Source organism: Melanotaenia boesemani, chromosome 8 (assembly GCF_017639745.1).
Source record: "Melanotaenia boesemani isolate fMelBoe1 chromosome 8, fMelBoe1.pri, whole genome shotgun sequence".
Classification (NCBI taxonomy): domain Eukaryota; kingdom Metazoa; phylum Chordata; class Actinopteri; order Atheriniformes; family Melanotaeniidae; genus Melanotaenia; species Melanotaenia boesemani.
Genome location: NC_055689.1, coordinates 1,353,977 through 1,498,155, shown reverse-complemented (window position 1 = coordinate 1,498,155; position 144,179 = coordinate 1,353,977). Strand labels below are relative to the sequence as shown.

General features: G+C 44.5%; 3 protein-coding genes across 6 annotated transcripts in view; all 3 read right to left on the bottom strand.

Moving 5' to 3' along the window:
- Positions 1-1,202, bottom strand: part of ano8a (anoctamin 8a) — a 57,620-nt gene extending 56,418 nt beyond the window's left edge. Inside the window, exon 1 of the mRNA XM_041991975.1 lies at positions 1,198-1,202. The gene's annotated coding sequence lies outside the window, so the exon portion shown is untranslated. The remainder of the gene's footprint in view (positions 1-1,197) is intronic.
- A 43,385-nt stretch (positions 1,203-44,587) lies between these two features.
- Positions 44,588-104,727, bottom strand: LOC121644300. The gene is made up of 4 exons (XM_041992163.1): positions 104,400-104,727; positions 50,160-50,270; positions 48,687-48,819; positions 44,588-44,708 (listed from the first exon to the last, which is right to left on the bottom strand). Exons 1-4 carry the CDS (start codon positions 104,725-104,727, stop codon positions 44,588-44,590), a joined length of 693 nt encoding a protein of 230 aa, XP_041848097.1.
- Positions 104,728-127,705: 22,978 nt separating this feature from the next.
- Positions 127,706-144,179, bottom strand: part of plvapa (plasmalemma vesicle associated protein a) — a 16,501-nt gene continuing 27 nt past the window's right edge. The window contains exons 1-9 of one of the 4 annotated variants that reach the window (XM_041993011.1): positions 144,074-144,179; positions 143,936-143,997; positions 135,529-136,383; positions 135,114-135,180; positions 134,274-134,995; positions 132,836-133,677; positions 132,201-132,670; positions 131,682-131,739; positions 127,706-128,010 (exon numbers count right to left, since the gene is read on the bottom strand). The exon at positions 144,074-144,179 is cut by the window's right edge and continues 27 nt beyond it. In XM_041993011.1, the coding sequence (XP_041848945.1) occupies positions 127,977-128,010; positions 131,682-131,739; positions 132,201-132,670; positions 132,836-133,677; positions 134,274-134,995; positions 135,114-135,180; positions 135,529-135,924 (2,589 nt within the window). In that variant the 5' untranslated portion in view covers positions 135,925-136,383; positions 143,936-143,997; positions 144,074-144,179 and the 3' untranslated portion in view covers positions 127,706-127,976. Of the gene's footprint in view, positions 128,011-131,681; positions 131,740-132,200; positions 133,678-134,273; positions 134,996-135,113; positions 135,181-135,528; positions 136,384-143,935; positions 143,998-144,073 lie in introns of all 4 variants that reach the window. The other 3 variants (XM_041993010.1, XM_041993008.1, XM_041993009.1) reach the window with 3 other exon arrangements.

Sequence of the window (144,179 nt, the reverse complement as noted above, 5' to 3'; positions counted from 1 at the left end):
CAGATAAAAGCCCCACGCAGGATCGGAGATAATTTCTTCCACTTCAATGTGTCTAATCGCGGGGGGACATCCAACACTCGCTGTGCTGCGACTTCCTGCTCGCCGGGAATCCCGATTACGTCACCCCTCCAGGTGGGCTATTCCCGACACGCTCTGATTACCATTCCAAAAGGTACTGTATGCAGCCCCAACTTGAACATGCGCCTTCTTCAAACATTCGCACTTGCTCCAGAAGAATTACCATCTCTTAGGCTCCTCCACCACCACTTTGACTGTGGATTGATACGTAAATGAGCCGCATGAGGCAGCTGAACAAGTGACCCAGTTTTGTGATTGTTGCACATTGGGTAAGAGTGGTCAAACGGTCCAGTTTGTGTTGTCATGCTACCGAGAAAATTCAGTAGGCTAGTCGGGTCCTAAATGCAGTGAATTTCCATGTTATGTGCCAAATTCAATAGCATAGCAAGAGATGAAAAAAGAAACACGATATTTCTTCAACATGTTAACCAACATATTTACCTCTTAAAGCAATAAACCAAGTATTTACAACAAGCAGTGCGCTTTTTTACGTTAACGTGTGCCATAGCCTACTGCACCGCTGTTCCTCCTTCCAAGTCTTGCTTTTTTATTATATTGTTGTTTTATCATCTGAATATACTAGACAACAACACAGAAGAAAATATATGAAGAGTTTATTTTACGCTGGGTATTTGCGCAGACAGAGTTTCTGCCGCCGATTGTAGTCCAGACGGAGAACAACAGCCTGCTGCCAGGAAAGGTGGATTACATTTTGTTAAAGCACAGCAATCTCCGAGTAGCCTATTATAAGATACCCTCTCAGTGGCAAAATAAAACACACTGGTCTGGTTTAGTCTTCACTCTGAAATGGTTCAGTCAGAGGAATATAAAGCTGTTTTAAAAATGTTGAGCAAGCTTAAAATAAACATTCATAGGCTATCTATGTGTTTTAGATTAACACAATGATAAAAAACAATAGGCTATAATAATGGAAAAGAAGCGGTGCAGCATGGCAATGATGCGTTAATGGCTCGGGTTGCGGGTTAAACATCAGTCGGTTCGGATTTAAATGGAATAAATACATTGGTGACGAGTCGGTTCGGGAGTCATTCTAACGGGTTAGGCAGGTATGCGTAGCAAAACAGAACCGTGCAGGACTCTGCTCTAAGCAGTTCGGACTTGGTTGACCTGGAACCATTTGACAATAAAATCTGGAGCCATCCTGCAACGCGCTCGCTTAGGCGTCCAGTTAAACCGTGTTTATTCAACCAGTCCCTACTTCATTGCATTCATTTTTCCTCATAGCCTACGTGCACATTTTTTTTCAAGATTGTTTATGTCAGTTTTGTTTTGGAAAACGAAAAGGAGTCTTTGTGCAGAACTTATAACATTATTCTAATCTTGCCACTTGCCTATTTTATTATTGTGTATTTTTGTAATAACATGTAATTTCACTGCATAGGAACCAACTAGTCTACTGAATTTTGTGTGACAACACTAACAGAACTGTTTTGACAATGCAACAATTACAAAACTGCGGCTCATTTACTTATCAATCCATAGTCAAGGTGGTGGTGGAGGAGCCTTGGAGATGGTAATTTATGGAGCAAGTGCGAATGTTGAGGAATTTAGCCTTTGTTCAAGTTGTGGGCTGCATATATGCAGCCCCAACTTGGTAATACCTTTCAGAATTGATAATAAACAGAACAAGACCACCAAACCAGGAGCTAGACCACGAAGTTCGCATCATGCTTATCTATCTTTGGCGTTTTTTACACCAACATTTTTATACACTGGATAATGATAATATTATCGATTAAAGTCACGGATAAAACTGCTGTTGTTAAAACACACCCATCTCTTACAAAATCCAAAATGTAAAACAAAAAAAAAAAAAAACAAAACAAAAAAAATCTGGATCACTGTAGAAATATCTTTATTCATTGCTGATCATCTGGCCATTGAAGCGTTTTAGTTTGGAATTGGGAACAAAATATTTTCCACCCTGTTATATTCTGTTCCACTCTGTTATGTTCCATTCCACCCTGTTAGTAAGGGGTGTTTTAATTTTTTTTTTTACTAAAACATTGAGGACTGTGAACCTTGTTGCACCATATTAGGAAGTGAGGACATTAAATTGATTTTGCTTTTCTGTTCCCAGGTCAAAAGGATGTAATTATCTCTCATTTGAAAATACTTGATTATGCTTTCCTTCTTGCCTTTGTGGAAACAGAAACGTGATAATCTCTCACTTGAAAAGCAAGCTGGGCGTAGTGTGATGACGATGAAAACTCACATGACCAATGCTCAATAAAGGGTACCATGAAAATAGTGAGAAATGGTCACAGCACAAATACCGTTTGTGGTGAGTGAAAACTATACAGCACAGTCCCACAAGGCTTTTTCAAGCACACTCCTCCCCCCAAGGAGTATGCTTGAACAGCTAACGGCAGGTAATGGCTGTGTTTACAAATGTAAAGAGGTGCTAATTGTTGGCCCATTGAATTGTTAATTTCAAACCTGGGCGATCCTTTGGTTGTACTCTGGGCATGGTAGAGGGGTAAGAAATCTCTGGGTTTCTAGTGTTAAACACTGGAAGCGCCGCCAGCGGTCTTTGATGACCGCCATCACGCTACCATGCTTATAGTGTATTAAAAACTAAACGGCTGAACCTGTATTTTAGGACTTTTATTATATAGTTGTTGTCTATAGTTTTACCTGCTTACTTGTTTGGAAAAGTAAACACATCAATATTTACGAGCAGTTTAGCACGTCTAAAACTTCCACAGAGCCGCTCAGGGAGACTCTTTCTCAGCCAAACTGTCGTATATCACGCTATGGAGTTTGTAATAAATGGCCCGCCCTACTCCTGCTTCTGATTGGCTGTAAGATCACAAACCCTGTGTGATGATAGGCTGCTGGTTCCTGTCATTCCTACCAGCCTTTGCGCATGTGCCTGCTTCAGACAGCGGCAGGCAGCTGTCCCACCACTGAGACACAGCTGTATGACGTTTTATCACGTTTTATCACTAGATCGCTATGAATAAAATCCAGGGACACTTCATTTCACAGTATTAAACCATTTATTTACTTATCTCACTTTAGGATAATAGCACTTTGAGGCCTAATTCAGAATATAGGTGTGGGCTGGGTCACGGACTTTTGTGATCCCTGCTTTAACACATTATCAGTATTATGTATTTTTTACCTGCCCGATATTACGTTATGAGTTTGTCAATATTCAGTTACTGCAGCAGCGGTAATCAACCCCCACTGTGAATAACTTACGTATGCAGTCAAATGACACGCTGGCTAGCGCTCCTCGGGATGTTTAGAAGTAGCCGCTGCTAGTGACATTCACCAGTAGCGCTAGCCTGACTTGAGGAGGGTTGTGCTTGCCTCATAACACACATTAGCTACACATGTCGGCTTTTTGATACATTTATTTGACGCCATTTTCAAATCAAAATCATTTTTTAAATGTTGGCAAAAATGCAACAAATGAGCGACACAGCTCAATTATAAAACTGTTTAGAGAGTACAGCAAGATCAAATCACTTGCTCCTCCCCCGTGGACAAAGAGGGATTGCAGCTGTTTTTTTTTACTTTGGGCTGCTTGGGGCAGAGCCATCGCTGACGACGTCATTGCGGGGGATTACATTATCCCCCACAGACCTGTGAGGATCTGCCAAGGATCAGTCAAGGACCAGTCAAGGACCAGTCAAGAACCAGTCAAGGACCCATCATGGAAACAGGGGAACTTTTAAACCGCTACTACTGTAGCTCTCATTTCTGTGGTTGGTTCATGAACGAACTCACATTTGTCACTTGGAATGTGCGTGGAGCTGGCACAAGGGAAAAGAGGTTAAAAATTTTCAATCGTTTGCAAGAAATGAAAGCAGATATAATATTACTCCGAGACTCATTTATCAAACTCAACAATAGATCTTCTCTCAACAACCCAGTTTCCACACGTGTATTCAGCTTGTTATAATTCTAGGCAGAGAGGAGTAGCAACTCTTATTAATAGAAGGTTAAATTTTGATATAGATAATACAATCATAGATCCAGAAGGCAGATTTATAATAATTACATTATCTATTAAAAATGTTAAGTTATGTATCGCAAATATATATGGTCCAAATGTAGATGATCCCTCCTTCTTTCACTCCCTCTTCGCCTCACTCTATGGTCACTCAGATAACACATTAATTATAGGAGGTGATTTTAACATTATACTGGACAAACAAAGTACCACAGGAGCTCATCGAGTCTGGAAATCCTCAGAAACTGTAAAACATGAAGGATTTTGGTCTCTGTGATGCTTGGCGCTCTCACCATCCCACACTAAGAGAATACACCTTCTTCTCTTCAGTTCACCATTCCTATTCTAGATTAGATTATTTCTTAACTAGCAGCTCGCTGATGAATGACATGTCAGAAATCAGAATCCATCCTATTAGCATTAGTGATCACGCACCAGTATCATTCACTCTGAGAAGTAAGAGCAATAAACCAGCAACTAGAAAGTGGAGATTTAATACGTCATTACTTAAAGATCCTGAGTTCATCAGCTACTTTAAAAGAGAATGGTCCTTATATCTAGAAAATAACGACTTGCCAGAAACTTCAGCGTGTGTTCTTTGGGAAGCAGGAAAAGCAGTAATGAGAGGGAAAATTATTTCCTTTTCTTCTCATAAGAAAAAGAAGGAAACTTTGAGAATTTCAGAGTTAGAACTCAGAATTAAATCCTTAGAGGACGCTTACCATGTCTCCCCAGAAGAACACACACTAAATGCTATAAGGAAAGCTAAACTTGAACTTAATGAAATAATAGATAAAAAGACGCAATTCTTGGTGCAAAGACTTCGCTTGGAGAATTTGACCATGGCAACAAATCCGGAAGGTTCCTGGCTAATCAGTTAAAAACAAACAAGGAGAAAACAACCATCTCCTCTGTCAGAGATCCAGAAGGAAACATCAGCCACGACCCTGACAAGATAAATAACACTTTCAAAGAATTCTATAAAACATTATATACATCACAACTAACTACAACAGATGACAATATTGATCAATTTCTTAGTAACATTAATCTTCCACAATTAAAACATGAAGATAAAATGGTCTTGGATTCCCCCCTTTCAGTCGGTGAACTCCATGAAGCTCTCCAGCATATGCCCAACAATAAAGCTCCAGGTCCAGATGGTTACCCAGCAGAATTCTACAAAGAATTCTGGACAATGCTGGCACCCACTTTCTACAATATGATATTAGAAATAAAGGAAAAACAAAAAATACCTTCAAATATGAACCTAGCCAATATTACTCTACTAATAAAACCAGGTAAAGACCCGACACTTCCATCCAGTTACCGTCCAATTTCATTAATAAATGTAGATCTCAAAATAATTAGCAAAGCTTTGGCCAGAAGAATAGAAAAAATAACCCCTCTAATAATACATCCTGACGGGATGTATGTGTGTGTGTGTGAAGGTGTGTATATGTGAGTGTGTGCATGTGGAGGTCGATGTGTGTGTGGAGGAGTGAAGGTGTGGGTGGAGGCGTGAGTATGTATGGAGGTGTTTGTGTGTATATGCAGGTATGTATGTGAGTGTGTGTGTAGTGGTGTATGTGTATGGAGGGGTATGAGAGTGTGTGTGCGTGTGTGTATGAAAGTTTCCATGTGTGTGTATGGAGGCACCGGTGTGTGTGTTTATAGGTATGTGCCTGAGGTGTGTGTGTGGAGGTATGTGCACGTTTTGAGGTGTTTGTGTATAGAGGTATGTGAGAGGGTGTGTGAGTGGCTGGAGGAAAAAAAAAAAAAAAAAAAAAGGGTGTGTGTGTTTGCAGGGGTTAGGACGTGTCCTCTGGGGGGCGCCCTGGCCGGGTGTCGGGGGCGTGGGCCTGGGGTTCCCTTCCTTCGCCTCGCCCCCCTCCCACTCAGAAAGAGGAAAGTGGCCCCTTGGGCTGGTGGCTGGCCCCTGGGGGGGTTCGTGGCGTGCCTGGGTTGGGTGGCTGCTCCGGGCCTGTGACGCCCTTCGGGGCCGGCGGAGGACGGGGGCGCCCTGAGCCGCTGGCGGGTCGTCTTCCAAGGGGGAGGTTTACTCCCCTCTGGACCTACATCTCCTGACCCCTCCCCTCCCCCACTCTTCACTACATACACAGGTAGGGCTGTGGGAGGTGTGCTTGTTGCGCTGGGCGGGGCAGGGTGGCCCCATTGCTTCGCCAAGCGGCAGCATGCCTCCCAGCTTTTAATTCCACTTAGTCACTGAGCACAAATAACATTTGCAACATACAAACACATTTTGGGGGGCAGAACATGCGAGGTCAGGTGGGTGGGACTGCTCAGGTGGCCCCACCCCCTCCTCAATGCAGTTACTGCCCCCCAATTTTAACTCTTTTAATTGCAAACAGCACATAATATATTCCCTCACTAGTGGGGGAGGGAAGGGGGATGGGGTCTTTAAGCGCCCCTGTCTCCATGGATGGCCCGGGGGCGGGGCGGGCCGGATGGCCTGTCGCATTGGCCCGGGGCGTGGGCGGGCTGTCTCGGGGGATTCTGGCTGCTGGCCCGGGGGGGAAGGTGCTGTTTGGGGGTGGGGAGTGGGGGGCTGGGGCGGTGTGGGGGGTGGGGGCCTGGCTCATGTCTCCTCGCCTCCTGGCTGAGGCTGTCCCCCCGGGACATAAGGTGGCGGGAGGATGATGGTGAAAGGATGGTGTTTGTGTGGGAGGAAGGTGTATGTGAGGGAGGATGGTGTATGGGTAGGAGAATGGTGTGAGGATGGGTAGTGGAAGGATAGTGTGTGTGTGTGTGTGGGAGGATGGGGTATGTGTGGGAGGATGAATGGTGGAAGGATGATGTATGTGTGGGAGGATGGGGTATGTGTGGGAGGATGGATGGTGGAAGGATGGTGTGTGTGTGGGAGGATGGATGGTGTATGAGAGGGAGGATGGTGTATGGGTAGGAGAATGGTGTATGTGTGGGAGGATGGGTAGTGGAAGGATAGTGTGTGTGTGTGTGTGGGAGAATGGGGTATGTGAAGGTGGATGTATGGTGTAGAAGAGGGAGTGGTGTATGTGTGGGAGAATGGTGTATGTGTGGGAGGATGGGTAGTGGAAGGATAGTGTGTGTGTGTGTGTGTGTGTGTGGATGGGGTATGTGAAGGTGGATGTATGGTGTATGAGAGGGAGGATGGTGTATGTGTGGGAGGATGGATGGTGGAAGGATGATGTATGTGTGGGAGGATGGTGTGTGTGTGGGAGGATGGATGGTGGAAGGATGGTGTGTGTGTGTGGGAGGAAAGAGTATGTGAGGGATGGATGGTGTATGCGTGGGAGATGAATGGAGGAGTGGAAGGAGTGTGTGTGTGTGTGTTTGTTTGTGTGTGTGTTGGTCTGGGGGGGGCAGGATAGTTCTCGGGGTGTGCGGCTGGGCACTGGGGTGTGGGGCTGGCCTCTGGCGGTGGCCGTCTGGGCGGGCCGGGTCCCCCCGGGTGGCGTGCTGGCCCTCGGCCTGTGGGGGTGGGGGGTGTCCCTGCGCTCCTGGGCCCGGGCCCTCTGCCCCGTCTGTCCCGGGCGGCCGGGGCTCGGTGCTCGCTCGGGGGGGGCCCGGGACTGCTGGCCTCGGCCTGCCGGGGCCGGGGCCCTGTGTCCGCGGGGGGGCTCCTGCTGGGGTCTCCTGCTGCTGTCTTCCTGGGCGGACGAGTGGTCGTCTCTGTGGACCGGTCGGGGTCTGTTACCTACTGGGGGGCTGGTGGCCTGGGTCTCGGGACCGCTGGCCTGACTCTGGCCTCTGTTCAGGTGAGGTGGCATCTGCATGATCACTCTGCATGGTCACTCCTTCCTGAATGTCTCCACTCCGTATATTCGGTATGTTGACACAGTCTCTGCGTCGCCGTGTAGCCGAGTCCTCCAGCACATCCACACAGGTTTCTCTGCGCGTGTTCTTGAATACAGCAGTTTCACTTATATCTATTATCATATTTTTTTCTTCAATATACCTTTTCTCTCTATTCTTATAATTATTCTTAAAATTTTATTATTATTTCTGTTATTATTATTATTATTATTACTCTTATTATTATTATTATTACTATTATTATTATTATTATTATTATTATTGTGATTATTATTATTGTTACTATTATCAACTATTTGTGTAATGACCTACTGGCTAGGATGATTTTAGCTATATATGTTGTAAGTAGTATGGATTACATGGTCTTTTGTATGATGTCTGAAGTCCCCACCTGCACTCCCCACCCCTTTCTGTCCCTCTCCCTCCCCTCCCTCTTCTCTCTCCCTTCTTTTCTCTCTCTCTCTCTGTCCCCTCCGGTCGAGTCCAGCATTAAGAGTTTGATTTAATAAAGTTTTTCATATCATCAAGAGGGACTTTATATAGTATAAATCCCTGCTTGATAGAGTAAAATTGCCCAGCACCAGACGGCAGCCAGACATTCATTCTGTTTGCAACGATGCTGGACAAGACAGGTGAAAAAAAAATAAATAAATAATATAATACATCCTGACCAAACAGGCTTTATTAAAGGTAGACATTCCTCTACTAACATGCGTAGATTAATTAACATCATAGATTATTCTACTCTACATAATCTGGAATCCACAGTCATTTCTTTAGACGCAGAAAAAGCGTTGACCGAGTAAACTGGAAATTTTTATTTGCAACGTTAAACAAATTTGGGTTTGGGTCATCTTTCATAGATTGGATAAAAATATTATATAACAACCCAAATGCATGTGTGAAGACCAGATCAAACCTCTCCAAGCTTCTGTTTGCAGAGAGGCACCAGACAGGGCTGCCCACTTTCTCCATCACTCTTTGCTATTTTTATTGAACCCCTAGCTGCTGCCATAAGACAAAATAAAGAGATTAAAGGAATCCATGCCAAAAATATAGAACACAAGATAAGTCTTTATGCTGATGACGTATTACTTTTCCTCCAGAACTCACCGACGTCTCTCCCCCAGACAATCACACTTATTAACACATTCTCATCAATATCTGAATACTCTATTAACTGGTCTAAGACTATTATTATGCCCATCAACTGTGACCTACAAAACACCCAATACTACAATACAGTCTGGAAACATTAGATATCTAGGCATAAACATTTCCCCCAGGTTATCAGAACTGACAAAGCTAAATTATGTCCAGCTACTTAAAGCAATAGAGGATGATCTCTCACGGTGGAGGCGCTTACCCATATCACTCATGGGGAGGGTTGCCACAGTTAAAATGATGGTTCTATCTAAAGTAAACTACCTGTTTTCAATGATACCCACTAAACCATCCTCCAGTTGGTTTAAGTCACTGGACTCACATATATCTAAATTTTTATGGAAAAATAAGCCATCACGTATCAGTCTAAAAACTTTACAACAGACTAAAGATAGAGGCGGATTGGAGCTACCCAACTTTAATCATGTTTTCTTAGCTAACAAGCTGCAGTATATCTCCAAATGGCTTAAACCTAGCAGTCTGGATGAACATGGTTAGATGTAGAGCAAGCATTGTGTGAGGATGTGTTTATCTCTGATCTGCCATTCATCAGCTCAACCATCAAAACACATAAGTGTTTTAAAAGCATCAATATCAGTTCCTCTTAGTGGCTTGGTGGGATTTTCTAAAAATAACCAAATCCTCACTTTTTCCATGTAAGTTTACACCCCTCTGGAACAACCCTGACATCCTGCAAAACAAAAAGCTTATCAATTTTACTCAATGGAAAAATAAAGGAATAAAACAGTTAGAACATATAATAGAAAATGGAAACTTCTTATCATTTAATATTCTCACTTCACAATATGGAATCAGTAGCAAAACATTTTTAGAATATCACCAGCTTAAATCTATTATATGTAAAAAATATACCATTAATCAATTAAACTTACAGCTACCTATTAGGGTGGCAGAATTCATGAATCTCAATGCCCCAAAGCTATTATCAAAAACATATAGACTATTATCTAAACTAGAAGACTCAATCTGTCTTCCAACTTCAAAATGGGAGGGTGACTTATCCAGTAACTTTAATAAAGATAAATGGTCACAAATATGTTTAAACACCTTTAAAATGACTAAAATTCAAATATGCAACTAATACAATTCAAAATTCTGCATAGAACTCATTATACAGGACAAAGGATGTTCAGGATGGGTCTGTCACAATCAAACATCTGCACACACTGCAATGAAAACACACCAGATAACTACCTCCATGCCTTGTGGTCCTGCACACCTGTCCGCAGGTTCTGGCTTCAGGTATGTGTGGACATGTCAACATGGTTTAAATGTAATATTCCTACAATCCCCACTATGTCTACTAGGTGACTTGGGTGACATTAATATGGCAATTAACTCTGCACACATGATACGCACAGCATTATGCATCGCAAAGAAAACTATCCTTGTGAACTGGAAAAACAAAAATAATCTGTGTATTCAGCAGTTTAGGAATCTCTTAGTTGACCACATCAGTAATGAGACAATGTCTGCCTCCTTAAATAACTATTCGGCTGAATCTCATTCCTTCTGGTCCCCTGTGCTTAGTTCCATCACTTAGTGTAGGTGGAGGACTGTGACCTCGTTGCTATGGGGGTTTGAGAAATGGCCGAGTGACTGGTTGTGGGTTCTTTGTGGTTGCCCGTGATGCGGGACCGCTGCTCTGCGGTGGGGGTGGCTCTGAGTCTGGCCCCGTTGGGGGCTGTGGGGGCCAGCGGTTGGAGTCGCCTCGTGGCGGGGGTGAGGCCACTGGTGGTGCCTGGGTTGGTGGGCGTCGGTCCTTAGCCGGGTGGCCGGCTATTCTGGGGCGGGCTGGGGGGGTTCTGGGCTCTGGTGCCTGGGGGTGGTCCTCCTCCCTCCGGGTTGTGCCTGGGTCTGGGCCTGCCGGAGGTGCTGCCATGGTGTGGGTTGGTGCATGCCCTGGTGTTGGTTGACACCCTGGGACCAGGGTATATGGCCCGGGAGCAGGGGGGGGGGGTGTAGGGGTTTGAAGGAGGGCTGAGGGATTCGGGGGATTATAGGGGGAGGTGCTGGGTGTTGGGACAGGGATGCTTGTATGTTGTGTGTGTGTCTATACTTTGGATGTTTGTGTGAATGGGGGGGTATGTTTGTGTGCGTGCGTATGCATGTGTTAGGATGAGTGGGGGTGTGTCTGGGGAGTGAGAGTGGGAGGGTTGGATGCTGTGCGAGTGTTTATATTTTTTGGGTGGGGCTGAGAGGGATATGTGAGTTATGATGAGTGGGAGTGTGCAAGGAAATAGGTGTGTGCATGTGTTTCGAGTGTGGTTGGGGCGGGTTAAGTGCACTTGTGGGGGGGGGCTTGGGCGGTCCTGGGGGTTGTGGGCCGTGGGTCTGCCGCTGTCCCCATCCTCTGTGATACTTTCTAGGGTTGGTGGCGGCTCACTGGCTGTGGTCCCTGAGTGGCCCGGCCGTGGGGGGCGGCCTCTCCTGGCCTGTCTTGCCCTGGGGGGCCTCCTGGGGAGCGGGGGTGCCTAATGCCACTAGAGGCTCATCATCCAGAGGGAAGTTTGCCTCGCCTCTCAGTTTTAATTGCACCACGACACCAAAACACAAGAAACACATCACACAAACAACACCTGGGGGGCATGGCATGCGGCGCATGTCGGGCGGGGCCACTTAGGTGGCCCGGCTCCAGGCTCATTGCGGTCACTGCCCCTCAATTTTAATTGCACGCAACACACACCACCTAAACAGTCAGGAGCGGGGAGGGAGAGGGTATTGGGGACTTCTCACACCCCTGTTCCCCCTGTGTGTGGCCGGGGGCGGGCGGGGGGAGGTGGTTGCCCCGGGGCGGGTCCCGGGATAGCTGCGCTGGTGGGCTGCTGGCTCTGTGGGTGTTTGGTCAAGAGGGGGTGCTTGGGGTTCGCTGTCCTCTGGTCCGCCTGGGGTGTCCCCCACGGGGCATGGTGGGTGGGTTGTGTGTGGCGTGACTGTGTGGTGGTAAGTGATTGTGGGTGCAGCGTGGGGGAGGGTGTGAGTGTGGGGTTATAAAGGGTGCAGGTGGGGAGTGGGGGTAGGGGGCCGACAGCACCCCTGGTTCCCGGGGTGTGCGGCTGGAAACATCGGGGTGTGTGCCTGGCCTGCGCCGGGTGGCTTTCTGGGGGGGCCTTGGTCCTCCTAGGCATTTGCGGGCCCTCTGCCTTTGGAGGGTGTGGGCGGCCGCCTCTGGGCTCCTGGGGCCCCTGGGCCCTTCGCTTGGACTGCCCTGGGTAGCCGGTCCCTGGCAGGGCCGGTGGCTGCTGATCTTGGCCCACTGGGACCTGTGCCCCGGGACCGTGGGGGGCTCTTGCTGGGGCTCTCCTCTGCTGCCCTTTGGGGCTGGAGTCATCTTTGTGGTGGGGTGGCTTGGGTTGGTGCTCCGGGTTTGCTGCTGAGGGCCCGGGCCTCTGGCCCTGGTCTGCATCTGGCCTCCGTGGAGGCGAGGTCGCATTTGCATGATCTCACTCACCACTCTTCATCACTGATCACTCTTGTTTCTCATGCTCTGTATGCTGACACAGTCACTGAGTTGTGTGGGTTTTTAATATTAATCGATAATTATTAAAAAAGGAAAAAGAGGAGAAAAAAAAAAAAAAAAAAAAAAGAGAGGAAAAAAAAAAAAAAAAAATTTGTATTTTTCCTGTCAGTTAGTATCTGGTTGCTGTTATGTCTTTTTGATTTGATTTGGTTATTATTTAAAAACTCTTAATGACTGGCAGCCCTGTTTTCTTTTTTTTTGTTTTTTTTTTGTTTTTTTTTGTTTTTTTTCTGTGTGTGTGTTTCTGCTTTTGTAAAGTTGTAGGAAATTTTCTGGTGTGTTCATGTACAGGTGTAACAGTTTGTTGTCTGGTGATGGTGTGGATTGTAGGGTCGTTTTCCTTCTGTCTGTGATCTTTTTGTCTCCTTTCTTCTTTCCCTTTTGCTCTTTTTTGCTATTTTCCATCTTTTCTGTCCCCTCCGGTCAGGTCCAGCAAGATTACATAGATTCCGTGATCAAAGTACATAAATAAATAAATTAATCACATTATCAAGAGGAGCCTTACCCATAGGCCTCCCCTTGGCATAGCAAATTTGTTCAGCACGATACAGCAACCAGATTATCATTTTGCTTGCTATGATGCTGGACAGGACAAGTTAAAGGAAAAAAAAAAAAACCAGCAGCGGTCAGGGTCCACATACTTTAAACCAGCAGGGGTCAGAGTCCAGAGACGTTAAACCAGCAGCGGTCAGAGTCCACAAACGTTAAACCAGAAGCTGTCAGGGTCCACAAACCTTAAACCAGCAGGATCAGAGTCCACATACGTTAAACCAGCAGAGGTCAGAGTCCACATACGTTAACCAGCAGGGTCAGAGTCCAGAGACGTAAACCAGCAGCGGTCAGAGTCCACAAACGTTAAACCAGAAGCTGTCAGGGTCCACAAACCTTAAACCAGCAGGGATCAGAGTCCACATACGTTAAACCAGCAGAGGTCAGAGTCCACATACGTTAAACCAGCAGCGGTCAGAGTCCAGAGACGTTAAACCGGCAGCGGTCAGGGTCCACAGACGTTAAACCTGCAGCGGTCAGAGTCCACATACGTTAAACCAGCAGCGGTCAGAGTCCACAGACGTTAAACCAGCAGCGGTCAGGGTCCACAGACGATAAACCAGCAGCGGTCAGAGTCCAGAGACGTTAAACCAGCAGCGGTCAGAGTCCAGAAACGTTAAACCAGCAGCTGTCAGGGTCCACAAACCCTAAACCAGCAGCGATCAGAGTCCAGAGACGTCAAACCAGCAGCGATCAGAGTCCAGAGACGTTAAACCAGCAGCGGTGAGGGACCACAGACGTTAAACCAGCACCGGTCAGAGTCCACATACGTTAAACCAGCAGCGGTCAGAGTCCACAAACGTTAAACCAGCAGGGGTGAGAGTCCACATTCGTTAAACCAGCAGCGGTCAGAGTCCACAGACGTTAAACCAGCAGCGGTCAGGGTCCACAGACGATAAACCAGCAGCGGTCAGAGTCCAGAGACGTTAAACCAGCAGCGGTCAGAGTCCAGAAACGTTAAACCAGCAGCTGTCAGGGTCCACAAACCCTAAAGCAGCAGCGATCAGAGTCCAGAGACGTCAAAACCAGCAGCGATCAGAGTCCAGAGAGTTTAAAGCAGCAGCGGTCAGAGTCCACAAACCTTAAACCAGCAGCGGTCAGAGTCCACATACGTTAAACCAGCAGCGGTCAGGGTCCACAGACGTTAAACCAGCAGCGGTTAGGGTCCACATACTTTAAACCAGCAGCGGTCAGAGTCCAGAGACGTTAAACCAGCAGCGGTCAGAGTCCACAAACGTTAAACCAGCAGCGGTCAGAGTCCACATACGTTAAACCAGCAACGGTCAGGGTCCACAAACGTTAAACCAGCAGCGATCAGAGTCCAGAGACGTCAAACCAGCAGCGATCAGAGTCCAGAGACGTTAAACCAGCAGCGGTGAGAGACCACAGACGTTAAACCAGCAACGGTCAGAGTCCACATACGTTAAACCAGCAGCGGTCAGGGTCCACAAACGTTAAACCAGCAGCGGTCAGAGTCCACAAAGGTTAAATCAGCAGCGGTCAGAGTCCACATACGTTAAACCAGCAGCGGTCAGGGTCCACAAACGTTAAACCAGCAGCGGTCAGGGTCCACAAACGTTAAACCTGCAGCGGTCAGGGTCCACAAACGTTAAACCAGCAGCGGTCAGGGTCCACAAACGTTAAACCAGCAATGGTCAGGGTCCACATACGTTAAACCAGCAGCGGTCAGAGTCCACAAACGTTAAACCAGCAGCGATCAGAGTCCACAAACGTTAAACCAGCAGCGATCAGAGTCCACAAACGTTAAACCAGCAGCGGTCAGGGTCCACAGACGTTAAACCAGCAGCGGTCAGAGTCCACAGACGTTAAACCAGCAGCGGTCAGAGTCCACAGACGTTAAACCAGCAGCGGTCAGGGTCCACAGACGTAAACCAGCAGCGGTCAGAGTCCAGAGACGTTAAACCAGCAGCGGTCAGAGTCCAGAAACGTTAAAACCAGCAGCTGTCAGGGTCCACAAACCCTAAACCAGCAGCGATCAGAGTCCAGAGACGTCAAACCAGCAGCGATCAGAGTCCAGAGACGTTAAACCAGCAGCGGTGAGAGACCACAGACGTTAAACCAGCAACGGTCAGAGTCCACATACGTTAAACCAGCAGCGGTCAGAGTCCACAAACGTTAAACCAGCAGGGTGAGAGTCCACATTCGTTAAACCAGCAGCGGTCAGAGTCCACAGACGTTAAACCAGCAGCGGTCAGGGTCCACAGACGAAAAACCAGCAGCGTCAGAGTCCACAAAACGTTAACCAGCAGCGGTCAGAGTCCAGAAACGTTAAACCAGCAGCGTCAAGGGTCCACAACGTTAAACCAGCAGCGGTCAGAGTCCACAACGTTAAACCAGCAGCGGTCAGAGTCCACATACGTTAAACCAGCGGTCAGGGTCCACAAACTTAAACCAGCAGCGTCAGAGTCCACATACGTTAAACCAGCAGCGGTCAGGTCACAACGTTACCAACAGCGGTCAGAGTCCACAACGGTTAAATCACAGCGGTCAGAGTCCACAACGTTAAACCAGCAGCGGTCAGGGTCCACAACGTTAAACCAGCAGCGGTCAGGTCCACAAACGTTAAACCAGCAATGGTCAGGGTCCCATACGTTAAACCAGCAGCGGTCAGTCCACAAACGTTAAACCAGCAGCGGTCAGGTCCACAAACTTAACCAGCAGCGTCAGGGTCCACATACGTTAAACCGCAGCGGTCAGTCCACAAACGTTAAAACCAGCAGCGATCAGGTCCACAAACGTTAAACCAGCAGCGGTCAGGTCCACAACGTTAAACCAGCAGCGTCAAGTCCACAAACGTTAAACCAGCAGCGGTCAGGTCCACCTACGCTAAACCAGCAGCGGTCAGGTCCACGACGTTAAACCAGCAGCGGTCAGTCCAAAACGTTAAACCAGCAGCGGTCGAGTCCAATCGTTAAACCAGCAGCGGTTCAGGGTCCACAGACCCTTAAACCAGCAGCGGTCAGAGTCCAGAGACGTTAAACCAGCAGCGGTCAGAGTCCAGAGACGTTAAACCAGCAGCGTCAGAGTCCACAAACCTTAAACCAGCAGCGATCGAGTCCAGATACGTTAAACCACGCGGTCAGGGTCCACAGACGTTAAACAGCAGCGGTTAGGTCCACTACTTAAACCAGCAGCGGTCAGAGTCCACAGACGTTAAACAGCAGCGTCAGAGTCCACAAACGTTAAACCAGCAGCGGTCAGAGTCCACATACGTTAAACCAGCAACGGTCAGGGTCCACAAACGTTTAAACCAGCAGCGGTCAGAGTCCACACTACTTAAACCAGCAGCGGTCAGAGTCCACATACGTTAACCAGCAGCGGTCAGGGTCCACAGACGTTAAAACCAGCAGCGGTTAGGGTCCACATACTTTAAACCAGCAGCGGTCAGAGTCCAGAGACGTTAAACCAGCAGCGGTCAGAGTCCACAAAACGTTAAACCAGCAGCAGTCAGAGTCCCATACGTTAAAACCAGCAACGGTCAGGGTCCACAAACGTTAAACCAGCAGCGGTCAGAGTCCACATACGTTTAAACCAGCAGCGGTCAGAGTCCAGAGAGACGTTAAACCAGCAGCGGTCAGGGTCCACAGACGTTAAACCTGCAGCGGTCAGAGTCCACATACGTTAAACCAGCAGCGGTCAGGGTCCACAAACGTTAAACCAGGCAGCGGTCAGAGTCCACAAAGGTTAAAATATCAGCAGCGGTCAGAGTCCACATACGTAAACCTAGCAGCGGTCAAGGGTCCACAAACGTTAAACCAGCAGCGGTCAGGGTCCACAGACGTTAAACCAGCAAGCGGTCAGGGTCCACATACGTTAAACCAGCAGGCGGTCAGAGTCCACATACGTTAAACCAGCAGCGGTCAGGGTCCACAAACGTTAAACCAGCAAGCGGATCAGAGTCCACAGACGTTAAACCTAGCAGCGGTCAGGTCCACAAACGTTAAACCAGCAGCGGTCAGAGGTCCACAGACGTTAAACCAGCAGCGGTCAGGGTCCACAATACGTTAAACCAGCAGCGGTCAGAGTCCACAAACGTTAAACCAGCAGCGGTCAGGGGTCCACAGAACCTTAAACCAGCAGCGGTCAGAGTCCACAGACGTTAAACCAGCAGCGGTCAGAGTCCACAAGACGTTAAACCAGCAGCGGTCAGAGTCCACGAAACGTTAAACCAGCAGCGGTCAGGGTCCACAAACCTTAAACCAGCAGCGGTCCAGAGTCCAGCAGACGTTAAACCAGCAGCGATCAGAGTCCACAGACGTTAAAGCCAGCAGCGGTCAGAGTCCACAAACCTTAAACCAGCAGCGGTCAGAGTCCACATACGTTAAACCAGCAGCGGTCAGGGTCCACAGACGTTAAACCAGCAGCGGTTAGGGTCCACATACTTTAAACCAGCAGCGGTCAGAGTCCAGAGACGTTAAACCAGCAGCGGTCAGAGTCCACAAACGTTAAACCAGCAGCGGTCAGAGTCCACATACGTTAAACCAGCAACGGTCAGGGTCCACAAACGTTAAACCAGCAGCGGTCAGAGTCCACATAACAGTTAAACCAGCAGCGGTCAGAGTCCCAGAGACGTTAAACCAGCAGCGGTCAGGGTCCACAAGACGTAAACCTGCAGCGGTCAGAGTCCACATACGTTAACCAGCAGCGGTCAGGGTCCACAAACGTTAAACCAGCAGCGGTCAGAGTCCACAAAGGTTAAATCAGCAGCGGTCAGAGTCCACATACGTTAAACCAAGCAGCGGTCAGGGTCCACAAACGTTAAACCAGCAGCGGTCAGGGTCCACAAACGTTAAAACCAGCAGCGTCAGGGTCCAACAAACGTTAAACCAGCAATGGTCAGGGTCCACATACGTTAAAACCAGCAGCGGTCAGAGTCCACAAACTTAAACCAGCAGCGGTCAGGGTCAACATACGCTAAACCAGCAGCGGTCAGAGTCCACAGACGTTAAACCAGCAGCGTCAGGGTCACAGACGATAAACCAGCAGCGTCCAGGGTCCACAGATAGACGATAAACCAGCAGCGGTCAGAGTCCAGAGACGTTAAACCAGCAGCGGTCAGAGTCCAGAGACGTTAACCAGCAGCGGTCAGAGTCCACAAAACGTTAAACCAGCAGCCGTCAGAGTCCACATACGTTAAACCAGCAACGGTCAGGGTCCACAAAACGTGAACCACACGGTCAGGGTCCACATACGCTAAACCAGCAGCGGTCAGAGTCCACAGACGTTAAACCAGCAGCGGTCAGAGTCCAGAGACGTTAAACCAGCAGCGGTCAGAGTCCAGAAAACGTAAACCAGCAGCTGTCAGGGTCCCCAAACCCTAAACAGCAGCGATCAGAGTCCAGAGACGTCAACACCAGCAGCGATCAGAGTCCAGAGACGTTAAAGCAGCAGCGGTCAGAGTCCACATACGCTTAAACCAGCAGCGGTCAGAGTCCACATAACGTTAAACCAGCAGCGGTCAGGGTCCACAACGTTAAACCAGCAGCGGTTAGGGTCCCACATACTTTAAACCAGCAGCGTCAGAGTCCAGAGACGTTAAACCAGCAGCGGTCAGAGTCCACAAACGTTAAAACCAGCAGCGGTCAGAGTCCACATACGTTAAACCAGCAAACGGTTCAGGGTCCACAAACGTTAAACCAGCAGCGGTCAGAGTCCACATACGTTAAACCAGCAGCGGTCAGAGTCCAGAGACGTTAAACCAGCAGCGGTCAGGGTCCACAGACGTTAAAACCTGCAGCGGTCAGAGTCCACATACGTTAAACCAGCAGCGGTCAGGGTCCACCAAACGTTAAAACCAGCAGCGGTCAAGTCCACAAAGGTTAAATCAGCAGCGGTCAGAGTCCCATACGTTAAACCAGCAGCGGTCAGGGTCCACAAAACGTTAAACCAGCAGCGTTCAGGGTCCACAAACGTTAAAACCAGCAGCGGTCAGGGTCCACAAACGTTAAACCAGCAATGGTCAGGGTCCACATACGTTAAACCAGCAGCGGTCAGAGTCCACAAACGTTAAACCAGCAGCGGTCAGGTCAACATACGCTAAACCAGCAGCGGTCAGAGTCCACAGACGTTAAACCAGCAGCGTTCAGGGGGTCCACAGACGATAAACCAAGCAGCGGTCAGGGTCCACAGACGATAAACCACAGCAGGGTCAGAGTCCAGAGACGTTAAACCAGCAGCGGTCAGAGTCCAGAGACCGTTAAACCAGCAGCGGTCAGAGTCCACAAACGTTAAACCAGCAGCCGTCAGAGTCCACATACGTTAAACCAGCAACGGTCAGGGTCCACAAACATTAAACCAGCAGCGGTCAGAGTCCACATACGTTAAACCAGCAGCGGTCAGGTCCACAAACGTTAAACCAGCAGTGGTCAGTAGTCCCCAAACGTTAAACCTGCAGCGGTCAGGGTCCCAAACCGTTAAAACCAGCAGCGGTCAGGGGTCCACAAACGTTAAACCAGCATGGTCAGGGTCCACATACGTTAACCAGCAGCGGTCAGAGTCCACAAAACGTTAAACCAGCAGCGTCAGGGTCCACAGACGCTAAACCAGCAGCGGTCAGAGTCCACAAACGTTAAACCAGCAGCGGTCAGAGTCCACAGAACGTTAAACCAGCAGCGGTCAGAGTCCAGAGACTTAAACCAGCACGGTCAGAGTCCAGAAACCCTAAAGCAGCAGCTGTCAGGGGTCCACAAAACCCTAAACCAGCAGCGATCAGAGTCCAGAGACGTCAAACCAGCAGCGATCAGAGTCCAGGAGACGTTAAACCAAGCAGCGGTCAGGGTCCACCAACGTTAAACCAGCAGCGATCAGAGTCCGCAAACGTTAAACCAGCAGAGGTCAGAGTCCAGAAATGTTAAACCAGCAGCTGTCAGAGTCCAGCGACGTTAAACCAGCAGCGGTCAGAGTCCAGAAACGGTAACCAGCAGCTGTCAGGGTCCAGAGACGTTAAACCAGCAGCTGTCAGGGTCCAGAAACGTTAAACCAGCAGCGGTCAGGGTCCACAAACCTTAAACCAGCAGAGGTCAGAGTCCACATACGTTAAACCAGCAGCGGTCAGGGTCCACATACGTCAAACCAGCAGCGGTCAAGGTCCACAAACGTTAAACCAGCAGTGGTCAGAGTCCACAAACGTTAAACCAGCAGCGGTGAGAGACCACAGACGTTAAACCAGCAACGGTCAGAGTCCACATACGTTAAACCAGCAGCGGTCAGAGTCCACATACGTTTAACCAGCAGCGGTCAGGGTCCAAATACGTTAAACCAGCAGCGGTCAGAGTCCACATACGTTAAACTAGCAGCGATCAGAGTCCACAAACGTTAAACCAGCAGCTGTCAGGGTCCACAAACCTTAAACCAGCAGCGATCAGATTCCACATACGTTAAACCTGCAGCGGTCAGAGTCCACATACGTTAAACCAGCAGAGGTCAGGGTCCAGAGACGTTAAACCAGCAGCGGTCAGAGTCCAGAAACGTTAAACCAGCAGCTGTCAGGGTCCACAAACCCTAAACCAGCAGCGATCAGAGTCCAGAGACGTTAAACCAGCAGCGGTGAGAGACCACAGACGTTAAACCAGCAACGGTCAGAGTCCACATACGTTAAACCAGCAGCGATCAGAGTCCAGAAACGTTAAACCAGCAGGGGTGAGAGTCCACATTCGTTAAACCAGCAGCGGTCAGAGTCCACAGACGTTAAACCAGCAGCGGTCAGGGTCCACAGACGATAAACCAGCAGCGGTCAGAGTCCAGAGACGTTAAACCAGCAGCGGTCAGAGTCCAGAAACGTTAAACCAGCAGCTGTCAGGGTCCACAAACCCTAAACCAGCAGCGATCAGAGTCCAGAGACGTCAAACCAGCAGCGATCAGAGTCCAGAGACGTTAAAGCAGCAGCGGTCAGAGTCCACAAACCTTAAACCAGCAGCGGTCAGAGTCCACATACGTTAAACCAGCAGCGGTCAGGGTCCACAGACGTTAAACCAGCAGCGGTTAGGGTCCACATACTTTAAACCAGCAGCGGTCAGAGTCCACAGACGTTAAACCAGCAGCGGTCAGAGTCCACAAAACGTTAAACCAGCAGCGGTCAGAGTCCACATACGTTAAACCAGCAACGGTCAGGGTCCACAAACGTTAAACCAGCAGCGGTCAGAGTCCACATACGTTAAGCCAGCAGCGGTCAGAGTCCAGAGACGTTAAACCAGCAGCGGTCAGGGTCCACAGACGTTGAACCTGCAGCGGTCAGAGTCCACATACGTTAAACCAGCAGCGGTCAGGGTCCACAAACGTTAAACCAGCAGCGGTCAGAGTCCACAAAGGTTAAATCAGCAGCGGTCAGAGTCCACATACGTTAAACCAGCAGCGGTCAGGGTCCACAAACGTTAAACCAGCAGCGGTCAGGGTCCACAACCGTAAACCAGCAGCGGTCAGAGGCCACAAACCTTAAACCAGCAGCGATCAGAGTCCACAAACGTTAAACCTGCAGCGGTCAGGGTCCACAAACGTTAAACCAGCAGCGGTCAGGGTCCACAAACGTTAAACCAGCAGCGGTCAGAGTCCAGAGACGTTAAACCAGCAGCGGTCAGGGTCCACAGACGTTAAACCTGCAGCGGTCAGAGTCCACATACGTTAAACCAGCAGCGGTCAGGGTCCACAAACGTTAAACCAGCAGCGGTCAGAGTCCACAAAGGTTAAATCCAGCAGCGGTCAGAGTCCACATACGTTAAACCAGCAGCGGTCAGGGTCCACAAACGTTAAACCAGCAGCGGTCAGGGTCCACAAACGTTAAACCAGCAGCGGTCAGAGGCCACAAACCTTAAACAGCAGCGATCAGAGTCCACAACGTTAAACCTGCAGCGTCAGGGTCCACAAACGTTAAACCAGCTGCGGTCAGGGTCCACAAACGTTTAAACCAGCAATGGTCAGGGTCCACATACGTTAAACCAGCAGCGGTCAGAGTCCACAAACGTTAAACCAGCAGCGGTCAGGGTCCACATACGCTAAACCAGCAGCGGTCAGAGTCCACAGACGTTAAACCACAGCAGCGGTCCAGGGTCCACAGACGATAAAACCAGCAGCGGGTCAGGTCCACAGACGATAAACCAGCAGCGTCAGAGTCCAGAGGACGTTAAACCAGCAGCGGTCAGAGTCCAGAGAACGTTAACCAGCAGCTGTCAGGGTCCACAACCCTAAACCAGCAGCGATCATAGTCCAGAGACGTCAAACCAGCAGCGATCAGGAGTCCAGAGACGTTAAACCAGCAGCGGTCAGGGTCCACAAACGTTAAACCAGCAGCGATCAGAGTCCGCAAACCTTAAACCAGCAGCGATCAGAGTCCACAAACGTTAAACCTGCAGCGGTCAGGGTCCACAAACGTTAAACCAGCAGTGGTCAGGGTCCACAAACGTTAAACCAGCAATGGTCAGGGTCCACATACGTTAAACCAGCAGCGGTCAGAGTCCACAAACGTTAAACCAGCAGCGGTCAGGGTCCACATACGCTAAAACCAGCAGCGGTCAGTGTCCACAGACGTTAAACCAGCAGCGGTCAGAGTCCACAGACGTTAAACCAGCAGCGGTCAGAGTCCAGAGACCTTAAACCAGCAGCGGTCAGAGTCCAGAAACGTTAAACCAGCAGCTGTCAGGGTCCACAAACCTAAAACCAGCAGCGATCAGAGTCCACAGACGTCAAACCAGCAGCGATCAGAGTCCAGAGACGTTAAACCAGCAGCGGTCAGGGTCCACAAACGTTAAACCAGCAGCGATCAGAGTCCGCAAACGTTAAACCAGCAGAGGTCAGAGTCCAGAAATGTTAAACCAGCAAGCTGTCAGAGTCCAGAGACGTTAAACCAGCAGCGGTCAGAGTCCTGAAACGGTAACCAGCAGCTGTCAGGGTCCAGAGACGTTAAACCAGCAGCTGTCAGGGTCCAGAAACGTTAAACCAGCAGCGGTCAGGGTCCACAAACCTTAAACCAGCAGAGGTCAGAGTCCACATACGTTAAACCAGCAGCGGTCAGGTTCCACATACGTCAAACCAGCAGCGTCAAGGTCCACAAACGTTAAACCAGCAGTGGTCAGAGTCCACAAACGTTAACCAACAGCGGTGAGAGACCACAGACGTTAAACCAGCAGCTGTCAGGGTCCAGAAACGTTAAACCAGCAGCGGTCAGGGTCCACAAACCTTAAACCAGCAGAGGTCAGAGTCCACATACGTTAAACCAGCAGCGGTCAGGGTCCACATACGTCAAACAGCAGCGGTCAAGGTCCACAAACGTTAAACCAGCAGCGGTCAGGGTCCACAAACCTTAAACCAGCAGAGGTCAGAGTCCACATACGTTAAACCAGCAGCGGTCAGGGTCCACATACGTCAAACCAGCAGCGGTCAAGGTCCACAAACGTTAAACCAGCAGTGGTCAGAGTCCACAAACGTTAAACCAACAGCGGTGAGAGACCACAGACGTTAAACCAGCAACGGTCAGAGTCCATATACGTTAAACCAGCAGCGGTCAGAGTCCACATACGTTTAACCAGCAGCGGTCAGGGTCCACATACGTTAAACCAGCAGCGGTCAGAGTCCACATACGTTAAACCAGCAGCGATCAGAGTCCAGAGACGTTAAACCAGCAGCAGTCAGAGTCCACAAAGGTTAAATCAGCAGCGGTCAGAGGCCACAAACCTTAAACCAGCAGCGATCAGAGTCTACAAACGTTAAACCTGCAGCGGTCAGGGTCCACAAACGTTAAACCAGCAATGGTCAGGGTCCACATACGTTAAACCAGCAGCGGTCAGGGTCCACATACGTTAAACCAGCAGCGGTCAGGGTCCACAAACTTTAAACCAGCAGCGGTCAGGGTCCACAAACGTTAAACCAGCAATGGTCAGGGTCCACATACGTTAAACCAGCAGCGGTCAGAGTCCACAAACGTTAAACCAGCAGCGGTCAGGGTCCACATACGCTAAACCAGCAGCGGTCAGAGTCCACAAATGTTAAACCAGCAGCGGTCAGGGTCCACAGACGTTAAACCAGCAGCGGTCAGAGTCCACAGACGTTAAACCAGCAGCGGTCAGAGTCCAGAGACGTTAAACCAGCAGCGGTCAGAGTCCAGAAACGTTAAACCAGCAGCTGTCAGGGTCCACAAACCCTAAACCAGCAGCGATCAGAGTCCAGAGACGTCAAACCAGCAGCGATCAGAGTCCAGAGACGTTAAACCAGCAGCGGTCAGGGTCCACAAACGTTAAACCAGCAGCGATCAGAGTCCGCAAACGTTAAACCAGCAGAGGTCAGAGTCCAGAAATGTTAAACCAGCAGCTGTCAGAGTCCAGAGACGTTAAACCAGCAGCGGTCAGAGTCCAGAAACGGTAACCAGCAGCTGTCAGGGTCCAGAGACGTTAAACCAGCAGCTGTCAGGGTCCAGAAACGTTAAACCAGCAGCTGTCAGGGTCCACAAACGTTAAACCAGCAGCTGTCAGGGTCCACAAACCTTAAACCAGCAGAGGTCAGAGTCCACATACGTTAAACCAGCAGCGGTCAGGGTCCACATACGTCAAACCAGCAGCGGTCAAGGTCCACAAACGTTAAACCAGCAGCGGTCAGAGTCCACAAACGTTAAACCAGCAGCGGTGAGAGACCACAGACGTTAAACCAGCAACGGTCAGAGTCCACATACGTTAAACCAGCAGCGGTCAACGGTCAGAGTCCACATACGTTAAACCAGCAGCGGTCAGAGTCCACATACGTTTAACCAGCAGCGGTCAGGGTCCACATACGTTAAACCAGCAGCGGTCAGAGTCCACATACGTTAAACCAGCAGCGATCAGAGTCCAGAGACGTTAAACCAGCAGCAGTCAGAGTCCACAAACGTTAAACCAGCAGCTGTCAGGGTCCACAAACCTTAAACCAGCAGCGATCAGATTCCACATACGTTAAACCTGCAGCGGTCAGAGTCCACATACGTTAAACCAGCAGCGGTCAGGGTCCACAAAGGTTAAATCAGCAGCGGTCAGAGTCCACAAACGTTAAACCAGCAACGGTCAGAGTCCACAAAGTAGTAATATTTACAAAATTATGGACCTGTTTTATTACTCCCGCAATTTTCCAAATCCTTAGAAAAACTATTTAGTCACAGATTGGACAAATTTATTGATAAATATAAACTGCTTTCAAAAAGTCAATACGGGTTCAGATCACAAAGATCCTAATCCTTAGCAGTCCAGGAACTAGTAGAAAGAATGACTAGTTCCATCGACAAAAAGAAGTTTGCAGTATGGTTGTTCGTTAACCTAAAAAAAGCATTTAATACAATAAATCACAACATATTTAAGAAACTGGAGCCTTATGGGATCAGGGGAGTGGCTTTACAATGGATGAAAAGTTATTTCAGTAATAGACAACAATTCGTAAAAATAGGTGACTTTCAGTCTTCATGCTTGGACATTGTGGTGTTCACCAGGGGTCGGTACTGGAACTAAAACTATTTTATACATAAATGACATATGTAATATCTCTAAAAAACTACAGTTCATTTTGTTTCCTGACGATACTAATATTTTCTGCTCAGGGGAGAACTTACAGCAGCTCATGGAGGGAATTTCCTCAGAACTGAATAAATTGAAAATGGGGTTTGATGTAAATAAACTCTCACTGAGTCTGGACAAAAGAAAATTCATATTGTTTGGAAATCGTAAGGTGAACAGTGAGGTTAAAGTTGTGATAAAGGGTGTAAATGTAGAAAATGAAAGAAATAAAGTTTCTGGGGTGACGATCGACCTAAAGATCTGCTGGAAACCACACATACAACACGTAGAAGCCAAACTAAACTAAACTATTTCAGTCCTCAGTAAAGCTAAATATTTCTTGAGCATCAAAGCATTACACATCTTATACTGTTCATTTATACTGCCATATTTAAATTACTGTGTGGAAGTTTGAGGTAATACTTACAAATCCTCACCTCGACCGCTGTGCACACTCCAAAAATGAGCCATTAGGATAGTTAATAAAGTGGGGTTTAGGGACCACAACAATGAGTTATTTATAAACTCTTGTTAATTAAAACTCCCAGATCTGGTAGAATTTAAACTGGCACAGTTAATCTATAAAGCCAGGAACAAATAACTACCAGATAACATACAGAAACGTTTTACCGACAGAGAGGGGGGATGTAGGGGAAACCTTAACTTCAGAAGTAGCAGCGTACGAACAACCTTGAAAGAATGTGTGTATCGTCAGGGGGGGTGAGGGTTTGGAATAAACGCAGCCAAGAGCTGAAAGAAAGTTCATTCATGAGTTTATTTAAAAAAAAACTTAAAAAAAAACATTCTGTAATAAGTACATGGATGAGAATTTGAGGTGAGCTTGAAGGAGACTTAAGTGTCATAAAGTTACAGGTATAAAGTATTTATGAGTCGGATTGTAAAATTGTATGGGTATGTATGTGTATAAGGACAAGCTAAAGTTCCATGGGGGGTACTTGGAGTATTACTTGGAGAAGTACTTTCTTGGTCCTCGTGTTGCATTATGGTAGTTGGAAACAACTACAATATTATTAGATTACAGTTCTCGATGTGATGCAATGTGTTTATATGTATGTATATATGTGTATATGGGTGTATGTGTATATGTATGTATGTATGTATATATATATATATATATATATATATATATATATATATATATATATATATGTGTGTGTGTGTGTGTGTGTGTGTGTGTGTGTGTGCGTGTATATACTTCCTGCTTTGCTCTCCTTTCTGCTTTCATTTTCTTCTTTTTTTTCTTCTTTTTTCTTATCTTTACCAGCAAGAAATTTAGGAACAAGGACTCCTGGTCACTTATAAATCACTGGAACGAATATATTTTTTGATAAATTTAGTTGATTGCCATCGGAGAACTAGTGGAATGATGTCTCCTAACCCTGCAGCATCAGTGAGCTGCACTGAGTGTGAGCAACTTTCTTTGAGGATAACACAGCTGGAGAGGAGGATTGAAACACTGCAAGACATTCGTGTGAATGAAGAATTTATTGACTGTTGTAGCTTCTGTACAAGCTACTGAGTTGTCAAATGGATTAAGTCAAATCTTCATACGCGAAGGCATGTCGAATGTGGAGCCTCCCGCTACAGACCTGGCTGATACACTTCCTTGGATGTGTTCAAATGACACTGGAATAGCTTAGGAAAATCCCAAACTGGACCATCAGACTGATCCCTTCTGGAACAGTGTTGTGCCAGACCAAAGTCATCAACCCCGGCCAGAACCTGGTCTGATGTTGTTCGTCGCAGAGGTAAATCCAGCAGGATATTTAAAGCTCCAGCACTCACTCCACCACCTGAAGTCTCACTGCATAATAAATATGATGTGTTGACTCATATTAAAATGAATGATGATGAATGTAATGCAAGGATCTATAAAAACTCAAGAAATAGCCCTAAAACTCAGCCCAGGGCTAACCAGACCAGGAGGAGAGGCCAAAATTCCACAAACAGGAGGACTAGAGAAGCTATCGGAGCCTCCACACAAAAACAAATAGACTCAATTCAGATTGGAGACTCTATAACAGCATGTGAGGATGGCAAAGACGGAAAATCTAACACTTTTTGATCCATCAGTTTAGACCATTCTGTCTTCACATCCAGATGGTATGAAGATTATTGTCCACACGGAGTCTTTTGATATTCTGAGGAGGAAAACTGGCTCAGAGATCCTGAAGAAAGACTTTTCTGTGCTGTTGGAGAGACTGTGTCAGTTTGGAGCACACATTGGTTAAAATGGTGCTGTGCAAGCAGCTGCGTGTTACGGCAGCTCTGCCTCCTCTTTTTAGCGTTTTCTATGGTTTTTAGACGTGCTTTTCTTTTTTTTTTTTTACAGTAGTCAGTACCGGGTGCAATTCTGCACATGGGAAGCCTACTACGTTTCTATTTGAACTTCTGCTTCTTTTGGCACTTTTCCAAACTTCGGCGGGGGACACCTGTGGTTTCAACCACGGCTCCATTGTTTACACCAGGGACCAGCTGTTAGCTCTGCGCTGCTCTTCTCTACGCGGAGAAGCCGGAGATACGGAGAAAAAGAAGAGGCTGCAGAGCAGGAAGAAAGCTCCAGGAGAAGAAACGGAGGTACAGGCCATATTTACCCTCTGTGATTATGGGAAACGTTCGTTCCCTCTCCAACAAGACCGACGAGCTCACGGCGCTGACCCAGCTACAGAATCAGAAAGCCTTTATTGTCATTGTAAAGCAGAGCATACAACGAGATTAGGGGGTGCTACTCCTTATGGTGTTTGCATCAGAATAAAAAGAATATCAAAAATATTAAGAATAAAGGCAAAAGGAGGAAATAAATAGAAATAAAATACTTAAAGTAGAATAAAATGGTATATGGTAAGTACTAAAAACAGATATATACATATATTTACAATTTGAATGTATTGCATTTAGAAGTATTGTATTGCACAACAAGGTTTCACAGTGGTATAATACTTGTTGCAGTCTATTGCACATGTGTGTGATGATTCGTCTTCTTATTGTTGAGTGTGTTCTCCTTATTGTTTGGTTTGTTCATGGGAGTTCAGGGCACTGATGGCTCTGGGGAAAAAGCTGTCCCTGAGTCTGTTTGTACGGGCTTTGTGAGCTCTGTAGCGCCTACCAGAGGGCAGCAGGTTCAACAAGTGGTTGTTAGGGTGGAATGGGTCCTTGACAATTATTGAGGCTCTGCTGTGGTACCGAGAGCTGGCAATTTGGTCTGGGGGGGGGGCACTCGGTGATCTTCTGGGCCGTGTTAATCACTCTCTGCAGTGCTCTCCTGTCTGCTGCTGTGCACCCAGCGTACCACGCTGTGATGCAGAACGCCAGGATGCTCTCTACGGTGGCTCGGTAGAAGGACACTAGCAGCTTCTCATCCAGGTTGTTTCTCCTGAGTACTCTCAGGAAGTGGAGTCGCTGCTGGGCCTTCTTCACCACTGCTGTAGTGTTTACAGTCCAGGAGAGATTATCTGAGATGTGGACGCCCAGAAGCTTGAATGAGTGGACTCTCTCCACGCGCTCTCCATTAATGAGGAGGGGGGTCAGGTCTGCTCTGTTCTTGCGGAAGTCCATAATGAGTTCTTTTGTTTTTGTGATGTTCAGTGTAAGGTTGTTTACTAAACACCACACTTCCAGTTTCACCACCTCATCTCTGTAGGCTGACTCATCTCCTCCTGAGATGAGCCCGACCACGGTGGTATCATCAGCAAATTTGATGATGGAGTTGGAGAGATGAGCTGGTGTGCAGTTGTGTGTGTACAGTCAGTACAAGAGAGGGCTCAGTACACAACCTTGTGGGGATCCAGTGCTGAGGGTTATGGTGGGGGAGAGATGGGGGCCAAGTTTGACAGATTGTGGGCGGTCTGTGAGGAAGTCTCTGATCTGCAAATGTGTGAGGAGAGCCCCTGATGGGAGAGTTTTCCAGCCAGAGTGTCCGGGATAATTGTGTTAAAGGCTGAGCAATAGTCAATGAAGAGCATCCTCACATAGTTCCCCAGATGCTCTAGGTGGCTCAGAGCTGTGTGGAGAACTGTGGTGATGGAGTCCTCTGTTGATCTGTTTGCACGGTATGCAAACTGGCGGGGGTCAAGTGTGGGAGGTAGTTAGTAGTAGTAGTACAGCGGGAGTTCAGGAAATGTAGCCTCGTGTGTTTAACGGAGACGTGGCTGAATAGACTTATTCCGGACTTAGTGGTTTCCCTGGATGGATTAAAACTTTCGCGGGAAGATAGGAGCGCGGCGGAGAGTGGTAAGAGGAAAGGCGGGGGACTCGTGGTGTATGTCAACAAGAGATGGTGCAACCCGGCACATGTCTGTGTAAAGGAACAAGTCTGCACCAGGGACATTGAGTTACTCGTTGTGGGTATGCGGCCGTATTACCTCCCGAGGGAGTTTTCACACGTTATACTGTTTAATGTGTACATCCCTCCCTCGGCCGATGCAGCAGCTGCTTGTGAGCTGCTCCACAGCGCAGTGACTCGGATGCAGACTCGCCACCCGCAGTCCCTCCTGCTCATCAGCGGGGATTTCAATCACACCTCGCTCTCTGCCACTCTCCCTACTTTCGTCCAGTACGTGAAGTGCCACACCAGGGAGAACAAGACGCTGGACCTACTGTATGCTAATGTGAAGGACGCATACACCTCCGCCCCCCTTCCCCCGCTTGGACGCTCTGATCACAACCTCGTACATCTGCTCCCTGATGAGGCCAATGAGAGACTGAGAGACTGTTTCCAAACCACAGACTGGGAGACACTCTGCAGCTCTCATGGAGAGGACATTGATGGCCTGACCCACTGCATCACGGACTACATCAACTTCTGTGTGGAGAACACTGTGCCAACCCGGAGGGTGCGGTGTTTCTCCAACAACAAACCCTGGGTGACCCCTGAGCTTAAAGTCCTGCTGAACCAGAAAAAGAGGGCTTTCATTTCAGGGGACAGAGAGGAGCAGAGGAGAGTTCAGCATGAACTCCAGTACAAGATCAGGCGGGCCAAGGACAGCTACAGGAAGAAGCTGGAGGAGCGGCTGGAGCAGAAGAACACACGGGACGTGTGGAGAGGGCTGAAGGAGATCTCTGGATTTGGACAGAGTGGTGCCAGAGGGACAGCTGATGGAGACCAGAGCTGGGCCAATGATTTAAATCTGTTTTTTAACAGATTTGATTCTAACCCCACTTCTATTTGATTCTAACCCCCCCCTTCACACATCTCCAGTCCAGCGTCAACCATCCCCTTCCCCCGACCACCTTCATCTTCATCTTCACTTTCACCTATCCCCCATCTCCACTCCACACCAATGGACTCCACCACCAGCCCCCCACTGCCCTCCACTTCCCCCCTCTCCCTTACATCGGCCCAGGTGAGGAGAGAACTGAGGCGGCTGAAGAACAGGAAAGCTGAAGGACCAGATGGCATCAGGCTGCTCAGGACCTGTGCAGACCAGCTCTGTGAGGTGCTCAGGTACATCTTTAACCTGAGCCTCAGCCTGGAGAAGGTCCCTGTCCTGTGGAAGACCTCCTGTGTGGTTCCGGTTCCTAAGATATCACATGCGAAGGAGCCGAACCATTACAGACCCGTCGCCTTGACCTCCCACCTGATGAAGACCATGGAGAGGCTCATCCTCGGTCACCTCCGCTCCGTGGTGTGCACCGTGATGGACCCGCTGCAGTTTGCCTACAGGCCAAACATCGGGGTGGATGATGCTGTCATCTACCTACTGCACAGGGCGCTGGTTCACCTGGAGACCACTGGGAGCGTTGTGAGAGTCATATTTTTTGACTTCTCCAGTGCGTTCAACACCATCCAGCCGGCGCTGCTGTGGGGGAAGCTGGAAGGAGCTGAAGTGGATGGAAAGTTAGCTGCGTGGACCATCGACTACCTCACCAACCGGCCACAGTACGTGCGTCTGCAGAACTGTGTGTCTGAGGTGGTAGTCTGCAGCACGGGGGCCCTCAGGGAACAGTGCTCTCACCGTTCCTCTTCACCCTCTACACCTCGGACTTCACCTACAACACCAGCAGCTGTCATCTCCAGAAGTTCTCTGACGACTCAGCCATTGTGGGCTGTGTGTCTGAGGGGAACGAGCTGGAGTACCGGTCAGTCATCATGGACTTTGTGGACTGGTGTGAGCGCAACCACCTGTGCTTAAACACCAGTAAGACCATGGAGATGGTGATTGACTTCCGGAGAAGGACACTACCCCACACACCAGTGAACATCCAGGGGAAGGACATTGACCTGGTGGACAGTTTCAAGTACCTGGGTGTTCACCTCAACAGTAAACTGGACTGGTCACACCACACAGACGCCCTGTACAAGAAGGGCCAGAGTCGCCTCCACCTCCTGAGGAGACTGAGGTCCTTTGGCGTATGCAGGCCTCTGCTAAGGACATTTTATGTCTCTGTGGTAGCCTCTGCTGTCCTCTACGCCGTTGTCTGCTAGGGAGCGAGCAGCACTGACCGGGACAGGAAGAGACTGAACAAGCTGGTCAGGAGGGCCAGCTCTGTCCTGGGCTGCCCCCTGGACTCTGTGGAGGAGGTGGGTGAGAGGAGGATGTTGGCCAAGCTCACATCCATCATGGACAACACCTCTCACCCGCTGCACCAGACTGTGGAGGGGCTGAGCAGCTCCTTCAGCAGCAGACTGAGACACCCTCAGTGTAGGAAGGAGCTACCGCAGGTCCTTCATTCCCACTGCTGTCAGACTGTACAACTTATCTGTATAGTCATAATACTGTGTAATATTTATTTATATTTTACTGTGCAATACCCCCCCATTATCAATGTCATCATATTCTTCATATCCCACCATCACCATGTAAATATGTATATAGTCTGTGAGGTTGTTTTCTTGCACTGTCAATTATATATATATATATATATATAGTATTTATAATGGTACATATTTTTTGCTTTTCTTAGACTTCTTGTAAATAATTTATATTACACCTTCTTGTTGTGATGCATGTTCACCTTATTCTGTCTGCTTTCTGCACTTTATTCTGTAACAAGAGCTGCTGTAACGAGTGGATTTCTCCACTGTGAGATTAATAAAGTCTAATCTAATCTAATGTTTACATTTCAGGACCCATTCCTTTTTTTTTTTTTTTTTTTTTTTTTTTCACCTGTCTTGTCCAGCATCGTTGCAAACACAATGAATGTCTGGCTGCCGTCTGGTGCCGGGCAATTTTACTCTATCAAGCAGGGATTTCTACTACATGTATAAAGTCCCTCTTGATGATATGAAAAACTTCATTAAATCAAACTCTTAATGCTGGACTCGACCGGAGGGGACAGAGAGAGAGAGAGAGAAAAGAAGGGAGAGAGAAGAGGGAGGGGAGGGAGAGGGACAGAAAGGGTGTGGGGAGCGCAGGTGGGGACTTCAGACATCATACAAAAGACCACGTAATCCATACTACTTACAACATATATAGCTAAGATCATCCTAGCCAGTAGGTCATTACACAAATAGTTGATAATAGTAACAATAATAATAATCACAATAATAATAATAATAATAATAATAATAATAGTAATAATAATAATAATAAGAGTAATAATAATAATAATAATAACAGAAATAATAATAAAATTTTAAGAATAATTATAAGAATAGAGAGAAAAGGTATATTGAAGAAAAAAATATGATAATAGATATAGGTGAAACTGCTGTATTCAAGAACACGCGCAGAGAAACCTGTGTGGATGTGCTGGAGGACTCGGCCACACGGCAACGCAGAGACTGTGTCAACATACCGAATATACGGAGTGGAGACGTTCAGGAAGGAGTGACCATGCAGAGTGATCATGCAGATGCCACCTCACCTGAACAGAGGCCAGAGTCAGGCCAGCGGTCCCGAGACCCAGGCCACCAGCCCCCCCGTAGGTAACAGACCCCGACCGGTCCACAGAGACGACCACCCGCCCGCCCAGGAAGACAGCAGCAGGAGACCCCAGCAGGAGCCCCCCCGCGGACACAGGGCACCGGCCCCGGCAGGCCGAGGCCAGCAGTCCCCGACCCCCCCCCGAGCACCGGCCGCCTGGGACAGACAGGGCAGAGGGCCCGGGCCCAGGAGCGCAGGGACACCCCCCACCCCCACAGGCCGAGGGCCAGCACGCCACCTGGGGGGACCCGGCCCGCCCAGACGGCCACCGCCAGAGGCCAGCCCCACACCCCAGTGCCCAGCCGCACACCCCGAGAACTAATCCTGCCCCCCCCCCCCAGACCAACACACACACAAACAAACACACACACACACACACACACACACACCATCCTTCCACTCCTCCATTCATCCTCCCACGCATACACCATCCATCCCTCACATACTCTTTCCTCCCGCACACACACACCATCCTTCCACCATCCATCCTCCCACACACACACCATCCTTCCACCATACATTCTCCCACACATACCCCATCCTCCCACACATACATCATCCTTCCACCATCCATCCTCCCACACATACACCATCCTCCCTCTCATACACCATACATCCACCTTCACATACCCCATCCTCCCACACACACACACACTATCCTTCCACTACCCATCCTCCCACACATACACCATTCTCCCACACATACACCATCCTCCCTCTTCTACACCATACATCCACCTTCACATACCCCATTCTCCCACACACACACACACTATCCTTCCACTACCCATCCTCCCACACATACACCATTCTCCTACCCACACACCATCCTCCCTCTCATACACCATCCATCCTCCCACACACACACCATCCTTCCACCATCCATCCTCCCACACATATCCCATCCTCCCACACATACATCATCCTTCCACCATTCATCCTCCCACACATACCCCATCCTCCCACACACACACACACACTATCCTTCCACTACCCATCCTCACACCATTCTCCTACCCATACACCATCCTCCCTCACATACACCTTCCTCCCACACAAACACCATCCTTTCACCATCATCCTCCCGCCACCTTATGTCCCGGGGGGACAGCCTCAGCCAGGAGGCGAGGAGACATGAGCCAGGCCCCCACCCCCCCCACACCGCCCCAGCCCCCCACTCTCCACCCCCAAAACAGCACCTTCCCCCCAGGGCCAGCAACCAGAATCCCCCGGGACAGCCCGCCCACGCCCCGGGCCAATGCGACAGGCCACCCGGCCCGCCCCGCCCCCGGGCCATCCATGGAGACAGGGGCGCTTAAAGACCCCATCCCCCTTCCCTCCCCCACTAGTGAGGGAATATATTATGTGCTGTTTGCAATTAAAAGAGTTAAAATTGGGGGGCAGTAACTGCATTGAGGAGGGGGTGGGGCCACCTGAGCAGTCCCACCCACCTGACCTCGCATGTTCCGCCCCCCAAAACGTGTTTGTATGTTGCAAATGTTATTTGTGCTCAGTGACTAAGTGGAATTAAAAGCTGGGAGGCATGCTGCCGCTTGGCGAAGCAATGGGGCCACTATGATGACCCCCCCGCCCCGCCCAGCGCAACAAGCACACCTCCCACAGCCCTACCTGTGTATGTAGTGAAGAGTGGGGGAGGGGAGGGGTCAGGAGATGTAGGTCCAGAGGGGAGTAAACCTCCCCCCTGGAAGACGACCCGCCAGCGGCTCAGGGCGCCCCCGTCCTCCGCCGGCCCCGAAGGGCGTCACAGGCCCGGAGCAGCCACCCAACCCAGGCACGCCACGAACCCCCCCAGGGGCCAGCCACCAGCCCAAGGGGCCACTTTCATCTTTCTGAGTGGGAGGGGGGCGAGGCGAGGGAAGGGAACCCCAGGCCCACGCCCCCGACACCCGGCCAGGGCGCCCCCCAGAGGACACGTCCTAACCCCTGCAAACACACACACCCTTTTTTTTTTTTTCCCCTCCAGCCACTCACACACCCTCTCACACACCTCTATACACAAACACCTCAAAACGTGCACATACCTCCACACACACACCTCAGGCACATACCTATAAACACACACACACACCGGTGCCTCCATACACACACATGGAAACTTTCATACACACACGCCCACATACACACACACTCTCATACCCCTCCATACACATACACCACTACACACACATTCACATACATACCTGCATATACACACAAACACCTCCATACATACTCACGCCTCCACCCACACCTTCACTCCTCCACCCACACATCGACCTCCACATGCACACACTCACACATACACACCTTCACACACACACACACACATACATCCCACATAGACCTCCACACATACACCCGCACACCCCTCACACACACACACGTAGACTCACACACCCAGACCTTCATACACACCTACACACACGTACAGCACACACATCCCTCTACACCCACCCACACACAAGCATACCTACAGACACACACACACACACCTACCTATATATACACACACCCCCACCCAGGTTCTGGGGCTGCGACCAAGCACCAGGGCACGGACCAACCAGCCCCCGGCACGGCACATCCGGACGGGCCCAGCCCCCCCCAGCAGCGGCAGACCCCCCACCCCTAGGAGCGGGGGGAGACCCGACGCCCCAGAGCCCGGGGCCCCCACCCGGCCCACCCTGGGCCCGACCAGCCACCCGGCCAGGGGCCGACGGACACCGACCCAGGCACCCCGGCAGCCACCCCCCACCGCCACGAGGCAGCCCCACCCCGGGGCCCACCCAATGCCGCCCGCCCAGATCGGAACCCCCAGCCGACCCAACAGTGGAGCAGCCGAGATCCCCACCCAGGAGACAACCGGAGACCCGAAGCCACCAGGGACCCCCCACCCACATCCACCATCATCCCAGCGAAGCCGCAATCCTCCACCTACATTAAGTGATGTAGCCAGTCACAGGGGACCAGAGGGAATGAAAGTCAGGACCCATTCCTACAGCGGGTAAAGGAATTGAACTTTTCAGTAGACTTCTTGGCCTGAACACATGGTTATCAAACGCATGTATCACCCATGGGATAAAGTTCATTGATAACTTCAATATCTTGTGGAACTGTAAGGAGCGATTCAGACCTGGTGGTGTGCATCCAAATCTAACTGGATGGAGATTACTTGGTGCACACTTGCGTCATGCTGTTGGGACGGCAAACCCAAACATGATGTACAGATAAGAGCGAAGGACACAGCAGAGAGGAGATCAACTCCCAGCTCCCCCCCCTCACCAGACCCTCTTCTCCACATCACCCAGAGTCTTCAAAGGATGTCTCTATCCCGGACCGGACCCCAGCAACCACCATCTACCAAGAAATACAGGGCTCCTCCTCCTCCCCTCCTCATCCTCCTATTAGATCATTGGTCCTGGCAGAGCAGGTCACGGGAGGAGGTGCAGGAGGTTCACAGGGCAGCAGCAGAATTCACAACAAAGATAACATGCCATGATGCGTTCAGGGTCCTTGCTGTAGTTTCGCTACTACTGACAGCTGACACAAGTGCTACAGTTCTTAATGAAACAGCACCCCCTCATTTTAGTTTTATGAATAAATGTCGAAACGGGAGGAAAGGGGGAGGAGAAGCTGCCTTATTTAAAGATTCATTCCAGTGTAAAGAAATTTCATTTGCTGATTTTACTTCTTTTGAATATCTTAGTTTTATTTTAAGGGGCATTCCTAAAATCCTGTTTCTAATCATCTACAGACGTCCAGGACACTGTGTAAATTTTACTGATGAATTTTCTGAATTATTGTCAGTTGTCTTTACTGATTTTAACCATTTCATCCCAACTGGGGATTTTTAGATTTTGACGGATGGTAATGTCAAGGAATTTTCTTCCATATTGGATGTTTGGTTTGTGGCAACATGTAAAAGAACAGACCCACATTCGAGGTCACATTCTGGACCTGGTTATTTCAGGGTGTTGATATTTCTTCTGTAGCGGTCACTGACTCGGCCTTGTCTGACCATTTTTGTATTTTGCTTGATTTACTGATCACTCAGAATGTCCAACCAACCTGCTTCTCCGTTAGGAAGAGGTACATTAATGAAAGAACAAGTGCTAAGTTTGTGGAGGCCATAGCTATGTTACCAACAACCAGAGCAGAGTCAGTTAATGGACTCCTGGATCATTTCAAGCTCAAAGTCTTGAATGTAATGGATGCTGTTGCACCGATAAGAATCAAGAGCAACTTGAGCAAACAGAAAACACCATGGAGAAACACCACTGTGGTTACCAGCCTAAAAAGAGAATGCAGAAAAACTGAGCGGAAATGGAGGAAAAATAAACTTCAAATTTACTATGAGCTGTAGAAACAAAGCCTGCGTAACTATAACAATGAGCTGTTAAGGCCAGAGAGCTGCATTTATCTGGAATGATTATCAGGAATGTCAACAATTCTCACACTATTTGCTATGATTGAAAAACTTACAAAACTTCCTATACAGATAAGCCCAGAGCTCCTTTCCACTGAGAAATGCAACCAATTTGCAAACTTTTTTAGTCAAAAAAAAATTAGAACAGTTAGGCAAAATATTAATTCCACACAGTCAAACAAGAAAACTAGTCTGAAACCCGGAAATAATTCTGATGTTATGTCGCAATTTAAAATGGTTGATTTAAAAATCCTACAAGAAACAGTTTGGCATTTTAAATCAACAACATGCACTCTGTTGTGTAGTGGTCTCCTACTGATAGTTAACAGCTCACTGGCATCAGGCATTTTTCCCAAGTCACTAAAGATAGCTGCTATTAAGCCACTCGTAAAGAAAAGGACTCTAGACGCCTCTATAATGAACAACTATAGACCTGTCTCTAACCTCTCTTTTATTTCCAAGATTATTGAAAAAGTTGTATTTCACCAGCTTCATGACTTTTTAAATGAAAGTGGAAATCTTGATAAATTTCAGTCCGGCTTCCGACCTCATCACAGCACTGAAACAGCTCTGGTCAAAGTGTTAAATGACATTAGGTTGAATAGTGATTCTGGTCAAGTATCAGTCCTGGTTCTGTTGGATCTCAGTGCTGCGTTTGATACTGTAGATCAGAGAATCCTGTTATCAGGCTGGAAAACTGGGTTGGACTTTCGGGAGCGGTCCTTAACTGGTTCAGGTCATATTTAGAAGGCCGGAGTTATTTTGTTATGATCGGCAGCTATGAATCTGAGCGAGTGGCCATGACTTGTGGAGTCCCCCAGGGGTCAATCCTTGGACCTCTTCTGTTCAACTTGTATCTGCTCCCTTTGGGTAAAATTTTACAGAACTATAGCATTAATTATCAAAGTTATGCTGATGATACACAACTTTATGTGTCTCTGTCTCCAGATGACTGCAGTCCAATAGACTTATTGTGTCAGTGTCTGGAGCAAATAAACACCTGGATGAAGGAGAATTTTCTACAATTAAATGAAGACAAAACTGAGATTATTCTGTTTGGTAGCAAAGAGAAGAGGGTCAGCATTGGTAAACACCTGGAGACTCGGGCTCTTAAAATCACCGACCAAGTTCGTAACCTGGGAGTGTTGATAGACTCAGACCTGACTTTCAGCAGCCACATCAAAGCTTCACTAAGAAGCTTTTTACCAGCTCAGAAACATCAACAGAATTAAAAGTTTAGTCTCCCAGAAAGACCAAGAGAAACTCATCCATGCATTCATCTCCAGTAGACTGGATTACTGTAATGGTCTTTTAACAGGACTTCCTAAAAAGAGCATTAAACATCTGCAGCTCATCCAGAACGCTGCTGCTAGAGTTTTAACCAGGACTAAGAGATCTGAACACATCACACCAGTTTTTAAATCTTTACACTGGCTCCCAGTTTATACTGGTTTCCAACCAGTCACAGAATAAATTTTAAAACCCTTCTGATCATTTCCAAATCCCAGAATGGTTTAGGCCCAGAATACATCTGTTGTATGTTCAGAGAATATAAACCTAGCAGAGCTCTTAGATCCAAAGACTCTGGTCAACTAGTCCAGACCAGAGTCCAGACCAGACTCCAGACCAGAGTCCAGACCAGGGTCCAGACTAAACATGGAGAAGCAGCATTTAGCAGTTTTGCTGTAAACAAGTGGATCAAACTGCCAGTGGAGAATAAACTTTCACCAAACGTAGACATTTTTAAATCCAGGTTAAAAACATTTATTTTCTCATGCCTATGCATGAAATCTGCACGGTAACTTTTTTAACTTATTTTGCTTTTAATCATTTTAATATAATTTATTATTTTATTGTGATTATGTGTTGAATACATCTGTAATGCCTGTGTTTTATGTAGAGCACTTTGAATTGTCCTGTACATGAAATGTGCTGTACAGATAAACTGCCTTGCCTTGCCTATATGTATGTATATGTGTAGGTGTATGTATGAATATGTATGCGTATATGTGTATGTGTGTGTGTGTGTGTGTGTGTATATGTACAGGTACACGTATGCAGGTATGCAGGTATGTATGTACACGCATATGTATATATGTGTGTTTGTGTATGTATGTATGTATGTATGTATGTATGTATGTATGTATGTATGTATGTGTAAAATGATAGTTTCTCCTTTCTTAAATCCAGAAGTTGGGAAGCAGGATGGATGTACAGATTAATTATTAATTATGGTTGAAGGGGGAGGAATAAATAAGTTTACTTCTCCCTACCTCCTGCCCACATGTCAGTGGGGTTCATTTATGTTGTTAGATGATTATATGTAGGTTTTGGTGGAATTAATTTGATCTGTCTGAATAAACATAAACATCAACATCATGAGTACAATTTCACACATTTCTTATTATGGTCTGTAAATGTGCACAAACATATGAACATATAGCATGTTCATATGGATCCAGTAACTCAATATAATTTACATTATTAACATGTGGAAAATAATTCTGAAGCATGGCAGCTTTTATTTTGTTGTGACGGTGATCATTTATGTAGCAGAAACCCTGAACACATTCAGCTTCATAACAACATAAAGAACATACTTGGGAAGCTGAACAGGCTAAGTTAGCGCAACAAGCCAGAAACTCCAACAAACAAGTTATTGGTAAGCTAGTTCACCCAGCTCCCAATCTCTCTCCATGTCACTGAATCCATTCAGTTCTTCATCCTCGGTGACCAACTGCTGACTGTGGTCAAGCCAGCCGCTCCTGCTTTTTAAGCAGGCTCGTCACACCGGGACACTACAATGTGTAACAGTTTACAAAATAAAATAAAAAATAAATACATTTCAAAATAAAATAATTTTAAAAAGATGGGTAATTGTTGGCAAATAAAAATTCGTGTCATCAATGACATTTTTTGTGTAACTGGGTCACATGAACTAGAAGCTATTGTGCTAAAATACTATACAAGAAAAAAATGTCTTCACTATTAACATAGAAAGAGGTGTATCTTACTATCATCCTGTACTGAGTTTGGGTCAATAGGTCACATGATCTGGAAGGTACTGAACTTATAATTATGCTTATTATGTTTTTACCACTGTTAACGCTGTGACCTTACATCTGGACAGATTAGTCTCTACACTGCCCCCTCCTGGTTACTCATACTGCAGCTTGCAAACGTGCAGCAATAATTTCTGAGGATGTGCACAAACAACGCTTCAAATAAACGTAAAATACACAAGGTAGCCATGCTTAAACACGTGTGCTTATTTAACAGCAAGCATATTCTCTGCCTCAGCTAGCTTTAGCCTCATTATTGGAATTTGCTGATGAAATTAAGTGAAAGAGGAAATACACCATTTCCCCAGTAAACTGAAAGCTGGTGAGTTTGTGAGAAAGGCTACGGGGAAAGTTTTAGGGGTTGTTTTATGTAACTGTTCAGTGATATGTTTCCCATTTTGATGTAGTTGCCTTTTCTCTTGTGTTGGTGTACATTAATGGAGGAAACTATTGCCATTATTAGGGATGGGTAATGATTTTCAAATGTTTAAATGAGTCATTCTATGAAGCAAGGGCCAAAATTTCATCAAGGGCAAAACTTATTTTAAGAAATACACAATAAAACAGATAGGTTAAACCTCCAAAAAACATATTTCCCACCTCAAGTATAACATATTTTAATTATACCTGTAAAATAATATTGCCTATATGTATTCAGACCCGGGAGTCATTCTTGTACCACCCTGTCATGGACAATATGCACACATAGACCAATAATACATAAAATAAATTCTAAAAATCATGTGTTTTTCTACTAGTGAAGTGTCCTTTATTAGATATTAATATTTTAAAACATAATTCAAGTTAAAAACAACTCCAGAGGTGTACGATTCATACATACCACCCTTCACAATGTAAAATGTGACGGGGTGGTAAATTTCAACATAAAATGGCTGTCAGTTCACTACATGGTAAACTAGCTGACTCATCTTTTATATACAGTCTATAGCTGTGTCCGAATGTGCGCCCTACTCCCTAGTGCCCTATTTAGGGATCACGCCATTTTGTAGGGGTGTCCGAATGTCCAGAAAGAAAAAAGTAGGGCACTCAAAATGACCCAAAATGCCTTGCAGGCCAAAGCTCAACATGGTGCAAGGAGGCAAAAATATCGAGCAGCACGAAATGACCTATAAATGTAAGTATTTTATTAATCATATTCAATAATTGAGTGTTGTTAATGCATTGAAATAAAAAACAACTTGTGATGTAAAGGTTTTTGGTCATTGTGGCCATGTATAAATAAATATATATATATATATATATATATATATATATATATATATATATATATATATATAAATAAACTGAGGATAGTCAACGATCGTATTTTGTTAGCTTTCCGTGCATCTGCTCATGACATCTTTTAACACTAATTATTAATTAACTGCTTATCAGAAAATAAGTTGGGTACATGTTTAGGTTATGCTGTAGTATATGATATACAGACGTGGACAAAATTGTTGGTACCCTTTGGTTAATGAAAGAAAAACTCACAATGGTCACAGAAATAACTTGAATCTGACAAAAGTAATAATAAATAAAAATTCTATGAAATTTAACCAATGAAAATCAGGCACTGCTTTTCAACCATGTTTCAACAGAATTATTTAAAAAAATAAACTCATGAAACAGGCCTGGACAAAAATGATGGTACCCTTAACTTAATATTTTGTTGCACAACCTTTTGAGGCAATCACTGCAATCAAACAATTCCTGTAACTGTCAGTGAGACTTCTGCACCTCTCAGCAGGTATTTTGGTCCACTCCTCATAAGCAAACTGCTCCAGTTGTCTCAGGTTTGAAGGAAGCCTTTTCCAGACGCCATGTTTCAGCTCCTCCCAAAGATGCTCAATACGATTTAGGTCAGGGCTCATAGAAGGCCACTTTAGAATAGTCCAATGTTTCGTTCTTAGCCATTCTTTGGTGTTTTTAGCTGTGTTTTGGGTCATTGTCCTGTTGCAAGACCCATAACCTGCGACTGAGACCAAGCTTTCTGACACTGGCCAGCACATTTCTCTCTAGAATCTCTTGATAGTCTTGAGATTTCATTGTACCGGCACAGATTCAAGACACCCTGTGCCAGATGCAGCAAAGCAGCCCAGAACATAACAGAGCCTCCTCCATGTTTCAAAGTAGGGACGGTGTTCTTTTCTTCATATGCTTCATTTTTCCATCTGTAAACATAGAGCTGATGAGCCTTGGCAAAAAGTTCCATTTTTGTCTCATCTGTCCATAGGACATTCTCCCAGAAGCTTTGTGGCTTGTCAACATGTAGTTTGGCTTTTTTATGGTTTGTTTTTAACAATGGTTCCTCCTTGGTCGTCTCCCATTAAGTCCACTTTGGCTCAAACGACGACGGATGGTGCGATCTGACACTGATGTTCCTTGAGCTTGAAGTTGACCTTTATTCTCTTTAAAAGTTTTTCTGGGCTCTTTTGTTACCGTTCGTATTATCCGTCTCTTTGATTTGTCATCAGTTTTCCTCCTGCGGCCACGTCCAGGGAGGTTGGCTACAGTCCCATGGATCTTACATTTCTGAATAATATGTGCAGCTGTAACCACAGGAACATCAAGCTGCTTGGAGATGGTCTTATAACCTTTACCTTTAACATGCTTGTCTATAATTTTCTTTCTAATCTCCTGAGACAACTCTTTCCTTTGCTTCCTCTGGTCCATATTGAGTGTGGTACACACCATGTCACCAAACAGCACAGTGACTACCTGTAGCTTATATATAGGCCCATTGACTGGTTACAAGATCGTAGACACCTGTAATGCTAATTAGTGGACACACCTTGGATTAACACATCCCTTTGGTCACATTATTTTCAGTCTTTTGTAGGGGTACCATAATTTTTGTCCAGGCCTGTTTCATGAGTTTATTTTTTTAAATAATTCTGTTGAAACATGGTTGAAAAGCAATAACTGACTTTCACTGGTTAAATTTCATAGAATTTTTATTTATTATTACTTTTGTGAGATTCAAGTTATTTCTGTGACCATTGTGATATTTTCTTTCATTAACCGAAGGGTACCAACAATTTTGTCCATGAGTGTATGTCGTTTTTTGTCTTTTTAGAGATGGATGAGGACGTGGAGAGGCTGGTCCGCCTCCGTGTGGCGGCGGACCAGCTCTTCAATGGGAGGAGGTTTGCTTCGGCTGCCGGCTGGGAGTAAGCTTATTATTTTAATTTAATGTATGTACTACTGCTGCTGCTATTATGTAATACTGTGTGTGGTGTGTGGTTTAATGGCTGTGCTGCAGAAAATAGGGCTGAGCCGGGAGGTCAGCCCTGCCCGGGCAGCCAAAAAGTGGGAAAACCTAAAAAAAACCTACAAGGTTTGTGACTTTTGTAGTTTCAAATGTGATCGTTATATACAGTACAATGTAAATACCATGTTACAGTTACTTAAAATCCCATGTTTGAAGGAGCTCAGGAAACCACCCACAGGAACTGGCACTGAGACGGAGGAGCCCACTGCTGCATCATGGAAGTGGTTCTCCCTGATGGATGAGGCGATAGGCAGCAAACCGTCTGTACGGCCTCCCTGCCTTATTGCTTCATCCTGTGAGGAGAGCCCTTCCACGTCTGTGGCACCCTCCTCTGTCACATGATGAGGAAGATGAGGGCGAGAGCAGCACCCCTGCCAAGCGGCCGAGGCGCGAGAGTCTTCTCCATTTTCTGGAGAAGGCAGAGAAGAGAGATGAAGAGGGAGAAAAGAGAGAAGAGGAAAGGGAGAAAAAGGAGGAGGAAAGGGAGGAGAGATTGTTGTCTCTATTAGGAAAAATAGTTGAGAAAATTAAATAAAATGTTGGAACATTTAATGATGAGTTCTTTTTATTTAAAATAAAAATAGAAACTCAAACAATAAACTTATAGATAACTTATAACAAGGGATATTTCAATTATAGTTACATTTTTAAGGCATATTTATAGGGACACACTTATTCTACTGAAACTATTTACACTTGTCTCTTTTGAAATGTTTTTTACATATTTAGTTTGCTGTTTGACTTCAGAACAAAACAAGACAAAGGAATAAAACAAGAAAAAACCTGCTTTTCAAAACACCAAATGCTCTCTCTATTACAGCTCGTGCCCTGGAGTGGTGTCGATTATACCGGGCTTCAATGGGACTCCTTACAGGCTCCCTGTAAGGAGGAAGGAGGGTGATGGGCTGTGACGGGCACGGATATCCACCATCGCCGATAATGATGAAGCCGTTCGGTGGGTAAAGATGTTGGGTGTACAAGGGGCTGTTTTTTAGTACACGGGAATCATGTACTGATCCTGGATATCCAACAAAAATGTCCAGAAATCTGCCTCTATGGTCGCACACTGCCTGGACCTGAATGGAATGAAAAAGCTTCCTGTTAAAATAACATTCCGCATTCTCACCAGGGGGCTTGATCCTGACGTGGCAGCCATCAATGCTTCCCACCACCTTCCTAAATGCTGCAGATCCACCAAGCTTCTGGAAACCAGCTGAAACCTCTGCCAGTCCATCCAAAGAGGGAAAGTTGATGACCCTTCTGCGCAGAGCCAGTATGGTCTCCGCAACCCTGTGGACAACGTCGCAGACCGTGGCCTTGGGCATGTCAAAGGCCCGGGCCACAACATGGTATGATGTGCCGCTTGCCAGCCAGAAGAGAAACAGCAGTGTGTCCAGGTGTTTCCCCCAGCAGCCCAAAGCTGCCCAATCAGACCCGAGATGGCGTCTCGGTTCAGGCGGAAGTCAGGGCGGAGGTCAGAGTGACCATCAAAATACATGGTCTGGAGGGGGACAGTTTTATTCACCTGGCAGTAAAGTGGTGGTCCCTAAAAGAAATAAAACTTTGTGAGTTTGTGTGAAATACTTAAGGAAAAAAATAAAACAAAAGACTAAAATGAAAAAGAAAAAAAAAAAAACAACTTTCCAAGTAATGAAACTACTTAAAATTCAATGTTTGAAGGAGCTCTGTGTTGTTTGTTGTTAAGCATGTTATTCTGTTGGTTAATTTCCAATGTGGTGTTCTTTTAACCAATAAAGTTCATTCTATGTAAATAGTCATTTTATTTAGTGTCTCAATTTATTCTTAGTTTAAATCCAGTACATACAATTTATAACATGTATAACTAAGATGTGATATAAGCTGGAGTTGAGGCCTGTTCTTGGTCTACATAAAGGCCAGCAGTGTTCTCTTTAGAGAAAGGAGACTGATCTCCCATAAAACTAGCTGTAACAGCAGCTTTTAATTTGAGATGAGGACCAAAAGTATATTTAACTTTGCCCAGAAGATGGCGTTGTCTGTGATAAACAGGTTACAAAAAAAAAAAACCCAAAACCATTTACTTACGTGGTGTCTTGCGAACACAATAAGTGCCATTCTCTACATCCGTTTTCTCCTCATCACGTCTCCTTCGTCTTTTCTGCCGTTGTTTACTTATTTGGACGATTAAAAGCTGAATTAGCGTCAATAAGAATTTAAAACTTGTGCCATTTCTCCGATGGAGAATACTGCATCGAGTGACGCGGGTTGTGGTTGCCGTGGTGACGGCGGTAGTCACGTGGTTTGTGTCGAAGAAAAAAATAGGCCACTTTGTGTCTGAATCGCTAAGAGAATGAGTCACTATGTAATGTGATATGTAGTGCAGTCCTACGTAGTGAACGAGGGGTTAGGGAGTAGGGTGCACATTCGGACACAGCCTCTGTTTTGAACTTGGCTCCTACAGAGGCTCACATGATGTCATTTCCTGTTTGTGATGCCATGTAAAATAAGAGCATATTTTTATAGTAAGTGTGACGGGGTGGTAAGTCAAACTAAGGGACACACTCAAATTGTAATTTTTTTTTTTAACTAAAAATAACTCTTTTTTTTTTTAAATAAATATAGTTCATAGTATCAAGCACATCCATTTCATCCTGAAAACAATAAAAGCTTGATATATATATATATATATATATATATATATATATATATATATATATATATATATATATATATTGATGTTACATGCAAAGTCACATGGCAAAAATGACCATGTGCTAATTAAAAATGATAAAAAATTTATATTTTTCTTTTAAAATAGCATTATCTCTTATTATGGGATCAAGAGCACATCTTAACAGCTTGAAACTTTGGAAATACAGTTGGATGCATTTTTATGGATGTTTAATCTCATCAAATGTTGTGGACTCAAATGGCTGCCGTTCCATAAAATAGTCACTGATAAAAGAAATCAAATAGTTTATGACTATTGATAAATGACTGTCCTTTTTTTACTTGTAGTAACATGTTACCACCACCAGGAGGTGCCAGGAAAACACAACAAAAGATAACAAAAGACTGTTATGACGTGTGTGGTGCAATGAGATTTGATGCTAGGGAAGTACAGACATAAGAAACATGTAGAGCTAAAGACTGCAACCAATAAAAAACCTTAACCCTGACAGGAATAATAAATGAAAATGAGGCCCAGTACATCAGAGTCAAAGAAAGCTAGCAAAACATTAGCCTAATAGCATAATTGCCTATGTCATATAAGGTTTTATAAGCAATGATGCATGGTGAATCAGTTGTGTTAGGAGGACATATCACAATTCTACCATGACAATGCATTTAACAGTGACGCATCCAACAGAAAGTCCATCCACACATCAGCAGTCAGATGCTAGCTTTGTTGCTAAATGAAGTTTGATGTTTATAGAGCAAGTAGTGGACTTCATCTCAAGGATGATAGACATGCTTCCATCAGTTTTTTCTGAGGTTTTATAAGTTTTATGGATTTTTTTTTTTTTTTTTTGCCTAAATTTACAGTGACATTAAGAAAAACTATCAGCACAAAACCAAAGAAACTGTCTGATGACACTGTAGTTAGCAAGCGTTGTAAATCTGGCTTTCACCAAGTCCTGGCAGACAGACAAACTTATGAAAACCTGATTAATGTTCTTTCCACAGCTACCAAACACTGGAGGCTCAATGGAAAACTAACAGCATGTGTACATGACAATGGCAGCAACATTAGCCGACACCGGCTACAAGCCAGATGTAAGGGTATTCAAAGAATGGTTGAATTATTATCTGGAATTTTCTAAAAGTATTTTTTCATGAAATGCAAATTTCTATTTATTTTGCTGGTGGTTTACCTCATTCTTACTGAATGATACTACTAATATATGATTTAAAAGCTAACAAAACTACTTTGCAGTGAGGCCTCAAGCTAGCGCTATGCTAGGTTGTCAACAGATTTACATTTGTAAACGTAGATATGTTGGAGTCTTTATAATTGCTTCTGAATTTTGATGCTATAAATAGCAGCACATTTGTTAATATTCACATTGGGAATGGAAACCTGAGGGATCTGAGACAGATCTCACAGGAGCAGATGGAGAAGAATTGATATTTTGCGACAGGTAACGGACCGAGATCCAGAGGGACCAGGCAGAACTGGGATGTGTAAAATATATCTCCTATAATGTGACACTATTCTTTTAATTAATTTATTTCTAAAAAAAAGAAGAAGAAAAAAACAGGAAGCAATCATACCACAAATAATCATCTGAATCACCACGTTGTTGTGCAGTCAGTTAAATTGATCATTTTAAACAATGGTGTAAAACTCCTTACAAAATCAGCTTAGCAACTACAACAAGAGCAAAGACACAAGCTTGAGTCTTACTTCTTGAACGTGGTGGTGATGAAGAACGCGTGAGCCTGGGTGTGTTTATGCTGTCGGATCTGGATGCTGACTTGTGGGATTCCAACACGAATCTGATTCAGGAGCCACAGCAGAGTATGGTCGTCTATTGTATCTGAGGAAGTGAAAATACTTTTCAAGTTTTATGACATGTTTTTCATTAGTAAGCTTAAAACTACATATTGACTGTTTCTTTGTGTATATTCAGCTGAACTCCCTGCACAGATGCATGATTGACCTGAACAGGCTGAACCAAATTATTAATCACAGCCATGATGTGGGGCGGATGCTGGTGATAGTTAAAGGTCACGCTTCTGAAGATTACTCTCTGTATGTGGCCTGCAGTCAGATAATAAACTGAGTCAGTTTTCTAATTATTTCAGCAACAAATTACTTTTGATTCTTATAAACAAATTGTTGAGAAATTTTTGAGCTGAAATTAAAGTTGAGTAAAGAATTTTCTTCATTACTGTTTGTTACCACTCAGAGTATTTGAACAAAGTGAAGAGTAAGCAAGCAGAGAATTAATATGCTTTATTATTTGAGCTGTTAAGCATTAAAGAAGTTCAGTGTGAAAATAAATGACAGCAGTTAGCTGAACTATGCAGCAACAGCAATTAGGAAGGTGCCCCTTGTTATGACCAAACAGGAACAAAGCAGACGTCGGTGTGTGCTGCCCACAGCAACCAGGCATGAAAAGCATGTGAACAATGTTGAACCCGCTGGTTCAGCTACGTGACCACATCCCTCGCTTGTTCAGAGCAGCGTTCGCACTGACCTCCCATGTTGTTTTCATGTTTTACAAACAGAAATGTGAGCATTCCTCCTTCAAAGGGAACTTGTCTTCTAAGCGATCCCCACATGCCTTTTTAAATTGATTTATGACATTTTGGAGGCTGATATACTTAAAATAGTAAATAAATTGGATCATTTAGGAGCCAGGATTGTATGTTAGAATCTGTACAACTAGGGGCTTGGTTCAGTTAGGGGGATGCATCATTCTTACATACCAAGTTCTTGTTTACACTGACAGACTCAAATGAATCAGACCTCATAAATAACGTGTTCCACTCTGCCAGAGGTGGCACTGCATCAACAATTACTGTAGGAGAAGACGAGGCAACCAACGAGGAAGAAAACGGACTCATCTATGACAGCGTTTGTTTCCACCAGAGTAAAACATGAACTGCATCAGATCCAGGCGGGCTTCAGTTACAATCGTTTTAGAGACAAAATCAGTCCTGAATGGGCTGCGAGGTGGCAGCAAACTGTCGCAGGTCCGACTGGACTGTTGTTAAAATACTGCCCACTTTTGCTGAAGACAATCACCGTTGAGTTAGTTTTTCTAGAAGAGTTTTTTACACTGGTTCTGAGTCTGTGCTGCTCCAGTGATTTCAATCATTCATTTCAATGTAAACTGAGACGAAAAAAGAGGCTGATCACAGCATTTCGTACCTGGAAATGTCATCAGGATATCACAGTTTTTGGTGGGAACCATCTTTAACCAGGACTTGCGAGACATGATATAGTGTCGGGCCAGCAGAAGTCGTTTCCCAAACAATTTATCTAGAAGAGAAGAGGAGAGGGATGATAGTGATAAACAGTCTGCAGAAAATGAGGCCTGTGTGTTTTTGTGTGTGCGCATGAAGGGAGACAGCCAGATGGTGATCATGAACACAGATGGCTGGTAGATCATTAGCATCACTGACTTTATTTTCTGATTTATTTCATCGTGTTGCCTGACTGCAGGCTGAGCTGCAATGGTCACATGACTGGCTGAGCAAACAGAAGATGGCCACTAATAAAATCTCTACAACCACCATACACACAAAGCAGCAGGCCTCGGTTTACCCATCAGTGTTATTTTGTTTCCTCCTCATTCATACGGTGGTCCTCATCGTCTCGCTCTGTCCCATGCTGACAGCAGCTGGAGTGACTGACCGATCTCCTCACTGAATTCCACTGTGACTGTCAGCTCATGGAATTCACATTCTACTGCTGCATTATCAAATCCCTGCTTTTAGTATGTATTATCCTTCTTACTGAGAACCATCTGTGCTGCTCTCATCTCTGTTATAGACCTGCAACTATCAACCTTTGCCTACTTACACATGCTGGGAAAGTATCTGTTGGCCTGTTATCATGCAGTGGGGAAGCACAGAGACTGCCTTTGGCATGATGATGCAACTGGAGTCAAACCTCCGGCATTTCTTCTTCTCCCTGCAGGCTGCCCTTCAGAGTTGTGGTCTCTCTGGGCTTCAGTGGCATAATTAGTTATTAAAGATGAAAGATCCTCCATGAGACAGGGCAGGGAGGCGGTAATTCATCCATTAGACCTTGATCAGTGTGAGTAAACCAGATCTTGTGTTGAGGACTGTGACTAATTTGATGACAAACAAATCAAACCTGTGCCAATGTATGATTCACCTGGATTCATAATGCTGCATCTGCTGCTTGTGTGTGCTACTGAGCATCACTGGAGTCCCTGCAACCTTTCCAGTTAAACCTTTGATCTGCTTAATCTGTATTTTATATATATATATATATATATATATATATATATATATATGTTTAGAAAGATATGGACTTGAGTACGGAGTCCAGTCCAGTCTTGTAGGACAGGGTTACGATGGAGTATCTGTGATGAGTGGGAAACATTCTGGAGTGGCAGCTACAGTAAAGGCTGAAGCAAAACTACACTGTAGTGCTCATTGCCTCAGCTCGGTACTTGTTGATTGTCAGGTAGAACCAGAGGGAGGACGGACACAAGCGCAGGCAAGTTATACGGTTTTTTAATAAAGCTTCTCATACAAAGATGACAGGAGCAGGTCAAACAAGAGCCAAGCTAATACTACACAATGAAGCAGTCTGAGCAGGGAGTATAAGTAGCAAGATGACTCAGCATCAACTGAGGGTGATGATCGGACACAGGTGTAGTCCAAGATTGCTTGAGCAGAGGACTCCTGGGTAATGTAGTGTTGAAACCGGTGATCAGTAGACTGTGGATGTGGAGCGCACCCGAGACAAAGGAGCAGGCCTGACATTGATGCTGTGAGGGCAATCAAGATGCTGGTTACTTGTTTTCTTTATTCAAGATGATTTACACGTACATCTGGATCCTATGTTCACCAAAAGTGGCTGATGTTCAAAAAGAGATGTACAGAGATCAGCCGAGGGAGTTACAAAAACTCAGTGATAAGAGATCGGCAAGAATCGAATAGACAGATTACCAGCTGTACTTCATGTTCTTCATGATAGAAAGTAGTGGAGAAAGAGCTGCAGATGCCAGAGGTTTACTGTCTCAGTTAGACCTTAGCTTTGTCAGTCTTCTTGCAACATTTGGAAGTCTCTTCGGGGATGCAAAACTTCTCTCCGACACCCTCCAGCCTCCATGACTTAACCTAAGCATGGCAGTTAATTTAGTCCATGCACTTAAAGACTCATTGAAAGAGTACAGAAGTGAAACATTTGTTGACAGTCTGTGGAAATATATTGTAGAAAGGTCCCACGACAGCATCAACATGACACAAAGAATGGGAGACCATGCTGTCTCCCATTCTTTCCCATTTGGGAGGCAGAATGGTGCTGGTGAAGCTTTATTTCCAAAACTTAGGAACACAAAATCCACACACAACAGGAATAAACCACAAGGATCTGACAAAGACAAATGAAAACCATGAAGTAAAGATACACAGAGGGAGTAATCAAACCAGGTGAAGTACCGAGCCATTGTAATGGAAAATTATACATATAACTCTTATGCTTGTGTGATATTTAGATGAGACGTGTAATCTTGCACTCTGTATTTAAAAGTATGGCCTTATACTTTTCACTGAGTAGAACGACTTGTACCCTGCAAAATATTTGGTAATGAGCTTTTCTTTCTTAGTATTCTTTATCTGTGTCTGTAACACATCCAAGGAGAGGAGAGAAGAACTGTGTTAAAACCAGTTTGAGCAGGTTCTGAAGACAGCGTATTGAGGACTTGCACCTGCTTTTATGTCATGCGAGTCTATATTAACCAAGCCTGTGTGAATCTCTTTGGGACTCGCTCAGCCAAAGCTGTTTGACTGTGTGACTCTCATTGCGATTCAGCTCTTAATAAAAATACTTTGTTTGATTCTCACTTAGTGTGGTCTTTGATAATAAAATTTCCACAACACCAGGAACAGAAACTACAGAGCACATGAGGGAAAACAGAAAACTAAACATGACACAACCAAAAACCTAAACCACGATCATAACAAAAACTAAACATGAGTAAAACCAGGGCCCCATTTCCGAAAGCAGGTTCAACAAACTCTGAGATAAAAGTGCATCTCCACAACCACCACCGTTCAGAGGCTGAGGAGAAAACAGGTGGAGGTCTACCACAAGCACCGTTCAGAGGCTGAGGAGAAAACAGGTGGAGGTCCACCACCGTTCAGAGGCTGAGGAGAAAAAAGGTGGAGGTCTACCGCAAGCACCGTTCAGAGGCTGAGGAGAAAACAGGTGGAGGTCCACCACCGTTCAGAGGCTAAGGAGAAAAAAGGTGGAGGTCTACCACAAGCACCGTTCAGAGGCTGAGGAGAAAACAGCTGGAGGTCCTCCTCCACCACCGTTCAGAGGCTGAGGAGAAAAAAGGTGGAGGTCTACCACAAGCACCGTTCAGAGGCTGAGGAGAAAACAGGTGGAGGTCCACCACAAGCACCGTTCAGAGGCTGAGGAGAAAACAGGTGGAGGTCTACCACAAGCACCGTTCTGAGGCTGAGGAGAAAACAGGTGGAGGCCCACCAGCGTTCAGAGGCTGAGGAGAAAACAGGTGGAGGTCCACAGCCACCACTACCGTTCACAGAGGGCTAAGAAGAAAACAGGTGGAGATCCACCAGCGTTCAGAGGCTGAGGAGAAAACAGGTGGAGGTGAACCATCACCACCATTTACAGAGGCTCAAAAGAAAACAGGTGGAGGTCCACAACCACCACCGTTCAGAGGCTGAGGAGAAAACAGGTGGAGGTCTACCACAAGCACTGTTCAGAGGCTGAGGAGAAAACAGGTGGAGGTACACCAGCATTCAGAGGCTGAGGAGAAAACAGGTGGAGGTCCACAACCACCACTACTGTTCACAGAGGGCTAAGAAGAAAACAGGTGGAGATCCACCAGCGTTCAGAGGCTGAGGAGAAAACAGGTGGAGGTGAACCATCACCACCATTTACAGAGGCTCAAAAGAAAACAGGTGGAGGGTCCACAACCACCACCGTTCAGAGGCTGAGGAGAAAACAGGTGGAGGTCTACCACAAGCACCGTTCAGAGGCTGAGGAGAAAACAGGGGGAGGTCCACCAGCGTTCAGAGGCTGAGGAGAAAACAGGTGGAGATCAACCAGCACCAGCATCAGGAGGCTGAGGAGAAAAGAGGTGGAGGTCTACCACCACCTCCATTCAGAGGCTGAAGAGAAAGCAGGTGGAGGTCTACTACCGTACAGAGGCTGAGGAGAAAACAGGTGGAGGTCTACCACAAGCACCGTTCAGAGGCTGAGGAGAAAACAGGTGGAGGTCCACCACCGTTCAGAGGCTGAGGAGAAAAAAGGTGGAGGTCTACCACAAGCACCGTTCAGAGGCTGAGGAGAAAACAGGTGGAGGTCCACCAGCGTTCAGAGGCTGAGGGGAAAACAGGTGGAGGTCCACCAGCGTTCAGAGGCTGAGGAGAAAACAGGTGGAGGTCCACCACAAGCACCGTTCAGATAAACATTGATTGATAAAAACAGCAATAAATAAATAAATAAACACCGCGGACTATTTGTTTTTATGTGAGATGAACACATGAGGTGTACTGAAACAATAGAAATATAAGCCAAGATGTAGCAGAGCTGCTGTGTTTTTATGGACAGATGTCAATGTGTTTTTGGAGCTTTTTCAGGTAAAAATTATACACCTTCACTGATATGAGACAATAAGAACATCTCATACCACCATTTTGTCCACATACACTGAACTGCACAGAATGGCTCAGGCTGGCTTGGATTCCATGGTTGCTACGGAGGTGCATCATTATTTAAAAACAAACAAAGATTTCACTGATAAAACAGCTTTTCTGAAAATTCATGAGTTTAAGTCTGGATTTAACTAATTTAGAGCAGAAAATATGCATTTGAAAATGCCAGTTTTAATATTTGGGATGTAAGTATTAGAGTTTTGTACATTTCAAGAAAATAAATCACCTTAGAAGTGATTTGGTTTAAGGAAATGTAAGATAAGTTTAGGAAAATATTAATGTTTTCCTTAAACCTCTTCTGTTTGATTAAAAACTGCTTGTGATGTATAAAACTCAGATTTTATTTCTAGTCTGATTTAACTAATTTAGATCAGAAAATTTGTATTTGAAAACTGAAAACTCACTTGAAGTTTTATTATTTGGGCTGTTGGTGTTCAACTTTAGTACATTTAAGAAGAAAAACAACTTATAAGTGATTTGTGTTCATTAAACCTGTTCTGTTAGATTAAAACTGCTTGTGATGTATAAAACTAAAAGATTTTATTTTAATGTTGTGGCTAGACGCAGGCGTCACCCCTTTGCGTACAGACTGCAAATGAACTGCGCATGCTCAAAGCCTCTGGCCGATACGCCGACGTTCCCGCCTCTGCTTCCAGACTTTAAATCAAGTGTGCATGTGCGAAGTGTCCGCCAGCTTGTCTGCTGTTATTTAAAATCAAAATGGTCAGAAAATATTATTAATCCCCGGAGGCGATTTGAGTCGTCACAGCAACAACGCGTTCAAAGAGCAACAAAAAAGGACTTAGCAGCAACTTGTTCAAGGTGCTGCTTTTAAAGGGATGTAAGTATTAGAACATGAAATAAGTCATGAATGAAAAGCAACACTATACACCGGTATTTTCATACGAGGATTTCAGATATGCTACTTAAAGCAACAAGTGATTAAGGTGCATGCAGCCCACATGTATACATACATGGAATTTAAATCTGGTCTCTATTTTTGTTCTACACTATACAAAAAGGATGTGCAGAACCTGGACAAAAACAGCTGAACAATAATAATAAAACATATTATACTAAAAAGTTCAAAAGAAAAACACAAATTTAAATAGAGTGGCAGATTGATTGAACAAGAAGATGTTTCAGTTATTACAACAAACAATAAATGTTGGACATGAAGTGATGAAGTGAGGTGGAAGGAGGAGGAAGGATTGTCGGGCTTCTCTGCTTGACCCAACCTGGAGATGAATGGATGGATAGTTTAGTTCATTTTATATGTTTCTACATTTTTAATAATTAAATTGTTAGCCCAGAACTTCCACTTTAAACAAAAAAATAAACACACACAAAAAAGGTTTTTAGAAGAAGAAGGCTGTTTTTTGATAAATAAAATATTCTGATACTAAAATACAACAAAATACTAAATTAAGTACTAAATATATGTAACAAATAAAAAAATATGCTTCTAGACTTTCTACAAATTACACAGAATAATTTAGACCAGGGAGTGTGTTTACTGAACACTGACAGAAATCAGGTGGTGTGTTTATTATATGTGTGTGTACTCTGCACTGTAACCATCAGTACACAAATAAGAAATACTCTAACTTGGTCTACAATGCAAAGCAGACTCATTTTCATACATTTTCATGCTTTATAACATAATAATAATAATTGTATTTCAGTCTTAGTGTCATAAATCTGCAGTGAGAGTCCGACATATTTTCCTGCTTTAGTTTTCTGCTCTTTGATTTCTGGGAGACGTTGAACTGCAGCAACATGTCATCATGTGTCACAGGAAATGGACACCAGCCCTCCTCTTTCTCCTCCTCCCTCCTCCCCTCCTTCCTCTTCCCTTCCTCGTGTTCTCCCTCGTCCCGTTCCTCTCCATCCTTCTCTTTGTCCCCCTCTTCTTTATCCTTCTTTTCCTGCCTCTCTTTTCTCTTTTACCTCTTTTCTTCCTCCTCCCCCCTCCGCTCCTCCTCTCCTCTTTTATCCCTCTCTTCTTCCTCCTCCTCCTCCTGGTCTCCCTGCAGTCTTGGGTCCAGCTTACCCTGCTCTCATCTTCCTGCCGGCGGCTCACCTGACCAGTCCGGTAGGTGCTGACAGGAACAGGTGAGGGTGGAGGGAACGAGCAGATGTTCATGCTGCTTCATCCATAAAGATGCTGATCAGTAACCAAGATTTCAGAGCAATTCAGGATAAAGTCATAGAAATAAATCATCACATACAATTTGGTTTTTAGGAGCTAGAATGTGAAGTGACTTGATTAAAAGTCCAGCAAAGTCCAGCAAGGGTCCAGTGAAATAGTTGGTCCACAACAAGCCTTCTTTTTATATATAAAAGTCTGTTTTAGGCAACAATTTAAGTTTAATCCAATCAATAAATAAATTCTAAAAACCAACAATATGGTCAGATAAACAGATGATTTCTTTGGAAAGATGAATGACATGAAACAGTGTTGATGATAAAAGCTGATCAGATGTAATTGATGCAAACAGGTGAACATGTCTCCGTTCCCCAGCTCTTTCCTATGATGGAAGGATGTGTTTTTGTATGTGTGAGCTGGTGAGCTGATGCCACCACAGCAGCTTGTTTCACATCGGTTCTGTGTGTGTTTGTGTCTGCAGGTCAGGGCTCTGTCATGGTTTTGGCTCCTTCATGGACAGTTCTTGGTCCCTTTTGGATCCCAGAAAGTAAAAGACAAATCCTGATCAATGTTTAGATCAGCAGCTGAGCTTCTGTTTGTATGTCCACACTGTCTTCCTGCTGTAAAATGTGTGTGTGTGTTCCTGCAGGATGCCAGTGTTTGACGCCCGCCCTGCTGCAGCCACCCTGAACCCCTGCTGCTCCCAGTAAGTTTTCTCACTCCAGATCTTCTCCTCACTCCTGATCCGTGTCAGTGGATTAGGTTTATGCCTTTTTGTCTCAATAATTCTCTTTAAAATATTTTTTTTTTCTTAAACGGGAGTTGCCATGGAAACAGGTGAGCTCTGCTCTGATTGGTTTTTATTCTGTTTTGTGGCTGCCGGAAGAGGAAGCGTGATGATGATGACGACAAGCTGCCATGTGCCAAAAAGCCACGCAAGGCCTGAAGCTAACGACGTAAGCCCCAAACTCTGGTGGATCCTGTTGGGTCCTCCACTCGTGCACCACCTTCAGCCCAGACAGACTCCACCTTTTCAGAATTTTAGGGAACTTTTTTGGCCCTTAAATCCTTAAAGATGGTTGATCAGTTAGTCCCTGTTAATTGACCAGGATTTGTTTTTTAGTGCTCACACCAAACACGTCTCTAGAGTAGCTTCATTTCCATCATGTCACCAACATAAGGAGCATCCTGTCCTGAAGTGATGCTGAACATCTTCTCCACGCATTTTATCCCATCTGTGTTGGACTACTGTAACACCATCTTAAGTGGATCCCCAAACTATGCCCTTAAAATTTTTCAGCTGATCCAAAATGTTGCTGCCAGATTACTGACAAGAAAGAGCACATTTCTCCTGAGTTAGCCTCTCCACACTGGCTCTCTGTAAAATTTATCTCAAATATCTGATTGTTTCTTATTTCCCATCATTCTCAAAACATAGGAAAACTTGTGGTACAGAGAATTTCAGAAACTAGAAGGGGTGGCAGGACTTTTAGTTGAAGGCTGACACACTTTCTGCTTTTAATAGAAAACTAAAAGCTTAAAAAAAGCTGCTGAGTAATTTATTTATTATCATGATGTCATTCATGTTTCTTCTGTCTCTTGTAGGTGTCTGAGTGGCCGTCTTGAAGTGTGGTTCCAGAGGGTTGACCAGAAGTTCTGGGACCCCGCCGGAGATCACCACTTCACTAAGTTTTACATTTCAATGAAATGTTTAACTTCTGTATATAGTTCACTTTTGTTCTTTCATGTTTTGTTTTTGTCATTTTACATGTAAATAGTTCATTCATCGGCTTGCAAGGCACCACCCTCCTGTCTCCACCTGCAGCCACCACCATCGGTTTGCAAGGCACCACCCTCCTGTCTCCACCTGCAGCCACCACCATCGGTTTGCAAGGCACCACCCTCCTGTCTCCACCTGCAGCCACCACCATCGGCTTGCAAGGCACCACCCTCCTGTCTCCACCTGCAGCCACCACCATCGGCTTGCAAGGCACCACCCTCCTGTCTCCACCTGCAGCCACCACCATCGGCTTGCAAGGCACCACCCTCCTGTCTCCACCTGCAGCCACCACCATCAGCTTGCAAGGCACCACCCTCCTGTCTCCACCTGCAGCCACCACCATCGGCTTGCAAGGCACCACCCACCTGTCACCATCTGCAGCCACCACCATCGGCTTGCAAGGCACCACCCACCTGTCATCATCTGCAGCCACCACAATCGGCTTGCAAGGCACCACCCTCCTGTCTCCTCCTGCAGCCACCACCATCGGCTTGCAAAGCACCATCCACCTGTCTCCATCTGCAGCCACCACCATCGGCTTGCAAAGCACCACCCACATGTCTCCATCTGCAGCCACCACCATCGGCTTGCAGAACCCCACCCACCTGTCTCCACCTGCAGCCACCAATCTCTGGCACCAGAAAATCTGAATCCACCTTCAGCCTCCACCTTCTGGCCCCAACCTTAAGATAAAATTTGCTTTTATCCTCCACCTGCAGACTCTATCATCCACTCTGAGATAAAACACCTCCATCTATTCGTATACTTTTTAACTTTATCTATTTAAAGCAAATCTTCTACAGATTGAACCTCCACCTGAATCATCTCCATGGTAACATCCTCTCTTCAGCTACAGCCTCCATCATCTTCCATCTATGTTTGTACATGTAGCTCCACCTGCAGTCTCTGCCATCAACCTGTAAGCATCCACCTCCAGGAAGAGAAATCCACCTTTAACCTGTACGTGCTGCTTTTACCATCCACCTCCAGAAAATTCCAGCCTCACCGCCACCTGCAGTCTCCTCCTCCATCTTCCAGCTGATGAGGGTTGATCAAAGGAAGCTTCATGGTAAGGGAAATGTTCCTGTTCTTTGATCATTTCATTGCCTTTGACCTTTTTACTGACTGATCTGTTCAACCACCGACACACTGCCGTCCTTCTTTGATTGATTACATCTTTGTTTCCTTTCAGGCCGACATCAGGAAGTTCATCAGTGATCAGACAAACGATGGTCATGTCTACGCAGTCAAATGAAGAGCACTTCCTCAGAGACCATCATGATGAAGGTTCTGAGTCAGATGTTTTTATAAAGGTAAAGAAAATAGATCGATCCACTATTCTCAACCAAAATAAAGCCTTTGGTCTCTGAATGCATTTCGAACTTCACTGTGATTTTCATCCAGACCCAGCTGGACTTCACAGACATCCAGATCAGGCAGCACCAAGAGCCATTCCTCCACAACTGTGCATCCCATTATTTCTGCTTCCATTCCTCCACCTCCAGCACCGCCACCACCTCATCCTTCCTCTGACTAGGAATGCTGCTTCACACTTTTCACTGGACTTGAAGCTCAAACAAACTCTCTTCTGATGAAGTAAAACTTCCTGACTTTGAATTGCTAAAGATTTTGTGCTCATTCCACTAGTATTACTATGAAAGAGAAACCTGAATAACTGAGATTTTCATCAGTTTGTGGGATTTTAATGCTTTTAAATATGATTAAAGTTTTCTCTGTGGCTGTAAAATCTGAAAGTGATGAATTGTTTTTACATTTAGGTGGACATAAGTGTGTAAAGCAGGAGATGTTACTTCACACCTGCAGAGGAAAACAGTCTAGTGGTTTTTTGTTTTTTAATGCACTTGTATTGCTTTCTGCACCCTGCTATAATGTTTCATGTAAAGCACTTTGAATAGTCTTGTACATGAAATGTGCTATACAAATAAATTTGCCTTTGCCTTTGGTATAGAGTTTAATTGTCTCAATATTATAGTTCTTATTTTTTTAAAAAGTTTGTATTAAGAGTATATCTGTTCTGAGAAATGTTTCCTGTCATTTAGCTGAGTGCCTTTGTTTTTTATTTAATTATGAGCCTTTTGGGGAAGTAAATTTATAAATATCGGGTCAGTTGTGATGTCTGCAACTAAGGTGTTTACCATATGAATAAACTAGAGCATTTTGTCATTTTCTGGCAAAATTTCCTTCAGAAAACGAGTTCAGAGGACAACTGGAATGCACTGAAATGGCTGCCTCTAGCCAACACATCACATACTTGTGCTATTACATCTAGCAAAGAGTTTCACAACGTCATCACCCATGTACCTCCAACCATGTACGAACGTCAATAGAAGAAAGGCCAAGAAGCATCTGTTGGAATGTTAGCAGAATGAGGATTTATGGACACAGAGCTGCCATAAGGATACAGGACCTATGTGGGAAATGGTATGAATGATTTAACATCTGACTACATTTACATACAGCAAAACATGCTGCAAAGAAGGGATCCTCAGAATACTTAACAAACATAAAAGAAAAGAAAAAATCTAACTAATGGAGCAACTAAAGGCTATTTGTGATAAGGATCTGGCCAGGAGAAAAAAGAACAAGAAGAAATTAAAGCTGCAAGCAGCGATGAAGGCCCTCGCACCTCTGGCGCCGCTCCGGCCTATTGCACCGCCCCATCATCCGGCAACCTCCCTCCCCCAGCACGCTCATTCTTGCTCACAGCTCTATGCTCACTCGTCCCCAGGTTTTCTGCCTTGGATGGTCATCATGTCCCTCTAAGGATCACCTGGTACATCAATGGGCCCCATAGTGACATCAGAGATGTTCATGACTATGTTCTGACCAATTATGTGAAATAAATACAAACAAAAGCATGGTTTTAAGATCTGCAGATATCAACATGGCCAGTAGGTGGCGCTATAGTGTTTGATCATGTACTAACATGTTGAGGTTGGGACTTTAATGACAACTGCTAAATATGACGTACTTTGGTCAATCGAGTCCAAAGTTATAGCCACTTCCTGTTTGATGGCGAGGGATTGAAACCTCACAGGCAGCCATTTTAATCATGATGGTGTAAGAAGTTTGTTATATTGTGGATCATGATTTCATCAACGATGATATTGATGAGTTTGAGTAGGTGTGTAAGGTTTTCAATTGGAAAAAATGTGGTACTTCCTGTTTCCAGGGGGCGGGGCTATGACGTTGACGACATCTGGACATATAGATGTGGTCAGCATGGAAATGACATCATACGTGGCCATTTTGGTCAAGATAGGTTCTTTGATATGTAAGTTATATCAGTTTCGTCTCCCATGGCGAGATATCAAAGTTTGAGGCCACGCCCCCGGCATGCCCTTTCTTCTATGAGAAAGTTTTGCATAACTTTTGATCACACATGCCTCTGGAAGCTTCAGAGTGATTTTGAGGTAAATACGATAAAATCTGTAGGAAGAGTTCGTTCAAATGCAATGGCAAGAAGCAGGCCAAAATGACCCTGAAAATGACACGTTTTACAAAATGGCCGACTTCCTGTTGAAATTAGCCTATAGGTCTCATGGACAGTTTTGTACATCCTAGCATAGTAAATAAATGTGGGGAATTTCATGCATGTCGGTCCACGTAGGGGGCGGGGCTGGTTGATGGAAATATTGTAGGGGGCGCTAAAGAGCCACTATGTCACTATTCCAGCATATGTCAATTTGGCTCAGTTCCACGTCTGACTACAATCCTTCCGACCGAGTTTGGTGGAGATCGATGGTACACCGGGTGAGTTACAAGTACTTCCTGTTTGGTGGCGTCGGACCAATATTCGCCATGGTTACGTTTGGCGAAGGAGCTTGAGATTTTTATTGTGGTATCATGAAAGGGTTTGACCTGTTGTGAAGCACTTTCAAGTGTCTGGGATTCATGCCTGAGGAGAAGGACCCCGGCAACTGAAAAAAAGCACTTCCTGTCGAAAGTGGGCGGGGCTTAGGGCTAGACCGGAAGTGGTCATACGGGTCTGTTTGGGACCGGACCATGACTAAACTCTGTGAGTTTGATGGTGATTGGGTGAAAAATGAGGGAGTTATTCTTATTTATGATGTCATGGCATCTTATCGAAGTTCGCCATGGCGCCACGGTCTCGCCTTGCCACGTAGAGCAACAGTTTTCACCGGATATCATCACCAACTTGTTTTCAGGTGTCTGACCCAGTTTGACCCCGGTTGTGTTCAAAACGTCAGAGAAGTGGGTCTTCGAGTAAAAAACATGACTTCCTGTCACCAGGGGGCGTGGCCTATTCGTAATCCAATAATGAACACGTAGATGTCTTGAGGATGGGACTAGTTTCATACGTGGCCATTTTGGTTCAGAAATATTGTTTTATGTGGGAGTTATTTCAATTTCGTCTTTTATGGCGAGACATCAAACTTTGAGGCCACGCCCCCTGTACACCCTTACTCCTTTGAGAAAGTTTTGCATAACTTTTGATCACACATGCCTTCTGAACATCCTGAGCCATTTTGGTGTCAATACGATAATATCTCTAGGAGGAGTTCGTTCAAATGCGAGGTCAGTAAAACGCCAAAATGGCGACTTTGACCCAAAATGGCCGACTTCCTGTTTGATTTAGACCAATGTCATAATTTCCTTTTTTGTTCGCCCCTACATGTAGAAGATGTGTAGCAAGTTTCATAAAGATTGATGAGATGTAGCGGAGGGGCTTCACAAATAGGTGGCGCTCTTGCTCAATTTTGCCCGAACAGTCCAGGAAATGCAAAAATATGAAATTTTTCACATTCCAATGGGGGGTAGGAAAAATATGGTGAGTTTTTGAGCATGTTCAGACCCCCAGAAATGCCAAAATGTAGGCTGAAGAATAATAATAATTAAAGCTGCAAGCAGCGATGAAGGCCCTCGCACCTCTGGCGCCGCTCTGGCCTATTGCACCGCCCCCTCGGCCTGCAACCTCCCTCCCCAAGCAAGCTCGCTCTGGCTGGCAGTCGTACGCTCAGTCGTCCCCATGTTTCTGCCTCGTGTGGTCATTGTCTCTCTCTGACCATCATCTCATACATCAATGGGCCTAATAATGACATCAGAAGTGGTCATGACCTTGTTCTGACCAATAGTGTGAAACAAATCCAAACACAATCATGCTTTTAAGATCTGCAGATATCAACATGGCCAGTAGGTGGAGCTATAGTGTTTGATCTTGTACTAACATGTTGAGGTTCGGACTTTAATGACAACTGCCAAGTATCACGTCATTGGGTCAACCGAGTCCAGAGTTATAGCCACTTCCTGTTTGATGGCGAGGGACAGAAACCTCACAGGCAGCCATTTTATTCATGATGGTGTAAGCAGTTTGTTATATTGTGAGTCATGTGTTCATCAAGGATAATATTGATGAGTTTGAGTAGGTGTGTAGGGTTTTCAATGGGATAAAAGGGGTACTTCCTGTTTCCAGGGGGCGGGGCTATGGCGTTGAAAACATCAGGACATGAAGAGGCTTTTTGGTTTGTACTGGCATGTTATATAAATATGCCACATTTCATGAATGTCAGTCAAAGCAGTGGTTGGAGCTGATAGAATAAATAATTATAGGGGGCGCTATAGAGCCACATAACCAGCATATGTCTATTTAAATCAGTTCCAGGCCTGACCACTGTCCTTCCTGCCGAGTTTGGTGGAGATCGGAAGTACTATGGGTCAGTTGCAAATACTTCCTGTTTCATGGCGATGAACGCCATTCGCCATGGTTTTGCTTGAGGAAGGAACTTGAGGATTGTTTTCGGTAGTATCACGAAAGAGTTTGACCTGATCTGAAGCACTTTTGAGTGTGTGGAGTTCATTCCTGAGGAGAGGGACCCCAGTGTCTGAAAAAGACACTTCCTGTTGAAAGTGGGCGGGGCTTAGACCAAGACCAGAAGTAGTTCAATGTATCTGTTCAGGAACAGACCCTGAGTAATTACTGTGAGTGTGATGGTGATTGGATGAAAATTGAGGGATTTATACTGATTAATGATGTCATGGCGTTTTATCCAAGTTTGTCATGACGCCACCGTCTGGCCATGCAGCATTGAGCAATGTCCAGGTGACAACATCTGGACATGTAGATGTGGTCAGCATGGAAATGACATCAAACGGGGCCATTTTGGTTAAGATAGGTTGTTTTATATGTAAGTTATGTCAGTTTCGTCTCTCATGGCGAGATATCAAAGTTTGAGGCCACGCCCCCGCCATGCCCTTTCTCCTTTGAGAAAGTTTTGCATAACTTTTGATCACACATGCCTCTGGAAGCTTCAGAGTGATTTTGAGGTAAATACGATATAATCTGTAGGAGGAGTTCGTTCAAATGCAATGGCAAGAAACAGGCCAAAATGACCCTGAAAATGACACGTTTTACAAAATGGCCGACTTCCTGTTGAAATTAGCAAAAAGGTGTAATGGACAGTTTTGTGCATCCTGGCATAGTAAATCAATGTGGTGAATTTCATGCATGTCGGTCCACGTAGGGGGCGAAGCTGGTTGATCAAAATATTGTAGGGGGCGCTATAGAGCCACTATGTCACTATTCCAGCATATGTCAATTTGGCTCAGTTCCATGTCTGAATACGATCCTTCCTGCCGAGTTTGGTGGAGATCGATGATACACCGGGTGAGTTACAAGTACTTCCTGTTTGATGGCGTCGGACCAAGATTCGCCATGGTTACGTTTGGCGAAGGAACTTGAGATTTTTATTGTAGTATCATGAAAGGGTTTGACCTGTTGTGAAGCACTTTCAAGTGTCTGGGGTTCATGCCTGAGGAGAAGGACCACGACAACTGCAAAAAAGCACTTCCTGTTGAAAGTGGGCGGGGCTTAGGGCTAGACCGGAAGTGGTCATATGGGTGTGTTCGGGACCGGACCATGACTAAGCCCTGTGAGTTTGATGGTGATTGGGTGAAAAATGAGGGAGTTATAGTGATTGATGATGTCATGGCGTCTTATCGAAGTTCGCCATGGCGCCACGGTCTTGCTTTGCAGCGTAGAGCAACAGTCTTCACCGGATATCATCCCCAACTTGTTTTCAGGTGTCTGATGCAGTTTGACCCCGGTTGTGTTCAAAACGTCAGAGAAGTGGGTCTTCGAGTAAAAAACATGACTTCCTGTTGCCAGGGGGCGTGGCCTATTCATAATCCAATAATGACCACATAGATGTGTTGAGGATGGGACTAGTATCATACGAGGCCATTTTGGGTCAGAAAAGTTGTTTTATGTGGGAGTTATATCAATTTCGTCTTTCATGGCGAGACATCAAACTTTGAGGCCACGCCCCCTGTACGCCGTTACTCCTTTGAGAGAGTTTTGCATAACTTTTGATCACACATGGCTTCTGAACATCCTCAGCCATTTTGGTGTCAATACGATAATATCTCTAGGAGGAGTTCGTTCAAATGCGAGGTCAGTAAAACGCCAAAATGGCGATTTTGACCCAAAATGGCCGCCTTCCTGTTTTTTTTAGAGCAGTTCTCCAAGAGGATTTTTTGTTCGCCTGAGCATTTAGAACATGTGTAGTGAGTTTCATAAAGATTGATGACGTGCAGTGGCGGGGCACCATAAATAGGTGGCGCTCTTGTTCAATTTTGCCCGAACAGTCCCGAGCACCCCAAAATATGAAATTTTTCACATTCCTTTGGGGGGGTACGCAAAATTTGGTGAGTTTTGGGGTATGTTGAGACCCCCAAAAATGCAATTCATTTGACGGGAGAATAATAAGAATAATTAAAGCTGCAAGCAGCGTTGGAGGCCCTCGCACCTCTGGCGCCGCTTCGGCCTATTGCACCGCCCCATCGGCCAAGAGCCTCCCTCCAGCAACACAGCCTCTCTTGCCCACAGCCATATACCCATTCTTCCAGAGTTTATCTCCATCAAGAGGTGATTTTCCTCATCAGAAGATCAACTTGCACGTCAGCCTGTCCAGTGATGACATCTGAAGCATTCATGACCTTGTTTCTTACAAACTGTGTTGAATTCCCACAATCTGGAGCATGATTTCATCAAGAGGAAAATTCCACGTGGCCACTAGGTGGTGGTAAAGTTCTTTTAATGTACGACCATGTTCAGATTGGAACTCTAATGAGAACAGGAAAATATTAGCTCAATTGGTCAACTGACAGCAGGGTTAGTGCCACTTCCTGTATAATGGCGAATGATTTAAACCATCACAGGAAGCCATTTTAATCATGATGCTGTAAGAAGTCAGTCATATTTTCAACCATGAGTTCATGAAGGATGATATTAATGAGTTAGAATTAGTTATACAGAGGATAAAGGGTTAAAATGGTGGGACTTCCTTTTCCCAGGGCTATGGTGTTGAGAACATCAGGACATGAAGTGGCTTTTTTGTTTGTCCTGGCATGTTATATAAATATGCCACATTTTACTATGTCGTTCAAAGCAGTGGGTGGAGCTGATAGACTAAATATTGATAGGGGGCGCTATAGAGCCATATTACCAGCATATGTGTATTTGAATCAGTTCCAGGCCTGACCACTGTCCTCCCTGCCAAGTTTGGTCGAGATCAGGAGTACATTGGGTCAGTTACAAGTACTTCCTGTTTCATGGCGGTGGACGCCATTTGCCATGTTTTGCTTGAGGAAGGAACTTGAGGTTTTTTTTCTCTTATATCATGAAAGGGTTTGACCTGATCTGAAGCACTGTAGAGTGTGTGAGGTTAATCCCTGACGAGAGGGACCCTGCTGCAGGAAAAAGGCACTTCCTGTTTCAAGTGGGCGGGGCTTAGGCCAAGACCAGAAGTAATTACATATATCTGTTAAGAAGCAGACTCTGATTAATCAGTGCAAGTGTGATGCTGATTGGATGAAAATTGAGGGATTTATACTCAATAATGATGTCATGGCGTTTTATCCAACCTTGTCATGGCGCCACGGTCTCGCCATGCAGCGTTGAGCAATGTCCAGATGACAACATCAGGACTTGTAGATGTGGTCGGCATGGAAGTGAAGAGAAATATATGCAGTTTGGTACAGAATGAGTGTTGTATTGCAGAAATAATAGATTCCGTGCTTGTTGGCGAAACATCAAAACTTGATGAGGCGCCGCCGCTGAACGCCACCTCCTATTAGAAAATTTTCAATAACTTTTGACCACGCATGCCTCTGGAGTGTTCAGACTGAGTTTGAGGTAAATACGATAAAATCTGTAGGAGGAGTTCGTTCAAATGCAAGGCAAAGAAACATGCAAAAATGACCCCAAAAATGACACTTTTTTCAAAATGGCTGACTTCCTGTTGAAGTTATCATATAGGTCCAAGAGGCTTTTTTGTACATCCTTCCAAGTTCTATCAATATACTGGATTTCAGCCATATCAGTCAATGTAGTGGGCAGATATGATCAATTAAATATTTGTAGGTGGCGCTATAGAGCCATATTGCAATTTTTCCAACATATGTCAATGTGGCTGAGTTCTCGGCTGGTCCGCGCTCCTCCCTGCCAGGTTTGGTGTAGATCAGCAGTACAATGGGTCAGTTACAAGTACTTCCTGTTTGATGGCGTCGGACCGCTATTCGCCATGGTTACGTTTGGCGAAGGAGCTTGAGATTTTTATTGTGGTATCATGAAAGGGTTTGACCTGTTGTGAAGTACTTTCAAGTGTGCACGTTTTATTCCTGAGGAGATGGACCCCTGCGTCTGAAAAAAAGCACTTCCTGTTGGAAGTGGGCGGGGCTTAGGGCTAGACCGGAATTGGTGATATGAATCTGTTCAGGGCCGGACCCTGATTAATCCCTGCAAGTCTGATGGGGATTGGATCAGAATTGAGGGATTTATAGTGATTTATGATGTCATGGCGTCTTATCAAAGTTCGCCATGGCGCCACGGTCTCGCCCTGCAGCATAGAGCAACAGTTTTCACTGGTTATCATCACCAACTTGTTTTCTGCTGTCTGACCCAGTTTGGACCTGGTTGTGTTCAAAACGTCAGATAAGAGGGTCTCCAAGTAAAAACCATGACTTACTGTCGCCAGGGGGCGTGGCCAATTCATAACCCAAATATTGACATGTAGATGTGTTCAGGATGGGACTGGCATCATACATGGCCATTTTGGTTCAGATACATTGTTTTATGTGGAAGCTATATCACTTTCGTTCTTCACGGCGACACATCAAAATTTGAGGCCCCACCCCCTCCATGCCCTTTCTCCTATTAGAAAACTTTCAATAACTTTTAAAGACACATGCCTTCTGGACATCCTGAGCTATTTTGGTAGCGGTACGATAAAATCTCTAGGAGGAGATAGATTTTGAAAATGTCAGTAAAACGCCAAAATGGCGACTTTGACCCAAAATGGCCGACTTCCTGTTGGTTTTAGGCTGTTGCTCCAAGAGGATTTTTTGTTCGCCCGAACATTTAGAATATTTGTAGCAATTTTCATAAAGATTGATGACGTGCAGTGGCGGGGCATCGTAAATAGGTGGCGCTCTCATTCAATTTTGCCCGAACAGTCCCAAGCACCCCAAAATATCAAATTTTTCACATTCCTTTGGGGGGGTACACGAAAATAGGCGCGTTTTCGTGCATGTTCAGGTCCCCAAAAATGCCTCCAATGTTTAAGAAGAAGAAGAAGAAGAAGAAGAAGAAGAATAAGGAAGAAACGGAGCAATTACAATAGGCCTTCGCACCGCCTTCGGTGCTCGGGCCTAATTAAAGCTGCAAGCAGCGATGAAGGCCCTCGCACCTCTGGCGCCGCTCCGGTCTATTGCACCGCCCCGTCAGCCGACAACCTCCCTCCCCAAGCAAGTTCGCTCTGGCTGGCAGCCTTACGCTCAGTCATCCCCATGTGTCTGCCTGGAGTGGTCATTGTATCTCTCTGACCATCATCTCATACATCAATGGGCCTAAAAATGACATCAGAAGTGTTCATGACCATGGTCTGACCAATAGTGTGAAACAAATCCAAACAAAAGAGTGGTTTTAAGATCTGCAGATATCAACATGGCCAGTAGGTGGTGCTGTAGTGTTTGATCATGTGCTAACCTCTTCAGTTTGGAACTTTAATGACAACGGCCAAGTGTCACGTGCTTGGGTCAACCGAGTCCAGAGTTATAGCCACTTCCTGTTTGATGGCTGAGGGACTGAAACCTCACAGACAGCCATTTTAATCATGATGGTGTAAGTAGATTGTGATATTTTTAATGATGAGGTCTCCAAGAACGATATTGATGAGTTTGATGAAGTTTGTAAGGTTTTCAATGGTAAAACATGGGGTACTTCCTGTTTCCAGGGGGCGGGGCTATGGCGTTGACAAGATCTGGACATGTATATGTGGTCAGCATGGAAATGACATCATACGTTGCCATTTTGGTTAAGATAGGTTGTTTTATATGTAAGTTATATCAGTTTCGTCTGTCATGGCGAGATATCAAAGTTTGAGGCCACGCCCCCGCCATGCCCTTTCTCCTTTGAGAAAGTTTTGCATAACTTTTGATCACACATGCCTCTGGAAGCTTCAGAGTGATTTTGAGGTAAATACGATAAAATCTGTAGGAGGAGTTCGTTCAAATGCAATGGCAAGAAACAAGCCAAAATGACCCTGAAAATGACACGTTTTACAAAATGGCCGACTTCCTGTTGAAATTAGCAAAAAGGTGTAATGGACAGTTTTGTGCATCCTGGCATAGTAAATCAATGTGGTGAATTTCATGCATGTCGGTCCACGTAGGGGGCGAGGCTGGTTGATCGAAATATTGTAGAGGGCGCTATAGAGCCACTATGTCACTATTCCAGCATATGTCAATTTGGCTCAGTTCCACGTCTGAATACGATCCTTCCTGCCGAGTTTGGTGGAGATCGATGGTACACCGGGTGAGTTACAAGTACTTCCTGTTTGATGGCGTCGGACCAAGATTCGCCATGGTTACGTTTGGCGAAGGAACTTGAGATTTTTATTGTGGTATCATGAAAGGGTTTGACCTGTTGTGAAGCACTTTCAAGTGTCTGGGGTTCATGCCTGAGGAGAAGGACCACGACAACTGCAAAAAAGCACTTCCTGTTGAAAGTGGGCGGGGCTTAGGGCTAGACCGGAAGTGGTCATATGGGTGTGTTCGGGACCGGACCATGACTAAGCCCTGTGAGTTTGATGGTGATTGGGTGAAAAATGAGGGAGTTATAGTGATTGATGATGTCATGGCGTCTTATCAAAGTTCGCCATGGCGCCACGGTCTTGCTTTGCAGTGTAGAGCAACAGTCTTCACCGGATATCATCCCCAACTTGTTTTCAGGTGTCTGATGCAGTTTGACCCCGGTTGTGTTCAAAACGTCAGAGAAGTGGGTCTTCGAGTAAAAAACATGACTTCCTGTTGCCAGGGGGCGTGGCCTAATCATAATCCAATAATGACCACATAGATGTGTTGAGGATGGGACTAGTATGATACGAGGCCATTTTGGGTCAGAAAAGTTGTTTTATGTGGGAGTTATATCAATTTCGTCTTTCATGGCGAGACATCAAAGTTTGAGGCCACGCCCCCTGTACGCCGTTACTCCTTTGAGAGAGTTTTGCATAACTTTTGATCACACATGCCTTCTGAACATCCTCAGCCATTTTGGTGTCAATACGATAATATCTCTAGGAGGAGTTTGTTCAAATGCGAGGTCAGTAAAACGCCAAAATGGCGACTTTGACCCAAAATGGCCGCCTTCCTGTTTTTTTTAGAGCAGTTCTCCAAGAGGATTTTTGGTTCGCCTGAGCATTTAGAACATGTGTAGTGAGTTTCATAAAGATTGATGACGTGCAGTGGCGGGGCACCATAAATAGGTGGCGCTCTTGTTCAATTTTGCCCGAACAGTCCCGAGCACCCCAAAATATGAAATTTTTCACATTCCTTTGGGGGCGTACGCAAAATTTGGTGAGTTTTGGGGTATGTTGAGACCCCCAAAAATGCAATTCATTTGACGGGAGAATAATAAGAATAATAATAATAAACGCTTGCATTACAATAGGCCTTCGCACCGCCTTCGGTGCTCGGGCCTAATAATAAACGCTTGCATTTCAATAGGCCTTCGCACCGCCTTCGGTGCTCGGGCCTAATTAAAGCTGCAAGCAGCGATGAAGGCCCTCGCACCTCTGGCGCCGCTCCGGCCTATTGCACCGTCCCGTCAGCCGGCAACCTCCCTCCCCAAGCAAGTTCGCTCTGGCTGGCAGCCTTACCCCTATAATCCCCCAAATCCCACTCAGCCCTCCTTCAAACCCCTGCACCCCCCCTGCCCCCGGGCCATACCCTGGGTCCCAGGGCATCAACCAGACACCAGGGCATGCACCAACCCACACCACGGCAGCACATCCGGGCAGGCCCAGACCCCCAGCACACACGGACTCCACCACCCTGGAGGAAGGAGGACCACCCCCGGGCACCAGAGCCCAGAACCCCAGCCCAGCCCGCCCCGGAATAGCCCAGCCGCCCGGCCCAGGACCGACGCCCACCAACCCAGGCGCCACCAGTGGCCTCACCCCCCTCCACGAGGCGACTCCAACCGCTGGCCCCCACAGCCCCCGACGACGCCAGACCCAGAGCCACCCCCACCGCAGAGCAGCCCAGTCCCGCGCCACGGGAAACCACAAAGAACCCGCAACCACCAGTCACCCCCCGGCCATTTCCCAAACCCCCATAGCAACAAGGTCACAGTCCTCCACCTACACTAAGTGATGGAACTAAGCACAGGGGACCAGAGGGAATGAGATTCAGCTAAATAGTTCTTTGAGGAGGCAGACATTGTCTCACTACTGATGTGGTCAACTAAGAGATTCCTAAACTGCTGAATACACAGATTATTTTTGTTTTTCCAGTTCACAAGGATAGTTTTCTTTGCAATGCATAATGCTGTGCGTATCATGTGTGCAGAGTTAATTGCCATATTAATGTCACCCAAGTCACCTAGTAGACATAGTGCGGGGATTGTAGGAATATTACATTTAAACCATGTTGACATGTCCACACATACCTGAAGCCAGAACCTGCGGACAGGTGTGCAGGACCACAAGGCATGGAGATAGTTGTCAGATGTGTTTTCATTGCAGTGTGTGCAGATGTTTGATTGTGACAGACCCATCCTGAACATCCTTTGTCCTGTATAATGAGCTCTATGCAGAATTTTGAATTGTATTAGTTGCATATTTGAATTCTTAGTCATTTTAAAGGTGTTTAAACATATTTGTGACCATTTATCTTTATTAAAGTTACTGGATAAGTCACCCTCCCATTTTGAAGTTGGAAGACAGATTGAGTCTTCTAGTTTAGATAATAGTCTATATGTTTTTGATAATAGCTTTGGGGCATCGAGATTCATGAATTCTGCCAACCTAATGGGTAGCTGTAAGTTTAATTGATTAATGGTATATTTTTACATATAATAGATTTAAGCTGGTGATATTCTAAAAATGTTTTGCTACTGATTCCATATTGTGAAGTGAGAATATTAAATGAGAAGAAGTTTCAATTTTCTATTATATGTTCTAACTGTTTTATTCCTTTATTTTTCCATTGAGTGAAATTAATCAGCTTTTTATTTTGCAGGATGTCAGCGTTGTTCCAGAGGGGTGTAAACTTACATGGAAAAAGTCAGGATTTGGTTATTTTTAGAAATTCCCACCAAGCCACTATAAGAGGAGGTAAGAGGAACTGATATTGATGCTTTTAAAACATTTGTGTGTTTTGATGGTTGAGCTGATGAATGGCAGATCAGAGATAAACACATCCTCACACAATGCTTGCTCTACATCTAACCATGATTCATCCAGACTGCTAGGTTTAAGCCATTTGGAGATATAATACAGCTTGTTAGCTAAGAAAACATGATTAAAGTTGGATAGGTCCAATCCGCCTCTATCTTTAGTCTGTTGTAAAGTTTTTAGACTGATACGTGATGGCTTATTTTTCCATAAAAATTTTGATATATGTGAGTCCGGTGACTTAAACCAGCTGGAGGATGGTTTAGTGGGTATCAGTGAAAACAGGTAGTTTACTTTAGATAGAACCATCATTTTAACTGTGGCAACCCTCCCCATGAGTGATATGGGTAAGCGCCTCCACCGTGAGAGATCATCCTCTATTGCTTTAAGTAGCTGGACATAATTTAGCTTTGTCTGTTCTGATAACCTGGGGGAAATGTTTATGCCTAGATATCTAATGTTTCCAGACTGTATTGTAGTATTAGGTATGTTTTGTAGGTCACAGTTGATGGGCATAATAATAGTGTTAGACCAGTTAATAGAGTAGTCTGAGGTGGTAGTCTGCAGCATGGGGGCCCCTCAGGCAACAGTGCTCTCACCGTTCCTCTTCACCCTCTACACCTCGGACTTCACCTACAACACCAGCAGCTGTCATCTCCAGAAGTTCTCTGACAACTCAGCCATTGTGGGCTGTGTGTCTGAGGGGAACGAGCTGGAGTACCGGTCAGTCATGAATGAATGAAATGAATGAAATGAAAGAATGAAATGAAAAATACTTTATTAATCCCAAAGGGAAATTCAATATTGTAGTAGTAGTAATTTTTTTAGTAAAACAATCACATTAATTAATTAAGGGCTTTGTTCTTCAGCCTGATAGCTGCTGGAAGGAAGGATCTTCTGTATCTCTCTGTCTTGCATCGGACTTGAACAAGCCTCCCACTGAACACACTCTGTTGTTTCGTCACGGCGTTGTGTAGGGGGTGTGAAGGATCTTCCATTATCTTCGTCAGCTTGTACAGAATTCTTTTTTTGATGATCAACTCCAGCGGCTCCAGAGTTACTCCAAGCACAGAACCGGCTTTCTTGATCAGTTTGTTAATTCTTTTCAAGTCTCTGGTTCTGATGCCGCTGCCCCAGCAGATTGCTGCAAAGCTGATTGCACTTTCAACAACAGACCTGTAGAACATTTGCAACATTTTGGTGCAGAAGTTAAAAGATCTCAGCTTCCTTAAGAAGTAGAGTCTGCTCTGACCTTTCTTGTAAATGTACTCAGTGTTGCTTTTCCACTCAAGTCTGTTGTCCAGCTGAACTCCAAGGTACTTGTATTCCTCCACCACCTCCACCTCCTCTCCCATGATGGAAACACTTCTATGTGTGTTCTTGTTCCTCCTGAAGTCAACAATCATCTCCTTTGTTTTCTTGGTATTCAAGTCATCATGGACTTTGTGGACTGGTGTGAGCGCAACCACCTGTGCTTAAACACCAGTAAGACCAAGGAGATGGTGATTGACTTCCGGAGAAGGACACTACCCCACACACCGGTGAACATCCAGGGGAAGGACATTGACCTGGTGGACAGTTTCAAGTACCTGGGTGTTCACCTCAACAGTAAACTGGACTGGTCACACCACACAGACGCCCTGTACAAGAAGGGCCAGAGTCGCCTCCACCTCCTGAGGAGACTGAGGTCCTTTGGAGTATGCAGGCCTCTGCTAAGGACATTTTATGACTCTGTGGTAGCCTCTGCTGTCCTCTACGCCGTTGTCTGCTAGGGAGCGAGCAGCACTGACCGGGACAGGAAGAGACTGAACAAGCTGGTCAGGAGGGCCAGCTCTGTCCTGGGCTGGACTCTGTGGAGGAGGTGGGTGAGAGGAGGATGTTGGCCAAGCTCACATCCATCATGGACAACACCTCTCACCCGCTGCACCAGACTGTGGAGGGGCTGAGCAGCTCCTTCAGCAGCAGACTGAGACACCCTCAGTGTAGGAAGGAGCTACCGCAGGTCCTTCATTCCCACTGCTGTCAGACTGTACAACTTATTTGTATAGTCATAATACTGTGCAATATTTATTTATATTTTACTGTGCAATACCCCCCATTATCAATGTCATCATATTCTTCATATCCCACCATCACCATGTAAATATGTATATAGTCTGTGAGGTTGTTGTTATATTTTATATATATATATAGTATATATATATATATATATATATATATATATATCTTTTATATTTATAATGGTACATATTTTTTGCTTTTCTTAGACTTTTTCTTGTAAATAATTTATATTACACCTTCTTGCTGTGATGCATGTTCACCTTATTCTGTCTTTCTGCAATTCTATAACAAGAGCTGCTGTAACAAGTGAATTTCTCCACTGTGAGATAATAAAGTCTAATCTAATCTAATCTAATCTAATATTGATGAGAATGTGTTAATAAGTGTGATTGTCTGGGGGAGAGACGTCGGTGAGTTCTGGAGGAAAAGTCATCAGCATAAAGACTTATCTTGTGTTCTATATTTTTGGCATGGATTCCTTTAATCTCTTTATTTTGTCTTATGGCAGCAGCTAGGGGTTCAATAAAAATAGCAAAGCGTGATGAAGAAAGCGGGCAGCCCTGTCTGGTTCCTCTCTGCAAACAGAAGCTTGTAGAGGTTTGATCACTGGTCTTCACACATGCATTTGGGTTGTTATATAATATTTTTATCCAATCTATGAAAGATGACCCAAACCCAAATTTGTTTAACGCTGCAAATAAAAATTTCCAGTTAACTCGGTCAAACGCTTTTTCTGCATCTAAAGAAATGACTGTGGATTCCAGATTATGTAGAGTAGAATAATCTATGATGTTAATTAATCTACGCATGTTAGTAGAGGAATGTCTACCTTTAATAAAGCCTGTTTGGTCAGGATGGATTATTAGAGGGATTATTTTTTCTATTCTTCTGGCCAAAGCTTTGCTAATTATTTTGAGATCTACATTTATTAATGAAACTGGACGGTAACTGGATGGAAGTGTCAGGTCTTTACCTGGTTTTAATAGTAGAGTAATATTGGCTAGGTTCATATTTGAAGGTATTTTTTGTTTTTCCCTTATTTCTAATATCATATTGTAGAAAGTGGGTGCCAGCGTTGTCCAGAATTCTTTGTAGAATTCTGCTGGGTAACCATCTGGACCTGGAGCTTTATTGTTGGACATATGCTGGAGAGCTTCTTGGAGATTGCCGACTGAAAGGGGGGAATCCAAGACCATTTTATTTTCATGTTTTAATTTTGGAAGATTGATGTTACTAAGAAATTTATCAATATTGTCATCTGTTGTAGTTAGTTGTGATGTATATAATGTTTTATAGAATTCTTTGAAAGTGTTATTTATCTTGTCAGGGTCGTGGCTGATGTTTCCTTCTGGATCTCTGACAGAGGAGATGGTTGTTTTCTCCTTGTTTGTTTTTAACTGATTAGCCAGGAACCTTCCAGATTTGTTGACATGCTCAAAATTCTCCAAGCGAAGTCTTTGCACCAAGAATTGCGTCTTTTTATCTATTATTTCATTAAGTTCAAGTTTAGCTTTCCTTATAGCATTTAGTGTGTGTTCTTCTGGGGAGACATGGTAAGCTCCTCTAAGGATTCAATTCTGAGTTCTAACTCTGAAATTCTCAAAGTTTCCTTCTTTTTCTTATGAGAAGAAAAGGAAATTATTTTCCCTCTCATTACTGCTTTTCCTGCTTCCCAAAGAACACACGCTGAAGTTTCTGGCAAGTCGTTATTTTCTAGATATAAGGACCATTCTCTTTTAAAGTAGCTGATGAACTCAGGATCTTTAAGTAATGACGTATTAAATCTCCACTTTCTAGTTGCTGGTTTATTGCTCTTACTTCTCAGAGTGAATGATACTGGTGCGTGATCACTAATGCTAATAGGATGGATTCTGATTTCTGACATGTCATTCATCAGCGAGCTGCTAGTTAAGAAATAATCTAATCTAGAATAGGAATGGTGAACTGAAGAGAAGAAGGTGTATTCTCTTAGTGTGGGATGGTGAGAGCGCCAAGCATCACAGAGACCAAAATCCTTCATGTTTTACAGTTTCTGAGGATTTCCAGACTCGATGAGCTCCTGTGGTACTTTGTTTGTCCAGTATAATGTTAAAATCACCTCCTATAATTAGTGTGTTATCTGAGTGACCATAGAGGCGAAGATGGAGTGAAAGAAGGAGGGATGGATGGAGATTAATTCATTTGAATACACAGTGTCTCAACTATGTGGTCCGACTCCAACTATTTTATGTACTGTGTACCGACCTCCTAAACCCAATAAGGACTTTTTAAATGATTTTGCATCTATCCTGGCGTACCTGTCCTCACTCTCTCCAAACCTGATCATTCTTGGCGATCTGAACATTCATATGGACAACAGCAATAACCTCCTCTCCAGAGACTTTGGGTCCTGCCTGAACAGTTTTGGACTACATCAATACATAAACTTCCCCACTCACTGTAAAAATCATATTCTGGACTTGGTTTGCTGCTCCGGTTTAACACCTAATGACTGTAAAGCTCATCATTTCCCCCTCTCTGACCACAAACTTATTTCTTTCAACATAAGTGTGTCTCTTTCCAAAATCCACCCTCTCCGTTACATTTCTTTCAGGAAAATCAAGGACATTAATCCGGATACATTTTCATCTGCCATAAACAACCTCCCCACTGTAAGCAGTATCTCGTCTCCAGATATATTAGTCTGTAACTATAACAAGAACCTCTATAATCTACTTAACACTTTTGCTCCAATCAAACACAGACATGTTTCCTTTTCCCGTTCTGCTCCATGGTTCACTCCTTCCCTCCGCAAACTCAAAGCTAAAGGGCGCCGGCTTGAACGCCTTGCCAAGAAAACTGGACTCAGTATCCATAAAGATATGTATAATAATCACATTCTTCTATACAAAGACTGCATTAGATCAACTAAATCTGCATACTACTCTGCTATTATCTGCACTAATGAAGGAAATTCCAAATCCCTCTTTTCTCTGTTCAATAAAATTACAAGACCCCCGGACTCTTTTCCCTCACATCTCAACTCAACTGACTTCTGTAACTTCCTTTTGTCCTACTTCACTTCAAAAATCGACAACATCCACCAACAACTCACTTCTGAAGGAGCTGCAGCTTCCACTGCAGACTTTCTTCCTCCATCTTTCTCCATCATTCATTCATTCTCAAGCTTCACCCTTCCTTCTCAAACCGACATATCTGAACTGATTCAGAAAGCCAAACCTTCCACCAGCCCACTTGACCCGATCCCAACAGTCTTGGTAAAGTCCTGTCTCTCCTCACTCTCTCCACACATCACTGCCATAATTCACTCCTCCCTCATGACCGGACATGTTCCACTGGCCTTCAAATCAGCTGCCGTCACACCGATCTTAAAAAAACCTGGCACTGATCCATCTGACCCTAATAACCTCCGTCCAATTTCCAATCTTCCCTTCATCTCCAAAATCCTTGAAAAGGTTGTTGCCTCCCAGCTTCACCAACACCTCTCTATCAATAATCTGTTTGAACACTTCCAGTCCGGCTTTCGTCCACTCCACAGCACAGAATCAGCTCTTCTGAAAATAACAAATGACCTTCTGATGGCAGCTGATTCTGGCCTCATCACCATCCTTATTCTCCTCGATCTTACTGCAGCATTTGACACCATTTCTCACAGCACCCTCCTTAATAGACTGGCATCCATCGGCGTCTCTCATACTCCTCTTACCTGGTTCACTTCATACCTGTCCGACCGCACACAGTTCATTCACATTAAGGATCATTCATCACAATCACTCCCCGTAACAGCCGGTGTGCCCCAAGGTTCTGTCCTGGGGCCTCTTCTGTTTATCATTTATATCCTCCCGCTTGGTCACATTTTCCGCAAATACAATATCAACTTTCACTCTTATGCAGACGATACACAGCTCTACATCTCATCAAAACCAAATTCTTCTGTTCCGCCTTCATCCCTCTCTGACTGTCTTCTTGAAATCAAGACATGGTTCTCTTCCAATTTTCTTAAACTCAACAGCAGCAAAACAGAAGTTCTCCTTGTCGGCACACCCACCACTTTAACCAAATCTCACAGTTTCTCTGTTAACATTGACAGCTCTTCTATTCTCCCCTCCCCTCAGGTAAAAAGTCTCGGCGTCATTTTCGATAGCACCCTTTCATTTCATTCACACATTAATAGCATCACTCGGTCTGCCTACTTCCACCTCCGAAATATCAACCGCTTGCGTTCATCTCTCACTCCACATGCTGCAGCTATCCTAGTCCACAGTCTGGTCACCTCAAGAATCGATTATTGCAATTCACTTCTTTTTGGTCTCCCCGATAAATCACTTCATAAACTACAGCTTCTTCAGAACTCTGCTGCCCGGATTATCACTTGCACACCTTCTTTTCAACACATCACACCGGTTCTCAAACAACTTCACTGGCTCCCAATAAAATTCAGAATCAACTACAAAATCCTGCTTTTCACCTTCAAATGTCTCCATAATCTGGCCCCTCCATATCTGTCTGACCTACTCCATATAGCTACTCCCTCCCGCACTCTCAGATCATCTTCCTCCATTCACCTTTCTGTGCCCCGTGCCCGTCTCACCACCAGCTCTGGAACACACTCCCACCTGAACTCCGTAACATCGACTCACTTCCATCATTCAAATCACAACTTAAAACTCATCTGTTTAAACTGGCCTTCTCACCTTAATGTTTTTAACTGTCTGCTGCATGATGTTTGTTTTGATGTTTTGTCTTATGTTTTAACTGATTTTAATTGTCTTTTGTGAGGTGACCTTGGGTCTTGAAAGGCGCCTTGAAATAAAATTTATTATTATTATTATTATTATTATTATCATCTACATTTGGACCAGATATATTTACAATACATAACTTAACATTTTTAATAGATAATGTAACTATTATAAATCTGCCTTCTGGATCTATGATTGTATTATCTATATCAAAATTTAACCTTCTATTAATGAGAGTTGCTCCTCCTCTCTGCCTAGAATTATAACAAGCTGATTACACGTGTGGAAACTGGGTTGTTGAGAGAAGATCTATTGTTGAGTTTGATAAATGAGTCTCTTGGAGTAATATTATATCTGCTTTCATTTCTCACAAACGATTAAAAATGTTTAACCTCTTTTCCCTTGTGCCAGCTCCACGCACATTCCAAGTGACAAATGTGTGTTCGTTCATGAACCAACCACAGAAATGAGGCTATATGTATATTACTGAAGCGTGTGTGCGTGCATCCCACTGCTTCTCCACGTGCATGTGTATCTGCCAGCTGGTTGTGACAGGGATGTATGTGTGCTTGTGCTGTTCTGTGTGTGTTCCTGTGAATCATGAAAAGTGCTGATGTGTATATAATATAATGACAAGTGTTACCGTTAACCGTTAAAGGGTCGGAGAGAAGAAGTGTAAAGAGTGAAAAGAGCGACAGTGCCAAATGAAAAAAGTAATTTAAAAAACGCATCTGTGCTGAGAACAGTGTAGTGGAGACGGGCAGTGGATTTACTGTTAACTAAATTATCTTTTATGGCAGTTTTATGGATATAACATGATGTAGTGAGAAAACAGGAAAATTAAAGCACATACCAAGTCAGTAGAGCCACGGAGTGATGTCCGGGTCGCGGTACAGCTGTCCATTAATAAATAATTTATCCACCGCGATGACAGCGCGAGCACCTTCAGTGATAGATTTCCTCCCGATGGGAAACAGGACTCTCCGTCGGTCCAGGATCTCTCTCGGATATTGGTCGTTTACTCCGAAGTTCGTTCCCTTCAGTTCGCGGCCCTGGTTCTTCACCTGCTCCTTCTGTTTGAAGCTGACGAACTTGGCTACAATGGGTCTTGGTCTGCTGGACCCGGGTTTCCTCCCGCCGAGCCGATGGACTCTGTGAAAGGAGATGTTTTTCACCGTTTCCTCCGGGAGCTTCAGGTGAGTTTTGATGAAGTTTTTCACCGTGGTCTCGGGGTCCTCCTCCGTCTGCTCTGGAATCCCTGCAAATACCAGGTTCTCTCTCATGCTCCGCGCCTGCAGATCGATCATCGTTTCCTTCATCTTCTTATTTTCCTCCGAGAGACGGGTCAAGCCCTCGGTGAGGGATTTTACCGACTCTCTGAGACCAGCATTTTCTACAGCCAGAGTTTCCACCTGCTTCTGGATGAATTCTAGTGATTCACGTAGCGCCTGGAACTCCTTGTGGAGAGGCTCAAACGCGCATCAAAACTACTGAGTTTCTTATCTATAGAGATCAGAACATCCGTTGAGTCGTTCACCGGTGGTGAAATAGCTCCAGGTGAATCCTCATTTCGCTGTCTCTTGGACTTGGATGAGGTGGAGGGGGTGGAGGTGTTGTTTGGTTTGCCCATGACGATTCTGTCGTAACAACGATCTATAAAATCTGTCAGGCTGGCCAAATCCTCCCTGCTGTGCTCCAGAGTGTACCTTATAAAGATACTATTTTCCTACTTTAAAGAATATTTTGATTAGGCTGGCACAAAATACAATTGAATGAAAGTATAAATGTTTGGGCGCGCCTAGTTTGAATCTGCCGTCTCCCCGGAACTACGTCACCTACAGCATTAGCGTCACTTACCTGCCACCAGCGTCACCTACCTGTATATTGTTGTATATTTGTAATGATTTATATATTATATATTTGTAATGCCAGTCACCCTCTGCACACTGTCATCAGTGCACAGAGAAGCCTCCCCAAGAGTAGGACCAACCGGCTCAGAGACTCCTTTGTCCCCCGAGCCATCAAACTGTACAACTCTGCATTAGGCAGGAGGGGGAGAAGGAGGGGGGAGAGGGAGGTGTGCAGTCCGCCTGATACAACACATGCACAATGTAATGGAAAATTTTATACACATGCACTTTGTATTGTTACAAAACCTTGTCTTGTGTTTTACTGAGGAAGGAGGATGACTTGTACCCAGATAAGAACTGAGTGAGTTCCATTTACTTCCCCTTCCAATCTCCTAGCATTCCTTTGAAACAGAGGACTAATGATTTGTCTTGATGTGATCAGCTCATGCTAGTTTATATAAACCAGACTCAAATGTATCTCTTCAGACTCGCGCAGCCAAAGCTTCTTTGACTGTGGGACTCTCATTGCTGTACAGCTCTTAATTAAATACTTTGTTTGATTCTCACTCAGTGTGTGATCTTTGACAATAAAATTCCACGACAACAATAACCCATACAAACAGTTGCAATAACTTATACGTGCAATAGTGAACTGGGAATCTGTACCACCTCTACTGTGTGCAATGCTTGTTTATATTGTTTATTTAATTTATCTTATTGTTATTATTGTTATATTTATTGCATTCTATTTGCCTCTATTCTGCTTTGTACCTGTATATATTGTGTCTTGAGCTTGTCCTGCTTTACTGTTGGTGTTGTATTGCTGCTGGTACCCAAATTTCCCTGAGGGGTCTCTGAAGGGATTAATAAAGTATTTCTATTCTATTCTATTCTATTCTATTCTATTCTATTCTATCAAAAGACAATCTTTAAAATGTATTAAAATGAGCTGCTGATATAATAAATAATGACGTCCCACCAGGAATCAGGATCTGCACATTTATTCTGCAAATAGCACGAGGCACAGTTAAAATGCAGACAGCGGCTCGGTCTCTCCCCGTACAATGCTTTTCCAGCTTAAAAAATGAATAAATAAGTTACAATAAATTAAAAAAGAGTGACTTTCAAGTCATCAGGATACTTTAAACAATATTAAATAAACTCAACAAGAGTAATATGAAAATAAATTAAAATAATATAGAAGAAAATAAAATGTAGTCCGTATTTCCCGACACATTAACGGATGTTCTTGCCGACTGAAAACTCACTAAGAGACTCAAAAACAGATCAGTAGTTATTTAGTTCAAACAAGCAAGTTTTCATAGTTAGCTTAATAAAGAGAGAGACAGCAATGCGTCTTACCCAGAGTCCTCCAACGAGAGTGGTTTAAAAAATGTATTTATTTTTATTTTATTTAGTTATTCAAGGCTTTTACATGCTGAAAGATCAAACCAGCAAATAAAGTTAAAAGTTAATAAGGACTCAATAAAACAAGAATAAAAGATTCTCATTAAAGTAAAATCCACATTAAAAACACAAAGCTTTCAATAAAAATAGATTCCCTGATGAACCTTCTTACAAAGTGAATCCACATGGGCTTCAAAAGTCAGCCTCTCATCAAGTGCAGTTCTAAGGTGCTGTAACCTAAATTATTGTTTGTGTGACCGTGATTATTGCTCAGGTATTTTTGGTTCCTACCCACCACTTGTTTCAGGGGGGAAGACAGAGAGCGTTGTTGTTGTGAGTGATTTTGAAAGAGAGAGAACACGAGGCGCTAAGCTGTACCAATGCTGTCCTGCCGTTTTGATCTATTAAAGAAAACCTCAACTGTAGCCCGCCTTCATCCACAGCCTTCAAAGACGGGAGTTTACGCTACCGAGAAGAAAATAAAGTTACAGACTTGAGGTTTCTCAGCTGAAGCGCGAGTGTACCCACTCCATTCAACACAGGACTGCTGATTCTGGAACTTCCAAACACGGATATCCGTGCACATGAACTACGGCATGAACGCCGTAGAGACAGATATTGCTGCTCTCTGTCTGCATCTCCTGACCATGGTGCTTACTACTCTGCATCCAACATCAGTTCCTTTTGATGAAATTGTTTCTATATTTCACTTTATCAAATAAAGGAGCATTCAATTTATATTTATAAAAATAATAATGCACAAGTAATGCCTATGGATATATAAACATGCTAAGGTGGCTTATTTGCCCACCACACAGTGATGTTGTTGAAAATATACTATTATTATATTTTTCTTATTGTCCCCTTTCTTCTCTAGACTTGGTGCATCATGCTCACACGTTGCTGCAGTGCTTTTTTAAAATAGAGGCTGCAGCTTGGCTGGGCATTACCACCATGACCTGCACCAGTAAACCTAGGGAGTGGGACAACTTTTTCACAACAAAGGTGGAGCCAGCAGAAGTAAGAAACATCAAGTTTTATAATAAGGAGTCAGCTGCCCGTGTTGCTACCAATGCCAGGAAAACAAGCATTATCTGTAAATCCACAGATGAGGAACAACGCACATTTCAAAACGTTTGGCAAAGGACAATACTGCGCCAGTGGCACTTTCTCTTTTCAGAGAGACAGCTGATGTGTTTAGATGCCAGCAGGTTACCCAACCAACTGTGAAGCTGCCACCACCACTGAGAGATTTGTACAGAGAAGAATACGCTCGGCCTCAGAAGAAGAACTTGCAGCAAAAGCTGCAAATGGAAAAAGGCTATGGTAGATGAGATGACCTCATTCAAGGAAAACAACACTTTTTCTCTAGTACCGTTACCAGAGGTAGACAAACAGTGGGGGGAAGGTGGGTTTTCACTCACAAGGAGGATGAAAAAGGAAATGAGACAAGGCAAGGTACGTGGCAAAGGGGTATACTCAGATTGAAAGACTGGACTATTCTGAGACCTTTTCACCGACGGCAAACCTGAAATCACTGGCTGCTGCACACGAGAACTATCTACTGAGCTAAAAGTCATTCTAGGCTGTTTTCTCAGCAGAGAGCTCGCCGCGTGCGCCTTATTTTCGCCGAACTTTCTACCTCGTGAGGCCTTGAGGTGAAAACCAAACACGTTTGATATTTTTTGCCTCGCGAGGCAAAAAATTCACCGTCTGCGTGCTACGAAAGTTACGTGCTGAGGGCAGAAATTCAAGTGACCAATCAAGAAGCGCCCTCCGCTCACGATTTGCTCACATGATTCCAAGATGGTGATATGGGAATATCTAATTTGTGTCCTAAAATGACCATCTGTATACTATTGGTGTTATATAACTGCTTGTTTTGTCCCAAGTGACCACCTGTATACTGTTTTTTGTTATATTATTCTGCTTGTTTTGGTGCCTGTGTAACTGCCTATCTTTGGAAGGGTGAGAAAAGGGTGTCTTGTAAATATGTTTACAAGACAGGATCTCAGGACTCATCCTCGCCTGTGGGAAAGGACCGGCCATCCTCTCTCTCATGCGATGTTGTGTTTTTCTAAATAAGTATAAAGACGGGGAAATCCCACATCTCGGGAGAGTCTGCTGTGGGTTACGTATACGAACGCCCAGCCGGGGTTTTCTAAGCCACTCTACCGGGATTGTTGGCTCTCCAGTCCGTGTCAAAGGTAGGGCAAGCTATGCTATGCTTATAAGGCTGAACCCATTGAGATGTAATGAGTGTCATGAGCTGCGGGGAATAAACCTGACACACTTATTCTAGCACTCTGACTTTGTGTGTTTCACCCCCTGACCACCACGAACCTCTAAAATCACACATTACATTATTGGCGTCACGAACAGGATTAATAAATTGTAATTGATATTATTTGGTGGCTGCAGAAATGTTTAAGAAACAGAATAGGAAGTCTCCCGCCGTGGAGCAATCTGATGTGCCAGGTTGGACTGGTGAATGGAGTGAAGTTGCGCTCTGTCTGCGGGACGGCGGTGGTCGTCCCGAGCCGTGGGGAGATGCTGTAAAGGACGGCTCTCTAGCGGCTGCATTGCCTGCGCTAAAAGAAATTGTTGTTCCTCCGAAATCCCCGTTGGGGGGGGTTCAGAGGCGTGCGTGGTTTTGTGCATCAGCATGGCGTGTATCGCAGGAGAAGTGTAAAAAGTTAACTGATGAAAAAGAACAGTTGGAAACACAGCTGTCTTTAGCCAGGCAAGAAGTAATGAAAATACAGGCAGAGAAAGAAGCACTGAATCAATGTTTGAACAAAGCTTTGGTGGGTTTGGCTCAGACTCAGCGGCAAATGCGGAGGAGACCGCCACGCCGTACTGACCCTGCCGAAGTCTGTACCGTGGCTGCACGGGTACGGGAGGATGCTAGTTGGGATCCCATGAAATGGGATGAGGAAGTCTGGGACGAGGCTGAAGGGTTAGACTGGTATCAGGCAAAACCAGTGACCCGTCGTCGCCAGACTGAGAATATGGGTCCTACAGCCCCTGTTCAGGCTGTAAACGGGCTGGGTGACCTCATGTTCGATGAAAATGGGCAGCCCGTTATGGTGCAACCACGACCCCCTGCAGCACTGTTTCAGAGAATTACAGAGGATTATACTGCAGAGGAGGTGTCACATCTGGGGAGAAAATTCAGGCAGGGGGTGGAGGAGCCCCTGGATTCATGGCTGGTAAGATTGTTGGAAGAAGGGCCCCATCAAACTGATGTGGATCAGGGGGATGCACATAAATTTGTCAGTTTATCCAGAAACCCTGATGTTAATGCCGCATACAGGGATGCAATGACAGATTTGCGTGGAGCCACGGCATCTGTGTTTTCTTTGTACGCCCTTGCAACCGGAACTGTGTTCCGCCTGCCCGGTGATTGGGCACCAATTACCCGGTCCTGGTATACTATCAGAGATGCTGTGCAACGGGTGGCTCAGTTAATGATGAGGGAAGGAGTGTTTCTGGGAACGGCTGATGCATGGGCTGATATGTATGTGCCCAAATCAGTACGGGATCATCTGATAAAAACCAGTCCTCCACATTACAGATCCCTGGTGTTAACATTAATGTTAAATTCTGTAGACAGACCTGCTTCTGCTGTACAAGGGATGATAAGAGAATTAGAAAATCTGGCACAGTGGGATGACATGAATGTTCGTCCTCAACCGTCTCAACAGAGGGGAGACAGACCAAAATTCACCCCGAGACCTAAGCAGGCATTTCAGCCACAAGCTGGTGGCCCCACACGCCGAGATTACTGGAATGCTCTGGTGAAAGCTGGGGTTCCTGTGTCACAGATAGATGGTAAACCCACGAGTGAATTAAGAGAATGGAGAGAAATGAAAGAAATGCTGTCGGACTTGGTGCGTGAAAGGCGTGCAGAGCCGGAGCCTGAGGAGAGCTCCGAGGAGGAGGAGGAGGAGGAGGGAGAACTCTGTCAAATAGCACGAGTGAAGAAAACCAAAGCTCAGAAAAAAAAGGAGAAAAAGGATAAAAAAGATAAGAGGCGCTCTCGCCTATATCCTGGTCTACCTGAAAATTATTACTAGGAAACTGGCCGAGCCCCTCCAATTCGGCTAGTTAATTGGGCTGCTAATGATATACGCCCACATGTGATGTTGGGTATACATTGGCGAAATTCTACACAAACAGTGGAAGCTCTGGTAGATACGGGGGCGGAGGCCACCCTTATATATGGTAATCCACATAAATTTAAAGGTTTAGTTGCTACATTGAGTGGTTTAGGTGGTGGAGTTGTTCAAGGAAAAATAGTTAAGCTCTCTCTCACTATCGGCACGTTACCTCCACATATTTATCAAGTTATAATCACTCCCATTAAAGAATACATTATTGGAATGGATATTTTGACAGGTATGACTCTCCATCTGAGAGGGGGCAGATTCTCATTTGGAGTTAAAGAACTCCGCTCACTAAGTGTGTGTGCTGTACGGGTTGGAAAAGTGCATATGGCACCGTTCCCAATCCCTCTGGCTGAAAAAGTGATATCACAAAAGCAGTACAGAATACCAGGAGGACATGATGAGATAACTGTGACAATATCTGATTATTTAGAAGCTGGAGTGTTGAAAACAATCTCCACTGCTTGGAATAATCCTTTGTGGCCGGTCAGAAAATCAGATGGCAGCTGGAGGATGACTGTGGATTATCAGGGGTTAAACAAACACACTCCCCCGTTAACTGCTGCAGTACCTGACTCACTTACCATAATAGAACGGGTTCAACATCATCCCGGTGTATGGTATGCAGTGCTTGATCTGGCTAATGCTTTCTTCACTATTCCTATCCCAGAGGATAGGATGGAACAGTTTGCATTTACCTGGGAGGGGCGACAGTACACGTTTACTCGCCTTCCACAGGGCTACGTGCATAGTCCTACTATTTGTCATCGCATAGTGGCTGAACATCTTGCTGAAATGCAATTACCATCGGGAATAATGATTTCCCATTACATCGATGACATAATGATCCAGGGGATCAATAAGGACGAAGTGGCTGCAGTATTGCAACAAGTGATGACTCACATGCAGTCACATGGATGGGAAATAAACCCTGCTAAAGTGCAGGGCCCAGCACAACAAGTGAAGTTCTTAGGAATAAACTGGAACAGAGGAGAAAGAGAGATAACTGAGAAGGCCAAAGAAAAAATATTGACATTTGCCGTCCCACACACACAGGCTGACCTGCAGAGGTTTATTGGTTTGTTTGGATTCTGGAGACATCATATTCCACACTTGGGACAGATCCTGAAACCTCTCTATGCAATAACAAGGAAAAAGGCTGTGTTTGAATGGACAGATGTACATCAGACTGCATTTGAGTTAGCTAAAGAAGCTATACAGCAGGCTGTGTCATTGGGAAAGCTGATATCTGGTCCAGTAGAACTGCAGGTGTCTGCTTCAGCAGATTATGCCAATTGGAGCTTGTGGCAGAAGCAAGGGCGGGTCAGAAAGCCCATGGGGTTCTGGTCCCGGAAACTGCCACCTGCAGGTGAAAGATACACACCATTTGAAAAACAATTGCTGGCTTGTTATTGGAGTTTAATAGAAACAGAAGCTCAGACAGTGGGGCATGAGGTCATTATGCGCCCACAAATACCTATAATGTCATGGATTTTGAGTAATCCAACTACTCATAGAATAGGAACAGCACAAGAAAGCAGTGTTATTAAATGGAAATGGTATTTATCTGAACGGGTAAAACCCGACGAAAAAGGTGTGTCTACTCTGCATGAACAGGTTGCAGATGCTCCTGCAGCAGATGAAGCCAGGTTCCTGGTGACTGAAATGGATGCGTCTCCAGTCCGGCCAGGACAGGCTTATGGAAGTTTGACATCTGAACAGCAGGCTCAGTCATGGTTTACAGATGGTTCTGCTAAGTGGACAGCAGGCAAGCGGAAGTGGAAAGCTGTGGCTTATAATCCAGCCATAGGACAGACCCTGGAACAAACAGGGGATGGAAAGAGTAGCCAGTGGGCAGAATTAAAAGCAGTACATATGGTATTGCAACAGGTAGGAATACAACAAGCAAGAATTTATTCTGATTCCTGGTCAGTAGTAAATGGTATGTTAACATGGATGCCTACGTGGAAGAAGAATAACTGGATGATACAATCTAAGGAAGTATGGGGGCAGGAATTGTGGAAAGATATTTGGGAAAAAGCTCAAGCCATAACTATATATGTTGTTCATGTGGATGCACATACCACTAATAATAGTGCAGAAGCACTGCATAATAAACATGCTAATGAAGTTGCTAGAACCATGGTGGTTGCTAGAGAGTCCACAGAAGGGTTGGCAAGATGGGCTCATCAGAAAAGCGGTCACTGGGGTATTAAAGGAACCCTGCAATGGGCTCAGGACAGAGGAATCGATCTAAAACAGGATGATGTAAAAACTGCCATAGAACAATGTGAACAGTGTCAACATCAGAGGCGTGGCAAGCCTCAACATCTACAGGGTCATATTCAGAGAGGAAAAAGTCCTGCTCAAGTCTGGCAGATGGATTTTGTTGGACCGTTGCCAGTCTCACAGAACTGTAAATATGCATGTACTGCTGTAGATACATATTCTGGAGTATTGATAGTTCATCCCTGTAAATTTAGTAATCAAAAGGCAACGTTAAAATGTTTGGACATGATTGAACAATATTATGGCATGCCTGTACAAATTCAAACTGATAATGGATCACATTTCACAGGTCACATGGTAAGGAAATGGGCGGATGAAAACCATGTAGAATGGATTTATCACATTCCGTATCACCCACAAGCAGCAGGGTTAATTGAAAGACTAAATGGATTATTGAAATCCTCACTGAGGAAAGCCTCAGGTGATAATAGTTTAAATAATTGGAAGCGCAATTTACCAGAGGTGGTTAAACAAATTAATAACAGACCTCTTGCAGAAGGAGTGACACCACTCACTCGAATGGTCATGGTGCATGCTACCCCAGCAGATGAAAGTGTTAAAATGTGGAAAATACACAATGATGCTAAAATTCCACTGCGTGCCACACCTGGCTCAGCGGGTTTAGACCTGACGAGTCTACAAACAGTAACGCTCCCTAGTCATACCCCAACGGTTGTGAAAACCGGTTTAGGGTTACAATGCCCGCCGGGCATGTACGGACATATCCTGCCTAGATCAGGACTGTCTCTGAAAGGAATCACTGTTATGGCAGGAGTAATTGATGCTGATTACCAAGGAGAACTGGGTGTAGTGCTATTAAATATAGCTGCTGAACCGTTTGTGGTCACTAAAGGTGACAAAATAGCTCAACTGGTAATAAAACCATGTAATATGACAATGGTGCAAGAAATAACAACACCACAGGTGGTTACTACTAGAGGTCAAGGAGGATTTGGATCTACAGATAAAGTGGGTGCTAAGGTTTGGGTCAGGCAAGAACATGGCCCGCCTAGACCTGCTGAAATTATCGCTCAGGGGGCAGACTCAACCTGTACTATAATATACTCTGGGGAACAAGATTGGAAAAATGTTCCCGTGTTAAAATGTTATTTAAGAGAAGACTAATGCTGTTTGCTATATTCTTCTGAAGTTATGTGTCTCTTTCAGCCTGGTGTGCCTGGTGGATGTCTGAGTGGGGGTGGAGGAGGTTGATCGGCAGATCCAATAAGGAGGGGGCGCAGAAGGATCCTCGCTATGGCCCGCCTACGACCTGGTGGTGCCGCCTGCTGGGGCATGCTGCAAGCTGCCCTCACTGCCATCCTCACCTACAGCTTTGTGACTGCGATGACGCCCCACCGGTCGATGAAGGAGGTGGGCATGTTTCGGACGGGCTGGAGGTACGCAACAAGGATGAGGAGACAGGATAACTTCACCTGTCCAGCCAACCGAATCTGTTATATTGCCAATCTAACCAGTGAATGCCCCATATATGTGTGTCGAGGCTGCATACAAACGATGCACCTACGGAGACCGATGACATCAGTACATGTACAGGCTGGATGCAACGTCACTGTCACGTCGGACGTGATGATGCTCCTGGTTCTGACCGATGGAACTATATTGGGAAATGGTACTAATTCACAGGTGCAGGTTTATGAGTCATTCCAATTAAGAAATGCTACAACCATTCACAATCGGATTGATCCTTTGATTCACCCGGTGGATGTGCTGCCAAAGGAACAGGTAAACATTAATCATGTGGCCCCATTGGTGACAACCTGTCAAGAAAAAGCACATGCTGTGGTTCGAACTGTTGTACCTTGGACTGTGAACTTGCCAAAAATGCCCACCTGTCATCATGCCAGACGTCGAAGGGCCTGGTATGATACATTGCTGGGTGGAACTGGAACTGTATTAGGTGTGTCCAACACCATAGATGGAGAAATCACTCGGACAATGTTGTCCAACACTGGAAATAAAGCTAGCCAGGCTATTCATCGCCTGGGGAACTGGATGCCGGTCCCTATAGGACCACAGAAAGAGACTGCCATCATTTTACAACAACAGTTGAAATGGCAAACTAGATTGTTTAATGACACTGCCGATGTTTTCATAAATGTAACCAAAGCTATTGATGCAACTGTGTGTGGTTTACAGGTGATATATTCCCGCCTACAGGAGGAGAGGTTTGTACGAGTGATAACTGCACCTAACCCAAATGAATGGAGACGATTGTTTAATATTTCTGATGCTTCATGGTTACAAGTGAAGCCTGAACTGACGCGATGTAATATGACCATGTGTACTGTAAGTTGGATACAGTGGTATGTTACTCAAGCGATCACCATCTGTAAGTTTCAGGTATTACCATTGGTCGTACATAATAAGTATATGTTTTTGAGAACTTACGGTGAATGGTTTAGTCCCCAAACTAATCACACGTATGACCTGAAGGACTGTGAAACTACTGATCGAGGCCAAGCCTGCCTCTTATCTAAAGGGTATAGAGATCCATGCTTTACAGGAGACACGGCACTGTGTGAATGGTATATAGAACCAGCTAGCGACATGCTATGGCAAGTGGGCCCCAACACCCTTTGCGTAGCTACTACTCACAACCATACTCAGTTGCCTACTGTACCGTTCTCAGGTTGTTTAAAAGGTTTACACCTATGGCATTGGCACAATGTAACTTACAGGTTGACTAACTTTACCACAGAATCTCATCTGATGGCTGTCCAGTGGAAAGTGTTACACCTACCATGGCGAATTTCTCTGGAGCGTTTCCAAAGTGCACTGTCTCGCTCCCGTGATCTTAAAGATATTATGTCTAGCCATTCTCAGAATGTTACCCGTGCCTTAGTAACAACTCTAGTTAACCGGGAACAGGTTTTGCATGCAGCAAAGATGGTGGAGATGGACAGTGCTCATCACTGGTGGGACATTTTTTCAGGAATGTCTGTCACCGCTAGAACATATGTAGCTCCACCATTATTGATTCTTGTGGCTATTTTATGTGTGTTGACGCTATGCAATGTATTAACATGCCTTTATATACGCCGGATTAAACAACGATTGTCTAGGACCATATATCACACTGCCTTAAGATGATGCACATACATATTTTAGCAGAAGATGGACCTTATGGAACGATGTGTTATCATGTAACTGTGGATACAGATACTGATGTAGATCAGTTCACTTATATGCACTGGAGTAATCAAGATCGATGGGTGCACAATGATGTATATGCCACGCGAATGGAGTTGTTAGATTTCGTGTGTCATTGGGTCACTACTGTCTGCCAGGAGTATCAACATGCTCCTGGCCATACTGAAGATGATGATGTTATCTGGGAAGGTGAAGGTTTTATGAATTAAGGCCATTTTAGGCCAGAGGTGGAATGATATGGGAATATCTAATTTGTGTCCTAAAATGACCATCTGTATACTATTGGTGTTATATAACTGCTTGTTTTGTCCCAAGTGACCACCTGTATACTGTTTTTGTTATATTATTCTGCTTGTTTTGGTGCCTGTGTGACTGCCTATCTTTGGAAGGGTGAGAAAAGGGTGTCTTGTAAATATGTTTACAAGACAGGATCTCAGGACTCATCCTCGCCTGTGGGAAAGGACCGGCCATCCTCTCTCTCATGCGATGTTGTGTTTTTCTAAATAAGTATAAAGACGGGGAAATCCCACATCTCGGGAGAGTCTGCTGCGGGTTACGTATACGAACGCCCAGCCGGGGTTTTCTAAGCCACTCTACCGGGATTGTTGGCTCTCCAGTCCGTGTCAAAGGTAGGGCAAGCTATGCTATGCTTATAAGGCTGAACCCATTGAGATGTAATGATGAGTGTCATGAGCTGCGGGGAATAAACCTGACACACTTATTCTAGCACTCTGACTTTGTGTGTTTCATCCGCTGACCACCACGAACCTCTAAAATCACACATTACAGATGGCGACCCACAGTGAAGTTGTTAATGACTACATTTTGGAAGACAAATTGGTCGAAATGTAGCCAGACTATCCCTGTTTATATGTCGTCACCTTGTCGCACTTTAAAAACAGGGACAAGCACGAGCAGGCACTCAAGGAGAGGGCAGCAAGATTGGACCAGAGAGGTACGAACTGTGCAACGTCATGGGTACCAGCTAGGTTTTCCAACTGCCCCGTATTAGCCGGGAGCTTGAAACATCCTGTGTACGGTGTTATATAACTGTAATTTGACTTGCCGAACTACACATGCATTTATACGAAAAATACATGCCAGTTGGCATTACAATTAACACTGACCATGGTATAAATATCAATAATCCTATCCAGACCACTCACTTCCACCACTTGTGGAAATAGGCTATACTTCTTTATAGAATGGTCTGTATTTCCTGTGATGATTGTAATTCTGCATAGATAGGATGGGTAAATTGACTGTTAAGTCTTGGATGGTATACAATTTACTTTTTAACCACAATTCCATTGTGGCTTGCAATTAAGATGTCCAGTGCATAATGTACTTTACCTGATGTATTTAATCCTGTTAGATATTCGAATACGAGATGTATTCATAACAAATACAGTGCATTTAAAAAATACTTATTCCTTTCAGTGGAGTGGGTGAAACTAAAAATAAGATTGCTGCGGAACAGCTATACCAAGGCCAGAAAACCTCAAACAAGTGGAAGTGCCAGGAAACACTTGACCAAACGTTCCAAATGGCTTTTGGAAAAACTGCAATTTCTTGCTCCCTACATCGCTGCTCGGCCAACAATAACAAACTTGGATACGGTAAGTATTTCCTCAATAATGTATTTATTAATCACAAAATTGCAACATATGTGTACATAAAAAATACAGTTGGAAAGATTCACAATAAGAAATGTACAGTGTCTGTCTAATCAGCTTTTGGACTTGGAGGAGAAAAGGCCTTAACTGATTTTTGCCAACTAGAAACATAGGGGACTCTTTGGAGACAAATGACATTAGATTCATCCTACTGAATTCACACTACCTTAGTTTTGATTTCCTGTCTACTTTATACCATCACTGACTGACCATGTCATGCTGCCACGGCACAGCTCCATAGTCAGAATTGAAATAGTCAGTAAGGAGCTGCCTTTGTAACTTTGCATCAGCTTTGGGGTTTCGATCAGTAGTTGGCTGCTATCCTGTCAGGGGGGATCATTCCTCCATGCTCCAGCAGTCAGGGTATGGTTAGCAGTGTCTTCACTATCACAAATGCTGATGTAGGAAAGCTTGTTGTCTTCCACCATATAGTTATGTAGACAACAGGCAGCCAAAATGACTTGATGCACTTTATCAGGCCTGAGATTGATTGTTGTCAAAAACACCCTGAACCTGTTGGAGAGAATGCCACATGCATTCTCGACCACCCGTCTAGCCCTGGATAACCGATAATTAAAAATTTGTTTTTCGGTGGTCCAGGTTTCTGTGTGGGTATGGTTTCATCAGTGTTAGTGACAGTGGGAATGCGTCATCACCAACTATGTGGTAGTTAATTTTGCTGGTGGATATTCCATTTATCTCTTCAGCTGGTGGCAAATTCAGGGAGTTTTCACTCAGTGTTTCTTTAATGCTGAGTTTGCAAATATGCCAGCATCTCCTGCACGACCAGTTGCCCCCACATCTACATATGTGAACTTGTAATCTGCATTTACAAGAGCTAAGAGTACAACACTGAAGAAATGTTTGTAGCTGAAGTACTCTGAACCACTGTTTTCAGGCTGTTGGATGGCAATGTGTTTGCCATCAATTGCTCCGATGCAACAAGGATAGTTCCACCTCTCCTTGAATTCCTTGGCAATTTCCATTCATTCACCTGTCGTTGTCGGGACCTGAAAAAAAGAGATATTTAATGTTTGCTTTTAATTTAATAATTTCAGCCATCACCATCTGATACAGCTGGCAGTGAGGACACCATTGATGTGCTAGATGATGGCCAAAGCGAAGACCCCAATGATACATCTTCTGTCTTTGAAAGTGAAGCTGATGAAGGAGAAAGCAGTACAAGCACATCTACCCCCAAATTCACAAAACAACCCATCATACAACCAAACCATCTGAAATGGCAACGAGATGCTGAAGAATATCAGTTGATAAAAGGGTTGGCTGAGTCAGTTACTCAGAGAAACAAGGCACAAAAAAATTCAGTGGAAGATGATGCAGTTTGTGCATTTGGTCGGTATGTCACACAAACGTTGTCTGAGTTTGATCCATACACTAGAAACATGGCCCAATTAATAATATTTTATTTCAGGCACAAATGGGAACACTTGGCCAAAATACACATCCCATCAGCCCAAGACCACCACCAGTGTTTAACCACCAGCCACAACCATTTCATCCCCGACATGAGTGGGTCGGTCCCAAACAAGCACACCACCCCGTTTACCAAAATCATGTCTCAGGTGACAACGACCAAGTGTATGAAACACTGTAATATTTTATTTGAAAATATTGTGTATACATACAAAGTTTATATTTTTTACTTTGAGTTTTTGTGTGTGTGTGTGTGTTTGTGTCAGTGCCACTTCACAGCCTCCTCACCAGTGAGTGTCAGTGTGAATGTATTATTTTCCTCATCTCAGCTTTTATGTTTGTCTTTTGATTTTTGTCAACCTCCCTAAACAGTGTGACACAGTTGAGACCTCTAAAGAAATTAAGACTAGGTCCATGTTATTGTTTACAATTCTGTTCATTGTTTGAAATGAATGTTTTATAAACATTTTTCTTTCATTCACAGATGCCTAATGTGTGATTCTACTGTTCTATTTTTGGAACATATTAGGCTAATAGAGCATTTATTTTTGTAAACTGCATTATTTAATAACTTGTTGCATCTGTAGTGCATACTGTTGTGTTTGAATAAAATGCAATTCATTACCTTCATATACTGCTCCCTCATTGTGCTGTACAACGCCTGGCATGTCTCATCAACAATATTTGAGACTGTCCTTTCTCCAATCCTGAATTGAAATGCCAGACTTCGAAATGTTTCATCCTAAAATATAGAAACATTAAAATCTTATGAGCTTTACAAAGACACAGGATCAAAATCTTAACCAGAAATTACAATGAATCAAGATCACCTTTTACAATATAAACCACAATTGTCATACCAAGGGAAGGAAAGCATAATGTAGTTGCGATGGCCTTGCTTTTTCTAACAAAATTGACATAATTCTTTTTGGTAGAGCTAGCTACATATAAACATAGTAAACTAGGGCCAGCAACAGTCATCCTGCATGCAATGTAATTTACATTGTAAAAAACATACCTGTAGCCAGGAATCTGAGCGTGATGGCAAGCCTCTCTCCGGGACTGATACTCTGTCGCTTCGTGGTATCAACTTTGCGGATCGATGGACCCACCATTTCCAACACCCTCTCGAAGGATTCTCTGTTCAGGCGGTGGTATTGCCGGAAGGATTCTGGGTCTTCGAGTCGCATCTCTTGGAGAAGATTAGCATAAACTCCTTGCCCTGTCCTCTTTTGCAGCCATGACCTCACCCATGTTCTCCTAACTTTAGAACGGCGGCGACGGCAACGCCTCATCAACAGAAGGAGTAGTAATATTTCCTCCATATCCACCTCTGTCTCCGTTTCATTCATTTCTGACAAGAGGGGGCTACCATCTTGGAATCATGTGAGTGGAGGACGAGTCTTGATTGGTCACTTGAATTTCTGCCTTCAGCACGTAACTTTCGTAGCACGCACACGGTGAGTTTTTTGCCTCGCGAGGCAAAAAATATCAAACGTGTTTGGTTTTCACCTCAAGGCCTCGCGAGGTAGAAAGTTCGGCGAAAATAAGGCACACACGGCGAGCTCTCTGCTGAGAAAACAGCCTCGAATGACTTTTAGCTCAGTAGATAGTTCTCGTGTGCAGCAGGCTTTAGGGTACTGATACAACTAGCAACACAATACGACCTTAAGTTGCATCAGATGGCATACTTACATGCACCTATTGACTTTGAGATATGCATGGAACAGCCATAGGGTTTCCATATGAGTTCTGAAAAAGGTGAGGAACTCGTGTGCAGATTGAACAAGTCTATTTATGGTTTAAAACAGTCTGGAAGAAACTGGAATGTTATGCTTCACAACTCCCTAACTAAAAATGGGTTTACACAGAGTCAAGCGGACAACTGTATTTATACAAAACTATCAGATGAAGAGAAAGTAATCTTGCTGGTATGGGTAGATGATATAGCCGTGGCTGCAAGTAGTGAGAAACATTTAAAGGAAGTAAAGGAGAAGCTGAGAGAGCAGTTTAAGATGAAAGATTTAGGACAACTCTCTCATTTCATTGGTATTGACTTCAGTCAAATGACTAGTACTGTTTAAATGAACCAGTCGTGATACACTGAAAGAATCTTGGGTAGATTTTATGATTTTATGAATTACCCTCTAACAGACACGTGAAATTGAAGTCATTCACACATTATACTGAAACCTCTCATATATCATACTGAAGTCATTCACACATTATAGTAAAACCTCTCATACACTATACTGAAATGCTCTTAAACACTATACTGAAATCATTCACACACTATAATAAAATTTCTGAAATCGCATTTCACTAGTTTGTATGAAAGGAATTCTACTAGTGTGTGTGAGAGCGAATTTCACTTGAAAAGGAAGTCGTTTCACTTAAAACGGAAGTCACGTAGCTGAAAAAAAGGAGCACGTTTTGTTTCAAAACTGAAGAGGAAGAAGGAGGAGACTATGGTTACAAGAGATTTTATAAAGATTTATGCTGTACAGATGTCTGCTCAGCAGCCTGGAAGCCATCTAAGTTACTGCCTTACTGAATACATTACTGGCCTCAGCAGAGACGATTAGAACCCTGTCTAACACATAAGCCGGACAACCGACAGTAGCAGAGGACACACTAACTAGTTACCTAGCATCGCTCTTTCCACCCCGCCAACAAAACCATGTGTTGGCCGTTTCTTCCAGATCTTTTCCATTAAGGAGAGAATGTGAACCTCGTTATCAAGCACAGCATTGCTTCACTAAGTGGACATCAGGCACGAGGAGAAAAAGGTAAATATTATTTACTTTTTAGGCTCTTAATGTGCTACTGCTGCTAATTACATTTCCACATTCAGACCTGTACAAACATGAACTTATCTGGACACGGTGATTTTAGTACTTCTCCTGAGTTTATTGGTTCTACTTGTGGAGTGGAAAGAGATGTTATTATCGTGTACTGTATGAACAGATCATTCCGTTGATATGTCGAGCGCAGTTTCATTGTCGAGGTCTTTCGCTTCGAACTTCGTCCCCTAAATTCTCATAATATAATATAATATAATATAATATAATATAATATTCATGCTGTTCCTACCTGTCTTAAGAATGACTAATTACATTAGAATAAACAAATCCTGACCTTCTCTTTTTTTTAAAGTAATATCAAGAAAAACAATGTTATCCAAATAGCTGTAATTACAGCTGTAAAATTGTTTAATTCTCTCAGGAACTTCCTTCGTGTCAAAAGCATTTTAAGTGTCCATGCAGTGAATGTTTTTAACTTATCAGGTTGCTCTTCTGAAGTTGTGGGTTTTGTGTGACATTCTGTTAGTGGTCCCTGACTTAACATGAACTGGTTGTTTTCATGTGTTTCAGAGCCAGGGATCAGCAGCACGACCATTTCAACAAGGACATAATACTGCTTCCCAACCCTACATGGGTTTGTAAACAAGGGCCAAAACAATGGTTGCACACACATAGACATATTCTTAGTGCTTTTGAATTCCACAAGGCTTGGGACTACCAGACTGTTATAAAATGCATCAGGGAAGGCTTTGGTCACCACCTTCCAGAAGATGTTAGGTTTATGTCCATTTTTTTACAACATATAAAAACATATTTCAACATAATAATGTATTTGTGATCAAATCTACAGTTCCGCCTCAAATCCCCATTAAAGAAAGGAAAGTCAGGAGCTGAATGGCATGCTAATCCACAAGGTTTCTAAAACAAAAGCCCTATCTGTTAGACCATCAAAGACCCTTCTAGTAAGTAACATTATTTTCTTAACTATTTAAATAATTATCCTTAAAATAGTGTAATTGTCTTAAGAAATTATATAAATATTGTGTATCGCATGTAGTAGTGCAACACCTTTTAAACGACAAAAATGATTTTATTGCAATCAGAACAAGGATAATACAAAATATTTTTTTACACAAGTACTGCTTTTTAACATGGTTGTTTACAGTAATTTAGATGTTGCAATGTTTACTTCTGTTTAAAATTTTTGGTCTTCTTACTTTCTCTTTAAAAGACTGAATGTAAAGAAAAAGAGTCTACTCCTATCCCTCCTGAATCAACCTCAACCATCTGCTACAACTGCTAATGATAGTGATGATGACCTTTTTGAAGTTGATGCTTCACACAACCACACAAGCCCAAGCAGCCGTATCACCACAAGAGCTGATACAAGCTCAAGAAGTCACAATGAAGATGGTAATCCTGGCACTAGAAGCCACTATGATGATGGCTATGGAAGTAACCCCACTGTTAGCAGTGCTGTTAAAAGAAAAAGAGTAATGGAGTTAAATGATGGAAACTGTGACAATCGTGGCCACAGTGCAGGAACAAGTGGTCATGATGGCGGGCGAGGGAACTGTACAAGTAGAGTTGACCAGCCAGCACAAGTAGCCGTGGTGAAAGAAACTATGCAATAAATGATGGTGGAGCAGTCACAAGCGGCTATGATGGTGGCAACTCTGCGAGTAGTGACAGCAACCCAAGCGCTAGGAGTCATGATGAAGACTACTCTTCATATTTAACACTTACTTGTCTGTCTGATGACTTTTCTGAGGATGAGGACCTCAATCTAGCTATAATGGCTAGTTTGGAGAGTCGAAGGTGAGGAGCACTCCCATAATAATGAAAGATACATGAATATAAACAAATGGCTTGTTTTTTGTCTTTTATCAGGCTGTTATTATTATTTTGTACATTCAGCTTGAGTTTAACTCAAGTTTTCCAGTATCATCAAACTAGTTTACTTTTAATTGAGGTTGATCATTATGGTGGCTCACAGACGTAACCTGATCACAGGAGTTCACTCTTAAAGGCTCAAATAAGAACATTTCACCAGCAAAATAATGAATAGTCAGATTACCAGTTAAATGTTATAATTGGTCATGGAAATGACCACGGACCTAAAATTTACATATACTACATATACTTCAGGTCATGTTTCCAGTTGGTTGAGTCAAACATTTGCCTATTACTAATCCATGTCTGCATCTTTTTACTTGTTTTTAATGTTGTTATATTGCTGATCATATTCTTTTTTTTAATTGTTTATTGTTCTGTAGTCAAACTAAATTCATCATAATACATTGCTGTTAAATGTCATTCTACATTATGTTTGTGGTTCAAAGTTTGCTGATATTATTTTTAATTTTCAACTCCACAACTTTTTGAAACAAGTGCTGATAGCTTGATAAGATAGCTCATGTTTCAAAGCGTCATTTCACAGCATGATATGTGATGCTGGTTGTATATTTATTTAAGCATATAATCACAAAAGAGCCAGAGCTTGTCTATCTTTCCTTATTTTACTGACCCCTGATCTTTGTATTAGTATGACATATTTTGGGTTCATTGATTATGATCACCGATAGCAAAAAGTCTGAGTTGTTTTTAAAAGTTCCTATGCACTATGCTTCTGAGCCCTCATTCTTTTTTTTTTTCTTTTTTTTTTTCTATTACTTCTTCTTTTTTTAATATCTGCAGTGCAGAAAAGATCCCAGTTCAAGAGATACTTCTGGAACTTTCAACCAAAATTTTTTTCTTCTTCCGGCCCTCGACAAAGGCAGACGCTTTTCTTCTCTCTCCCTCCTCCCCTCGCCCTGCTACTTGTCCTGTCATTTCTGAGCCTCTCTCAGCATTTCTGTTTTGATTCTAGAATCTAGAACCACAGATTTGATCAGCTTGTCCCTAAATGCAATCGACCAAATCTATTTGAACAGGAAAACAGGCGTAGGGGAGCCTGCTTGTCCTCGTGGAACATTTTCGGCTGGATTTGTGATGGATTCCTGGGGAGTGTGGAAGGTCATGTGCCTGTCGATTCTGTCTGTCGAGGGTGCTGAAGACATCTACACATTCGGATTCATGATAACTGGGTTTCTGTTGTTTGGAGCCATCAGTTTCCTGGGATATCACAAAATTCAGACACTGTTGGCGGCCACTGGTGGTCATGCTCCATGGTACAGAGCTCAGGTTTCCCAGCTGCCCTGAAGGCATCATTCTCTCATTCATTCATGATTGCTGATGCGCTCCACCTGCGCTGACCGCTTTATATACCTGCTGGTGACAACTCTTCCCTGCACGTATCCAGCCTTTGTATTTCTGCCTGTCTGTCATTCACCATCTTGTCTGGATCTGGATTTTGCCTCTGCCTGCCCCCTGTCTGGTACTCTGCTTGTCTGTGTTTGGATCTCCTTGCTCTCTGACATCTGGAATTCTTTATAGGAATAAGATATCGGATCACAGACTCAACCTTCCTTGCCCCACGGGAGATACTCTGGACTCCCTGCTGTCTGCCTTTCAGCAGTCCTACCTGTGGTCAGTAAACCCCCTTCTAACCTCTCCTCTGCTCAGCAGCTTTTCTCACACACCGCAGCGGATATCTCCTTGGATTCCCTAAACCCAAATTCAGGAGACGATCCTCATTCATTCGCTGGAGCAAACTCTGCTGGTACGTCAGCAATTACTTCCGTGCATTGTCACCTACAACTTCCTGCTTCCTAATCTCTGTCTCATATATCCACATACGCATCATAAATTCCTTGTGTACAATAAAATATCTGACACCCATCCCTGGACCTCTGAGCATTTACTGAGTCCACACACCATTGTCCTGACATTCAGAGGCTGAGGAGAAAACAGGTGGAGGTCCACCACCACCATTCACAGAGGCTGAGGAGAAAACAGGTGGAGGTCCACCACAAGCACTGTTCAGAGGTTGAGGAGAAAACAGGTGGAGGTCCACCACCACAACTGTTCAGAGGCTGAGGAGAAAACAAGTGGAGGTCCACCACCACCATTCACAGAGGCTGAGGAGAAAACAGGTGGAGGTCCACCACCACAACTGTTCAGAGGCTGAGGAGAAAACAGGTGGAGGTCCACCACCACCATTCACAGAGGCTGAGGAGAAAACAGGTGGAGGTCCACCACAAGCACTGTTCAGAGGCTGAGGAGAAAACAGGTGGAGGTCCACCATCACAACCGTTCAGAGGCTGTAGTAATAGTACCAGGGTCAGTACTAGAGCAGTAGTACCACGGTAATTAATACAGCAGTAGTACCAGGGTCATTAGTATAGCAGTAGTACCAGGGTTTGTACTACAGCAGTAGTACCAGGTTCATTACGACAGCAGTAGTACCAGGGTCAGTACTACAGCAGTAGTACCAGGGTCAGTTTAACAGCAGTAGTACCAGGGTCATTAGTATAGCAGTAGTATCAGGGTCGGTACTACAGCAGTAGTACCAGGGTCAGTTTAACAGCAGTAGTACCAGGGTCATTAGTATAGCAGTAGTACCAGGGTCAGTACTACAGCAGTAGTACCAGGGTCAGTTTAACAGCAGTAGTACCAGGGTCATTAGTATAGCAGTAGTATCAGGGTCGGTACTACAGCAGTAATACCAGGGTCAGTTTAACAGCAGTAGTACCAGGGTCATTAGTATAGCAGTAGTATCAGGGTCGGTACTACAGCAGTAGTACCAGGGTCAGTTTAACAGCAGTAGTACCAGGGTCATTAGTATAGCAGTAGTACCAGGGTCAGTACTACAGCAGTAGTACCAGGGTCAGTTTAACAGCAGTAGTACCAGGGTCATTAGTATAGCAGTAGTATCAGGGTCGGTACTACAGCAGTAATACCAGGGTCAGTTTAACAGCAGTAGTACCAGGGTCATTAGTATAGCAGTAGTATCAGGGTCGGTACTACAGCAGTAATACCAGGGTCAGTTTAACAGCAGTAGTACCAGGGTCATTAGTATAGCAGTAGTATCAGGGTCGGTACTACAGCAGTAATACCAGGGTCATTACTACAGCAGTAGTACCAGGTTCATTACGAAAGCAGTAGTACCAGGGGTCTGTACATGCGCAGACTGAGTCCCTGCCAGAGGGACTTTATAAAAAAGTCCATTATAAAACTGATTCTGTATCCATGGATAGGCCAGAACAGAGCTAATACAAGACACGACCCACTAAATGTTACAGAAGCGATAGTCCTCTAAATGAAATTCCTACAACAGCCTCCCAGCACTTGTTTACTCACCGCTCTAGATCTGGCTCTCTTCCGTCCTGCATGCACCTGTGGACCACACCGTTCCCGGGAATGCGGATGCGCACTTCCATCAAAAACCTTGCACAGATAACCATCCACAATGGAGCATCACTGACTGCTGTCAGAGAACAGTGGCCTACGGCTGCATGATCCCACCTGTTTTTCTGTAGTTGTGGAAAACACCCAGCCTCCTCTGCTTTCAGATTAGACCGTTTTCCTGTGAAACTCACCGAGCACGCCGGACGGCGTAAAGGACGTTTGATGCTGCTGCTGCGGGTGGGTGTCATTTCTGTCCTGCTGCTCGCTTGGCACCGTCCTCTCCATCCTCTCCCCTGCCCCGTTTCTGCCGTGTACGTCTGCGGTGCTGCTGCCACCACCGTCTACAGCAGCGTCGGGATCAGCTGCCGCCTGCATGCTGGTGAACGAGTGCTCCAGGTGGTGGAGGAAGACCGCAGTGCAGGCTGTTAATGAACGGCTGATGAGGGCAGGGGGACGATCCAACAGCGCGTCTGACAGATTAGGATGAGAGGAGGCATGAGGAGGAACATGATCGTGCATCTACACGTTACGCGTTACACCAGTCGTGACTGTGTCACGACAGTTTAGAGAAAACCCGCGTGGGCTGCAGGTTTATAAACAAAATGGCACATAGCTTTTATGGCTACACGTTCTCTTTAAACCTGTGTGAATCACACAGGATTGCCACAGGGGCTGTGGTTTACAACCCCAATTCCGAATAGTTGCAACTCTGAGTGAAATGGTATATATATATATATATATATATATATAAATGAAACCACAATCTCATCATCTGTCTTTAATTCCAAGTAGAAGATCAGCAACATGTCAGATGGTGAAAGGAAACACTACCATGTGATGGAAAATATTAGCTGATAGTGAATCTAGTTCCAATTCCACAGTGATGCTCTGCGCGGTATGAAAAGTAGTTCCAGAGTGATGTTCAGCACGGTGTAAAAAGTAGTTCCAGGGTGATGTTCAGCACGGTGTAAAAAGTAGTTCCAGAGTGGTGTTCAGCACGGTGTAAAAAGTAGTTCCAGAGTGGTGTTCAGCACGGTGTAAAAAGTAGTTCCAGGGTGATGTTCAGCACGGTGTAAAAAGTAGTTCCAGAGTGGTGTTCAGCACGGTGTAAAAAGTAGTTCCAGAGTGGTGTTCAGCATGGTGTAAAAAGTAGTTCCAGGGTGATGTTCAGCACGGTGTAAAAAGTAGTTCCAGAGTGGTGTTCAGCATGGTGTAAAAAGTAGTTCCATGGTGACGTTCAGCACGGTGTAAAAAGTAGTTCCATGGTGACGTTCAGCACGGTGTAAAAAGTAGTTCCATGGTGACGTTGAACACGGTGTAAAAAGTAGTTCCAGGGTGATGTTCAGCACGGTGTAAAAAGTAGTTCCAGGGTGATGTTCAGCACGGTGTAAAAAGTAGTTCCAGGGTGATGTTCAGCACGGTGTAAAAAGTAGTTCCAGGGTGATGTTCAGCATGGTGTAAAAAGTAGTTCCAGGGTGATGTTCAGCATGGTGTAAAAAGTAATTCCAGGGTGATGTTCAGCATGGTGTAAAAAGCAGTTCCAGGTGTCACGGCTGGGTTCAGCCGTCGGAGGGAGGAAAGCAGGACCCAAATAGCAGACGTGATAACAGAACAGGTTTATTAAACACTAGGGATCTGGGTGGTCTGAGCTGGAGAGGGTCCGGGGTTCAGGTTCTCTGGGGGAAGAGGAAAATGGTGAGTGGGGTTCTATGCAGCAAAGTCCTGTGATTCCAAGCTGGTGAGCGGCTTACTATATCCAAATGAAACTCCGGATTGAAGGAGGAGGTAGGCTGTCACGGCTGATCCTGAGCTGAAGGATGAAGGGCGGGCAGGCAGGTGGCGAGGTATACAGCTGGCGGTTGGAGGAGGAAGACTGGAAGTCAGATCACTGGAATGCTGGAGTGTATCGATGCTGAAGAAGAGGTGAGGAAGCAAAGGTAAGTATAATAGACAGGAACAATAGAATTACTAGTAGCGGCCTGATTTACCACAAAAAACAGTCAGATAATCTGGCGAGGTCTGGTTGCTCCTGCAGTCCTCATAAAGGGAGGTTTGATGAGGGTTGATGGAACGCAGCTGCGGAGAAAAGAGCAGACCGGACTCCGCCCCAAGCTCACTGAAACCTGCACAGCCCCACCTAAAGCTCAGGTAGAGAAAGACATGCAGCAGAACCGTGACACCAGGGTGATGTTCAGCACGGTGTCAAAAGTAGTTCCAGGGTGATGTTCAGCACGGTGTAAAAAGTAGTTCCAGGGTGATGTTCAGCACGGTGTCAAAAGTAGTTCCAGGGTGATGTTCAGCACGGTGTAAAAAGTAGTTCCAGGGTGATGTTCAGCACGGTGTCAAAAGTAGTTCCAGGGTGATGTTCAGCACGGTGTAAAAAGCAGTTCCAGGTTGATGTTCAGCACGGTGTAAAAAGTAGTTCCAGGTTGATGTTCAGTACGGTGTAAAAAGTAGTTCCAGGGTGATGTTCAGCACGGTGTAAAAAGCAGTTCCAGGTTGATGTTAAGCACGGTGTAAAAAGTAGTTCCAGGTTGATGTTCAGTACGGTGTAAAAAGTAGTTCCAGGGTGATGTTCAGCACGGTGTAAAAAGTAGTTCCAGGGTGATGTTCAGTATGGTGTAAAAAGTAGTTCCAGGGTGATGTTCAGTACGGTGTAAAAAGTAGTTCCAGGTTGATGTTCAGCACGGTGTACAAAGTAGTTCCAGGGTGATGTTCAGCATGGTGTAAAAAGTAGTTCCAGGGTGGTGTTCAGTACGGTGTAAAAAGTAGTTCCAGGGTGGTGTTCAGCATGGTGTAAAAAGTAGTTCCAGGGTGATGTTCAGCATGGTGTAAAAAGTAGTTCCAGGGTGATGTTCAGCATGGTGTAGCATCTCTTCTTCTAACATGTCTGGAAACATCTGGGAAGTGAGGAGACCAGTTGCTGGACTTTTAGGAGAGGAATGTTGTTCCATTCTGGTCTGATGCAGGAATCTAGCTGCTCTGCTTGGTCCAGAGAAGATGGACGAAGGTTCTGGATCCTGTTCACATCTGGCTTCTTCTCTGCATGATGGAGCTTTAACCTGCATTTGTGGGTTTCTGGGTGATCTGTGTCACAGACGGTGGTTTCTGGAAGTCTTCCTGAGTCCATGCAGTGGTTTCCAGTAGAGAATCATGTCTGCTTTTAATGCAGATCACCAGCATCCAGCCTTGTCCCATGCACACAGAGATTCCTCCTGATTCTCTGAATGTTCTGATGATATTCTACACTGTAGATGGAGGATCTTCAATGTTTGAGGAACATTTTTCTGAAATTGTTCCACAGTTTTAGATCCAGTTTGTCTCAGATGGTGAAGCTCTGTCCATCTTTCCATCTGAGAGACTCTGCCTCTCTGAAATGCTCCTTTTATACCCAGTCATGTTACTGACCTGTTACCAGGTAACCTGGTTAGTTGTCCAATGCTCCTCCAGGTGTTTCTGGTTTGTACCAGGTACTTTTCCAGCCTTTTGTTGCTCCTGTTCCAACTTTTTCCATCAGATTCACAATCAGCTCATATTTTCATCACATAGTGAACCGTCTTAGTTTATGTGTGCTAGTTGAACAGTAGCACAGTAGGAAAATTTTCCTGTGCCTCCTACACTCCTACATAAACTATTTCTGGATTTCTTTAGAAGCTGTCGCTGATTTTTTTTCAGACATCAGAGAAGCACACCCATTCTGAGGCAGGAAGTACGAGCCATGATTCAACACCATCTAGAATTACATTTAACTGCAGTGACTTGATTTAATTGTTTTTCTGTATCAAATGATCAGTCTGGAGGAATTTGCTCAATTTTTCTTTCCAATGTTGCTTCAGTTCATTCAGGTCTTCAGCTCTCTGAAGGTCCCACCACAGCATCTCAGTCAGGATGAGGTCTGGAGTCTGACTGGACCACAAAAGACATAACAAGTTATATATTTCCGTTTATTTGAGAGTGTATTCTACTCATTTTACTACTGAAAAAGACTTTTTAATGAAATAATATGTAAAGCAGTTGTACTTTCTCTTTTACATTCATTACCTACATACATTCATGTCACGGTGTATGGCTGGGGTTGAGATTTCCCAGCTATCTCTGAAGGCATTCTCCCTCCAGCACAGCTGATGCGCTCCACCTGCGCTAGGTGCTTTTAATACCAGTGAGTGACAACTCTTCCCTGCTAGATTGTCTTAGATCGTTTAACCCTGCACGTTTCCAGCCCTGATCTACTGCCTGCCAAACCTGTTCTCTGATCTTCAAACCTGTTTTTGACCTGGATATCCTGACTCTGCCTGCCACCTGTCTGGTAACTCTGTCTTTTGGATTCTGCTGGTACTCTGACCCTTGGACTGTCCCCAGGATTTGGATTTGGATTAAGGAAACTATCTCAAACCCTTCTGGAATATCTGGAGGATTACCTGGATCTTTCCGGAGGATTTATCCAGTGTGGATATTTCAGCTCTTGTCAATATCAGACCCAACTAACTGTTTTGGTTCAGCAGTTTCCACAGCCCCAGCGGAGCCCCATTGCTGTCATCTCAGTTCCTGAAAACCCCAGGCCGGCTTCCATCCCTTCTGCTGATACGTGAGCATTTATCTTACACATTCCTGCCTGATCATGCTTAATCTCACCTTGGTTCTCCTACCCTCTCAGGCTAGCGGACTGTGAGACCACACTCGGCTCCCCTGGATATACTCTCATCTTTACAATAAAAACCTTTTTATCACCCAATCATCAGTACTGACAATTATTGTGGTTCAGTTTGCTGAACCCTGACACATTCATGTGTACATTAAAAGACCTGAATAACTCAACAGTTCAGATCAGGGCTACAACATTCAGTTCTATTAGGGCCACAGTCCTGCAGGTTTTCATTGTTTCCCTGCGCCAACACACCTGAGTGAAATTAAATGGATGTAACAGCCAATGAAATTCTGCCTCATGACTCATCTCAGTCAGGTGTGTTGGAGCAGGGACACATTGAAAACTGCAGGACTGCAGAACTTGTAGAACCGAACTAAGTAACCCTGGTTTAGAAAGTCTGCACATGTGGACACTCTTATGTCTGAATAAGGTGTTCGTTATGGACAATCCATGACGAGCACAGAAGTCCAGCAACAAAACACCACTCAGATTTAGATTAAGGGGGCCGTTCCTCCCAATCACGCCCCTCCATGTGAGCACTGAAGTCCCCCAGCAGAACCAGGGAGTCCCCAGAAGGAGTGCTCTCCAACACCCCAACACCCAACACACCAACACGGTGTGTGTGTGAGTGTTGCCAACTTAGCGACCTTTTTTTGTTTTTGTTTTTTAAAGCGACTAGCAACAAATCTAAAGACTTTTTCAGTATTGGAGACTTTTGTAGATGGTGTTGCAAATATTTTATATGCATTCTCATTCATTTACTCATTTATTATTCATTTACTTATTTAAGCATTCTTATTCATTTACTTATTTACATTTTATCCTTAGATTTTAGTAACATGCATTAGGCTCTGCTTTTAATTAATAGAACTACAGCTTAATTGTTATCATTGCTTTGCAGGTTACAGATAAAGCATTCACATAAACAGGAGACAGGGTTACTGGGTTCAGTGCTGGGAAAGTGGCAAGGGACCTTGAAAATTGTTCTGGTGCCCAGCAAGAGAAAGCTACTGAGAAGATAACAAATAAGCAGAAATAGGGAGGATAAAACTTGTTTTGCAGATCTCACCCAACTGACTGTGGGAAAGAAGAAAACAGCCTGGGAAGAAAAGTGACGGAAGAAGGAAGGACCACCTTGCAAAATACACATTCACATGAATGCGTACCACATGCACGCACATAGCCACAATGCATTGTATCACTATAAATGAGGAGGATAATTTAGGTAGGCGGGTCTTTTGGCTGAACCGAAGGGTCCCGACACTTTGTGTATTAGTGATCAGAAGCTAAGCTAACAGGCCTCCTTCTCGAGAAGATATGTATTGTTTTCTTATTACTGGCTTAACAAAGAATTGTCAATTCTACTCAAACTCTGGTGTTTTTGCCTTCTTTTAAAAATGTGGATTTTTGAACACTCTTCCTTCTGATGATGGATTTACAGGGGGTGAACAAATCTTTTAAAGCCAACAAAGAATATTTTAAAACTTCAATGGACGTATATGAAAGTAGTTTATTCTTCTCAGTTTATTCTGTGCAGCCCCTCCACTGTCCAAAAGCAACCAGAAGAGGCTTCTGGCAGCAGCAGCAGCTGCATTCAGAGCAGGAGATGATCACCTGTTTCATGACCAGGCCGAAAATAAGACGTTTAAAGCTGCTGCAGGATGATCTCGGCTGGCTCACCGTCAGATATTAATGTCTATTAATGAAGAGTGTGGAGGAAAACAAGTGTTTCCTAATTAAAAAACAACCTACACTTAATGAAATTAAATTAGAATAAAATAAAATATTAACTAAAGAATTTGTTTTATTTTTATTAGTTTTGCCTTTTTAAACATTTCTAGCTTGTCTTTTCATCCATTTTTGCCTTTCCCATGACATTCCTCTCCACAGCAGCCTCCATGTACCAGGCTATAATGCACATTAGATGATGTCATTTTGTGATTTCTAGCGACTTTTAGGACGCCAGTAGCTTCTTTTCTCACTGAAGAGTTAGTAACAGTGGGTGTGTGAGTGTAACTGAAAGAGGAATGCTGATAGGATATGAAGCATTACCAGTTGCATGCTGTTGAATGAATATTGAAATAAGATGCTCTTTTCAGTTCTTACAATTGTAAATCAGAGCCTCACCAACCCTAAACCTCACCGCACGTCACTGCCAGTAGACATAGTGTGGGGATTGTAGGAATATTACATTTAAACCATGTTGACATGTCCACACATACCTGAAGCCAGAACCTGTGGACAGGTGTGCAGGACCACAAGGCATGGAGATAGTTATCTGGTGTGTTTTCATTGCAGTGTGTGCAGATGTTTGATTGTGACAGACCCATCCTGAACATCCTTTGTCCTGTATAATGAGTTCTATGCAGAATTTTGAATTGTATTAGTTGCATATTTGAATTTTTAGTCATTTTAAAGGTGTTTAAACATATTTGTGACCATTTATCTTTATTAAAGTTACTGGATAAGTCACCCTCCCATTTTGAAGTTGGAAGACAGAATGAGTCTTCTAGTTTAGATAATAGTCTATATGTTTTTGATAATAGCTTTGGGGCATTGAGATTCATGAATTCTGCCACCCTAATAGGTAGCTGTAAGTTTAATTGATTAATGGTATATTTTTACATATAATAGATTTAAGCTGGTGATATTCTAAAATGTTTTGCTACTGATTCCATATTGTGAAGTGAGAATATTAAATGAGAAGAAGTTTCTATTTTCTATTATATGTACTAACTATTTTATTCCTTTATTTTTCCATTGAGTAAAATTAATCAGCTTTTTATTTTGCAGGATGTCAGGGTTGTTCCAGAGGGGTGTAAACTTACATGGAAAAAGTGAAAACTTGGTTATTTTTAGAAAATCCCACCCAGCTATTAATGAGGAACTGATGTTGATGCTTTTAAAAGTGGCACCCTTACATGCTTAGTCAGTTTAGATCCAGCAATTAACCCAACATGGATGATTACAGACTGTACGAGGCAGCCAGAGTTCCTGGAGAGAACATGGGGAACTCCACACAGAAAAGATCTTGACCTTCTGGCTGTGAGGGGACGGGTCAAACCACCACAACACTGTTCAGCAGTTTATTCATCATGTTACTGAACAGATGTGACTCTAACAGACACTAGATGGAGGCAAAAGACAGTTTGATTCTCACTGCTGTTGGTCAGTTATTGGCTTTATACCAATACTTTTTATATATGAACAGCATTACTATTAACTGGAGTAACAGGGTTGTATGAGGGACTGGTTTTCATTGGATTGACAGAGTTTCAGTGGAGAGGTGGGGTCCATCCTGGACAGGTCGCCAGTCCATCACAAAGTTGGCAGAGACAAGCAAACATGCACACCTACAGCCAGTCTTTTTTACTTTTATTTGTGTTTACCTTGTCCTGTCCAGCATGGTGGCAGCAGAATGATGGTCTGGCCACTGTGTTGTTCCAAACACATTTGCTTTGCTAAGAGGAGCTTTATGGGTATAAGGCTCTTCTTGATAATCTTGATTGATTTTTCATTATTTGTTTTGACTCATGGGATTTCTGTAATGTTGCTGGACCTGACTGGAAAGGACAGAAAAAGGAGAATAATGAAGAGAAATACACAGGAAGAGGAGACAAAGATCCAGTAGACAGAAGCAACGCGCTTCAGTCCAACCTACCACCTGACAAGCAGCTGCTACACCTGCACAGAAACACAACAGAGAATTTCCTACAGCTTTTACACGTAAACTAAGCAGACAATCATCAGGAGTTCCTAAAAAAAACAAGAACAAATCAACATGTTTCACAACATTAAGAAAGAACCAGAAACACAAAAAAACCTGAACCAAAGCATCTCTTAGTGCAGGGGTGGCCAACGTCGGTCCTCAAGAGCCACAATCCTGCAGGTTTTCCAAATTTCCCTGCTCCAGCACACCTGACTCAAATTAAATGGATCCAACAGCCTATAAGGATCTGCACAATGACTCATTAGTTTAAGTCAGGTGTGTCAGTGCAGGGATGCATGGAAAACCTGCAGGATTGTGGCTCTCGAGGACCGACGTTGGCCACTCCTGTCTTAGTGTATAAACCCACTGGACACCTCAGTGCTGTGTCAGCATGCAGAGGATGAGGAATGAGAAGGGATCAGAGATGAGTGTGATCCTGCAAATGTGACCACGCCTCTACGGAGGCTAGAGGCAGACTGGAGCAGCCCAGAGACCCGGGCCATCAGCAGCATCCTGAAGCACCGACCCAAGCCCCCCCCCAGCACGAGAGATGACCCCAGACTCACCCAGAGGGCAGCAGAGGAAGGCCCTGGCCAGATCCCCCACAGAGTGTTGGAGGAAGCCAGAGTTCCTGGAGAGAACATGGAAACTCCACACAGACAAGATCTTGACCTTCTGGCTGTGAGGGGATGGGTCAAACCACCATAACACTCTTCAGCAAAAATAAAGAGGAAAACAAATGTTCAAAAAAGAAAGACAAAATAACATGTGTATTTGAACGCATTCCACCTGATGAATAACGAGGAGTTATAAAAAGATGATGAGAAGTGGCGGGTTGCTTGATGTTATCAGTGACTTGCATTGTCTTAAACGGACCTTTGTGAAAGCCGTTTTAATGATTTACACAGGAAGCTTCTGTCGTCAGACCTTCCAACTGGACACTATCAATTTAAGAAAATATTCACCGAACTTTCCGATGACTTGATTTTGAGTTTGATTCTCAGTTTACTTTCTGTTTTGTTTCAGACTGATAAGGTGAGACTGGAGGACAGTGGACTTCATATTTACTACAGACTGAAGTCTCACGGGGGAAAGAGGATCACGTTAAATAAGTGCAGCAGCTTCATTACTCTTTGTCATTGGCCTGTAATCTCCTCTGCTTCTGTTCCTGTGGGATGTGTGATGGGTAATCTACATCACAGACAGACGGGACAGCTTGGAGTCTGCCTCGTTATTTGTCTGAAGAATGTGTTTCATACTGAAGTTGTCAATCAAATGTTTAGTTTCTAAAATTTGTGATGTTACTTTATTTGATCTGTTATTGATTTACTGACTAATATGAAATAATTTACCTTCTTATCAACTCCAGTAAATGCTAATTAGCAAATTAGTAAAAACTCCTTCACCTCACACTTTTTTTTTCCAAATCTTGTAATCAGGATGGTGAGGGATGCCTTCAAGTTGGAAAAGGAGTCCTATCAGACCTTTGTGGCCTCTGGGGCTCTGGAGGCAGCTGACGAGTATCAGCAGGCTAAGCAGAACGGGGCTTCAGCGATCACTGAGACAAAAACTCAGACATGAGAGAAGCTCAGAGACGCCAAGGTGACTTACAGATGGTTTCAAGAATATTCTGGTCCACCATCCAAAGGCTCAGAAGGGGTAAGAAGTGTGTACAGTGGGGATTGAGGTGTCTGCTGACATCGACCCAGGACATTGTGAGTCAGTAGTAGGAAAACTTTGAAGATCTCAATCCCACGGACACGTCTGCAAATGAGGCAGAGTCGGGGGACCCTGGTGTGGGCTCCCTTATCGCCAGTGCTGAAGTTGTCGACATGATTAAAAAGCTATTTGTAGCAGGGCTCTGGGGGTGGACACGATTGGCCTGGAGTTCCTCAAGCCTCTGGATGCTGTGGGACTGTCTTGGTGACACGCCTCTGTAACATCGCGTGGACATTGTGGACAGTGCCTCTGGACTGGCAGAGGGGGGTGGTGGTCATCTTCTTCCTGAAGAGGGGTCTAGTATGGTGGCCTAAGGATTGAGTCTCTGCTTTTTACAGATGATGTGGTTCTGTCTTCTTTTTTTTTTTTATAATGCTACATATTTTTTGCTTTTCTTAGACTTCTTGTAAATAATTTATATTGCACCTTCTTGTTGTGATGCATGTTCACCTTATTCTGTCTGCTTTCTGCACTTTATTCTGTAATAAGAGCAGCTGTAACAAGTGAATTTCACCACTGTGAGATTAATAAAGTCTAATCTATCTATCTATCTATCTATCTATCTATCTATCTATCTATCTATCTATCTATCTATCTATCTATCTATCTATCTATCTATCTATCTATCTATCTATCAGGCCGTGATCTGTAGCTCACGCTGGAACGATTTGCAGCCAAGTGTGAAGCAGCTGGGCGATTTTAGGTAAGGAGGACATACTTCATCATTTTATGCCCAAGGAGTGTTATGTTTGCATTTATGAATGTTGATGGCCCAAAAAACAATTTTACAGACTTGCTTGGATTTCATCAGCACACGGCTCTGGCTAGCTTATCAAGGTTATCTTCACAATGATATTTGATATTTGTTATACTCAAATTTGTTTTGCGAAGTATAAATCGTGCTATAGCACCATGCTCTGTTAGCTTAATGCTAACTTGTGTTTGACAAGACTTCTGTTAAGTTCATAGTGAGTGCAAAATTCTTCTTTTTGATTTTTTAATTGTGTGAAACAAGGACACGTTCTGCCTTACATATGACAGCGTTGTCTGAGGTTGTACTGATGCTTGGCTCAGACGCAGGCAGACCAGCAGGTCACAAACCTGCATGAAGAATAGCAGCTGAAATTCTAGGGACATTTTATTTTACATTTGCAACTGAAAATCACTTTTGTTTTTGTTGCTTTCACATTACTGCAAACAGCATGTAGTCTTTGGTGTAAAATACTGTATTAAAAACAAATGAAATGTCCAAATATAAAATGGTAGAAATGCTTCTGACTACTGTATCTCAGCAGACACACTAAATGTCTGCACACCCTCCTGTGTACAGTTGCCTGAGTCAGTGCTTCCCTTCAAACAGCGAGTCTCATCACATTAGCATGAAGATGACTGATTCATCAGAAGGCATTGTCAGTCTTTATGTTTAACAGACTTCTTTATATCCAAGATTATTTATTTGCTATTAGATGAATCTCTGTTGATGAACTTTACTTTGGTAACATCATATACCAGGGATCACCAGATCCACTCCTCAGGGGCTGCAGTCATGTGGGATTCAGGTAGCGCTCTGCAGCAACACACCTGGTTCAAATTTATTAGTTCATCAATTGCTTGTACGTGACCCTTCAGTTGGAGCAGCAAGCGTATGTTATGTTGGGGGCTCAAAAAGTTTGGGAACCATCAAGTTTGAGTTTTTCATGTGTCACAGCCTGTCAGAGCATCCATGGGAACCCATGCAAACTAATGAAGTACGATTTACCCAGGCCATTCAAGCCTTAGTTCGGGGCTATTCAAGGTGGAGTCAGGTGTGTTGGAGCAAGGAAACGTCAAAAACCTGCAGGACTGAGGCCCTTGTGGGGCTGAGTTGAACAGCGCTGACCTAGTTGAGTTAGAAGTCTGAATGACAGATAGCAATCATGCTAATTGTTCCATAACAGTATATGAAACCTCATCTTGATTCAAACTAGGCGCGCCCAAACATTTCTACTTTCATTCGATTGTATTTTGTGCCAACTTAATCAAAAAATATTCTTTAAAGTAGGACTATAGTGTCTTTAAAAGGTACACTCTGGAGCACAGCGGGGAGGATTTGGCCAGCCTGACAGATTTTATAGATCGTTGTTACGACAGAATCGTCATGGGGAAACCAAACAACACCTCCACCCCCTCCACCTCATCTAAATCCAAGAGACAGCGAAATGAGGATTCACCTGGAGCTATTTCACCACCGGGGAACGACTCAACAGATGTTCTGATCTCCATAGATAAGAAACTCAGTAGTTTTGATGCGCGTTTGAGTCTGGTAGAAATTCTCCACAAAGAGTTCCAGGCGCTACGTGAATCATTAGAATTCAGCCAGAAGCAGGTGGAAAGTCTGGCTGCAGAAAATGCCGGTCTCAGAGAGTCGGTAAAATCCCTCACCGAGGGCTTGACCCGTCTCTCAGATGAAAATAAGAAGATTAAGGAAACGGTGATCGATCTGCAGGCGCGGAGCATGAGAGAGAACCTGGTATTTGCAGGGATTCCAGAGCAGACGGAGGAGGACCCCGAGACCACGGTGAAAAACTTCATCAAAACCCACCTGAAGCTCCCAGAGGAAACGGTGAAAAACATCTCCTTTCACAGAGTCCATCGGCTCGGCGGGAGGAAACCCGGGTCCAGCAGACCAAGACCCATCGTAGCGAAGTTCGTCAGCTTCAAACAGAAGGAGCAGGTGAAGAACCAGGGCCGCGAACTGAAGGGGACCAACTTCGGAGTAAACGACCAATATCCGAGAGAGATTCTGGACCGACGGAGAGTCCTGTTTCCCATCAGAAGGAAATCTATGGCTAATGGCGCTCGCGCTGTCATCGCGGTGGATAAACTGTTTATTAATGGACAACTGTACCGCGACCCGGACGTCACTCCGTGGCTCTTCTGATCCCAGGTGCTGTATGTCAATCTCTCCAAATGATCACTCTTAACTCGCCATTATAGATCACTGACAGTAGAACACACTGCTCGTCTCACCACAGCCTCTACATCTAGATCGATGTATTTTTTTCTGTTTTGTTTTTATATTTCACACAAATACTTTTCTCACTTTTCACTATCTTTCACGCTTTCACTGTTAATTGTAATCCAGCTCGTAATATCAGCAGCGCACGCGGCCGGTCGAAAAACCGTCAGGACGCACAGCCGCACCATACATGATAAATATAAACACTCGCGTTTTATGTATGAGAGAACACGCATTAAGGTACATATACGGACATTTAACATACGGACAAACGCGCGCAATCAGGCTGCATGCAAACACGCGCGAACACGCAAGAGGGGCGCACAAAGACACACGCGTCAGTAACACGCATGAAGCATTAAACCGTTCACAATAACCATGTTAAAAATCGTCTGTTGGAATGTACATGGAGCCGGTTCCAGGGAGAAGAGGTTGAAGATCTTTAATAAATTACAGGAGCTGCAGGCTGACATTGTCTTACTACAAGAGACTCATTTAACAAACTCAACCATAGACCTTCTTCAAACAGCTCAGTTTCCTCATGTTTACTCAGCTTGTTACAATTCTAGGCAAAGAGGAGTAGCTACTCTTATTAATAAGAGACTAAATTTTGACATAGATAGCACAGTAGCGGATCCGGAAGGCAGATTTCTGATAACTTTATTATCTATTTGTAATATCAAATTATGTATTACCAATGTGTACGGCCCCAATGCAGATGATCCCTCCTTTTTCCACTCCCTGTTTGCTACACTCCAGAATTATTCAGATAACAGAATAGTGCTAGCTGGTGATTTTAATGTAGTCTTGACTGAACAAGATCGCTGCAGCACATCAGCCAGTCATCGAGTCTGGCAGTCGTCAGAAACTATCAAACAGTACATGAAGGATTTTGGTCTTTGCGATGCTTGGCGCTCTCACCATCCTAAACTAAGAGAATACACCTTCTTCTCTTCAGTTCACCACTCCTTCTCTAGAATAGATTATATATTAAATAGTAACTCACTAATGGGCGACATTTCAGAGACTCAGATACATCCAATCAGCATTAGCGATCACGCACCAGTTTCATTCACTCTGAGAAACAAAAATAATAAACCGATTGGTAAAAGCTGGAGATTTAACACCTCTTTATTGAAAGATCCTGAGTTTATTGATTATTTTAAAAAAGAATGGTCAATTTATATAGAAAAAAAATGACATGCCTGAAACTTCAGCGTGTCTCCTATGGGAAGCAGGAAAAGCAGTAATGCGAGGGAAAATAATTTCCTTCTCCTCACATAAGAAGAAGAAGGAAACAGCAAGAGTTTTAGAATTAGAACTCAGGATTAAATCATTGGAGGAGGCTTACCGCATTTCCCCCGAAGAGCACACAATGAATAATATAAGGAAAACTAAATTGCAGCTTAAAGAAATTATAGATAAAAAAACACAGTTTTTAGTGCAAAGACTTCGCTTGGAGAACTTTGAACACAGTAACAAATCTGGAAAGTTTTTAGCAAATCAACTAAAAACAAACAAGGAGAAAACAACAATCTCCTCTGTTAAAGATCAAGACGGAAACATCAGCCATGACCCAGACAAGATAAATGACACGTTTAGAAGCTTCTATAAAACATTATATGAATCACAGATTAATCCAACAGATGAACATATTGAACAATTTTTAAACAACATTAATCTACCAAAACTAAAAAATGAAAATAAAATAAATTTAGATGCACCTATTACTGTAGATGAACTCCACGAAGCTCTCCAACATATGCCCAACAATAAAGCCCCGGGTCCAGATGGTTACTCAGCAGAATTTTACAAGGAATTCTGGACAACGCTAGCTCCTACATTTTATAATATGTTGTTAGAAATACAGGAAAAACAAAAAATACCGCAAAATATGAACTTAGCTAATATAACACTATTGCTAAAAACCAGGCAAAGACCCCACACTTCCATCCAGTTACCGTCCCATATCTTTAATAAATGTAGACCTGAAAATAATTAGTAAAGCTCTTGCCAGAAGGATAGAAAAAATAACCCCTCTTATAATACATCCGGACCAGACAGGTTTTATAAAAGGTCGACATTCATCTACTAACACACGTAGACTAATTAACCTCATTGATTACTCTACTTTACATAATCTAGAATCCACAATCATTTCTCTAGATGCAGAAAAAGCCTTCGACAGGGTAAACTGGAAGTTTCTATTTGCAACACTAGACAAATTTGGGTTTGGACCTTCTTTCATAGAGTGGATTAAAATATTATATAATAACCCAAATGCATGTGTGAAAACCAACGATCAAACTTCTCCAAGCTTCCGCTTACAGAGAGGCACCAGACAGGGCTGTCCACTCTCCCCCTCACTTTTTGCCATTTTCATAGAGCCGTTAGCAGCTGCTATTAGACAAAATATAGAAATTAAAGGAATCCAGGGCAAAAATATAGAACATAAAATAAGTCTTTATGCAGATGATGTATTACTCTTCCTTCAGAACTCACAAACATCACTCTCTGAGACAATCACAGTTATTAATAAGTTCTCATCAATATCTGATTATTCTATTAACTGGTCTAAGACTACAGCCATGTCCATCAACTGTGACCTACAAAACATCCCTAATATCAAAATACAGACAGGAAACATTAGATATTTAGGTATAAATATTTCCCCCAGATTATCAGATTTAACAAAATTAAACTATGTTCAGCTACTAAAAACAATAGAAGATGATCTCTTACGGTGGAGGCGCTTACCCATCTCAATAATGGGGAGAGTTGCCACCATTAAGATGATGATCCTACCTAAAGTTAATTATTTATTTTCAATGATACCCACTAAACCCTCCACCAGTTGGTTTAAATCTCTGGACTCTTTCATATCCAAGTTTCTTTGGAAAAACAAGCCGTCACGTATCAGTCTTAAAACCTTACAGCAGACTAAAGATAGAGGAGGACTGGACCTACCAAACTTTAATAACTACTTTATAGCTAACAGGCTGCAGTACATCTCCAAGTGGCTCAAACCCAGTTATCTGGATGAGCCGTGGCTAGATGTGGAGCAGGCTTTGTGTGAGGACTTAGTCATCTCTGACCTGCCGTTCATCAGCTCAACCATTAAACCATATAAGTGCTTTAAAAGCCTTAACATCCGTTTTTCCTTAATGGCTTGGTGGGAATTCTGTAAGATAACCAGATCTTCCCTCTTTCCATGTAGACTTACACCCATCTGGAACAACCCTGACATCCTGCAGAACAAAAAGATGATAAACTTCACTCAATGGAAGACTAAAGGAATACAACAGTTAGGACAGATAATAGAAAATGGAAACTTTGTATCTTTCAACACAATTGTCTCACAGTATGGAATCAACAGCAATAAATTCTTAGAGTACCACCAACTAAAATCAATTATATGTAAGAAGTATACCCCTGTACAGTTAGACTTGCAGCTTCCTGTCAGAATAGCAGAATTCCTGAATCATAATACTCCAAAATTATTATCAAAAATATATAGATTACTTGCAAAGCTAGAAGACAGGATATCTCTCCCGACTTCAAAATGGGAAGATGATTTATCTAATAACTTTGATCAGAAAAGATGGTCACAAATATGTTTAAACACGTTTAAAATGACTCAGAATTCAAATATACAACTAATACAATTCAAAATTCTCCATAGAACTCATTATACAGGACACAGGATGTTCAGGATGGGCCTTTCACCATCAGATATCTGCCCACACTGCTCTGAGAACACCTCTGATAGCTACATCCATGCGCTGTGGTCCTGCACACCTGTCCAAAGGTTCTGGATTAAGGTGTGTGAAGATCTCTCAAAATGGTTTAAAACTAGTTTTCCTGCAAACCCCACACTTTGCCTACTGGGCGACCTGGGTGACACCAACATAGGAATACACTCCATAAACTTGGTCCTCGCAGTCTTATGCATCGCAAAGAAAACTATTCTTGTGAACTGGAAAGATAAGAATAATTTGTCTATCCAGCAGTTTAGAAATCTCCTGTTAGATCACATCAGCATTGAGACAATGTCTGCCTCCTCCAGGAACCAGTCAGATGACTTTCATTCCCTCTGGTCCCCTGTGACTGGCTACATCACTTAATGTAGGTGGAGGATTGCGGCTTCGCTGGGATGGGGGCGGATGTGGGTGGGGGGTCCCTGGTGGCTTCAGGTCTCCGGTTGTCTCCTGGGTGGGGATCTAGGCTGCTCCGCTGCTGGGTCGGCTGGGGGTTCCGGTCTGGGCGGGCGGCATTGGGTGGGCCCCGGGGTGGGGCTGCCTCGTGGCGGTGGGGGGTGGCTGCCGGGGTGCCTGGGTCGGTGTCCGTCGGCCCCTGGCCGGGTGGCCGGTCGGGCCCGGGGTGGGCCGGGTGGGGGCCCCGGGCTCTGGGGCGTCGGGTCTCCCCCCGCTCCTGGGGGTGGGGGGTCTGCCGCTGCTGGGGGGGGCTGGGCCCGTCCGGATGTGCCGTGCCGGGGGTTGGTCCGTGCCCTGGTGCTTGGTCGTAGCCCCGGAACCTGGGTGGGGGTGTGTTTGTGTGTGGGTGTGTGTGTGTGTGTGTCTGTGGGTATGCTGGTGTGTGGGTGGGTGTAGAGGGACGTGTGTGCCGTATGTGTGTGTGGGTGTGTATGAAGGTCTGGGTGTGTGCGTGTATGTGTGTGTGTGAGTAGTGTGCGGGTGTGTGTGTGGAGGTCTATGTGGGATGTGGGTGTGTGTGAAGGTATGTATATATGAGTGTGTGCACGTGGAGGTCGAGGTGTGTGTGGAGGAGTGAAGGAGTGGGTGGAGGCGTGAGTATGTATGGAGGTGCTTGTGTGTATATGCAGGTATGTATGTGAGTGTGTGTGTAGTGGTGTATGTGTATGGAGGGGTATGAGAGTGTGTGTGTATGTGGGCACCGGTGTGTGTGTTTATAGGTATGTGCGTGACGTGTGTGTGTGGAGGTATGTGCACGTATTGAGGTGTTGGTATATAGAGGTGTGTGAGAGTGTGTGTGAGTGGCTGGGGAGAAAAAAAAAAAAAAAAAAAAAAAAAAAAAAGGGAGTGTGTGCGTTTGCAGGGGGTTAGGACGTGTCCTCTGGGGGGCGCCCTGGCTGGGTGTTGGGGGCGGGGGCCTGGGGTTCCCTTCCTTCGCCTCGCCCCCCTCCCACTCAGAAAGAGGAAAGTGGCCCCTTGGGCTGGTGGCTGGCCCCTGGGGGGGTTCGTGGCGTGCCTGGGTTGGGGTGCCTGCTCTGGGCCTGTGACGCCCTTCGGGGCCGGCGGGGGACGGGGGCGCCCTAAGCCACTGGCGGGTCGTCTTCCAGGGGGGAGGCTTACCCCCCTCTGGACCTACATCTCCTGACCCCTCCCCTCCCCACTCTTCACTACATACACAGGTAGGGCCGTGGGGGGTGTGCTTGTTGCGCTGGGCGGGGCAGGGGGGGTCATCATAGTGGCCCCGTTGCTTCGCCGAGCGGCAGCATGCCTCCCAGCTTTTAATTCCACTTAGTCACTGAGCACAAATAACATTTGCAACATACAAACACGTTTTGGGGGGTGGAACATGCGAGGTCAGGTGGGTGGGACTGCTCAGGTGGCCCCACCCCCTCCTCAATGCAGTTACTGCCCCCCAATTTTAACCCTCTTTTTTTAATTGCAAACAGCACATAATATATTCCCTCACTAGTGGGGGAGGGAGGGGCGATGGGGTCTTCAAGCGCCCCTGTCTCCATGGATGGCCCGGGGGCGGGGCGGGCCGGGTGGCCTGTCGCGTTGGCCCGGGGCGTGGGCGGGCTGTCCCGGGGGGTTTGGCTGCTGGCCCTGGGGGGAAGGTGCTGTTTTGGGGGTGGGGAGTGGGGGACTGGGGCGGGGTGGGGGGGGTGGGGGCCTGGCTCGTGTCTCCTCGCCTCCTGGCTGGGGCTGTCCCCCCGCGGCGTGGGGTGGCGGGAGGATGGTGGTGGGGGGATGGTGTTTGTGTGTGTGTGTGTGTGTATGTGGGGGGGGGGGGGGGGGAGAGTGGTGTGTGTGTGGGGGGATGGGTGGTGGAGGGATGGTGTGTGTGTGTGGGAGGGTGGGGTGTGTGGAGGTGGATGTGTGGTGTGTGGGAGGGGGGGTGGTGTGGGTGTGGGAGGATGAATGGTGGAGGGATGATGTATGTGGGGGAGGATGGGGTATGTGTGGGAGAATGTATGGTGCAGGGAGGGGGAGTGTGTGGGAGGATGGATGGTGGAAGAATGGTGTGTGTGCAGGAGGATGGATGGTGTATGGGAGGGAGGATGGTGTGTGTGTGGGGGAGTGGTGTATGTTTGGGAGAGTGGGTGATGGAGGGGTGGTGTGTGTGTGTGTGGGAGGATGGGGTACGTGAAGGTGGATGTTTGGTGTAGGAGAGGGAGGACGGTGTATGTGTAGGAGAATGATGTATGTGTGGGAGGATGGGTAGTGGAAGGATGGTGTGTGTGTGTGTGTGTGGGAGGTGTGAAGGTGGAGGATGGTGTATGTGTGGGAGGATGAGTGGTGGAGGGATGATGTGTGTGTGGGAGGATGGGGTAGGTGTGGGAGAGTGTATGGTGGAAGGATGGTGAGTGTGTGGGAGGATGGATGGTGGAAGGATGGTGTGTGTGTGGAAGGATGGATGGTGGAAGGATGGTGTGTGTGTGTGGGAGGACAGAGTATGTAAGGGTTGGATGGTGTATGTGTGGGAGGATGAATGGAGGAGTGGAAGGAGAGTGTGTGTGTTTGTGTGTGTTGGTCTGGGGGGGGGGGCAGGACTGGTTCTCGGGGTGTGCGGCTGGGCGCTGGGGTGTGGGGCTGGCCTCTGGCGGTGGCCGTCTGGGCGGGCCGGGTCCCCCCGGGTGGCGTGCTGGCCCTTGGCCTGTGGGGGTGGGGGGTGTCCCTGCGCTCCTGGGCCCGGGCCCTCTGCCCCGTCTGTCCCGGACGGCCGGTGCCCGGGGGGGTCGGGGACTGCTGGCCTCGGCCTGCCGGGGCCGGTGCCCTGTGTCCGCGGGGCGGCTCCTGCTGGGGTCTCCTGCTGCTGCCTTCCTGGGCGGGCGAGTGGTCGTCTCTGTGGACCGGTCGGGATCTGTAGCCTACGGGGGGGCTGGTGGCCTGGGTCTCAGGACCGCTGGCCTGACTCTGGCCTCTGTTCAAGTGAGGTGGCATCTGCATGATCACTCTGCATGGTCACTCCTTCCTGAACGTCTCCACACAGTCTTTGCGTCGCCATGTGGCCGAGTTCTCCAGCATATCCACACAGGTTTCTCTGCGCGTGTTCTTGAATACAGCAGTTTCACTTATATCTATTATCATATTTTTTTTTCTTTTTTTTTTTATTATTTCTGTTCTTATTATTATTATTACTCTTACTCTTATTATTATTACTACTACTATTATTATTATTACTATTATTGTGATTATTATTATTGTTACTATTATCAACTAGTTGTGTAATGACCTACTGGCCAGGATGATCTTAGCTATATATGTTGCAAGTAGTATGGATTACATGGTTTTCTGTATAATGTTTTAAGTCCCCACCCGCACTCCCCACACCCTTTCTGTCCCTCTCTCTCCCCTCCCTCTTCTCTCTACTTTCTTTTCTATCTCTCTCTCTCTCTGTCCCCTCCGGTCGAGTCCAGCATTAAGAGTCTGATTTAATAAAGTTTTTCATGTCATCAAGAGGGACTTTATACATGTAGTATAAATCCCTGCTTGATAGAGTAAAATTGCCCAGCACCAGACAGCAGCCAGACAATCATTCTGTTTGCAACGATGCTGGACAAGACAAGTTAAAAAAAAAAAAAAAAAAAAAAAAAAAAAAAGAAACCTCATCTTGTCTTGTGTGTCATCAGGTCTCCTTCGGTTTTCTGAAACGCCACAGAAAATAAACAGCTGTGAAAACCTTTTGCATAAAGAATTAAATCAGATTTACAAACCCTTAAATGCAGCATGTTTTAAAGATTTATACTCATGTCATGTGTTACTGTACAGATGCCAATGCATTTTCTTAGTACAGGTATAAAAACTGAGTGGCAGATTTCTTTGTAGGTATTTCCTAAAACCTTTACATACATACATTTATTTATTAAGAATGAACAAAAACTCCCAAAATATCCTGTGCAGTTTAAGCTGGTCTCATCAGATAATAAAACGACATAAACAAAAGGGTAATGACATGGTATTACTTTTATATTTGTCATACCACATGTACTTTTCCAGTGAATCTTGTGTAATACCATGTTGGCCACTCTTATTAATGGCATAAAACCTCAGCTCATGCAAAGAAAGCCAACTGTACATTATTCTTGCCACACCAAGCATCGTCACGTATATTTTGGCCACACTCGGTCATTAAGATATGCCGCGCTGTCAAATGAAGACCTAGACACCACTGTGAGTCATAACCTGGACCCTCCAAACACAGGTGAAGCTTATGTTGTCCAGTGCTGTCCAGCTCTTCATTTGGCCGAGTTATGCTAGGTGTCTAGTTAGCGTGTCTTCATTCATCCTTTATATATATATATATATATATATATATATATATATATATATATATATATTTATATATATATATATATATATGTGTGTAGGATGTAACACTGACTCAGTACTAACTGTTGTTCCTCAGATGGACCCAGCCTGTCCTAGCTATTAAAATGATCCATGGTTTTCCTTTGCAAAACAACCCTGCTGAAGGAGGTCAAGGTCAGGGTTGCACCGAAGGCCCTCCAGCTGTTTCCAACACTTAACTTTCCTCTTAACTGTTGTTGAAAAAGTTTTTGTTCTGTGCTGTCGTTACTGGGCTAGGCACCAGAATGATGCTCAAGGAGGCCCAGAGAGGAAATGCAATTAGGAGCAGGGTGAAGTGGGACCCTAAGACGCCACCCACAGACGAGGCGAGGCAACAGTCCTGCAAGCCCAGATTAGGAAGGAGGTCGTAAACAAACCACCCGTTCAATTTCCTGCCTAAGGAAGAGGAGGAAGGTAGACAAGCAGGCTGTAGCACAATGGCCCCAACTCTTCATCAGTGGTCATCACGGTGGCGAGAGTCGCCTTCATCAAGCACTGACAGGCTGACAATGACTTCACTCCTCACCTAAATGCCTTCTAAATAGTTTAAACTTGGACATGCTGCATGAGGTTAAAAACAGAGCTAAAGCACATGAGGATTAAATTTCTGCATGAACAATATTACACACTCATTGTGATTCCTCTTCATCAGACCTGACTTCATTTGACTTTCGGTTTCAGGTCACAGAGCTTGTTTACTGTTAAATCTCTGTTGTGCTTTCTGACAGAGCTGCCTCTGCAACGTAAAGTTTTTTATTCAATGAGCAGTTAAAGATAATCAGGATAAAACTTTTTCTTTTGTTTTAAATACAACTGAATAAAGAGAAGTGTGTTGCTATAAACCATTACTTTCAGCAGTTTAATGGTCATTGTTTTTATTTTGACATCATGATGGAGCTGGCGTTGGTGGAATTTGAAATATTACGGAATTATTTTAGCATAATTTGATAATGGGATGTTAAAATGAAGCTGCAGGATTTCAGCAGTGGTCAGTGGGGAAGTGTGCAGCCATGACACGACGTCCCTGAAACAATGCGAATGTGATGAGCAGGAAGGAAATATGTTTTCTCAGACCAGCATCATTGTGATCAGAAAAATGGTTTTAATGCATCCTTTTTGCCTCTGTCAGGCTAATAAAGTGGCTCCCAGAAGTATCCTCCCAGCTTCTCCTGCTGCAAGCTGCACATCCCAAATGTGGAAAAACACTTGATGTTAAACAAAGGATATCCTCAGACGGGCGAGAGCTGCCCCGTTACTGCAGCACAGCCAGTTACTGGCATCAACACAAACATACTTCTGGTTCTCAGATTCCTCACGAGCTCCCATCGCTTCACCACGCAAACAGGATGTTTGTCTTTTTCTTCTCCCTCCGCACTGTTAAACCCACATGAAATCGTGTCCCATCTCTACCATATGTTTACACTCTGGAGTTTTCATTTCTGTTCACACTCCAACATCCAGTCAATGGTTTAATCTGACTAGACAAACATTCACCAAACATTTTACTGGTGATGAAATCTCCATTAGATACTAAAACCAGCCAATCAGAGACATGTTAAGAATTTATTTAGGTTGTGGATATCCGTGTTCTCCACAGTGAAGAGCTGTTTCCAGCGGTTCCCTCATCTGTCTCCGCTGGTCTGCCGACAGGTTGGCAGGTAAACGTAAACATGGAAGAGGAATTAAATCGTGGTGCCAGCAAATTGTCCCAGAGGGAATGGGGGACGGGGGACAGGGGTTCAGGACAATTAGCTACACAATAGGTGACGCACACGGGGATAAACAGCTATTTCCAGGTCTGGGTAGGGTTCGATTTAAATAGGCTTGTTTATAAAGAACAAGGAGAGACGGTGGAACAGATCTGCTGACGTTAACAAACTTCTTTAATTTTCATGTTTTTACAGAGTAAAAATCCAACAAGTGATTTCTGGCATCACAAACTTCACATGTCAGTTCAAGAGCCAAAAGTTATTCTGAATACTGGAACAGACGTTACATTTAATCACAGACTACATGAGAGGCTTGTTTCGGTGCTCTGAGACAGATATAATACATTACAGGTGTCATACGATAACATGAGAATCTTTCTTTATCTTCTTCTCTTTCATTTCTTTATTTGTTTCACCTGAAGTTGATCTAACCCAGCATTCTGGAGAGATCCTGCTTCTCCCTGGAAAGAAAGAAAGAAAGAAAGACAACGGCAGAAAGAGAATTAAAATACTCTCAATTTAAGTCGTACTTGTTTAGCTAGTGTTGTCATGTCCATCCTTTTACAGAAATTTTATTATAATTTGTTATCATTGTTTTTATGTTTTTGACTGATTTTATTTGAAAAAGCTTTCAAAATAAATACTACTTTCAAATATTACAAACTAAAAGAAAATCAGCTGATTATCTCCCCATCCTAGCGCTTAGTCTGCCGCGGCATAACGAGTGAGAACATCTCTGCAGCCAAAAGGTGTTACTGGGTCACAGTAAAGGCAACTCTTTGTTGAGATGGGTAAATACCAGTAAACACATTACTGGTGGAGAATAAATGAAGATGACACAAAGCAGAGATGAAAAAGTTTCAGGCTTGACTGTCATGATGAATACGGATGTCTCTCTCTGGAAGGATGCAGCTCTAACCCGATCACATCATGGGACAATATCTCTGCAACAGCTCTGATAATGTGAAGCAGAACTAACGTAAAGAGGGTTCTTCAGGCGACGGCCATCTTGGCTCAGTTTGGGACCGTCTCTTCCTAACATCCAGAAGAGACCAAAACCCAGAAAGACTTTAATCCTACTAACAAGGTTTGTCATGAAGGCCAAAAAGCAGCTGACGTCTGTTGTTTTGTCTGCAGATAACACAGATATGGAAACTGCCCATGTGCACGCATTATTTAACTACAAATATAAGACTCAAATATATTTTCTACTCTTTGTATGTGTAAAGAAACTATTCCAGAGGTTGTAAATGAGACTTTGAGACATTCAGGTTTGCTCATGTGCAGAAAAGAACAAAACCGTCAATTTGAAGAAGCACATGAAGAAAATTGAAGCACTTTTGTGAGCATTTATTCACAGATAAAGATCAGAAAATAATTTATACTATACTTTATGATGTTGTAGATATCAGATATAGAGCTTTCATTTAATGCACGAAGACTTCTGTTACTACAAAGATTTTATTACATTTGATATGACAACTTCCAAAGATAAATGTGGCCTCTTCTTCACAGTAACAGAAGTCTTCATACATTAAACCAGTGCTTCTGAAACTTTTTCTACCATCCAGGAAGTGTTCCATGTTTTGTTTTTGCAAAGCAGTCGGGTTATAAAAATGTGGCCATGAGCAGCCAGTACAGAGAGAAAATGTGACTCTGCAAGATGATGCAAGTTATATTAAGTATGCAAAGTTCAGCTGATAATAAACTACCTCCAAAGATCAGCGCTGTGTTATGTGTGCATCATAGTTCAGGTCGCGGGTTATATTTCAACAGGTTGGGTCTGTGGCTGGGAGAACACTGTGGGTACCATGACGTGGCTACGTGGCTGAGATGGGCCAGTTTAGCATGGTTCCTCGTCTGAAGTAAAAATACTGTTTTCTGGACTTCTTCACAGTTTGGCTGGTCCTGCGACTTAAATAAATCTATATATCTACAGCCGTGAGAGGGCGGTCTAGGCTCATTAAAACTACAGTATTTGCTGCTCTTTGTTAGATATTATTTTAAATTTGTCTTTGAATGTATAACTTGTGCATGACATTAATGAAAATATTTAATTGCAGATTTGCAAGTTGGAAAGAATGACACACACACTTAACAAGAACATTGTGTAATCTTGGATTAACGTGTTGCTTTCGGTTTCTAAGTGAAGAAAAGGAGAAGCTGACATTTAAAGATGTCAGCTTCTCTGACATCTGGTATTAGGGGTATTAGGGGAAATGCCTGGCCTGCGACATGTGGATGCTTTTGGCCGTACTTCTGCTTTTGCAGAAACAGAAACCTTAGAGGGAGCTGAAGCAGACAGACAAGGCTGACAGCAGAAGATGCAGAAAAAGTCGCAACAGTTGATGGGTTAGTTATAGCTTCTAATCACTGTTTGGTTTAGAAAAAGTATAACTACTGTGTTCAGGGAAAGCAGCGGGGTTCTGATTTTGGCTATCAGCAGCAGAACTCCTTCCTCTGTAACCACAGAGGGTGAGATAGTCTCAGAACCCAGAATTCTGTAACATTTCCAATTAATTGTAAGAATGAATATCTTGACTTTGAGAGAAGCTGTTTGTTCTCACTGACCAAATCAACGAACATGCGTGGAATGAAAACCACAGAGTTTTCTCTAACATCTTGTAACACTGAAATAATAAACTAAAACATTAACTTAAAGTCAACTGAGAGACTGAACAGAAACAAAATGAAGAAAATCCTGTTCTGCAGATTACAAACTGCAGGTAATAAAACACGCAGCTGAAACTGTAATCCAGCAACAGTTGGTGGAGTTGTTCAGAAACGACACAGAGGATGAAGAACTGAATGGATTCAGTGACGTGGAGAGAGACTGGGAGCTGGGTGACCGGCTTACCGGTAACCTGCTTGCTGGAGTCGCTGGCTTGTTATGCTAACTTAGTCTGTTCAGCTTCCTAAGTATGTTCTTTATGCTGTCATGTCAAATAAAGATGGTGCGGTATAAGTAGTAAATCTTTTTTACAACAATTTGAGAAAAAATTTAAGCGTCATCCTCGATTGCAAACAGTTGCGAGATGCAAAAGTTTTACAAAGAATTAGAAATCTTCCTCCTCAACGTGGAGTCTCGCAGGACAAGATTTTACGAGAATAACAGCTAATGTGCTAAACACCATTCAATGGAAACACCTGCAAATCGCAACTGCACTTTGTTGAAATTTTAGAAATATTGCTTTTGTGAGATACTGTAATGGAGATGCATCTACTGTCTTTATGTGCAATGAACAGCTGACCCGGTTATTTCATATTTACGTGAAACTTGGTCGGTGGCAGGGTGGGGTTGTGCACCTGCCGGCGTCGGTGTCTTTAAATGCCAAATGTGAACATTTTCGTACGTTCTCGGTGCCTTAATCAGCGGTTCATTAAGTGTAATAAGTTTAAAAGACGCTGGAAGAAACCCTGGTGGTACGTTAACATACCGGACACATATTCAGCCTGTTGCTCCGTCAATGGTCTGTATTTACAAAACGCTTTACTGTACCTGGAATGATACCCAAATCGCTTTACAATGTACATCACATTCACACACTGATAGCGGAAGCTAACCACAACCCATCAGGACCAATTAGGGGTTTGGAGTCTTGCTCAGGGACAGCTCGACATGAGCTCGACTTGGCCAAGGATCGAACCGGCAACTCTCAGGTTACAAGACTTACAAGAAATAAATGTGACTTATACTCTTGTACTTTATTTTTCCCAATGAAAACATTTCATGTTGGGAAATTTCACTATTTATTTGGAAATAACCAAACGCTCCAAGAATTCCCCAAAGTTACTGTAAAATCTAACCTAATCTTTACTGCAGCTTCATTGTTTTATTTTCATGAACTAAACAGCAGAAATCAACAGAAAACCTGACTTTGTGTTCACACTCAAAGGTTCTTTAGAATTCTCCTGGGTGTTCGTAGGATTTGTTCGTAGTTAAAAGCAAATTGAAGATAAGAAGGTTTTTTATGAATGCCATGATCTTTGTAAAAAGTTCGTAAGTAGGACTAAAGAACACATTTGTTCATAAGGACGCTTGGTGGATGAGGCCCAGCTAGTCTATCTTGACTTCATGCCAAAGCAACAAACATCTGGATAATTCATCTTGATAATTTAGACTTTTACTCACTGGAGACCAGGAGGGTTGATCAGACGCTGCAGCTCTTGAAGGTGCTGGGAGATGCTGCCTGTTGGTTAAACAGAAGGAGAAAAATGACAGTCCCATGAGAAAAACCAGTCAGGCCAGTCTTCATTCTCATGACATTAAAGCATGTCAGGATTTAAACTGAACCATACAATCGTGCCCATAAACATGGCATTAACGACTCAACAAGGAATTCAACTAATTTAAAATCGAGGTCAGTTTGGATTTTATTGTCTGATTTGATCAAAAGGATTGTTGCTTGTAAAACAGAAAATTACTTTATTTATGTCTTTCATTATTAAGTGTCAACCTCCTAAGTGGTGGCAAAGTTGGACTATTTTCTATTTAACACTAAGGGCCCACGAATCCTGAACAGATCTTGTTCGGGAACCAGAGAAAATGGAGCTCAGAGGTTTTAAATTTCAGCCTATTAAAGGAAAACTATCGGCATAGCAGAAGAATCAGGGGAAATGAGCTTCAATTACTGCATGTATGCATTCTTACCTGGGCCACCTCCCAATCCACTGGTCCTTCCTCCACCATAAGAAGATCCAGTCCCTCCATAACTGGTCCCACTCAGTGTCTTTCCTGGTGTACTTCCTGTCTTACTTTGCCCTGAGTTACTGTTGACTGTCCCATCCCAAGGAAATCCAGGACTGCTGGACCCAGTGGATATACTTGATCCAGCTGGTGATCCCAACCAGGAGGAGGTTTTCCCATTAGAGCCTGGCTTATTTGCCCCTATCCCACTTGTACTTAGGCTTGAACCTGAAGCTGTCGATACAGGGCTTGAGCCTTGAGCAGGTGATCCTGGCTTATTCAGTCCTAACACTGTGTTACTTCGGCTGGAGCTGGACCCGGAGGACGGGAATAACGAACTAAACAAGTCTGTTCCAGTTGATTCTGGTTTATTCCCTCCAGTATTACTTAGGCTGGAGCTGGACCCAGAGGACGGGAATAACGAACCTAAAGAACTAGTTCCGGTTGATCCTGGTTTATTCCCTCCAGTATTACTTAGGCTGGAGCTGGACCCGGAGGACGGGAATAATGAATCTAAAAAACCAGTTCCGGTTGATCCTGGTTTATTCCCTCCAGTATTACTTAGGCTGGAGCTGGACCCGGAGGACGGGAATAAAGAACCAGTTCCGGTTGATCCTGGTTTATTCCCTCCAGTATTACTTAGGCTGGAGCTGGACCCGGAGGATGGGAATAACGAACCTAAAGAACCAGTTCCGGTTGATCCTGGTTTATTCCCTCCAGTATTACTTAGGCTGGAGCTGGACCCGGACGACGGGAATAATGAACCTAAAAAACTAGTTCCGGTTGATCCTGGTTTATTCCCTCCAGTATTACTTAGGCTGGAGCTGGACCCGGAGGACGGGAATAAAGAACCAGTTCCGGTTGATCCTGGTTTATTCCCTCCAGTATTACTTAGGCTGGAGCTGGACCCGGAGGACGGGAATAACGAACCTAAAGAACCAGTTCCGGTTGATCCTGGTTTATTCCCTCCAGTATTACTTAGGCTGGAGCTGGACCCGGAGGACGGGAATAATGAACCTAAAGAACCAGTTCCGGTTGATCCTGGTTTATTCCCTCCAGTATTACTTAGGCTGGAGCTGGACCCGGAGGACGGGAATAATGAACCTAAAGAACCAGTTCCGGTTGATCCTGGTTTATTCCCTCCAGTATTACTTAGGCTGGAGCTGGACCCGGAGGACTGGAATAATGAACCTAAAGAACCAGTTCCGGTTGATCCTGGTTTATTCCCTCCAGTATTACTTAGACTGGAGCTGGACCCGGAGGATGGGAATAATGAACCTAAAGAACCAGTTCCGGTTGATGCTGGATTACTGAAGGATGAGCCTGACCCTGTCCTACCTTGCTGAACAAAACCAGTAGAGCTGGATGGTAAAGAACTGGATCCACCACCCATTAAGTTCCACCCAAGATTTGTGTTTGGCTGGAGGCCCAGACCTCCTGACTGGAGTAAAAAGAAAACAACGTTAAAGTGAGATACACTTTTCTCTGAATAACAATCAGTACAGTTAACATGTATTAATAAGATGCATAAAGACATTTCCTGGTTTCAGACCCTGGCTCCTCAAAGAGCACAAAGTCCTGGTCCTAAAATTGTTCTTACATAACAGCAGACAAACATATTTCACCCCTCTGCCCTCATGGCTGCCATTTCCGTCTCTCTCTTGTGCTATACTCTTAAATTTGGATAATTTCCAATAAACAACTTTGATTGCAGACATCTTATGTAAGACAGAGAGTTCTCCCAACAGTGATGTGGGCTTCATGGTGTTTATGTGGTCTATAAATGTCATGGTGTATAAGCTGTTATGACCCCTGAGTTTTACTGAAACTAAAATAAAACCCATTCCTTCTGCACAAATATGTGAAGAACATTAAAAAGAACATAAACTTCAGCTGTACTCTAGTTAAGTTCAGTCTCTTCTGCACCTTACAGGAAGTGAACCTCCATGTGCAGCAACACTAGTGTGACCAGTCGTTTGAATGGAAAACAATAAAAAGCACATTTTTAAATAACTAATGGTTTTATTTCAATCTTACCCTCAACATGCAAGACACGTTGAGCTGCCTGACTTTCTCTGTAAGGTGATCAACCTCGGTGCTCTTATACTTGACACTCTTCAGCAGGACCTCTTTGTCTCCGTTGAGCCTCATCTTGTCCATCAGGAGTTGCTCCTTCTCCTTGTCATATTTGTCCTGAAGTTCATTCATGCTGTGTCGGTGCTGTGCTGCCATAGCTGTGCGATTCTGGCTGCACCAGCGGTAGTCCTCATTTAACCGCCAGTTTTCTGCCTTCAGGTGGTTGTTGTCATAGTAGACGGTTGACATCTGCTCTCCAACAGTGTCCAGGTAACGCTGGAGCTTGTCCTCCACTTCCTGTGACAGGTTGGTGCAGTTGGTGTGGATCTGCTCCAGGTGCTCCCTCTGCTTTGGACACGTGAGCTGGAAGGCAATGTGTCTGGGGAAGAGAGACTCGATCTTCTCTCGGAGAGCTCTAGAGACGTTTTTGACATGACTAAAGGTAATGGAAATCTCTCTTTTGGAATTTTTCTTGTATTCCTCTATCTCCTTTTCTTGGGTGGATTTGTCTCTCCTCAGACGAATGGTCTCCAGGTTGAGGTTGTCCCTCTCTTTGACAATCTGGTCCATTTCCATCCTCATTCTCTGTGTTGTTTGGGTGAAGTTGGACTCCAGAAGGTCATACCTGGCTTTCAGCTGCTCAAGCAGGGACCCGCAGTTACAGCCACCAGGAACTATCGGTGCTTTAAGGGCATGTAAATACGCAAGATTGATGCAATAAATGACAGCTTTTTGAAACATGTGGCAATATTAAAAGTAATCATGCAAAGATTTTTTTTTTTTCTAAAGAAATATACTTACGATCTACTATACGTGGGTTCATGCTGCATCTGACCTTTAAACCCATCCACTCCAGGGTGCACTGTTGCTGTATGTGTAACGAAAGAAAAGCCAGTTTTCACTCCCATGAAAACAGGAAAGTCAATCATTTCCACTTCAGGTCACATTTTTTTTTGTGAGTCCAGGACAATAAGTACATCTTTGCAACCATGAGTCTTTTTGAAAGCTTTTTGGAGTCATAGTAAAGAGAACATCTAAAAACCAGTATATGTGTTACTGGAGGAAAAGAAATGAAGATGGCTTGTGCAGCTGTAGTTCCAAATATCTGCAAAGACCACCTCTGATAAGGTTGTAAAAAGTTGTAATATTCAGACTTCTGTTTAAATTGCAGCTCTCACTGACTGACTCGGGTTTTTATAATAAAAAAGTTTCTTACCAGCTTCTTCTCTAAGTTTCCAATAACATGAAATGATATGTTGCAGAGTCGACGCAGCTCGGCCAGGTCGAAGTCATTACGAGCCTTTTCCGTCAGGGTGGCATTCAGGATGTTGGTCAGGTTTTTCCTCTGCAACTTGAGGGCAACATTTTCTATGGACAGTCGACTGAAGCTCTCTTCCAGGTCCTGGATTCGTGTTTCAGAGGCTGAGTCTTGTGTCTTTCCATAGACCAGAAAGAGCACGAGGCTGACAATGATGAGAGACTGAATGAGCGAGGAGAAGAAGAAGATGATTCGCAAGTAGTAGCCGCAACTCTTGCCCTTTGAGCGGTACTGCATCTTTTTCTTGGTCTGTGGGCTGTATTTGTTGACCTGGGAGTAGCCGCTGCTGTACATAGTGTCAGCTGAAGAGTCAGAGGAAACGTGTACGATGTGGTCTGAGGTTTGAAACGATAGCTGACCGAGCTCAAACAAAGTTCATGTCCAGATCAAAGTCTGAACAGCAGCGATCTGGAAGCCAAATGAAGAGATATGACAATAGAGCAGCCAGCAGGTTTAAGTGTCCATTTCTGATCAGTCCTCTGCTCCTTCCTCTGAAAAACTATGAAAAACTGCAGACGTGGGCCAGAAGTTTCCTTAATGCACCACTGACAATATGAGAATTGACTGTGGATCAGGAATAAATATGAGGAAGGATTTATAAACTCTTCTGGGCTGACATGTCCCTGTGTGGGAAGGGTCATGGTTTATTCTCCTCCCTCTGTTGGCTGGACCTGCCTCTGCAGAATGAACCACCACCCACAGGACCTAACACACCCTCTTCACTTCACTGATTCAGTCTGTAACACTTACTGTCTGAAAGCAGAACAAAACAAAACTTGTAAAAAAGATGAAGCCCTCATCTCAGAACTCCAACAACAGAACAGAAGCAAACTGTCTGAGATGATGAGCACAAACATGGCACTAGAACATGCCAGAAACCCGCTAAAAGCTCCAGATCTCTAAACAGAAAACATTTTTACTAAATTAACATGATCAAGAAACAACAATAAAAATGAAAACACTTGAGCCGACATTTCAGAAAAAGAAGTTTTTGTGAGTTTTATGTAAAAACAACAACAAAGTGATGTTAGCAGCTGTAACGTATCAGAGAAAACGCAGGGACATTTACATTTATTTCCAAGATTATTGAAAAAGTTGTATTTCACCAGCTTAATGACTTTTTAAATGAAAGTGGAAATCTTGATAAATTTCAGTCCGGCTTCCGACCTCATCACAGCACTGAAACAGCTCTGGTTAAAGTGTTAAATGACATTAGGTTGAATACTGATTCTGGTCAAGTATCAGTCCTGGTTCTGTTGGATCTCAGTGCTGGTTTGATACTGTAGATCACAGAATCCTGTTGCACAGGCTGGAAAACTGGGTTGGACTTTCTGGAGAGGTCCTTAACTGGTTCAGGTCCTATTTAGAAGGCCGGAGTTATTTTGTTACAATCGGCAGCTATGAATCCGAACGAGTGGCCATGACTTGTGGAGTCCCCCAGGGGTCAATCCTTGGACCTCTTCTGTTCAACTTGTATATGCTCCCTTTGGGTAAAATTTTACAGAACTATAGCATTAATTATCAAAGTTATGCAGATGATACACAACTTTATGTGTCTCTGTCACCAGATGACTGCAGTCCAATAGACTTAATGTGTCAGTGTCTGGAGCAAATAAACACCTGGATGAAGGAGAATTTCCTACAATTAAATGAAGACAAAACTGAGATTATTCTGTTTGGTAGCAAAGAGAAGAGGGTCAGCATTGGTAAACACCTGGAGACTCAGGCTCTTAAAATCACCGACCAAGTTCGTAACCTGGGAGTGTTGATAGACTCAGATCTGACTTTCAGCAGCCACATCAAAGCTTCACTAAGAAGCTTTTTACCAGCTCAGAAACATCAACAGAATTAAAAGTTTAGTCTCCCAGAAAGACCAGGAGAAACTCATCCATGCATTCATCTCCAGTAGACTGGATTACTGTAATAGTCTTTTAACAGGACTCCCTAAAAAGAGCATTAAACATCTGCAGCTCATCCAGAACACTGCTGCTAGAGTTTTAACCAGGACTAAGAGATATGAACACATCACACCAGTTTTAAAATCTTTACACTGGCTTCCAGTCAGTCACAGAATAGATTTTTAAACCCTTCTGATTGTTTACAAATCCCAGAATGGTTTAGGCCCAGAATACATCTGTGATATGTTCAGAGAATATAAACCTAGCAGAGCTCTTAGGTCCAAAGACTCTGGTCAACTAGTCCAAACCAGAGTCCAGACTAAACATGGAGAAGCAGCATTTAGCTGTTATGCTGCAAACAAATGGAACAAACTGCCAGTGGAGATTAAACTTTCCCCAAATGTAGACATTTGTAGATCCAGGTTAAAAACATTTCTTTTCTCATGCGCCTATGCATGAAATCTGCACGGTAACTTTTTTAACTTATCTTGCTTTTAATCATTTTAATGTAATTTATGATTTTATTGTGATTATGTGTTGATGCCTTTTACTATTCTAAATATCTGTAATGCCTTTGTTTTATGTAAAGCACTTTGAATTGTCCTGTACATGAAATGTGCTGTACAAATAAACTGCCTTGCCTTACAAAGAAGATAAAAGAAACAAACAGAAGCATAAATCAGAAAACCCAACACGTCATGCTGTGTTTTCATTTATCTTCCACAGACTCTAAGAAAATGTCACTTTGTTCCAAATGTTCTTTTTTGGGGCTTTTGGGATTTATATCTAGATATTCTGTTTGCTACTGTGCTTTGTGAGATCTTTTGTCTTTTTTTTTCAGCTTCATTGTTTTTATTTATTGTGTTTTCTGAATGCTATTTGACTGCACACTTTAGTTCTTCAAAGATCCTGCAGAACTACGCAGCTATCTAGAATTCATATTGATAAGACTTTCTATTTTCTACTGCAGACGATCAACAGACATAAAGGTTGCACCACACTCAGCCTGCACAGTTTTTTTCCACAAACCTGTCAAAAACCTTTTTTATGGGATCATGACCGAAGAACAATGGCTAATGTTTCTCTTCTGGAAGTCTCTGATGCTGTAAATCTTACCCCAACACCATGACGTCAACAAGCTTTCCTCTGTGGCATCAGACCATCACACACGCACACGCCGTCTGAGGTGAAACTGAACTGTCTGACAGTAGCGCTCGCCACTTTTCCTGCCATGCATTGTCTGCATGCCCAGTCCACCTTGATAGGAAGTCATGGTGGAAGTGATGATGGCCAAACCTGCCACTACCTTTAAAGATGATAAACAAAAGGCAGCAACAAATGCAGGATGTCAGAGAAAAATATGCAGATAGAAATGATTACAGTATTTAGTTTGAAGTGTCTTGATTTTATCTTCATGGATCTGTTTAGTTTTTTAAGGAGAGGTATGGAGGACACAGGATGACTCCTGTTTTGCTGAGAGAGCGTGCTTAACCAGTTAGTGGGTGAATGCAAACAAAATCTAAGGCCTTCTAATCCAAATTATTAGAGAAACCCACTCAGCTAAATTTCAAACACTAAAGGATCCTGCAGAAGTGGATGTGAGGTGAAATTATTCTCAAGTCTAAATCTGTCACAGTAAGACTTGATAATGGTGTCCACCATGAGTTTTTCTCCCTGAGAGATACTGCTGGTGTTTCTGCATCGTGGAATGAAGCAGAAGACACGCTTCTTCCTTTTGGATCATGGCAGGAAAGGCTCCTAGACCGCTTTATCAGAGACCACCATGAAGGGTTCTAACATCTCACCTCCTTCCATCTGGACAATCCAGACCTTCATCCATCTGGCTCATCCTCAACTATTTCCATCAGGATCATCAAGACCTCCATTAATCCGGACCGTCCACATTTCCATCCATCTGGACCATCCATACCTTCATCCATCCAGAACATAAAATACTCCATGCATCTGGACTATCCAGATCTCTATCCATCCGGACCATGAAGACTTCCATCCTTCTGGACTATGAAGACCTCCATCCAGACCTCCATCCATCTGGCCCATCCAGACCTCCATACATCCGGATCACCCAGACCTACATCCGTCAACACCATAAAGACCTCCATCCTTCTGGACCATCAAGGACTCCATCCAGACATCCATCCATCTGGACCATCAAGACGTCCATCCAGACCGCCATCTTGACCTCCATCCTTCTGGACTATTCAGACCTCCATCCATCTGGACCATCCAGACCTCAATCCAGATGTCCATCCAACCGGACCATCCAGAACTCCATCCATCTGGATCATCCAGACCTCCATCCATCCGGAGCATAAAGACCGCCATCTTTCTGGACCAGCTAGACCTCCATCCATTTGGACCATCCGGAACTCCATCCTTTCGAACCATCCACACCTCCATCCATCTGGACTATTCAGACCTCCAACTATCCGGACCATCCAGACCTCCATCAAGACCTCCAACCATCTGGACTATCCAGACCTCCATCCATCTGGACCATGAAGACCTCTATCCATCTGGCCCATCCACAACTCTTTCCATCAGGATCATCCAGACCTCCGTTAATCTGGACTGTCAACACATCCATTCATCCAGACCATCAACTACTCCATCCTTCCGGACCATGAAGGCCTCCATCCTACTGGAATATGAAGACCTCCAGTCAGACCTCCATCCTTCTTGACCATCCAGGACTCAATCCAGACCTCCATCCTTCTGGCGCATCCAGACATCCATCCATCTGGAACATCCAAATCCCCCATCCATATGGTCCGTCCAAACTTCTATCCATCTGAACCATCCACACCTCTGTACATGTGGACCACCCAGATCTCAGTTAATCTGGACCATCCACACCTCCATTCATCCGGACCATGGAATACACCATCTATGGGGACCACCCAGAACTCCATCCATCCACACCATAAAGACCTCCATTCTTCTGGACAACCCAGGACTCAATCCAGACCTCCATCCATCTAGACCATCCAAACCTCCATCCTTCTGGACCATCCAGACATCCATCCATCTGGAAAATCCAAATCCTCCATCCATCTGGCCCGTCCAAACCTCTATCCATCCAGACCATCCACACCTCCATCTATCCGGACCACCCAGACCTCCATCCATTCACACCATAAAGACCTCCATCCTTCTGGACAATCCAGGACTCAATGCAGACCTCCATCCATCTGGAACATTCAAATCCCCCATCCATCAGATCTGGCCAAACCTCTATCCATCCGGACCATCCACACCTCCATACATGCAGACCATCCAGATCTCCATCCATTCACACCATAAAGACCTCCATCCTTCTGGACAATCCAGGACTCAATGCAGACCTCCATCCATCTGGAACATTCAAATCCTCCATCCATCAGATCTGTCCAAACCTCTATCCATCCGGACCATCCACACCTCCGTACATGCGGACCATCCGCACCTCCCTCCATCCAGACCATAGAACACTCCATCTATCCGGACCACCCAGACCTCCATCCATCCGACCATTGAATACCCAATCTAGCTGGATTATCAAGACCTCCATCCATTCGGATAATAAAAACATCCAACCTTCTGGACCATCCAGACCTCCATCCATCTGGACATTCTAGACCTCCATCCATCCACAACATAAAAACCTCCATCCTTCTGGACCATCCAGGACTCAATCCAGACCTCCGTCCTTCTGGACCATCCAGACCTCCATCCATCGGGATCATATAGACCTCCCTTAATCTTGACCGATCACATTTCCATCGATCTGGACCCTCCACACCTCATTCCATCCGGACCATCAAATACTCCATCGATCTGGACTATCCAGACCTACATCCATTCGGACCATAAAGACTTCCATCCATCCAGACTGTCCACAACTCCGTCCATCCAGACCTCCATCCATCCAGACCATCCAGACCACCATCCTTCTGGACCATTCAGACGTCCATCGTTCTGTACACATCCAGACCTCCATTAAGAACTTCACCTAGACTTCCATCCATCTGGAACATCCAGACCTCCATCCATCTGGCCGTTCACAACTCAATCAATTTAGACCATCCAGACCTCCATCCATCGGTACCGTCCAGACCTCCATCCACCTGGACCGCCCCGACCTCCATCTATCCAGCACATCCAAACCTCCATCCATCTGGACCATTCAGACCTCCATCCATCTGGACCACCCAGATCTCCATCCATCTGGATAATCCAGACCTCCATCCTTCTAGACCATCCCAACCTCCACCAATCTGGACCTTCCAGACCTTCATCTATCTGGGCCATCCACATCTCCATCCTTCTGGACCATCCATCTAGACTTCCATCCAGACTTCCATCCTTCTGGACCATCCAGAACTTCATCCATCTGGACTATCCAGACCTCCATCCAGACCTCCATCTAGACCTCAATCCTTATGGACCATTCAGACCTCTATCCAGACCTCCATCCATCTGGACCATCAAAACGTCCATCCAGACCTCTATCCATCTGGACCATCAAGACGTCCATCCAGACCGCCATCTTGACCTCCATCCTTCTGGACTATTCAGACCTCCATCCAGACCTCCATCTATCTTGACCATCAAGACCTCCATCCAGAACTCAGCTTATGTGCCAGCAGTACAATGCTCTCACAGAGGTTTCCCATTGACCAGAAAGAGAGCGGGAGGAGATGACGACAGGTGTCTCCATGTCCAGGATGTTCAGTGATTACAACCAAAGATCTGTCTCTTACTCCGAAATGTATTCACCAGCCATACGCCTGGGTGAGCCCAGTCCGAAGCCCCCCACCCAGGCCAGATGCACAGCCCAACTGGAGTGCAGGCCAGAACCCCACCACTACATACCGCCAGAGCCCTGCAGCCCCCAGTAAACAACCAGCCCCCCAGAGTCTGGAGGACAGTGTAGAGAACAGCCAGCTGCAGAATTTTACAGCATAGCATGGTGCATTTAGAGACTTTCTATTAATTTATATTTCTCCTATTCATTTTATTGATTTATTATTTCATTAACAAGACAAACAAAACAAAGTAAATCAAACAATAAACATGCTGAGGAGGACATCTATCATCCTCCAGTTATGGAGAGAGCCATAACCAAAGTTTACCTAAAGTCTGATCTGATGGTCCATTTCTCTCTGAACCTACTTTTTACCAGGGCTGGCTATTTTTCTGAGTCAATTTGATTTTGATTAAATCGAATTCAATATCGATTTATTTACAGCTAACTGTGTAACACCACCTATTTTCCTTGAATATTAAAGACGTTCTCAGATAAATATTTTATAAAACAGTGAGTGCGTTTAGTTGACAATCAAGCTCAGTTATCTGGGAGTAATCAGATTACTGTAATAATCTGATCTGACACGTCTACATGCATTTCTGAAACACCAGAACAATTCAGTGTTTCCCAGATTCTCAGCCAGAAAGGCTGTAATTGAAACTCTCAGGACTTCTTAAATGTCCTAATAAAGCGTTTCATTCAGTGGAGTCGCTCTAAATATTCCTAAAGTTCACATCTCAGATATGTGTTGATGCGAATGTGACCAGGCCGTAAATTCGCACCAGAGGACCGTCAGGCTCCTTGTGCCAACCCTTAACTAAGCCCCAAGGTCTAAATACAAGGACCCCAGTGATAAAAGATGGGCAGAGGCAGCTTATCCTCTCAGGATCACAATATTTATTAACCATAAACAAATTAAAACAGCAGTCCAAGCCAGTGAGGGGGAGGCCACTCCAGTGATGACAGCTGAAACAAAATGAAAATAAAAATAAAAAAATGCAAAGGCGGGGAAGGAGGAGTCCAGCTTCAGGCCTAGCCCAACCTTCATCCCTCTGGCTCTTGACAGAAAAACCATGCAATAAAACCAGTCAAATCGACTAAAAGTAAAAGACCTGTTTTCCAGGACACACGGGTTAATCATAAAAAAATAGAGCCAGGACGAACAGAACGGGTGACGGCCTGCACCACCCCACACTCAGTCCTGCCTGCTGTCACCACTGCGAGGCCTCCAACACAACCACAGGTATTACAGCTAAAACCAGTGTCCTGAGGGGAAGGAGAAATAATAAAAAGAAAGTATTAATTTAAAACAATAAAACTGCAGAAAATAGCACTAAAAGAATGAATTAAAACAAATGGAACAAAAAGGCAGTGGCAAGGAGGTTTGGCACCTATAAAAAGACAAACCAATAGTTAATTAAAGCTCCAGGGGTAAAACAAACTTGCCACAACACACTGTTACCTTCTCCCCAAAAGATAGGAGGCATAGGAAAACACATCACCCTCCTAGTACATCTGTCTTTATAAACAGAGAAGGAAACCATTACTCCAAAATAGCACGTACACAGTGAAACACAAATAAAAAACATCGCCATACCTTCTGCCATACAAAGGTTTCTGCTCGTGTGTGAGCTAGCCGCCTGGGTCCTAAAGCGGTACCTACACCAACAAGGAGGGGGGCGATTTAGAATGCCAATACATACACTTCACAGCAGCCTTTAAGCCATTCACCTACCGAGCCAGGGCGCACACCGCAAATCAGCGAAGAAGAATACATGCCCAAACCTGCCGCTGTGGCGTTCCGGCTCTCTTTATACCAGCCATTAATCACCGAGCCGGGG

Bases quoted from the DNA above. Each gene is read 5' to 3' on its own strand.
- LOC121644300 (XM_041992163.1), bottom strand. From the start codon at position 104,727: ATGCACGATCATGTTCCTCCTCATGCCTCCTCTCATCCTAATCTGTCA. The intron at 50,271-104,399 runs GTGAGTTTCACA...CTTCTCTTCTAG, and splicing joins TACGCCGTCCGGCGTGCTCG to ATAAATTGTTTGGGAAACGA. The intron at 48,820-50,159 runs GTACGAAATGCT...TCACTTCCTCAG, and splicing joins TATCCTGATGACATTTCCAG to ATACAATAGACGACCATACT.